This window comes from Carassius auratus, chromosome 22, assembly GCF_003368295.1.
Source record: "Carassius auratus strain Wakin chromosome 22, ASM336829v1, whole genome shotgun sequence".
Taxonomy (NCBI): domain Eukaryota; kingdom Metazoa; phylum Chordata; class Actinopteri; order Cypriniformes; family Cyprinidae; genus Carassius; species Carassius auratus.
This window is the reverse complement of record NC_039264.1, coordinates 4,582,186-4,726,364: the sequence shown is the minus strand read 5'-3', so window position 1 is coordinate 4,726,364 and position 144,179 is coordinate 4,582,186. Positions and strand designations below refer to the sequence as shown.

The window sequence follows — 144,179 nt, the reverse complement described above, 5'->3', positions numbered from 1 at the left end:
TGATTAACCTGTAACTTTTAACACAACTAAACTGTGCTGACATTTATCAGCAAAACAACAGCAGGTGCAGCATCTCATCTTCAATGTTTGATCATTTTGAACATTTTTGATGCAACAAATTGTATACCTTACTAAATTAGTCAAATAATATAATCCACGTGTATAACTTTTTTAGCATTATTTCATCAGGTCTCACCTCAGTGTCTTGAGCTGACAGTTTGGATCCAGTAGTAAATCACTGAGCTGCTTCACTCCTGATTCTCCAGGATCATTTCCTGTGAGATCCAGCTCTATCAGGTGTGAAGGGTTTGATCTCAGAGCTGAAGACAGAGCTTTATAACCTTCTTCACTGATACTGCAGTCTGAAAGTCTATTAGAAAACATGTTATTCTTCCTTATAACACAGATTGTCACACAAGTACATGTTCTAGAATGAAGAAAATAAAAAGATGCACTACAGGATTTTTGACCTGAATGGACTCTTTTCACAGTAAAGCTGGTAAAGTTATATACTGGTGAACTCAAACTACAACAAATGCTATTTTTAATTTTTGCAGTTGTCATTTTCCACAATTATAACCTACAGTTTCAATCAAAATTACTCAACCCCTCAGAGACTGCAGTATTTTAGAAATACAAGCTTTTCTGAAGATCCAGGATAAACAGTTTGCTGACTTTAAAAGTCATATATTAAAAGTCATAATGTCAATATATAATCTTATATAATGTATTATTTTGGAGTTATAAGATTTTAATAACAGAGCTATGTCACAATTATTCAACCCTTATTCAACATTGCCGTTTTACTTGGCAGTCTTAAGCCTCCAGGTTTTCATCCAAAATTTCTTAAATTGTGTTCCAAAGGCAAACAAAGCTTTTACGTTTTTGGAACGACATGGGGGTAGATTTTCATTTTGGAGTGGAGTATCTCGTATCTCTTATTTGCATGGTGGGGAAAAAAAACACAATTATGTCTTTAGAAACTCTAAAAAAACAGAATTAGCTTGAGCTGTTACACATACACAGAGTTAACCCATGCATGTGCTGAAGTTCAGTAGCAAAAATGGAAGAAGTCAACAGAGATCGCACAACGCTACAGAGAAGTTATAGAGAATAAATAACTTTATTACTTTAGAAAGTCTGTAAAGGCTGTAAGAAGATTTCCAAGACATTAAAACCTCTCAGCCGTATTTCTTAACTAAAAGTGTGTTGTACCAAAAAAACTTTTTAGGGTGTTGAAGAAAAACCACAATATCATAAAATGTTAAATCAGAGCAACTGAGAAAAACCTGCAATGTAAAGCCAAAAACTTGCAAGATGACCCGATGAAAGAAGGAAAACCATTTCAATGCAGTGTGTAAGATGAACACTAGACAAGTACGGCCTTCATGTTGAGACATCTTGCAGAATACCACTCTTGATCAAGAAGAACAAAAGACTGACTTGAACTTGCTAAAATTCATTTGTGTAGACCTGTGGAGCTCTGGAAGAATGTTTTATGGAGTGATGTGACCAAACTGGAACTTTTTAGACCCATGGATCAGCGGTATGTCTGCTGCAAAAAAGTCAAATCTCATAAGCAGTAGAACACCATCTCCATCGTCAAACTTGATGGTGGATCAGTCCTGTTATGGTGTTGCTTTACTGCAGCAGGAAGTGGAAACCATGACTGTATGAAGGACATCATGGATAATTTGAATAATCAGGCCATTTTGACAAGAATAGTGATGCCTTTAGTGCAAAGATTGAAGCTGATGATCAATGGACTTTCCTGCAGGACAGTCATACCAAAGTACACATCCAAATCTTCTTCTGCTTGGTTCAGGGATCAGTCATAGAATGTACTTGAGTGGCTTGTTCAGTCTCCAGGCTTAATTCTCCTTTCAATCAAAAGATTATCAGTGATCTGGAAGCTTTTTCATGTGAGGAATGGACCAAGACTGTAGTAGAGAGATGACAGAAGCTTCTTAGCACTTACAAGCAGCGTTTATTGCTGGACTTTTTGGGGGGTTGAATAATTCTTAACATGAATGTTTAGAGCCAATTAGAATTTCATTATGATTCATCAATGTTCCATTCTCAGAATCACTCAAAAGTGTATTAACAAACTTTCTTTAACACTTTACTGATACCTTTGTTAAATTGTTTTCATAAAATTATGTTCTCCATAGCAAAATGTCTTGCAGGTCAAGTGGGTTGAATTATATTGGCTGAATTATATTGATTGCAACTGTATTATAACCTTCTTCAGTGATAGACCAAACTAATGAACAAATGAATGAATGACTGAATGAATAAATAAATAAATACATAAAAACATTACACCAATATACAATATATTAACATTTCCCATAACTTCCAAAAATCCATCTGTTTGTCAATATTTTATAAACGTATCTACACCAACACACCAATTTCACATTACTGACCCATTCCTTGTGACACAGCACCAGTTTACAGACCAGCTGGAGCTTTACCTTGATTAACCAAATTCAGACCTGAGTATCTGTAGTGTCTGTGAATTTCTCAACAGACTGGAGATTTCTGTCACTCCAGAGTCTCCTATTTGATTCCTGCTCAGATCCAGCTCTCTGAGGTTTGAATTAAATGGGATACACTTTTAAAATACTTACTTCAGCTTTTCCAGTCTACACTGTACATTTTCAAACAGAGTCAAGATGATCTTCATTCCTGGGTTTCCTAGTTTATTCTCACTCAGATCCAGCTCTGTCAGATTTGAAGGGTTTGAATTTAGAGCTGCAGCCAGAACATGACAACCTCCTTCTGTGATACAGTTGTTCTTCAGACTGCATAAAGAGAAAACACTTCAGTTTTAATCCGAATATTTACCAGTATGTTTTAGCTGACATTTGACAAATACTGGTGATTATGATGATGATGGCAACTAATTCAGTCAGCGATCTCTTATACAAGAGGTTGTATAAGAGATACAAGACACAAAAAACAACCAGCAGCAAGAATTTAAAAATGTCCTTGTAACATTAAAATAATATACATCAATATGTAGAGTTAACAGTGTTTTTCCTGCAGTAGAACAGCGATCTGATTCACTCGTGCAGAACATGGAGATCCAGTGATCTCTGTCTACTCATCGTGCCTAGATCTAAACTTAAAAAACGAGGTTCATGGTCATTTGCATTCAGAAATGCCTCCAATTAACCATACATGGTGACAACACCTCCCTTTATAAATCATGTGAATGTATAATGTCCTCACCAAAATCATGGAAAAAGAAAGCAGTACTGACTGAGAAGACATTCTGTGCGCTCAGTAAACAGATCAGCGCGCTTTTTTTAAACATGCTCTCAGTACAGTGCATGGTTTGCCTAATCTTTTAGCATAGCCAGATCAGTCATGACACTATAGCAATATTTCAAATGACTTCCCAGCTACTTATTATTTTTGTCTTGTTTTTAGATAAATTAATCATGATGCATTTACTACATAAGCAAAAATATATTTAGTCTTGTTTCCTGGGGGGAAATATCTTATCTAACTTGAACTATTAATTTATAAATTTAGTATTTGGGGACACAGGAAACACACAGTAGCACTTTCTTTTTGTAGTATTGCCATTCTAGCACTAGATTATCTGCTTAAAACATGCTCAGAGTCCTGCTTATATTTACACACATTCCTATGTTAAAGTACCAGTTGGTAGATCCCACTTTTTGCATGAGACTGTTATTACACACGCATTACACACACACATCTGTGTGTATGCACTATAGGGCACTGGAAGTTAGAGTTCATGCTGGAATTTAAGCCTGTAAACTTCACTGAGCTGAAGCAGTCTTGTCCTCAATTCTGTGGCAAATTATCTAGGTCCATGTTAACAGATGGATCTAAATTTGAACAAAACACTAATGATTGTCACAAAACTTACCTCAGTATCTCTAGTTTGCAATTTATATCCTTAAATCCAGTGCAGAGCAGCTTCACTCCTGAATCCTGCAGATTATTATAGTTCATGTTCAGCTCTTTCAGATTGGTATCTGATCCAAGAACTGAAGCCAGAGCTGGACAGCTTTTGTCAGTTAAGCCACAATCATTTAGCCTAAAAGATAAATAAAATCAAATCACAAGGTTCGATACATGAAATACATTTGTTAAATAAAAAAAAAATACATTTATACCAATTATTTTTAGATTAACAGAAAATACACTGCATATATATTAGAATTTTATTGATTCAAATTTCCTACATAAAACAAACTAGCATGCTTTAATAAAACTTAATGAAATATGTAAATTAATAATAGGCTTATATCATTAATGGCAATGAGTTATATATTTAAAAGTGGTGCTCTATCTTGATGAGTTTCTTGAGGTGGAGATGTGGAGGTTAATAATTTATGCATTGAGGTTATGCAAGAGTATATCTTCTTTAAAGCAGTAGTTTAAGAAGTTGAACTGCATATAGTGTTGAGTTTTTTTTTCTGATGAGGTCAGCTGGGTCACCTTCTGTTTGCAGTAAGTTAGTAAAATAAAGATGATGGGATCGCAGAAAGTTATCAGAAGGAGATGTGTAGCACTGCGTGAGGCAAATGGTGGTCACACCAGATACTGACTGGTTTTCGGACACCCCCATACAGCCCCCCGAATGGGAACGAGCTATGTGTGAACAAAAGCCAGAACTAATGCTGTAAAGGGTGTGTCGTAGTGATGATACACGCTATCACGTGACTCTTTTACCAGTTGTTTTGAAGGCAGATCAACGTCCGTGAAAATAAATAATGCAGAGGTGTAAAAAGTACAAGTACTCAGTGAAAATTGTACTAAATTAAAAGTACAAGTATCTGGTCAAAATCATACTTGAGTAAAAGTAAAAAAGTACAACTTTTAAATTGTACTCAAGTATTAAGAAAGTAGAAGTACTTTTTTTTCTGAAAGACAATACAGAAGAATGGTTAAAGGGAGAGAACGCAAAAAATGCAATGGCACAGGTATATTTAGTACAACAACATATATTACATTATATTTCAACAACAACAATTAAAATGAAACCCAGCAAAACACCAAAAAAAAATACAGGGAAAGGGATTCAAAGGAAACTCCATTTCCACCCTCATGCCATCCTATATGACTTTCATTTATATGACGCCAAATCAATGCCAATAATAACCGAGCATACAACTGATGCTTGCGCGCGCAGTAAATCACTTCCGCAAGAGGAAAACTAAATCGGACTCGAGAGCCCGCGAGCTCATTTCAAATTCTCTCACGCGCATGACATGTACTCTGCGCACAATTCAAGCCCTTGCACCATGGTCATTCCCCATATCCTCGCGCTCGATCTTCTCACCTCTGCTCGCGCAAACAATTGTATCTTTGTCAGTCGTGGGGCGGGGCTTGCTGTTTTAGTTGTTATCTCAAATGTCATTGGTTATTCCCCTTTTCCTGAAGTCAGTATTGGATGCCTGTTAGAAGATTATTAATAATTCACTTGACTTGACACATGACTTCATCAGTGGACCAGATACATGCGAGTTATCATTTCATTGTTTTATTTATTTTTGTCTTTATTTAATGTCATTTAATGCATTGTTCATAGAGTAGATCTTTTCTAGATACTTGATTAACTGGAAGTCTTCTGATTGCTAGTGATTGCAGTCTTGTGATAAGAGATACACACATGAACCCTTTTTACAGACTGTAATGATGCACACACACACATGTACAGTAAATAAAAAAGCATTTGAATTTTCTTTTATTTTTTTCTGAAATGTATTGCATTTTTTTTTCTTTAAATCAGGGTCAAGGGAGACCAAGGACTGGAGGATGTACAGATCGCCAGGTTCATGTTTTCTTCAAGAGGCACGGACCAACATAGTTTCATATCTGGTAAAAGTGTCCATAATCAAAGGTAAAGTACAGTTGTCTGAAATTTCATTTAGTCCTAAATTTAGTAACTTTAGTTATCTGTAGGTAGCTTTTAATGTCACTTTTATGTAACAAAATATCTTACAATTATTAATAAATAACTGATCTGTTTTTAAACCCGTTTTTAATAGGATTGACTGCATTTGGTGTGATGTCAGAATCAAGGACTCAGACATGCTGACTTATTGAGGACCTGTTTAGTGTACAGTACACTTTTCTCTCAAGCATCCAGGCAGACTTGGACACATTTGGAGAAGCCTGGACTCTTCATGCACTCTCCTCAGAAGGCAGTCGAAGCTCAGAGCAGCTGTGGCACATTGGACTGATACACACAAATGTGCTAATCTGAGAGATATGAGGTATGGAGACCCTGCTTTCTTTACTCTGTCTCCACACTGCTGTTCATACATACTGTATGTCCAAGTGAATTTTTAACTATGTATTTAACTGCTAAATCATTAAGATATTGAAGAGCTAAATTTAGATGTTGACATAGCAGCTTCTCATGATGCCTGGGAAGATGTATATTTACATTTAGTCATTTAGCAGACACTTATCCAAAGTGGCAATGGAAGAAATTAAAATCAACAAAAGAGCAATAATACATAAGTGCTATAACAAGTCACAGTTAGGCTGACGCAGTGCACAGCAAGTTTAAAAAATATATATTATATAATAAAAAGAAAACAAGAACAAGCTAGTGTTAGAGGCCTTTTTTGCATTGTGTTAATTCTATAATAAATATAAAAAAAATAGCAAGCATCAGCTGTATGCTCGGTTATCATTGGCATTGATTTGACGCCATACATTTATCAGATGAACACAAACTAAGAGTTAAAAAAACTAAATTCTCTTTATATAATGCAAGTGTTTGGGACATTCAAAAACTATACACAAAGAGAATTTGACAGTAACTCATGCAACCCGTTAATGAATCACTGTCTTCTTAAAGGGGGGCTGAAATGCTATTTCATGCATACTGAGTTTTTTACACTGTTAAAGAGTTGGATTCCCATGCTAAACATGGACAAAGTTTCAAAAATTAAGTTGTACGTTTGAAGGAGTATTTTTGGAACAAAACTTAATTTTCCGGTTTGTCACAAGTTTCGGAAAGTTTTTTCCGAGTATGGGTCTGTGTGACGTTAGATGGAGCGGAATTTCCTTATATGGGTCCTAAGGGCACTTCTGCCGGAAGAGCGCGCGCTCCCGTAGAGCAGAGCACTGAGAGCACAACAGATTTCACTGATCAGAGCGAGAGCGTCGCGAAATGTCACAAAAGAAGTGTGTTTTTGGTTGCCAGGGCAAGACAACCCTGCACAGATTACCAAAAAAAAAAAAAAACCAGCATTAAGGGACCAGTGGATGGAGTTTATTTTTACAGAGCATCAACGGAGTTGTGCAAGTGTTTTTGTTTGTTCCCTGCATTTCGAAGATGCTTGTTTTACAAACAAGGCCCAGTTTGACGCCGGATTTGCACATCGTTTATTTCTTAAGGATAATGCAGTCCCAACGAAAAAGGGTCACGATCGTGTGTTGGAACCGCAGGCGGTGAGTAAAACTGCTTCAAATATCTCTGTGTTGTTAACTTAGCTATCGGCGCGTAAGCACATCAAGTAAACAACATGCGATGTTGCCATCAAACTGCACTTTCCACATGTAAAGCTTAAAAAAAAAAAAAAAAAAAAAAAAAGACGACAAAGTGGAACTTAGTCATTTTCCAAAACCGCTAAGCAAATATATACAGTTTCAATACATACTACATAGAGACGTCGTTGCTGATGCTGCTCTTGTTAAATTTCAGCCTCTGGATCTGATTCTGGATCATAAATAAACGGCTGAATCTGACTGTTAGCCATGGTTTGTTTTGGATGATGTTTTTTTCCTCACGGTAATGTCACAGCTTCCAAATGCACTCAACGCAAAAGCTTACTCGCGCTCGTGATTCTTTAGCTCCGCCCACACGTCACGCCTCCAGCCGGTTTTGTTTTTCCGGGAAAAATCAGTACAGTCTATCTTTCTCTTATGAATATAATAAAACGAAAGACTTTTTGGAGTTATGAAGGATGCAGTACTACTCTATAGGTACTCAAGATTAACAGGATATTGAGTGAAAACGAGCATTTCACCCCCCCCCCCTTTAAGTGAAATGATAGCAATATTTTAATCATCGTCATGTTCACTTTGTGTGGTTTCATTTTTGGGTGAACTATCCCTTTGAAGAGCAAGATGTGATGGAGAGGCTAGAAATATATTCCAGACAGAATACAAGAATTTGTTGAATTAATGAGGAGAGTATTAGAATTAAAACATACAATGTTAATGTTTTTAAAGGCCTCTTTATTTGTGTTGTCTATTCAACGTCACTGTCTAAAAGGACAAGTAATCACTAAACAAACAAAACTTACATCAATAAACATGAATTACAATTAATTTAGCATATAATATATATTTAAACACTTTTTTTGGAGATGTGTAACATTGAATAAAAAACAATCCCACGAAAATATTGTATTTAGATTATCCTCACTGATTTTATTTGCACTGAAATTTGTGCATTCAGCTAATATATTACATAGCTAATGGCTCTATCAAAACAGAACAAATAATGAATACACTTTTTTGGGCAGGAAAATGCAACTTTGCTACCTTAATATGCTTCCTCAGATTTGGTGGTGAACATTTGAAGCCAGACATTTACCTGATGAAAGTCATAAGTGTTTGATGCATGAAAACAATGATCATTAGTTCTCATGTCAGGCACAGACGTTTGAGCTTCTGTTTACCATATTTAATGTGCATAAGATCAAATAAAAATATAATGTACTTTTCAAGATGCAATTAAATTGTAAGGAGTAAAAAGTCCTGTTTTTCTTCAAAAATGTAATCAAGTAAAAGTACAAGTAGTCAGTTTAAATTGTAGTCGAGTAAAGTACAGATCCCCCCAAATAATACTTAAGTACAGTAAACAAGTCAAATTACTCAAGCATATTACACCTCTGAAAATGTGTGCAAATTGTAATGAAGTAGAGATCAGTTAGTTCCTCACTTTCTACTCTGACTTAAGATGGTGAAAAATCTCAGCTTCAAAGTTAACATGCCTAGCGTTTTCGACTCATACATTAAACGTCACATCCTGATGTCACATGATTTTATGGGACCTTTACGGGATGTGTGTGAACGCACGCACATATTCCAGGTATTCACTGGCAGTGGCAAAGGGGCAAAATCTAGTGACCCGGGAACAATTGCTGGGAGGCATTACCCGTGTATTTTCTGGAATCGCAGTGTGAAGGGGGCTTAAGGCAAACCTGTCCAATAATCACGCTGTCTAATCAGCATCTAGATATGCCACAACAGTGTGATGAATGCATTATCTCAGCAAAGGAGAAGTGCTCACTAACACAGATTAAGACAGATTTGTGAACAATATTTGTGAGAAATTTGTGTACACAGAAAAAGATTTAGATCTCGGAGTTCAGCTCATGACAAATGGGGGCAAAAACAAAAGTGTTGCGTTTATAATTTTGTTCAGTTTATAAAATAAATTTTTGTTCAAACCAATCAGAGTGTCATCTCCCATTCCCTTAAAAAGCGAGATGCGCTCGCACCATGGCGGGTCACTATTCACATGGCGGAATTTGTTGTCGGAAAAGCTGAACACTTCTCAAGTGAAGAAACTGATCTGCTCATGCGTGAAGTTAAAGCGTGCGAGCAGATCATCTACGGGACAAGCAGGAATCCACCAAAGCTCCGCGCAATGAGTCAGTTTATATATATATATATATATATATATATATATATATATATATATATATATATATATATATATATATATACACATACATATATATACACACACATATATATATATACACATACACATACATGTGTGTGTGTATTGGCACAATTGTTCAATTAATTTGCCAATTTCATTCATCATTATAAGTAGCAATAGGCTGAATAGCAAATAGGTAGCCTAATTCTAATACACTCAATGACGATCCATCATTAAATTTTTTATATTTATGTAGCCTACACAATATTATTTTCACTGTAATCCTTTTGTTTTTAATATTTGGCATATTTGTGTGATTCGCATCCATGTGTGTAATAAGCAAAGTCAATGCACACTGTGTGGCGCTGGACGGTAAAATGCGAACAGCGCCGGACTGAAACTAGCAAACACACTTGCACTGCGCCTTGCGTCGCATTGTGCCGGGTGTATGATAGGGACCTATAAGTCACTCAGTGACCTAGGACTGAAATACATTGCAGATATTTTCACTGAAAATATACCTAACAGACCACTGAGATCATTAGGATCAAGTTAGTTAGAAATACCAAGAGTTCACACAAAACAAGGGGAGTCCGCCTCTAGCTTCTATGCTGCTCGCAGTTGGAATCAGCTTCCAGAAGAGATCAGATGTGCTAAAACACTAGTCACATTTGAATCTAGACTTAAAACTCATCTTTTTAGCAGTGCATTTATTGAATGAGCACTGTGCAATGTCTGAACTGATTGCACTATATTTTACATATTAAGTGAATTTTATGTAAAATGATTTTCTATTCCTAACTGTTTTAAATTAATTTTAAATGAGTCCATTTTTAAATCATTTTCAAAGTTTTAAAATTGCTTGTTTTATTATTTTTCTTCATGATTATTTTACTTTATTTTAATGTAAAGCACTTTGAATTACCATTGTGTAAGAAATTTGTTATATAAATAAACTCGCCTTGCAAATCACTTTATTTTATTTGTATCTAATAAAAATCTTTTATTTATATCTCCATTGTATTTATCTGTGCTGTTGTTTGTAGTTAGAATATTCTTATTTTCGTTACTTTTGTTTGAAAGTATAGTTTTTTCATAAACATAGCGAACTGTACCGAAACCGTTATCATAAAATCATGATACAAACCGAACAGTGAAAAAGTTGAACCGTTTCACCCGTAGTGTCAATGTAGATTAATGCAATTTTAAGATGAGAACAAAACATGACAAAATATATTAAATAACTTACAGAGCTCTTTTGCAGGATTTGATGACTGCTGATAATCTAATGAGACACTCGTCTGATTTCTTGAATTTCTGAAGCTCAAACTCCTCCAGCTCCTCGTCTGATGTCAACAACACAAAGACCAAAGCAGACCACTGGGCAGGTGAAAGATCAGCAGATGAGAGACTTCCTTTGCTAAGGTGGGTCTGAATGTCTTCCACCAGAGTTTGGTCGTTCAGTTCATTCAGACAGTAGAACAGATTGATGGATCTCTCTGGAGACAGATTCGACTCTAATTTCTGCTTGATGTACTGAACTATTTCCTTTTTGCTCTGCTCATTGTCTTCTTCATGTGTCAAAAGACCCTGTAAGAGTCTCTGATTGGACTGGAGTGACAAACCAAGGAGGAAGCGAAGAAAAAGATCCAGGTGTCCATTATCACTCTCTAGTGCCTTGTCCACTGCAGTCTTGAGCAAATCAATCATGGTTTCACTTTTATTTTCCTGTTCTGTAGAGTCTTGATCAAACACATATTTCTTGTTGATGTCTAGAAACAGATGTGCATAAAGGGCTGCAATAAACTCTTGAATGCTCAAGTGAACGAAGCAGTACATGGTACCAAGAAGGATCCCTGTTTCCTCCTTAAAGATCTGGGTACACATGCCTGAGTACACTGATGCCTTATAGACATCAATACCACAGGCTTCCAGATCTGTGTCATAGAAGATCACATTGTTTCTTTCCAGCTGATCAAATGCCAGTTTCCCCAGTGAAAAGATGGCATCTTTATCCCAGGAAACATCTGGTGTATGTTCTCCATCATACTTTCGTCTGCTCTGCTGGATCTGAAATCGGAGGAAGTGTGTGTACATTTGTGTCAGAGTCTTAGGAGTGTCTTCAGTATTTGACTCCTGCAGTGTTTTGAAGACATCATCAGCCTGATTGTTTTTCACAACATTATTTCTTTTCTCCTCTAAAATGTTCTGGAGAACAGTGGCTGAAATCCAGCAGAAGACTGGGATGTGGCACATGATAAAGAGACTCTTTGATTGTTTAACATGATCAATGATTTCTTTGGCCTGATTCTGATCCGTGAATCTTTTTCTGAAGTACTCCTCCTTTTGTGCATCATTGAATCCTCGTATCTCTGTCAGCCGGTCGATACAGTCAGGAGGAATCTTACTGGCAGCTGCTGGTCTGCTGGTGATCCAGATGAGAGCAGAAGGAAGCAAATTTCCCTTGATGAGGTTCGTCAGGAGAACATCCAGAGAGGCTGGTGATGATACATCAGACCACATCTCATTATCCTTAAAGTTTACAGGAAGTCGACATTCGTCCAATCCATCAAGAATGAACAAGACTTTGAATTGATTTCTTCTTGTAAGGTTCAGTCCTTTTGTCTCTGGGAAAAACTGAGTTATAAGATCCATCAAACTTAGTTTTTCTTGCCCCTTTAAGTTCATCTCTCTAAATGGAAGAGGAAATATGAAGCTGATATCTTGATTTTCTTTTCCTTCGGCCCAATCCAGAACAAACTTCTGCACAGAGACTGATTTTCCGATGCCAGCAACTCCTTTTGTCAGTACAGTTCTGATCTGCTTGTCTTGTTCAGGTGCTTCAAACAAATGTTTGCACTCAACCTGTATCTCCTGTGATTCACGTCTGGAAGTAACTTCAATCTGTCTCACCTCATGTTCAGTATTGACCTGTTCACTACAACCCTGAGTGATATAGAGATCTGTGTAGATGTTCTTCAGAAGTGTAGAGTCTCCTTGCTTTGCAATTCCTTCAGACACACATTGATACTTCTTCTTTAGGCTACACTTTAGCTGATGAATGAAGACCAGCTCGTCTAAACAGAAACAAAAACACAGATATTGTTTAATCATATTTTCTCTCTACATTTATAAGTAACAGTCTGACAGATGATTATGAGTCTCTTACTTTCTAGAGTATCAGCAGCTTCATCTTGCTTCATCTCTCTCAGGAAGTAGAGCGTGAGATCAAGAGCTGCTTCTTTCATACTGCATCTGTTCTCATTAAAGTCCTTCACAAAGTACTGCATGTCTTCTTTTTGTAATATTTTCTTAAACATGTCCAGTTCATTTTTCAGAAATGTGATTATTTTCTTCTCAAGATCCTATGAACAAAGAAGAAAAACAGAGGCAAAAGAACAAAATTAAACCAAATTCACATTCATTTGGTCCAAATTATATAATATTTATAGAAGAAACATTGTCCAATAACCAATTTATTTGTTGTAAGTATAATCATTAATTAAATATTTTTTCACCTGGAAGATTCCTAGGAGTTTGTCTGTGAAATTCTTGCGGTTCCTGTTAATCTGGGAGTCTGAGTCTAATGTCTCATAATGCAGACTGTTAAAATGGAGAATAAAATTAAATGTGGTTAAGGTAATATATTAGACAAATCTCTTGCTACTGTTTTTTTTTTAATCAAACACAAAGAGCAAGCATCAGCTGTTAATGCTGCAGTTATAAGTACAAATCTAAGTTTTTCTTTTCTTCAAATAACAGAAAGAAACAGTTCTTCAGTCTTGTTTGAAATGGTTTGGTGATGGAAAAGGGTGGTGATGGTGCAGTGGATAAGACACATGCCTTTGGTGTGAGAGACCCGGGTTCGAATCCACTGTGAGACACCAATGTGTCCCTGAGCAAGACCCTTAACCCCTAGTTGCTCCAGAGGCATGCGACCTCTGACATATATAGCAATTGTAAGTCGCTTTGGATAAAAGCGTCAGCTAAATGAATAAATGTTAATGGTAATTAAACAGATGGAAGTACATATTCATGTCTCTATGGTGAATTTATTCCTCGTTGTTGTTGCTTGTGTAACTGTATTACTGGAAAGAAGCTCCAGACAGACTTCAATGAAAAGGAAAGCAGATATTGTTCTGGGATATACGGTTTTATTCAGTTAATTTCCATCACAGATACCCAAGTGCAGAAATTAGCTAGTGCCATAATACAAACCACATGAAATACCTTTCAGTAGCTGATGGTGTTTCTTCACTGAATCTCATTGGTTCATGTTTTGAGCAGTCACTCTTCACAGACACAGAGCTGGACACATGTGAGCCTGATCTTACACTGAAGACACAAAGAACAGAGAGAGAGAGAGAGAGAGAGAGAGAGAGAAAGAGAGGGGAAGAATATTTTACTACAGCAGATTCTTCAGTCTCATTTGAAAAGGTATAATGTTGTAAATGGTCATTTCTGTAGATAGATGGACACATTCATGTTTGATTGTCACATTCATTATTGAATTTATGCTCTCTAGTGTCTGTCTGTGTAACTGTATTACTGGAAAGAAGCTCTAGACACAGTTCAGTGAAGAAAGAAGCAGAAACTCTGTGATTTATTGTATTATTTACTTATTTTCTATCACAGATACCCCAGTGGAGAAATTAGCTAATGCTATGTTGTAACAAACCAAATGAAATACCTTTCAGTAGCTGATGGGGTTTCTTCACTGAACTTCATTGGTTCATGTTTTGAGCAGTCACTCTTCACAGACACAGAGCTGGACACATGTGAGTCTGATCTTACACTGATGACACAAAGAACAGAGAGGGAGAGCTTTTTAAAGCATTAATACAATCAATTTCATAAATTCTTAAAAGAAACTACAATATATACTGCAATGTAAAAGAGAAAAGTATAAGTCCCTTTCCATCAGAGTAGAGTCCAAGCTCTCTTCTGTCACATCAGTATCATCCTCATCTAACACAAGCTTCATTTCTACCATTGTCCCATATTCAGCTTCATTCTCCTCCGTCGTCTCACTTTCCTCGTTTATATCTTCTCTAGCAATATTAGCACTGACAAGACCATGTAAACCTGTCATCTAAAGCAAATGACAGTGATTTACAGTCAAGTGGGATCTTTTTGATTTGGGACACTACTGTATCATGTCTTAATCTCTACAAGCAAGAGTTCATCTTTACTGAAAGCTGGAACACATCTCTTCTGACTTTATATCTACAGATTACATTTAATGAGGTTTTTGCTACAAATTCATTTCATCAGTCAAGTGTAACCATTTTTGGCCAAATTGTGGACCCTTACAAACAGACACAATGAACTTGAGAGATTAAAGACAGATTAAAGTGAAGAAACTGAATTCAAACAATATCTTTCCGGAGCCAAAGAATAAACAATGTGCTGACTGCTATACATAATATTTATTGCTGTAGTATTAGTAGATGTTTTATTAATGCGATGATGTCCATGATCACAGACAGACTTGTTATATGAGGGAAAGAATCAAATCACTCAGATTCCTTCTGTTTGTTTGGGGATTATCTAAACGTAATATTATATTCATAGGCCTAACCATAATATATCGAGCCATTCAATGCTATGGAGCAAAGAGCACTCCTCTATAGTTATTAAAAAACTATTACTCATTTTAGTTAATTTAACACTTAGAGCAAAAGATACAGATTGCAATGATTTACTTTTTCTATGTGAAATGTGCAACCTGAAACAAACATGTAAAACATTTTAATTCTGGGGTTGTACAGGATTTAAACCTGTTTTTGTTCTGTTTTTAACCCGAGACAGTCTTACCTCTGTTTGTGTGAGAGACTCATCTTTCCTCTCTTCTCTGACAGACTGCAGATGAACAGCTCAACACTGAGATCTTTGTGTCTCTGAAGACGATCAGATGTTCATCATGACCTGGACATGACAATGAGATCAAGATCATGAGAGTTCAGAGGAACAAATGATGAAGAAAATAACTAGTGCTGAATCTCTGAGTTATCAAGCAGTAAACATACAAATAAAATATGCTACAAATATACTGCCATGTAATAATCTCTTCAGATCACTCACAACACACGTCTTTATTTACACGAACATTACTATCGGATCATTAAGAAGTTTAAAAGAAGATTTGTTTTGCTCGTGTTTATTGAGCGGTCTATCCAGAAGAACGGGTTTGATCTGATCACAGAAATACTTTCGGTTTCGCGACTTAAAATAGAAAAAGGAGGAAATAAAATAACTCTTTTATAATTATTCTGACTTCTAGTCTATACTTTAACAGATATTTTTTACAGACTTGTTAAAATGCTTTAACACGCGTCGATCGTCTTTAAACAGTTTGTTTTATTAATATCTTTCTGCTTCTCTGTGTTTTGTTTCTTCGGCGACAGACAGGTATAAGTTATAACTGAACAAATCACGCTTCATCCAGCTCTGAAACGCGTTCATCATTCTCCTAAATAAGTGTATTGGTGAAAGTATTCAGACTTACTTGCAGTAGTTCAGACGATCTTGTGCTGCAGGAACAGAATCCAGAAGTCTTTCCAACACTTCCGGTTTGTGATCGCTGTTAAACACCTGTGCGATCTTCACGATTGATGTTTGTCACCTGACACGACTGGATTAAGTGTTCATGATTGTTACTGGTAAAATGAAGATAACTATAAGAGACCAGATATACACTGAAGACAGTTTTTCAAGCACTTTACCCAATGAATGACTTTATGTACTGAACTGTAGACTTCTGTCTCCTCACAGCAGAGCTCCAGATCAGCTGTATGTCATGTGTGTTAACTGAGAGCTGTTCTGAGGAGCATCACTTTACTGACAGCTACAACACAGTGTGAACGCAGCATATGATCTTGAGGATCTGACAACAGCATCCTCTAACTGACTTGATCATGTCTTTATGGATCTGTTTCTTCCTCTGTTAGGATGCAGCTGACAGGACAGACTCCAGTAAGAGTCCTCAGTGTTGATCAAGTCCACATCTAACACATCTAGAGCAGGAATCATCTGAAGAAACCTCTGTAATGATGAACCGACCCATCTCAGGCCTTCTGTGTCCATTTGTAACACTGATTTATGTCCTGCTCCTGGACTAAGTGTTTGAAAAGCACTTTATATTTTATTCAGCAGGTAATGCTCAACCTCAGAAAAGAGGAGTTAGCTCCTAAAATTCAGTTCTGCCATATTGTGAACTCAGAGAGGAATAAAACCATATAGTTTTGATGCTGTTTGATTTGATTCTGAGATAAACTGATAGTTTTACATGTTTTAAGAGGAAATGTTTTCAGATGAAAAAATCATGGTTTTGTTGTGTTTTTAATTTTAACATTTGGAATTAATTAAAATAAAACAGAAAATTGCATGAATGTTCCTTTTTTGTTTGCTTTTTTCCTTAATTTTCTAGTTTAACAAATTGGAAAAATAAAGCAACTGATACAGATTTAACTTAGAAATAACACTGACAAATGTTTTATTCATTCAATTAAAAACAAAAATTTGTGTAATGGTTCACATCTATATTTTTTAAACTTGAGCCAATGAAAAATAAATAACTTGTCAAAAACAATATTTTCTAAAACTAAAACAATACATTTTAAAATAAGACATTTTGTTTTGATTAAATCTATATTTTTGTTGTTTGGATCAAAAACAGAATTTAAATGAATTGTATTTCTTCTAAAAGAAAAATATACTTAGTGCCAGGTTTTATAAAACAGTTTTCATAGACATAGAAAATATTGTCTAGGACAAGTTATTTATTTTTTCATTGGCTCAAATTAAAAATATAGATATGAATCATCACCCTACAATGTTTAATTAGATGAATGAAACATTTGTTGTTCAGTGAATGATAAAACAGACACAGATGTGTTCTCTAGTGTCTCTCAGAACTAATAAGGCGAGCTATATTAGAGTTCAGTAATATGAAGACTGTTTTGAGGCTGTTTTGTGAGACTCTCCTGGTTCTTTACTGCTGCTCATGAACACATGAAAGGTCTGACAGACACCAGTCCTCACAACCAGCAGTGTCTCAGCTCTATACAGTATGTCCATCAAACTTCACCCATTCCTGAAGATGTCTGTGTACACCGGACTATGTGGATATTTCTGGAAACTTACTGTTCTGTGTAACTCTGCTTAGATCATTTCCACACACACACACGACAAACCTGAAATCACACAGCAGTTCACCACAACCAGATATGACCAGATTTGACCTCTTCATGCAGTGACATCTATAGGACGTTTCCTATCAGATGTCAAATAGACGTTTAGTAGATGTCCTTAAGATATTTATGATTTATAACATATGTAAAATTGACATCTTAAAGATGTCCGTCAGATGTTTGTACTAGGGTGACCATATTTTGATCACCAAAAACCAGGACACTCTGCCCAGCAATGAGAAACTCAAATGATACTTGAAGTTAACTTAAAGATGACTAATAATTTCAATACATGTATAGTATGCATCCTCTGTGTGGAGAGAAAACTGTTATATTACAAAATATCTATAACCAAAGACACAAATTCAGATGGGCTTCTCAGAGGTTCAACATGTTTTATTAGGACAAGTTTCAAAAATAATAATAATAGATCTCACTAAAGTCATTCTCAAAAACCTTCTTAATCACTATGGGTGGCTTTTAAAGTGAGAGTAAGAATGTCTTTAAAGCTGGAAACATCTGCAGCATCCTCTCAATGCCTGGGAACAATGACAGCCACCTTGTCTTGCTGTGAGAAAGCATCCTCCTGTACTCAATGTCAACTAAATCACATACTCTTCAGGTTCTCAGTGCACACAGTGTAAATGTGGAAGTACTGGTAGATTTAAACATGATATTCTCAAGGTCAACATCTATTGTGTCTGCCCCCTGATGAACACAATTATTCAACCCACACCAATCAGTCTTGTTCTGCAGAAACCTCTTCACATTTGCAAACACATTGTTTCTCCCTTCATCATGTCGGATTCCACCAAAATTTGTGTTGCAATTGTCTCCAGTAAATGCAATGTTTTTATTTAATGTTTACGTGCTCACGCATCACGTGGGAAGAGGGGAGAATGAGGAAGAAGAGCGGAGAGAGGAGAGAAATTGTGTATGATGTTAGTGGAAGAAAAAAGGATGTTCTTGGAGAAACCTCAGTCCTGCAACGAAGAGTGTGTGAGTGAGTGAGATCGTGAATGTGGACCCACAGAAGTGAGTTTAGTTACTGAATCTAGGGATTATTTCATTGGGGAAATCTAAAAGTGTAAGGTTTGGTTATTGAGTTGTACATTTGTACATCTTCCTATTTAATTCCCTAAAGTGCATTTAACATTTGTGAAAATAGAAGATTTTATTTATTTCACATTGTTACTTCTCTTAAAGGATTTGATTTGACATTGTAAAAGTTTGTTTCAGTTTATTTATTTTTCTCTTATTGCTTTACCGATTTCATTTTGTTATTTAAATATATGAACAAAGCCTCGTAAAACCAGTATTTGATTCTATAGTCTTTATTGCTGCTGAAACAGACGAAAACAGATTATACTTGACAGGTAAAGTTAAACATAGCATTGAAATAAATACTTACCCAGGCCCCAGCTTTAACATAGCAGGTATTGTTTCTGGGGTTACAATCATTTGCAATGGTTTTTCTGCTGTCTCATTAGGTCTGTCTTTCACCTCAATTCATTTTGTTTGCACACCGCCCTTCTTAGTACTGGATTATGATCGGGAATATTTTCACTGCTCCGTGGTTATTCCCGTCTGTACAAATCCCACAATACTGGATTTCTTTCAGTGCTTCATGTGTGACTTCAAGAGAGTGGGAAGATAAAACACCATTCACTGTGCAGAGTGTAAATGTTTTGTAAATGTTTTGTATCATTGTGCGGGAATTAATTTTGTATCGAGTAAAGCTGTTCTGAGCTCGGACAAGTTTGTGTGTGTCTCGGTCTGAGCTGATAAACCCAGCACGGTTTAGTTTCACTTTCGTTTCGTTTCATTACCGTTTGTTGTTTCTCAGATGTAACAGAAATGGAAGAGTTTATGAGTCAAGATAACTCACAGAAATGATCAGTCTGGAGCCCTGCTGAAGAGAACATGCACATGTTACAGCTGTCAGGAGGTTAATGTCAGGTTTATAATCATTTCTCATTACATGTTTCAGGCGTACATTTCTTGTGAGGGTCACCAGAGCGCAAGAATGACTTTTTATTGCTGCATCATGTGTTTTTTGGTTATGTTATGATGAGATCACACTACTGTATGTCCATGCCAGACATTACGTGTAGATCACAGATCAGTCCTGAACAATCATCACACACAGAAAATGAACAACAAATATGTGTATGACTGCACACGAGCATCGAGTGCTGCAGACTGAAAAGTGCTTCTTTTTAAAAGCTTTATGAACATAGTTAACATCGGCTCCTCAGTCTCGGGTGACATCTATGGCTCAGTTCTGGTTCAGATGATACCAATCCTAAATGATGAATTCAGATGACGAAGCCTGCTCCAGTGTGTTTCTGCAGCTGTGGCTCATGGCAGGTTGTGTTGTGTGTGTGTGGAGAAAGCTCTGTTGAGGTTAGGGTTAGTTTGTGTTGTAGCAGTCATCTTTGGTGACCTGCAGCTGACCCCTGTCTCTGTTTTTGTGTTGTAGCAGTCATCTTTGGTGACCTGCAGCTGACCCCTGTCTCTGTTTTTGTGTTGTAGCAGTCATCTTTGGTGACCTGCAGCTGACCCCTGTCTCTGTTTTTGTGTTGTAGCAATCATCTTTGGTGACCTGCAGCTGACCCCGTCTCTGTTTTTGTGTTGTAGCGGTCATCTTTGGTGACCTGCAGCTGACCCCGTCTCTGTTTTTGTGTTGTAGCGGTCATCTTTGGTGACCTGCAGCTGACCCCTGTCTCTGTTTTTGTGTTGTAGAGGTCATCTTTGGTGACCTGCAGCTGACCCCTGTCTCTGTTTTTGTGTTGTAGCGGTCATCTTTGGTGACCTGCAGCTGACCCCGTCTCTGTTTTTGTGTTGTAGCAGTCATCTTTGGTGACCTGCAGCTGACCCCTGTCTCTGTTTTTGTGTTGTAGAGGTCATCTTTGGTGACCTGCAGCTGACCCCTGTCTCTGTTTTTGTGTTGTAGCGGTCATCGTTGGTGACCCGCAGCTGACCCCTGTCTCTGTTTTTGTGTTGTAGCGGTCATCTTTGGTGACCCGCAGCTGACCCCTGTCTCTGTTTTTGTGTTGTAGCGGTCATCTTTGGTGACCCGCAGCTGACCCCTGTCTCTGTTTTTGTGTTGTAGCGGTCATCTTTGGTGACCTGCAGCTGACCCCTGTCTCTGTTTTTGTGTTGTAGCGGTCATCGTTGGTGACCCGCAGCTGACCCCTGTCTCTGTTTTTGTGTTGTAGCAGTCATCTTTGGTGACCCGCAGCTGACCCCTGTCTCTGTTTTTGTGTTGTAGCAGTCATCTTTGGTGACCTGCAGCTGACCCCTGTCTCTGTTTTTGTGTTGTAGCAGTCATCTTTGGTGACCTGCAGCTGACCCCTGTCTCTGTTTTTGTGTTGTAGCACAGTGATGTCACACGAGGATGCTGGGACAGTGCCTTTTAATGCTGCACTGTTAAAGGTTTTGTTGAGTTGCGTTAAATGCTTAACTAATTTAATAAGTGATGTAATGAGGTATAAAGATGGAACTGTAATTATGATTTGTTATGTAAATCTTTTTTCTTATCTAATTCACAGCCTGAAGATCATGTTCACATTACTCTCACTCAGTGTTAATTAATTACTACTACATGATGACCGTTTTCTGTCCATTTACAGCTTTTTACCTTTTTAAAAAAACAGCCATATTTCTCAGACTAGAGGCTAGATGTACGAGTGATATTATATTGTCATATATTAACACATTGACACAGATTGATCCAAATGTGTCTCAGTGAGTCGAGTCTAGAGAAAGTCAAGTACACTACTGCAGAAATGCAGAAGATATTTAATTAAGGCTGTAGTAGAAATATCAAAAATGTACCCTTGTATAGTCAAACAATGCTTTTAATAATACTGAACAGAAGATTTTCAAAGAAGTCTTTACTCGTCTCTTCTGAGCAAGTTCAGTTGTGACAAACAGTTAAAGTTCATGTATAGTTCAGATCAGAAACTGTGAGAAGAAAGCACTTGTATTATTTGCAGTCTTTTCCACAATTTTTTTTTTTTTTAATGTTATCCAATGCTGTTTTAAAGGGGTTTCGGTTAAATATTACTTTACTGTTTTAGCTGTACAAGAATGAGCTAATATTGATGTAAACATTTCCAGATAATATTGATGTGATGAGGGGGGGGGCCAAGAGTGACGAGGGGGCGGGGCCAGGAGCCGTGGGAACGGAGAGATGCTCCACTCACCGGAGGAGCTCGGGGAGGATAAAAGGAGGAGTGACCACAGTAAAGGACGAGAGAGGACCAGGCCTGGGTTTATGTTGTTCTGTTTCTGTTTGTGTGCAGCAGTCGTCTATTTTCAGTTTCTCCACCGAACTTGCTCTGTTCCCACGGCTCTCGGCCCCCGCCGCACTCACCAGAATTTAAAATAAAGTTTTAAATCATGTAAAGCTTCATATGTGGCAGGGGCGGACTGGCCATCGGGAGCACCGGGACATTTCATTAAACTGAAGAGTCAGACAGACTCATCTGAGCTTCTTCCTCCTCTGTTCCAGCTTTACATTAAACACAATGATCATCTGCTTGAATACTAAAGCAACATTAATCATTCAATATCATGTTTCTAACACACATGCTGCATTATTTGATTGTAAAGTCTGAGTCTCTTCACCTGTATGGATCACATTTACACATTTATCACACATTTATTTCTCCTCATAGACACAGTAGTGAAGCTCTTCTGTGGATCTTCAGCTGATGTTTACTGCTCCTCTCAAGACCACTTCACTTTATGAGATACAGCATTTAGCAGCTTCTGGTGATTTCACTCTTTCAGGTATTTCTTGGGATTGATGGGACTTTCGGTGATGGATCTCTATCAGAGACTTTTGGTGATAGAACAGAAGAGAAGATAATCAGAGTTCAGTGGAATAAAGTACTAATTAGTAACTATATTTCAATCACAGTAAAAAGTTACATTAAACTCCTGTAATCAAAGTTGTTGCTAACTGAGCAGAAGTGTTTAGCTGAATCTAAATTGTGTCTAATTCTTCACTTGTGTGTCAAGAAAGCATATAATAAGTGTGATAATGCAGATGCAGCCGGATGTTATCACAGAATAAGTCTCTTCAGGAGGATACAGGTCCTGATCACCCTGTCGGGTTTATTCTGTGATAACAAGCGGCTGGAGGGACGTTATCTCTTACAGAAAGTAAGTGTAAAGTAATGTGACGTGTTGCTTGTCAAAGTAAAAACACACAAGAGACAGAGACATTGATCATGTGATGCTGGACGACTGTGAGCTGAAGCTGAATCTGCTCTGATTTTACCAGCGTTTTCCTACAATCTGAACAAATCTATTTCAAACTCTAATGATTCACTATTACTGATCTCATTAATAAAGCAGCTGTTGCTGTAGAAAGCTGTGACAGTCTGCTTTTCTTCTCTTTCCTCCTTTGTGTTCAACATTTTTATCAACTTTACATTTCATTCTGACACAAACCCTTTGAAATAAAGCTTGATGATCATTTGATCAACTCTTTTCACTAATATCTGAAAGTATATATTTGTTCACATATCAGAGGTAAATGAATCTCTTTAATATCACAAAGTGAAGTTTACTCACATCAGTTCACAGTTTGAGTCTCGTAGCACATCAATGAGCTTCTGCTTTGAGTCTCCAATCTTATTATAACTCAGATCAAGCTCTTTTAGAAACTGCAGAGCTTTTGTGTTTGTCAAAGACTGAGTTAAAGAAGAAACATCTGTAATGCCACAGTAACGAAGACTAGAAAGAGACAAACAGAGGAAGAGAGATCATCTTACAAACAAATCACTAAGATGAAGAATCTTTCACAAATATAATGTGAACACATTCATCATGAGATATTGAGTATAAAGTGTTTTGTTGAACTCTTATGTGCTGTTTGTTTGGGGACGACACTCGTGCTGTTTGGGCTCTCCAGAGAACACAGCCAACAAAAGGACATTTTGTTACAAAATGTGTGATTTATTAATGTTTTTACTCTACATTTATGTGTTTTTTTTGAAGGATTTATGATATTTTGTAAATGTATAAAATGTATTAATTAAAAATATATTTTTAAATAGGTTTTTATATAAAAAGAATATAATTTTATATATAAAGAATAGCACCGAGTGTTGACAACCGTACAAAGTCTCGTGTCATTTAGATAAAGGGAACATTTGTTTTTATTTCAGCAAACATCATTTGGGTCTCAAAAGACCTTGAACAGCACATAAGAGTTAAACAAAGTGATTTTCATCATTTTGATTCTTGTCTGTGAATGTTACTGACCTCAATCTCTCCAGTTTACAGCGTGAATCCTTCAGTACGTCACATAAGTGATTCAGTCCTGTGTTTTTAATTTGATTCACGCTCAGGTTCAGTTCTCTCAGGTGTGATGGGTTTGATTTCAGAGCTGAAGTCAGGATGAGACACTGTTTCTCTGTAATACTGCATCCATACAGACTGAAGACAGAAAGAGAAAACACAATGAATCAGACATGTTATGTTCATGTGTGAGTAATTCATCATGTGTTAACAACATACAGTGCAATAATTAAAACATTGCCAAAAACCTTATTATATGACCATAAACAAAAACAGAAGAAAAAAGATTAAAGTAGATTAAGATAAAAGATCAACTACAGAACTACTTAAAAATAACATTAAAACTGAGTGTGTTCACGGTGTGTGTGTGTGTGTGTGTGTGTGTGTGTGTGTGTGTGTGTGTGTGTGTTCATGGTGTGTTTGTGTGTTCACGGGGTGTGTGTGTGTGTGTGTGTGTGTGTGTCCACGGTGTGTGTGTGTGTGTGTTCACGGTGTGTATGTGTGTGTGTGTTCACTGTGTGTGTGTGTGTGTGTCCACGGTGTGTGCGTGTGTCTGTTCACAGTGTGTGTGTGTGTGTGTGTGTGTGTGTGTGTGTGTTCACTGTGTGTGTGTGTGTGTGACAGTATGTGTGTGTGTTCACTGTGTGTGTGTGTTCACTGTGTGTGTGTGTGTGTGTGTGTGTGTGTGTGTGTGTGTGTGTGACAGTGTGTGTGTGTGTGTGTGTGTGTGTGTGTGTGTGCGTGTGTGTTAAATGCAGATCACATGTTCAGAGTATGGGACACTAGACTTGGCCACACGTCACATTTCCTTTCCTTTCCCTGAAAGTAAACAGTAATCTTTAATCTGACTGTAAGTGCTGTAGAGTATAATGATACTAACTCTAGTTTCTTCAGCTTGAATTGTGTGTTCATCAGTAGATCACTGAGGTGTTTCACTCCAGAGTCTCCTAGTAGTTCATTCCTGCTCAGGTTCAGTTCTCTCAGGTGTGATGGGTTTGATTTCAGAGCTGAAGTCAGGATGAGACACTGTTTCTCTGTAATACTGCAATAACTCAGACTGAAGACAGAAAGAGAAAACACAATGAATCAGACATGTTAATTCATCATGAGTAAACACCATACAGTGCAATAAATAAAATGTTGCCGAAGCCAGAAAAAAAAAATAATTACACAGCCATAAAAACTAGGATATTGAGGATATTAGTTACATTTCAAGTCTAGAGCATCTTTAGTCAGACCAAAAAAATAAATAAAAGGAGTTTGTGATTTATAATGTAATTAAGATACAGGATCAACTACAGAAGCATCTTAAAATAACATTAAAATGTTCAAATTGATTTTAAATGTAACAAATAAAGACAATTCTGTTCAGAAATGAATATTTAATTCAAGATATTTTAAGATTGTAGTGTACAGTCAACAAGTACAACATTTTGTGATCATATTTTGTTCTTATTGTGATGCATATCTGAGTGAAACACCTTTAAAAACAAAACTGCAGGTCAGGAATTCATGAGTTTCTGATGAGAAGCTGATAATACTTTGCTATTCCTGTGATCTCATGAGACTGACAGGTTTTCCCTCCTTCACATCATCAGACGAGAGAAGAGATGTGTTTATGAGAGAAAGTGATTTTATTTTCATTAAAGATCACAAGGGTACATTCATTTTTGGAAATAAATAGTGTACTCTGATAAATCAATCTGACTGTAACTGCTGTAGAGTATAATGATACTAACTCTAGTTTCTCCAGCTTGAATTGTGTGTTCATCAGTAGATCACTGAGGTGTTTCACTCCAGAGTCTCCTAGTAGTTCATTCCAGCTCAGCTTCAGTTCTCTCAGGTGTGATGGGTTTGATTTCAGAGCTGAAGTCAGGATGAGACACTGTTTCTCTGTAATACTGCATCCCCACAGACTGAAGACAGAAAGAGAAAACACAATGAATCAGACACGTTATGTTCATGAAGTCACAGCAGAACAACCTTCATCTGCCAAATCACAGTCTGTGATAGAGAGAAGATAGAAAAAAACTATTTAATAAAGTCAAAATGTCTTGATAAAACAAAAAACAGAGGAAGAGTGTCTAAACATCTTTGGATAATTTTCCACAATTTGGTCTTCGAAACTTGTTCATTTAATCAAATAATTGACACTTCTCATGATTTATGTATAATTTGTGCTGATTCTTGATAGAAATACAATGAAGTTTTAATTCCTAACAACCTTGTGTGAAAGGGGTTAAAATCTTTCATATCTTTTTATTTCTGTCATATAATTCTTATTTCATCTTTTGTCTAAAACTGATCATATTGTCTAAAATAAAAGTCCTGACTGCTGTGTATTTGTGTTTAAACTGATTCTGGTCTGCACATCACTACAACGTAAATGCATTCGCTCTGCTCTGTCCAGTGACTTGATCAGCTTTGCTACACAGATTCAACTTTGCACATCTAAATAAAACTGTAGGTTTGTCTGTGTGTGTAGATGTGAAGTACAGTAATATTTCTCTGAAACAGGTCAGACTGAAGAAGCAATGCCTGCACAGAATAAAGCCCAGTCTGGACCGGTTCTGTTCAGTTGTGTTACACATTCATTAATCTGGTGTTTGATGACAGAGAGATGATATGAAGCATCAATAAACACTATGAATATGTTCTGATACAGCAGCACACAACTATTCTGTTGTGTCCCATTAATAAACACAATGAAAGAAACACTCATTACAACTTTCAAATGTTTAGGTCACACAACAACTAACTTTACAAGTAAAATATACAGTACAGAATATAGACAGATTAACTATACAAAAAAATTATATATGAATATTTATTTATATATATATAGTCATCCAAAAATATTTTTAATGATATCCGGGTCGCAGTCGATCGGGTCGTTTGATATAAATATGCACTGATGCTCTCCAGACTCAGAGAAACACCTCCTTCATTCATAACCTCCTCTAACCTAAACTCCTGTTGCCCCAGCAGTGACAGTGGCAACCAGACTGACCCTGCCTTTATGAAATTACATTGAAATATAGAAACATGCATACACATACACACATATACTTTTTTTTTTTAATTAGACTTCAATCCTCAGTTTGTAGTCAGTAAACATGATCACATTTAGCAGTCACAGCAGGAGTTAGAGACACTTTTAACTGAAGTCTATTCAAAAATGGTATGAACCTATTCTAAGAAGGTTGGAAGCTGTATTAAAGACAAACAATGTTAAACACATTAATAAAATACTGGCTATTTCTAATGTGTTCACAGTATTTTCTCCAACCCCTGTGCACTTAAAGGGATAGTTCACCCAAAAATGAAAATTACTCCATGATTTACTCACCTTCAAGACATCCTAGATGTATATGAATTTCTTCTTTCAGACAAATATAATCAGAGTTATATTAAACATGTCCTGGCTCTTTTAAGCTTTATAACGTGGGGTTGGACTCAAATGAGAATTAAAATAGACGACTGTAACATTACTAGTCATGTAACATGTGAAATGATGTAAGATACTCACTTCAGTGTGTTGAGTGTACAGTGTTTATCCTGCAGTAGAGCAGAGATCTGATTCACTCCTGTGTCTCCTAGTTCATGTTCACTCAGATTCAGCTCTCTCAGGAGTAACGGGTTTTTACCCACAATTCCAGTCACATACTGACAGCCTTCATCTGCAGCAGGACCCAAAAACCTGCAGAAGAGAAGATGAAGCTGGAATCAATCCAGTGTGTATCGCATCACAAAACATTTAAAGATTATCAAACATTGTTTGTAACGAAAAGCTCTAGTTCAAGTTTAAACAGTTGAACATTTAAATATACAAATATTTCAAAAAAGTCAAAAGTAAATTATTTAAAAAGAAACTCGTGGGACAAAAGCTCACTAGATCATGATTCTCAAAAATCTGAAGATCTTTCTGGCTTTTAAGCAGGAGATGAGGAAAGTTAGCAAAGAGATAACTAGCTTGTGACAGCTAAGCATTCATAGTGATATATTTAGTTGATCTTTTGATGCCGGCTCTTCCTATTATTATGTAGCAGAATTCAACAAACACTGGATTACTGATCCACTAACAGAGAACATGATCAGGGTTCAGACCATCTCTGGATAGTTTTATTTAACTGATGTCTGTAATGATGCAACAGTAATTCTGCTCATTATGCAGGTTCAGACGTGTGTGTGTGTGTGTGTGTGTGTGTTATCACTGATCCTCTCCTGACAAACATCACATGTTTGTGGTCTGTGATCGATCTGCTGTAGTAGATCTACAGTGTTGTGAATCTGAGCTTGATGGAAATATATGTACAGTGCATTCAGTAGGGCTGTGTATTGCCAAGAATCTAGTTACGATACAGATCACGATATAGATCGTGATATATTTACAGATGTATCTAAATGCCTACATGACATAATGGATAGTCATCGCATGTATCAGAATAAGGCTATCTATTTGCTCGCACACGAACAGGTCCGTTTCATCTCAGAGACACATTCTGTCTTTGCACTTGGCAAATTCCGCCAAGTAAATAGCAAATCCGTCATGGCACGAACACAACTGGCTCTTAAAGGGAATGGAAGATGACACTCTGATTGGTTTATTGCATGTTACGCCCAAAAAACACCCATTACTCATTAAGAGAATAGAGACAACCAGTTTAGACCATGCGCAAACCGTTTTTTCCGTCGTTAAAATAGCAAAAGTGGATTTGGACACTCCCTGATTGCACCTGTGCTGTGCGCTTTACACTTTGCGTTTAGATCGTCAAAATAGGGCCCATAATCTGCCTTGGGCCTTGGTATTATAAAGAATAAGATCCTGAATATATTACAGTTGGTTTAATACCTTTATCTCAAATGGTGTCAGAGTTGAATTAATTTAAGTGGGTACAGTATATAAAATATTTGAAAAATATGGATTCAGTACTGTATATAAAACAATAAAGGCATAATCTGAAAAACTAAGCCTTGTGCATTATACTGAATAATATTCTGTATATTTTACAGTTGGTTTAATCGAGTGCAGCATTAGTTCAGTCAGGCCACAGAGGCATAGGCTGTGACCAGTTGATGCGGTCAGCTGTCAAATCACTCCAAATCACTACCACTCTCCTATTAGACTCGGGACATATATATGTGGCACCACTGCTTGCTTATTATGCTCAACGGCTCATAAACCCTACCTCCCCATTAAAAGCATGAGCATATTACTGTGCACCTTCTGGTTGTTGTCTTCTTTGTTTCAGATCACTAAGGCTTTCAAAATCTTAGCTGGCATGCACCTCAATGCTGAGAGACACTCATCCTCATAACCAGACTACAGGATAGACGTCCTACTGCCACATCCACATGATTATCACTGTTTGCTTTAAAGACATTACTAAAAGTCTTAATTATCATGTATTTCTAAACTCGTGGTTCTGGGGGGTTAATGTTAAAGCTCTTGTAGTTTAATTATTCTCAGAGCAAGAACCCCCATAAGGAACCATATCGCCAAAGATAATTTGTGTTCAATAAACTCAAGTAAACATGCCAAAGTGGTTCCTGTCTAAAAATACATTTATCAAATGCTGTTGTCATTTAATGGATTTATATTATTGCATACTTTAAAAGTTGTAAAGTTCTAGTTTTTAATTCCCTAGAAATTAAGTAAATGTTAACTATTGAGGCACCAAACTACTGAACACCAGTACATCCAGTGACTCAAAATGTCTGATTAACCTGTAACTTTTAACACAACTAAACTGTGCTGACATTTATCATCAAAACAACAGCAGCTGCAGCATTTCATCTTTCATGTTTGATCATTTTAAACAACAAATTGTGTACCTTGCTGAATTAGTGAAATAATGTTATTCTATAATACACTATAATACACATACCATATTTTCCGGACTATAAGTCACACTTTTTTTCATAGTTTGGCTGGTCCTGCGACTTATAGTCAGGTGTGACTTATTTATCAAAATTAATTTGACATGAACCGAGAGAAATGAACCAAGAGAAATTAACCATTAGAAAACATTACCATCTCCAGCCACCAGAGGGCGCTCTATGTTGCTCAGTTCTCCTGTAGTCTACACTGAGCAGCATAGAGCGCCCTCTCGCGGCTGGAGATGGTAATGTTTTCTCTTGTTTCTAAATAAATGCGACTTATAGTCCAGTGTGACTTATATATGTTTTTTCCTCATCATGACGTATTTTTGGACTGATGCGACTTATACTCAGGTGCGACTTATAGTCCAAAAAATACGGTACACACACACACACACAGAAATTTTAAATATGTATTATTGATTGTGTATTATTTCATCATGTCTCACCTCAGTGTGTTGAGTTGACAGTTTGGATCCTGTAGTAAATCACTGAGATGCTTCACTCCTGATTCTCCAGGATCATTTCCTGTGAGATCCAGCTCTATCAGGTGTGAAGGGTTTGATCTCAGAGCTGAAGACAGAGCTTTATAACCTTCTTCAGTGATACTGCAGTCTGAAAGTCTATGAGAAAATCACAGATTGTCACACAAGTACATGTTTTAGAATGAAGAAAATAAAATGATGTACTACAGGGATTTTGGCCTGAATGGACTCTTTTCACAGTAAAGCTGGGTAAAGCTATATACTGGTGAACTCAAACTACATCAAATGCTATTTTTATTTTTTGCAGTTTTATTTTTCCACAATTATAAACTACAGTTGCAATCAAAATACTGCAGTACTTTAGAAATACAAGCTTTTCTGAAGATCCAGGATAAAATCTAAATTTCATCTATAACAGTTCAGTTTTAAAAGCCATATATTAAAAATCATAATGTCAATATATAACCTTATATAATGTATTATTTTTGAGTTATAAGATTTGAATAAAAGAGCTATGTCACAACATTGCTGTTTTACTTGGCAGTCTAAAGCCTCCAGGTTTTCATCCAAAATATCTTAAATTGTGTTCCAAAGACGAACAAAGCTTCTACGGGTTTGGAACGACATTCATTTTGGAGTGGAGTATCTCTTATTTACATGGTGTGGAATAAAAACACAATTATGTCTTAAGAAACTCTATTAAAACAGAATTAGCTTGAGCTGTTACACATACACAGAGTCAACCCATTCATGTGCTGAAGTCAACAGAGATCTCACAACGTTATGGAGAAGCTGTAGAGAATATACAACTGTATTACTTTAGAAAGTCTTTAAAGGCTGTAAGAAGATTTCCAAGACATTAAAAACTCTAAGCCTTATTCCTTATCTTAAAGTATGTTGTACCAGAAAACCTTTTTAGGGTGAAAAAACAATAAACCATATATGGTGACAACACCTCCCTTTATAAATCATGTGAATGTATTATGTCCTCACCGAAATCATGGAAAAAGAAAGCAGTACTGACTGAGAAGCAATTCTGTGGTCTCACTAAACAGATCAGCCCCCCCCCCCTTTTTTTTTTTTTTTTTGAAACGCTCTCGGTACAGCGCATGGTTTGCCTAATCTTCCAGCATAGCCAGATCAGTCATGACACTATAGCCACATTTCAAATGACTTCCTGGCTGCATGCAAAAAATGGCTTCTTATTATTTTTGTCTTGTTTTTTGATAAAACAATCAAGATGAATTTACTATATAAGCAAAATATATATTTAGTCTTGTTTCCTGGGGGGATAAAAAAAAGACTAAATATCTTATCTAACTTGAACTTTTAATTTATACATTTAGTATTTGCAATTAAAGGAAACGGGAAATACGCAGCAGCACTTTCTTTTTGTAGTATTGCCATTCTAGCACTAGATTCTCTGCTTAAGCATGCTCAGAGTTCTGCTTATATTTACACACATTCCTATGTTAAAGTACAAGATGGAAGATCCCACACTTTGCATGAGACTGTTCTTACGCACTCATTACACACACATCTGTGTGTATGTACTGTTGATAAATGAGGGCCCTGTAATGTAGAGTTTATGCTGGAATTAAAGCCTGCAAATTTCCAAAATTTAAATGAAAAAAAAAACACTATTGATTGTCACAAAACTTACCTCAGTATCTCTAATTTGCAGTTTATATTCTTCAGTCCAGTGCAGAGGAGCTTCACTCCTGAATCCTGCAGATTATTATTGTTCATGTTCAGCTCTTTCAGATTGGTATCTGATCCAAGAACTGAAGCCAGAGCTGGACAGCTTTTGTCAGTTAAGCCACAATCATTTAGCCTAAAAGAGAAATAAATCAAATCACAAGGTTTTGATACATGAAATACATTTGTTAAATACAAAAAAAATTATACTAATTTTTAGATTAACAGTAAATATACTGCATATATATTAGAATTGTATTGATTTTAATTTCCTACATAAAACAAACTAGCATGCTTGAATAAAATCTTTTTAATAACAGGTAGTAAATTAATAACAGGCTTATATCATTTATGGCAATGAGTTATATATTTAAAAGTGCTGCTCTATCTTGATGAGTTTCTTTGTTGTTTGTAGTTAGAATATTCTTATTTGTTACTTTTGTTTGAAAGTATAATTTTTCCATAAGCATAGCACATACCCAACTGTACCATAACCATGACCATAAAACTGTGATACAAACCGAACCATGAAAAAGTTGAACCGTTTCACCCCTAGTATCAATGTAGATTGATGCAATTTTAAGATGAGAACAAAACATGACAAGATATATTAAATTACTTACAGAGCTCTTTTGCAGGTTTTGATGACTGCTGATAATCTAATGAGACACTCGTCTGATTTCTTGAATTTCTGAAGCTCAAACTCCTCCAACTCCTCGTCTGATGTCAACAACACAAAGACCAAAGCAGACCACTGGGCAGGTGAAAGATCAGCAGATGAGAGACTTCCTTTGCTAAGGTGGGTCTGAATGTCTTTCACCAGAGTTTGGTCGTTCAGTTCATTCAGACAGTAGAACAGATTGATGGATCTCTCTGGAGACAGATTAGACTCTAATTTCTGCTTGATGTACTGAACTATTTCCTCTTTGCTCTGCTCATTTCTATTTTCCAGTGTCAACAGACCCTGTAAGAGTCTCTGATTGGACTGGAGTGACAAACCGAGGAGGAAGCGAAGAAAAAGATCCAGGTGTCCATTATCACTTTCTAGTGCCTTGTCCACTGCAGTCTTGAGCAAATCAATAATGTTTTTTTTGGATTTTCCAAGAAGGATCTGAAGGAAATTTGTGTTTTCCTGTTCTGTAGAGTCTTGATCAAACACATATTTCTTGTTGATGTCTAGAAACAGATGTGCATAAAGGGCTGCAATAAACTCTTGAATGCTCAAGTGAACGAAGCAGTACATGGTACCAAGAGTGATCCCTGTTTCCTCCTTAAAGATCTGGGTACACATGCCTGAGTACACTGATGCCTTATACACGTCAATACCACAGGCTTCCAGATCTGTGTCATAGAAGATCACATTGTTTCTTTCCAGCTGATCAAATGCCAGTTTCCCCAGTGAAAAGATGGCATCTTTATCCCAGGAAACATCTGGTGTATGTTCTCCATCATACTTTCGTCTGCTCTGCTGGATCTGAAATCTGAGGAAGTGTGTGTACATTTGTGTCAGAGTCTTAGGAGTGTCTTCAGTATTTGACTTCTGCAGTGTTTTGGAGGCATCATCAGCCTGATTGTTTTTCACAACATTATTTCTTTTCTCCTCTAAAATGTTCTGGAGAACAGTGGCTGAAATCCAGCAGAAGACTGGGATGTGGCACATGATGAAGAGACTCTTTGATTGTTTAACATGATCAATGATTTCTTTGGCCTGATTCTCATCAGTGAATCTTTTTCTGAAGTACTCCTCCTTTTGTGCATCATTGAATCCTCGTATCTCTGTCAGCCGGTCGATACAGTCAGGAGGAATCTTACTGGCAGCTGCTGGTCTGCTGGTGATCCAGATGAGAGCAGAAGGAAGCAGATTTCCCTTGATGAGGTTCGTCAGGAGAACATCCAGAGAGGCTGGTGATGAAACATCAGACCACGTCTCATTATCCTTAAAGTTTACAGGAAGTCGACATTCATCCAATCCATCAAGAATGAACAAAACCTTGAATTGATTTCTTCTTGTAAGGTTCAGTCCTTTTGTCTCTGGGAAAAACTGAGTTATAAGGTCCATCAAACTTAGTTTTTCTTGCTCCTTTAAGTTCATCTCTCTAAATGGAAGAGGAAATATGAAGCTGATATCTTGATTTTCTTTTCCTTCGGCCCAATCCAGAACAAACTTCTGCACAGAGACTGATTTTCCGATGCCAGCAACTCCTTTTGTTAGTACAGTTCTGATCTGCTTGTCTTGTTCAGGTGCTTCAAACAAATGTTTGCACTCAACCTGTATCTCCTGTGATTCATGACGTCTGGAAGCAACTTCAATCTGTCTCACCTCATGTTCAGTATTGACCTGTTCACTACAACCCTGAGTGATATAGAGATCTGTGTAGATGTTCTTCAGAAGTGTAGAGTTACCTTGCTTTGCAATTCCTTCAGACACACATTGATACTTCTTCTTTAGGCTACACTTTAGCTGATGAATAAAGACCAGCTCATCTAAACCGAAACAAAAATATTGTTTAATCTTATTTTCTCTCTACATTTATAAGTGACAATCTGACAGATGATTATGAGTCTCTTACCTTCTAGAGTATCAGCAGCTTCATCTTGCTTCATCTCTCTCAGGAAGTAGAGCGTGAGATCAAGAGCTGCTTCTTTCATACTGCATCTGTTCTCATTAAAGTCCTTCACAAAGTATTGCATGTCCTCTTTTTGTAATATTTTCTTAAACTTTTCCAGTTCTTTCTTCAGAAATGTCATCATTTTGCTCTCAAGATCCTACAAAGAAAGACAAGAATGAATGAGAGAAAATAACCCTATATTTGGTTAAAAAGTATTTATTCAGTAATTAAACATATTCATCAAAAATTAAGTCGCGACAATCATTACTTTGTTTTAAATATTAATAAAAATAGGCTTTCGTTCTTATTTTATAGGTTCTCAAAAAGAAAAAGTAGAAATAAAAGTTGTCACACTCTTATTCAATAACAATATTTCAATCAATATTTGTTTATTATAATTATTAAATATTCTTGAAAATGTGTTTTATTACCTGGAAGATCTGCAGGAGATTATTGTGGTTCCTGTGAGACTGTAAATCTGGATCTAATGTTTCACACTGAAGCCTGATAGTAAATAAAATAAATCAAATACTGCATTTTTAGGAAAAAAATAGATATATGACCAAAGTATATTTTAAAGATTTTAGCAAAGAGCAAAACAATACATAAGTGATAAATTTATTGACTACAAGTAGTTTTATGATAATTATTCACTGATACACTCTCTGACACAGTCTATGTTTAAAGAAAAATCAGAAACAGATCAAATACCGTTTGGTTCGTGATGGTGTTTCTTTACTGAAGAATGGTCCTTCTTCCTTTGACCAGTCACTCTTCACAGACACAGAGCTGGACACATGTGAGTCTGATCTTACACTAATGACACAAAGAACAAAACACTTTACTACAGAAGCTCCTTCAGTCTCATTTAAAGAGCTTCACTGTTGAGGATGGTAATGAAGCACAGTATAGACATGCATTTGTTCATCTATGACTATGGATAGATGGAAAGACATATTCATGTTTGGCTGCATGATCTATTTTTCATGGTTAATTTATACCTCCTTGTGTCTGCTTGTGTGATTGTGTTACTGGAAAGAAGCTCCAGACTGAGTTCAATAAAGAGGAAATCAGTGATTTATTGTTTTATTTCATTAATTTCTATCACAAGTATCTTAGTGGAGAAATAAGCCAACACAACTTTATAATGTCAAAGATAATAAATACCTTTTGATAGATGTTTTTTTCTCCCTGAAGTTTGGTCTGTCATCATCCTTTGACCGGTCACTCTTCACAGACACATGTGATCCTGATCTTACACTAATGACACAAAGAGAGAAGAGAAACTTTTCTACAGGAATAAAAAGCATCATATGACCCTTTAAATTAAGAGTCATTTTTAATGTCTGAAAAATAATTTAGGACCTAAAAACCAAAATCACGAATGTGAAGTAATTTACAAAGTACATATCCAGTGCTGACGAGTGGTTGTAAAATTACAATTTAGATTTCTAGTTCTCAGATATTTATCATCTTTTTCTACTTTTTTAATATTTTTATGTAATTATTTATTTTTTAATTAGGAAGTTATGAAGCTCTGAAGTTCTGCAAATCATTTGTAAATATAAAAGAGAGTTGGTTAAGGTTGTGTTTTCTCCAACAAACCTCTGAAAGTGCAGCAGTGTTTAAAATGATTATCTGAAAACAGACTCAGTCTTACCTCTGTTTCTGTGAAAGACTCATCTTTCCTCTCTTCTCTGACAGACTGCAGCTAAACTGTCATTGATCAGCACTGGCTTGAGACAACAATCTGCTGTTCAGTGTGACCTGGAGATGATGAGGTTAATGAGATCAAGACATATGTTCAGTTAGCAGCAAAAGCAACAAAAAACACTATAAAATAAAGTGAGTTACAATCAAATGCACTGTCATGTAGTATAACCAAATGATCTTAATGAGAAATGGCTGGTTTAAAAACACTTTCGATTTCGCGTCACGAAAACAACAACATAAAACAGAAGCGGAAATACTGAAAAACCTTCAGAAACACATTCGTTTTCAATAACCCCTTTCTGAAAACTTACTTGCAGTCTTGTCCACTAAGAAGAGAATTCATATGTATTTGAAACACTCATTTTTTCTGTGCTTTAAGCTTGAAAATTAAGAATGTTTTCTAGGACATGACATCAAATCCACGCGATCTGCGTGTTGTCTTCAGTTACTTTCGTTTCGTCTTCATCTTCTTCGTGGGTTTTACTGGAGAGTCTCGAGCGAGCTGAACAGTTACTGCCACCTGCTGTACTGGAGAGAGGATATTACACCTAATACATTTAAACACTGCATTATTATTTTCACTCTTCCTGGACTGTTATCTATCATGTTTATTGGAAATGTCCCACATGCAGAGATGTGTATTCATTTGTTACTTTCAATTATTTCTAATCATATAAAGGTGCATTATTAATACTTGTACTACAGTTTCTGCTTCTTTATGTTTATAGGCTCAATGTCCAACTGGTTTTTGATTCCATCATTACTTTGTCCAGCTGAGGGTTTCCAAGCATTGTGTATGAAGGAGAATCATCCCACATTATAGACAATAAAGTAATGTTCTGTATTAAAAAAGAAAGAAAATCTAATAAACAATAGGACTGCACAAATTCAGAAATAGATTTGTTAAAAGCAAATAACATGGTTTAATTGTTGTTGAGGGATTTATGATGACTGTGAGTGTTATCGTCTCATGTTTAACTTTTGTCTTTTTGGTTCCTTCAGGATTCAAACCAACAATGTTTTCAGAGTGAAGTTCACAGACAGCAGTGTGTGTTTTCTAGTGAACTTTTAAAAACTCTTTCCACATAAAGAACATGAATGTTGTTTCTGCTTTGAATGAACTTTAGGTGATTCTTCAGGCCTGTTTACAGAAACGTGTACATCACACATCCTTTCATTATAATAATATAACATTGTCTCCTTCTCAGATGAGTAGTTAACATCTTCAGTATTACAGAAGTGTATCGTGTGTTGGGCTGATGTTTTAATTTATGGCAAGAAACCTTGCAGAAGGCTGAAATTCAGAAACTGTTCCAATCACCCTTAATTCACCCCATCATTACACGCTTTTAAAACAAATATCTAGAAACAGATTTGTTCACTAGGGCCTGTCTTTGATTTTTTATTGTCGATGTACTGTGTGTAAATCCATACATTTTAACTGACATTACTTGATGTGAGTCTTCATGAAGTATGTATTTCCATTTGTAAGATGTTTATTATGTTTGGGCAATGTCCAGATCTATTTGTTTATTTAACAGTAGAGGTGAATAATTGACCTTTGTTCATCTTCAGAACACAAATTAAGATATTTTTAATGAAACATGAAAGCTTTCTAACTCTCCATAGACCGCAGCATAACTGAAATGTTCCCAGAGCCAGAAAGGTTGCACAGACATTGGTAAAACAGTCCATCTGTGGTTCAACTGTAATTCTATGAAGCTATGAGAATATATTTTGGGCACAAAGAAAACAAAATAACCACTGAATTCAACAATTATACTCTTCCGAACCGAAACAGACGAGGATGTCAGTTATTTTCTATGAGGGAATTCTGAAAGTCAGTGTTTTCATCTCATTTAAAATATGTATTTAATAACACTATATTGATTTATAGTGATATTTATGTGCTGTTCTCCAAGAGAGAGATATTATTTCACTTACGATGGGGAGAAGACGGGGAATTTGGTTTTATCAAAGGAAAAGACCATAAGTAAGTGTTTTACCTCGTTTTACATGTATTTTTTATATAATTTTACTTCATGACGATATTTAAATGCTGTGCACGCCTAACGAGCCTAACCGTCTCTCACAGATTTGAACTGCTGTGAGAAGGGAGAGACCAGAAGTAACTTAAAGGCTTGGTTCACCCAGATAGCAAAATGATGTCATTAATAACTTACCCTCATGTCGTTCCAAACCCGTGAGACCTCCGTTCATCTTCAGAACACAGTTTAAGATATTTTAGATTTAGTCTGAGAGCTCTCAGTCCCTCCATTGAAGCTGTGTGTACGGTCTACTGTCCATGTCCAGAAAGATAAGAAAAACATCATCAAAGTAGTCCATGTGACATCAGCAGTGTTGGGAAGGTTACTTTGGAAATGTAATAGGTTACAGATTACAAGTTACCCTATTTAAAATGTAATAGTAGTGTAACTTTTATAATTACTTTAAAAAAGTAATGTAACTAATTACTTTTGAGTACTTTTTGATTACTTTTATACATTTCTAATGAATGTTTATTTGCAACTGTTAATCATCTTCCACAATTTACACCATGCAGGTTTAACCTTAAAGTAGTGCTCAACACTTTCAGACTTTCACCATCCTTCATCACTTGAATTAAGATGATCACATTTGAACACATCCACCACACAATCAGACTTTAGTACTGCCTTTTACTTCAATGAGATCTGAAGTTCAATGCAGATTTAAAATCAAAAGAAATAGTTTATAGATACTGTTTTTGAAACCAAATCTTTCATTATCCATCCATCTCTCTCATGACTTTAATACTGAAGATTTTTATTTGACTTTTACCATGTTTTGTAAGTGCATTTTTTTTTGGCAAATGAATTACCACTTTAGTAATTGTTTATTTTTACTACAAAATCCATGGTTAAACCACACTTAGTAGCTACCATACCATAGGCTACATACATTTTCCTAAGGGTTGTGTTTTTGTATGCATTAGCTCGCCCTAAACCAATGATAAAATATGATGATTTGTCTGCTAAATTACTGCTGTAACATTACAATAGATAATAATGACGTTGTTTATACAGTATTTTTAGTGAGTGGGGGAATGTGCTGCTGCTGCTTGACTAAGTAAACAAAGACAAAACTACATTAGCATATTTACAGATGAGACTGACCTATACCTGAAACCCTGAACAGAAGTGTTGCTTCTGCTCCAGCTGTGCGCTTACACACAGTGGCGGTTCTACATTGAAATACACCCTGGGCGAGACCCCTTTCGAGCGCCAAAACACACACAAAAAAAAATAGCAAACAAAGTTCTGCACAAACAGCAATATTTTATTATAACAACTGTTTTCATATGATGTGAGATCATTGCATGCATGTCTCCAATTTGCCATTCCTGCACTTGTTAAATTGATGTTCCTCTTGGAAAACAATTTGCAGCAGAAGCAAAAGAGGCTGTTGTTCTTGATTGAATAAATCAGCCAACTTCTTGCCATCTTTTCACCACTTACTAATGTCTTCTTAAAATATTAGTGGTGGCAACTTCTCCCATTACTCTCATTCCTACGGAAAACAAAGCCAGGTGGCACTTTACTTGGTCCTCTGTGAACCAGCTCAGTCCGAATCCTGTCAGTCAGATGTGAGGGCCAGTGGGGCTCAGTGGGGGTTTTCTATCAGACAGCATATTGGCATATTACTCAAAACACATAGCAGTGAAAAAACACAGTCCTACTCATAAATTATCAGAAATATTAAAATTACATTAAATTGCAGTTGTCTTGTAGCCCACACACACACACACATACACACACACACACACACACACACACACGATATGCACACCTGAAAGCTCATGCTGGGTAGAAGTAGAGGCAAAGAGGTCTTTTAACAGTTTTATTGCAAAGCACAATATTATAAATTAGATCTCGTGATTGAGTTGAAACCAAATTATTGTTGTATAAGCATAGCAAGCATCATAGCAAAAAGGTTAACAAAGAGTTATACCCACCACCAATTAACATTAGCCCTTCATTCATGAAATGGATACTGTGATCATACAGAGACAATAGTTGCATACCTTTATCTTTTGCTCGTTTCTCCTCTTCTTCTTTTCTTTTTTTTCGAAATTGGGCACCTGGCTTTACCTTTTCTTCTCCATCTCTGTTTATTTGGCACTCGACAATCCATCCCCCCAACTGTCACTCAGGACCAGAAGTCAAGACTAAACCAATTCACCTTGATGACCGCATAATCGTCTTGTATTACCTAGTTTCATTTGCAGGAACTATAGGCCTGTATTATAACATTATGAATGAAATGTGCGTTATTTGGAAGAAAGTCGAGGTGTGTGACTGACTTTAGCCTATTATTAATTATATTTAATAATAACCCCCGCCCTGCCCGTTCCATTTGAGAGAGACCCAGAGGTGAAAGGTCGCACGCGCCTCTCGCCCCACTCCCTTACACTTCTCTCACAACACAGAGCTTCAGTGGATATTTTCAGCGAGCAGGGGCGCCGGCAGCTGCAGGGAGCGTCAATTTGCCAATTCCACACACAGTGAAATGATATAAATGACGAAAAACCGCTTCGCGACACAGAGGATTTTTTGTTTATCTGCTCGTGCTGCCGCCCCCAATGTGTCACGAAAAAATGACGCCCCGGGCGGCTGCCCGGTTCGCCCGTGCCTAAAACCGCTACTGCTTACACAGTTCACTCCGGTCTCTCTCTCTCTCGCATTGAGTCTGATCCAAACCGTTCGGCGGAGGCGCAGAGAGCACGCGAGCCCAACCATTGCCAGTCACGACTGCCAGTCATGAATCATTGCCGATTCATGATTTATTAGAGATTCGGAAATAATCGCTTTAGTATATTCGGCCTGCAATTATACAATAACAATATTAAAGTAGAGGGCCAAATCGTCTGCCGGGCCACCGGGAATAGTCCCGGTTCTCCCGATGTCCAGTCAGCGCCTGATTTCCACAGACACGCAGGACGTGCAGGATTCATATTCAGTCTTTTTACGGCTTAATAATCACAGACACCAGTCCATATCGCGTTTTATTCAAGTGTACGACCTACTTTTGATTTATTCCTCCAAAATGTGGCATATTTCGTCCGCGTTATAGGCTGAATTCCATTTTTATGACTGAATTCTACGAATGTGTTCTCCGCGTCGCGGAGATCGTGGGCCATATGTCTTAGTGCAATTTGGGAAAGAAATAAGCTGTATGTGGATGTGTGTAAATATTTAAATGTAATCCTCTTTGTAATTGTTACAATTTCCATAAGTAACTGTAATTTAATTACTCATTTTTTCTTAGTAACTGTAACTGATTACTGTTACATTTATTTTGTAATTAAATTACGTAACGCCGTTACATGTAGCTAGTTACTCCCCAACACTGAACATCAGAGGGTCCGTTTGAATTTTTTGAAGCATCGAAAATACATTTTGGTCCAAAAATAGCAAAAACTACGACTTTATTCAGCATTGTCTTCTCTTCCGTGTCTATTGTTAGAGAAAGTTCAAATCAAAGCAGTATGTGATATCCAGTTCGTGAACGAATCATTCAATGTAACCGAATCTTTTTGAACCAGTTCACCAAATCGAACTGAATCATTTTAAACGGTTCTCGTCTCCAATATGTATTAATCCACAAATGACTTAACTGTTAACTTTTTTAATGTGTCTGACACTCTCTCTGAGTTCAAACAAACCAATATCCCGGAGTAATTCATTTACTCAAACAGTATCTGACTGAACTGCTGTGAAGAGAGAACCGAAGATAAACACAGAGTACACTCTAAAAATGGCTGGGTTAAAAATAACCCAATTGGCAACCCAGCACTGGGTAAATATTGGACAGAACACATGCTGGGTTAAAGTAACCCAGCATGCTGGTTTACACATTTTAACCCAGCATGCTGGGTTATTTAGAAAACCCAAGATAGAGTCATTTTTACCATTTGTGGGTTTGCATTTTTATGATTCTGGGTTATTCTTGCTGGGTTATTCTCATTTCACTTTTGCTTAACAAAGCAATCATGGACTAATAAATAATGAAGAATACAGTTTATTTAGACTGTTAAAAATATTTATAATGCCATATGACATTCAAAAATATTTACCAATGACAAACAACATGGAATTTTCCCTTTTTATGTTTCCAGCAAATGCAAAATAAATAAATAAAAATCACAGAAATACAGTTGCAATAAATAAGAAAATTATTTCTGAATGACCTGTGTCTAGCTTTTTAACTATTACATTTTGAGATTTTTAGCTATTTAAATACACAGTTAAATGACATTGACAATTAACATTCTTTAAATTTAAATGTAAAATCATTTAAAGATGTCCTTAAATTTATAATCAAGTATATAAAGACTCCTACTTAGGTAGATGTGCACTGCTTAGGGTAGTTCAACATATAGTTCACCCAAAAATGAAAATTCTGTCATTTATTACTCAACTTCATGTCGTTACAAACCCGTAAGACCTTCGTTCACCTTCAGAACACAAGTTAAGATATTTTCGTTGATATTCGAGAGCTTTCAGACCAGGGTGAATAATTAGTGACAATTTTCATTTTTGGGTGAACTATTGTCAAACACTTAAGCTCTGAAGCAAAGATCTACACCTGAGAGCAGTGTACTCCGTTATAGAGCCTGTCTACGGAAGGACAATTTTCAAAAGGAATTGCTAATTATATTTTCAATTGCGTTTTGCACATGTGACAAATTGTGACAATCCAAACACAATTGCAAATCTTGAACAAAACACTGTTTCAAAAACACTGAACAAAAATTACGGTTTCAGTTTAGTGACTGCCAAATTTCAAATGGAAAAACAAAGTCAGTTTGTAGCTGTATTTTCCATTTATTATGAGTAATAAGCCTGTCATATTGATCAAATACTGCATCATAGCAGCTTTACAGTATTAAATAGGAAAATAGTGTGTAATAATGCAAAGGGACAAAAGTAAACACTCAGTTTTCAGTTAAAGTCAATTCGTCATTGATTCAGTGATTTATCGTCCCTCTGTGCAATCAAGTGGATGATATCGCTTGATATTAATTGTCCCCAACTAAAGAAAAACAAGGAACCAAAACTCCATCGGTGACAGAATGGAGAAAAAAACCTTGGGAGAAACCAGGCTCAGTTGGGGTCAGTTCTCCTCTGACCAGACGAAACCAGTAGTTCAATTCCAGACTGCAGCAAAGTCAGATTGTGCAGAAGAATCATCTGTTTCCTGTGGTCTTGTCCTGGTGCTCCTCTGAGACAAGGTCTTTACAGGGGATCTGTATCTGGGGCTCTAGTTATCCTGGTCTCCGCTGTCTTTCAGGGATGTAGAGGTCCTTTCTAGGTGCTGATCCATCATCTGGTCTGGATACGTACTGGATCCGGGTGACTGCAGTGACCCTCTGATCTGGATACCGACTGGATCTGGTGGCTACGGTGACCTTGGAATAAGAGAGAAACAGACAAATATTAGCGTAGATGCAACATAAGAACAAGTACATGAGGTTTTATGAATTACCATGTCTGTTTTTTCACTGTGTCGCACATGTTACCTGCCAAAACTCAAATGGAATCTTTAGCATCTGAATTTCCAATGCCTCACATTGAAAACTGTCAATTTTTGTCAGAGGTGGGACCATACTATGGAGAGTGTTTGTATTGGGAGGTGACGTCACTCAAAGACAACTATGCAAAATGCTTTGAACAATGGAGGTTAAGGCACTACTAAAGGCAGCTGCCGCTCCGAGAGATGTGTGATAAAAAACAGACCGGACCGGATCTCCCTATATTCTGGGCACCTCACACAATAAATAATTCTGTCATTTTTACCCCAAATGCAGCTACTATCACCCGCTAACCGTTAGAGCCACATGGTACTATTAGTCAATATTCACCATTAACCAAATGCTTTTCACCTGAGGTATAAAATATAGGGTAAGATGCAGCTAGGTAAATAAGAGTAGAACTGCAATGTTGTTTGCTGACGTGCAACAGAGTGCAAACAGTGAGAGATTTGGGGTAAAAACTACAAAATATCTCCCAATACAAACACGCCCCATAGTATAGTCCCACCCTTGACACAAATTGACAGCTTTCTGTGTAAGGCATCTGAAATTCAAATGCTTTTCAATTGAGTTTGGACTATTTCACAATGTATATGTCCACATGTGGAAAAATACAATTAAATATACAATTTGCAATTCCTTTTGAAAATAGTGCAGAATATCCTTACCTGTCCATTGATTATGATCAATGCCTGAGAGATCTGCTGTCATGGGTTTTGTGGACTCTGCTCAGTTAAGGAATTCCATGTTTGTTCCAACCTTTAAAATAAAGTTGAAAAAAAAGAAAAAATACAAATTGTTTTAATAACAGTGATTCAGTTCAATTAACTGTGTGAAGTTAATCATGAAATTGACCCATCATGATTATGAGTTAAATTCACCTATGAGTTGGTTTACAGAAGCAGAATATGATATAGTGATTGGCTGAAAGGTGTGCTTTCAAACTGTCTAATCAATGGGATGCTCCAGTCATTATAAATCACAGTTTTATGTTAATATGCTGGCTATATCAAACACACACAGTCACTGGCACAGTAAGGGAGATCACACTGCATGCGCGCAAACAGACATTTCTATGACAAGTCACGTAGGTAAAACAGTCCATAAATAAAAACTTACAGATGTACCAAAGTGATAAGGACAAGTCAAAAACACGATCTGGAAAATTAATATATGATGTTTACGCTCATAAATTAGGTACATTCTGGTGCAGCTTTAACTATAGCACGAAATAAAAATATATGTGCGTTTAAGTTACGTGAGGGTTAACGTTAGTTGATTATCACAGACAAACAATTATGTAAAATGTATAATAAACACGAACTTACCGTTAGACGCCTCAATAAGACTGCACTCGACCAGTTTTTCTCTCACAAATGTATCCATGCGCTTTTCTGACAGGAAAAAAAACACATTTTGAATTATAATTTGTATGTAAAAAGACTTTATAAACCACAAAAGCATCAAATCACTTCACTAACGCGGCCAGCGTCACTCGCTGTGCGTGCGCGCACTTTGAAATGCCCTGAGACGTCGATTCTTTTCCGGGAATCATTTTGTTCGAGAATTACTGAACCGGTTTATTAGAACTGGATCGTCGGTTCTTTTAGACCTGCAGTCCGACTATATTGTACGTAATTTGTATGATTTAAATGTCGATATGGACAACTGCAGGCGTTTACATTAGAGCAGAAAGTCGTATTCACTTTTTGAACTCATTTGACTCACTTAAATATCAAATTCGCTTTTCAGTGTCAGAAGCTACTTTTTCCTCTATTTTCACAGGTATTCGCATATTTCAGCCATCAGTCACTTTCTGAAACTTAATAAAACTATTAATCTGTCGTCTCAGATACCTTAACGATTATGCGAGTCGCGTAACGTAGGTTGGCCGTTTGAGGTAAACAGTTCATCATTTAACGTAAATAATGTTGGCCTGTAGACGTTTAACAGTATTGTTGCTGCAAAAAAAAGTTATAATTCTGCCAATTTAAAATAATTATTATTGAAAACATTAAATAAACTTACCTTAAAACAGTTGAAAGCCGTGGCTTTGCCCCGTTGTTCTTCAAAAATGACAGTTGGGGAGCGATTTAAACATCTTCAAGGCGCGTTAAATAACCCAGCGCTGGCCTGAAACAACCCAGCGATGCAACCCAGCAGGTTTAACCCAACACCTGGTAAATTGAAACTACCCAAAAGTGTTTAAAAAGAAATTAAATAACCCAACAAAGTGACCCAACAGACTCAACCCAGCATTTTGGGTTAAAAAATAACCCAGCCGTTTTTAGAGTGTAAGTGTTTTACCTCATTAACTATATTCATATATTTTCATATATATATATTCATTTGTATATATTTGTAAATAACTTTTCAATATACGGTCCTCAAACTCTCTATACTGCATGAGTTAAACTGTTCACCATTCAAAGTGAATTTGTGTCCTCACAAGACTTGGCGTATGACACGTGGGTAGCATGAACTACAAATTAGATTAGATTTTGTTGGTACGCTTGTACTGTCATTTATTTATGTGCTGTCCCATTTATGTGCATTCATTCTGATAGACGGAGCCCTGCCTCAGCGCATTGAGATCAACATGGAATTCAGGAACCACAACTTATTTTCCAGTAAGACGGACTTCTTTTTACAACAAAAATCTATATTTTTACATTCAGTTAAATGCTTTTCCTTAAAGGGTTATGGTTTACCCCAAAATTTTTATAATCATCTACTTACCCTTGAAGTTTGTCTTATCACAAAAGGAGATTTCAATACAATGTCCCGAATATGCTTGTCCATATAATGTCAGTCTAACATCAAGCTGTTAAAATAGAAGCCAAAGTATAACAGAGTGGTCTTATGTATCATGTGATGTATATTCCAAGTGTTCTGTGTGTATACAATAAGGTTTGGTGAGAAACATACTGAACTTTTTCGTATTATTTAACAAACATCCTGACTTTATTGTTGGTCTCTGTGCATGACTGTGTGCTCATGAGACAATATTCGTTCAGTTCACACTGAATTGCACACAAGTTTTGAAAAAAATCAAGATTCATAAAAATATTACATAAAAAAACTAAGCATGGAAATCCCAAAAATGTGTAATTTCTCCACTGACTCCGGACTGGAGCTTCGGTTGTCATGAGAGTCAAAATGACAGCTGACAGATGAACGTGATCACTTCCTGTTGCAACGAGCACAACAGATGTATTTACTTAAGAGAAAAAAGCACATAGATTGTATTTTATTTTGTGTTTTTATTCATCTTGATTGGTCACAACTCACATTCATGCACAGAGACCAGCAGTCAGGTAAATAAAGATGACATCATTTTTATTGTTTGGGGGCGAAATAACCTTTAAAACAAATTGTTCACCTGAACTGTTATTTACTTATACTCATGCCATTCCACAGACATGTAAGACATGTATGTCATACAGGATTGGAACCACATGAAGATTCACAAAATTTTTGTTTTCAATTCATGTTTTGAGTAAACTATTATTGTATTGTAATTGATACTTGTCTCTGACATTTCACTTGTTAATAAAAGCTTTGATAAATGGATGTGAAATGATTCATTCCATTTTTATAGGAGCACTTTTGTGATGCTGCAAGTGGGAGTGGATTTGCTTAGCTGGAAACTGTAGAGAACCACGTCTTGTCGTCCTAAAAAAAAAAAAGAAAAAATACTTCCTCCAAGGAGGTCCAAACGCCATCAGCACAGACTTTGTTCAGTGATGAGTAACATACATTCAGCCTTTGCGGTCACAACGGACTCCGCACTTGAGGGGTAAACGGACTGAATGCCACCCCGGGAATGCGCTCTACTTTGCATCTTCACATCAGCTAAGTACGACCCTGCATTCAGCTTTGATGGTAATGAATGAGATGCTGTGGTTTAAGCAGATAAATGAAGCACTATAAACCTAATAAAATTCAAAATACATATTGACAAAATAAGATTTTGCACTGATTTGCTTTGACTATATGTTTTCAATTTTTAAGAATATGTTGTTTAAATGTATTGAAAACACTGAATGTGAAGGCATTTTTGTGCAGGGATAAAGAGTTACAATGTTTCAGTTTAAATAAATAATTGTAAACGCATTGATTTGTGGATTATTTTATATATATATACGCATGTATGTATGTATTTTATTTTTTATACTTGAACATTGAACTCCTGAACCTGAACACCACACAATTAACTCAATTTTAACACTTCTGAAATGTATATATGACTCCCTCTGTTTTTCGGAGTTAGAATAACACTTTCAGAAGTGTGAAATATGTACATTACGCACAGAGTGCATTTCAACACCATGCTGGATTTACAAATAAACTCTTTCAGTCTTAAAATGTACTTATTTCACACTTTCGAAAGTCTTATTTTAACTCCCAAAACGGAGGGAGTCATATATACATTACATAGGTTTGTTAAATTTGACTCAAACTGAGTTCAATGTACACTGGCGTTGTTGCTGTGGGGTGCCTAATCTTTCCATCAGACAAGATGAGTCGGGTTGGCATGAACAAGTTTCTTTGGCAATGAATGTTTGGGGCTTACCCTCCTTGTGAAGGGTGTCAATGATTGTCTTCTGGACAAATGTCAGACCAGCAGTCTTCCCCATGATTGTGCACAACCCACTTAGCCTCATTATGTGACCTGCACCCAGCTGAAGTTTGGTAACAAAAAAGTATTGATTGCAAGTTTGAGATGATTGAAGTGTTTATGTATAGCTTGAATTAGCTTAACATTGGTTTTAATTTGAAAAAGAAAATTGTCTTTTTATAAGTAAGTTAAAACAAGACATTCTTTTAGATCATCTTAACATGATACCCTAATTCAAAGACATAACTTAATTGAAATTACTACGTTGAACCCACTAATGGGGATAAGTGAATGCTCACTACTGAGTTCACATTATTTTGAACTTGCATAGCAAAGTTGAAACAACTGTAATTGTATAGTCATGTTGATTCACAGAAGACAATTCACAGCTCAACAAGACTCAAAATAATGAGTTAAATCAATTCATTAATCCATTTTGTTTTTAATTGAAATTTTGAGGCAGCTGCTTAACTTATGATTTTAAGTTTTACCAAGTAGATATTGTTTTACAGTGATAGACACTGTTTCATTTCCAATTTCTACAGGTGCCCAATGTGCTGGATTCCTCTTTTATCTATTTATTTTCCTCTGTTGTAATAATAAATAATAATTTGTTTGTTCGTTTCACACATCAGTTGTTAACACTTTTGAGTGGGTTTATGAGTTTTCATTATACTGTTTTTTAGAAATGTTTTTTTATTTCTTTATTTTCAGACACAAAGTGTAAGACATAAAATTGATCTGGGAGTTTGTTCAGAGAATGGTCTCATAAAATAAATAAACATATTCATAGTGGTTGATCCTTAACTTGTCTTTATTGATCACATATTTTATTCACACATTTCATCTAAATCAAACTCTGGAAATGCCTTGGCAATTAACTGACAAACTGTTACGATATCTTTATACAAAGCTTTTTGACATGGAAATAATCAAATAAATGGTGCCATCATTTAAAATAATTCTGTCCATTTGCACCGTGCACTTTATACCAATAAAAAGGTTTTTAAAAGCTGTTGTTAGTGAGCTCATAAAATATTGTACATATGTGTCTTGTGTCATTATGGCATAGCGTTTGTGACTTTCCCTGGATCCCCTTCCTCTTCAGATGACACTGTTATTACTGTAGATCACTTTTACTAAGATTACTGCAAACAGATGTCTTTCCATTAACAAGGTAATGTGCAGGATTATATTTATATTCTTAGCAATCACGTTACAGTTACACTTGTAATAAAACTTGTTTTAATTACTTTAATTACATATATAGTAGCCTGCCATATTTAACTGTTGCTGATTTGAAGGCTCCTCATATCTGTAATGATACTGTGATTTATTTGATTTATTCTCTGATCATTCAGTTGATCCATGACTTTTTAATCACTAAAGGACAAAGTAATTCGAGAAACGAATAAAAATCCTGAAACTAACTTGTGCTTGATGGAGACTTTTGTAGCCCTAATTATAAAAACAATTCCAAGTCTCTAGGCCCAGCCATTTGGCTGTTCGTTTTTTTTTTTACTTTTATAGCCACCTTTTTTTTATTTATTCTGACCTAGAAAAAATAAAATAAAAATACACATTAATCAAAAGACTATGTTCATAAAAAGGACATATAACAGTGGTTGGGTAGGAACCCAGTCTCCCCAAAAGCTTCACACACAAGAAGGTGTAACAAAAGTTCATTTCTGATGTCATGGTGCTGATGTTCCCAGCCAGCTTTCTAAGCTCAGTGCAGTGCTGTCTCATCTCCCTCATCACAATCAGTCTTTCCTCTTCAAGACACACTTTTGACATGTACGCATCAAACTCTTCTTCTTGGTGAGGATGTTGCTGGATTCTGAACTCACATAAATAACATCTCTACAATACAAATCTGACCTGTACATTCTGAACAGAAGTAGTGTATGTACCTCCCAAAACCTGGTGTCGGGTGAACAAATGTAAAAAGTCTGCTTATTAAGGAATAAGACGTTAGGAAGACCCCCACACACTAAAGATTGTCTCCCTTGTTCTTTATTTCAAGAACTACTCAGCTGTTTAAGAGCTTTAAATACCTCAGTCATCTCACAAGTGATGTAGGCCTGATGAAGACCTTGTGCTCAAAATTACTTGTCCTAATAAAGAATACATTTAAAATGCATAGCTTAATATCTGTAAAATTAAGAGGAAGACATTTTAAAATTAAGGACCTGAAAATTGGTAAATTCCAAAAAAAATCCAGACGACACATCTGCAAGTCATACAAATAACAAATATATTAGATGAGTTGTCAACATACCAGTCTGATTATAAAGGCTAGAAACATTTGTTCAGTTGATTTCTGAAGGTTATGTTGGTCATCATATCTGGTACCTACAGAATCCTAAAGCAACAATAACAAAAGTAAATGATTATGATGTCTTTCAGGCTCTGCCTTAAAAGAGTTTCAATACCAATTTTAAGATCATTTAGAGACCCAAATTAGTGTTTACAGTCTCAGTGGAGTTACAAGCCCACAAGTTTATAGCAAGCAAAACAGGAAGACAAGTCCTTCGTTAATTCTCATGCATGGCACAGATTCTCAGTTCTACACATGATTAGCAGACTGCAATAATAAACTACTTCGATGACTGTCTGTAAAATACTGTACCCTCAGTAGCCCACTGTCTGACATCATGTACCCACTGAAGCACACCTAGTTCACTGCTCAAATCCTCTTGAGAGTCTGGTGTCAAAAATAAATGATGAACAAGGGTTTTCACTTTGCAATCTTAAAAACTGAGAAAAGTGATGAAAAGCTTTGTATTCATAACTGAAGGTATAGCATCATACCTTGATGAATCTGCTGGATAATGCAAGATGAAGGCCTTCTAGCATGGACAGTTAGCATGTCATTCCTGGCTTTTAACAACACAATTATGTGATGGAGAATAGTCCTATTAAAGAACATGGGATTTCAGTTCATCCACACATTGACCACACACTATCCAATTATGGTTCTTCTGGACTTAATAGAGTAAGAGAAAGATTATGTTGAGTGTCTATTAATGTTACAGTTTAAAGTAAAATAATTACAAGTGTAACACAACTCACCCTTGTGACAGATGAAATCGGTGTAGGTTTCTGTTGAGAAGGCCGTTGGGTGAACATGTAGATGCCGTGAATGAATGAGATGAAGTGCTCTACACTGACCATTTTCTCACACTGGAGCTGGCAGAATGTGTGTCCCATAAAGCTTCTTTGGAGAACATCTCCATGTATTTTCCCAGCCTGTATGTTTGATTAGTGAAGAAAACAATGAAATATACTATACTCAAGGACAACTTTGATCCACCTTTGATCCACCCACAACTTTTGATTTACCTCTCTAGTAATCCTGAAAACCTTGATTATCTTATTCAGGTGCGTTTGATCATGTTTGGAGCTAAAGGACCAGAGATGAGAAACCCAGTAATACAGTGCTTGTCATTTCTGAACCATACTAAAGTGTTTCTGAACCATAAATTATTAAAGTACTTGAATTAATTCGTTCTGGTAATTCTATAGTTGCTGTGATAAATAACAACTATAGTAATATAAACAAAATACTGTACTAGGTTTATATTATACTACAATACTAAAGTATACTACAGTATTTATTACAGTTTATCAGTTCACTATAGTTAATAATACAGTAGCATTCATTAAAGAGTGTTGTGAATACTATAATATCTACAGTATAATAAACTTTACTATAGTAGTGTTTGTTCATGTGGGGACACTGATTGCTTCACTTCAGTTTGATATCTTTTGATTTTCTAAGCATTACAGTAGTTGTGCTGAAGTTAACATCTCAAGATGTGTTAACAGTCTTAGTTTGATAACAAACACACATTATAAAATAGATAAAGCCAATAACATAAGTAAAATATCAACCATAATTAAGAAAGATTGGGTGGTGGGTAATCCCAAATAATCTCAGAAGACAAGGTCCACCTGTAGCTGAAGCTTGTTTCCGTGTCTCTCCTCTTCTGCTTCTTTTAAGCAGTGGACGTCCTTCAGCATCTTTCTCCACCCGTCGAGAGCATTGTATGATAACACTGACATTTTGTGCTCTAGCTCCCAATATTTAATATTACCACCAAAACTTCAAGATCACTCTCTCGATAAATATACTCAACTTTTTTTGAGCAAGAAGCATGTCTGCCAGGAGAAAAGCATCCTCTGCTTTCCCTCTGTTTTGCCGAGCAGACATTTCAACAATCATATATTGCAAAGGAAGATAAAAACATGGATAGACAAAAGGAGGATTGAGGACGAGGTGTAGGGAGGCTATCGGGAAAGTCAGGAGAAACAAAAAGGCAGGCTAAGTGTTTCGGACAGTGAAAGAGAGTAAGGTGAAAAAAATAAAGAACAGAGTAACAGTGTTAACTTGAGGACAGTGAAGTTTTGAGAGAGAGAGGAGTATAGAAGAAGCTCTTAAAAGAGCTGTTGGTTTTCTTGCAAAGGGATACACTAAGTGGAGGTAACACTAGAGAAAAGTGGTTTGTAAGAACAGGAGCTGTAGGACAAAGGAACACAAAACAGTTAACTCTTTTGAAGCAAGGCTTCTTTGATTAGTCACATGCAAAACTGCAACAAAATAAATTAAAATTAAAATAAAAAATGTAATTTATGCATTTAGCAGACACTTTTATCCAAAGCGACTTACATTACATTCAGGCTAACATGCGAGGGCCCACCGTGAATAGTGATGTCATGCACTGACAGCCAATCAGACTGCAGCAGCTGGCCAAAGAGCGGAAATTGCGTCACAGCCAATCAGATTTTTTCATGCATTTATTTGGACCGGGGTTCGAATCCCACTCACGCAGGTCTAATCCATTATTTCACAGCTTTGAACCTTTTAATCATACTAAATTCTAACATTTAGCAACACATTACAGCTGCAAAGTGTTTTTTTTTTTTTTTTTTTTTTTTTTTGCCTTGTCTTTTTGGATTACAAAGCAAAGGATTATGAATGAATGATTAGTATTAAAATAAATACAGTAAAATATTGATAGTATACATTACATGGTTATATTAAAAGCACAAATGGATATATTAAATATTAAATGGCTTTTGAAAAGTAAATTAAAGACATTTAACTCAGTAATATTCAAGTACTGAATGAAAATTGATTGATGGAATAATTTAAGTCACACTTAAGATAAATTATCAAGTAAGTGTTTCCAAAACAATATAAACTGTAAAATATTATTCATACGAAGTGGAACACACCACTCGTTAAGCAATTTGTCATTCTCAGTTGTTCTTATTAAATGCTTTAAGCACTTTTTAAGATCAATCCAAAGTAATAGAATAGAAATAATAGAATTCTGACAATAGATATAGATATTACAATCTCACACTGAAACATAAAATAATTAAAATATACATTATATATATATATATATATATATATATATATATATATATATATATATATATAGTTAAATATTGCTAAGCGGCAAATTAATATCACATATTTTTCTGATACTTTTCGTTCAGATCATGCTGCAAAAAATGCTGTTCTCCCTCAGTATTTTTGTCTTGTTTTCCAGTGAAAATAAATACGTGCATAAATAAATCTTAAATAAAGATACATTTACTGGAGATAAAAAAATACATGAAATACAAAGACAAGTTTGAAAGGATTTTGTGATTAAAACAAGAAGTAATATCTGTTATTTGGTAAAAAAAAGTCACCTTAATTCAAAGAGAAGTTTTATGGCTCTCAGACTACCATTGAGAATGAATGGGAAACAGTTTAGGGCTGTTAAGCTAAACAGTTCAAGACAGCTGCGCGCATGGGATTCAAACCCCCAACCTTGTGCTTGTTAATGCAATGCTCTACCACTTGAGCTACTGGAACATTTAAAAAAAAAGTTTTTAAGCCAGAGAAAAGATATAAATTTAATGCAAGTGCACATTATATCAAACAGTGGGGAAAATGTGGTCGGCAAATAAAAAAAAAATTGTAATACTGTTTTGATTACATGGCAAAAAATATATAAAGAAAAAAAAAACACCAACTGTGACTATTCAATCACTTATGCATTTTATACACAGAGCTAAAAACTACTGCAAAATAGGTTACTATTTTATTTAATCAGAACACAATCTAATAATACTATAATTATTGTTTATTTATTTTGTGTTATTATTGCACAAAGCTTTAATGTTACGGTCCACACATGCAAATATGAGGTTAGCTAGAGGCTAGTTAATTCAGGATTTATTAAATGACCGCACTTTAAGAAAGAAATATATGACTTAAAATATGAGCCAGCCAAGCCGTGACCGGCTGAACTGAGATTGAGTCCAGGCACTGACCTGTCTGTAGTCTAATATGGTGATGTTATATTGCTAAAATTACAATAAAGACCTAATATCGACACAACATTCATACGCTTACCTTGCGCAGTAATGTTTTGAGACTGTAATAAATCGCTTATGGTCAGTTGTTGTTGTTGGCATTGAGAAAATGATCACCTTGCTGGTAATCTATAACTTCACCTTCATACATGCGTGTAACTTTCATGACTAGAGGAGGCAAAACGTGACACTTACACGCATCTCAAGTGGACCAGTGTGTCTGCTACACGCTTTGGCATTTAGCATTTTTTGTTTTTTGACATTTAGGCACTTTAGAAATTGTGTTTTAATACACTACCAGTCAAAAGGTTTTGATTAATAAGAAGAAGTCTCTTCTGCTCACCAAGCCTTAATTTATTTGATCCAAAATACAGTAAAAACAATAATACTGTGATTTTTTTATTTATTAAAATGTAATTTATTTCTATGATCAAAGCTGAACTTTCAGCATTCAGAAATAATTTTTATATGCTAATTTGCTGCTCAAGAAACATTTATTATTATTATTATTATTATTATTATTTTTGTTGTTGAAAACAGATTAGATTTTTTTTCCAGGTTTCTTTGATTTTTTACCTTAAAGGGTTAGTTCACCCAATAATCTAAATTATGTAATTAACAACTCACCCTCATGTCGTTCCAAACCCGTGAGACCTCCGTTTATCTTTGGAACACAGTTTAAGATATTTTAGATTTAGGCTGAGAGCTCTCAGTCCCTCCATTGAAGCTGTGTGTACGGTCTACTGTCCATGTCCAGAAAGGTAAGAAAAACATCATCAAAGTAGTCCATGTGAAATCAGAGGGTCGGTTAGAATTTGTTGAAGTATCGAAAATACATTTTGGTCCAAAAATAGCAAAAACTACGACTTTATTCAGCATTGTCTTCTCTTCCGCGTCTGTTGTGAGAGAGTTCAAAACAAAGCAGTTTGTGATATCCGATATTACCTGCTTCAAAATGAATGCTGTTAATGAAATTACTGTTGAAACATTTGCAGTTAGCAGCTACTATACAAATAAACACTCTATAACAGATTTATATAAACAATGAATAACTGTTCAAGGCAAATAAAAGTATACGTGTATACGAAGCATAAATCTTTCTTCAGATTTCAGAATTAGCACTTTGTCATTTGTTATTTGTTGAGGTCGTGTCCGTCTGATGTTCATCATATTCATGATGTTCGCTACTGTAATGAACATAGCTTTTTAATAAGTACGGAAAATTCCCTTGAGTGTTTGCATTGAAAGAATGTACAGGGGTACTTAAGATTTAAAAACACTGACTCATTTGATGCTTTCTCGTTAAAATCATATAATTTGCTTTTAATTCAATAGAAGGTTTACACACACTAGGGATTACCAACATGGTGTCTTCAGATTCATGATCAATCCAGCTCTCTATTCTAGATCAGTGATCTACAGTGTTGTGAATCTGAGCTTGATGGAAATTAATGAACAGTGCATTCAGTGACATTTAAACAAACAGGATAATAACTCACACTGAATTTGTTTTTCATGAGAAATGTCCACAATGACACAAATCACAAATGTTAACTATTGAGACACCAAACTACTGAACACCAGCACATCTAGTGACCCAAAATGTCTGATTAACCTGTAACTTTTCACTTTTAACTGTGCTGACATTTATCATCAAAACAATAGCAGCTGCAGCATCTCATCTTCAATGTTTGATCATTTTCAACATTTTCGATGCAACAAATTGTATACCTTACTAAATTGAAACAATATAATAATATTTAGACATAATATAAATAATTCACATGCATATAATTTATTTTGCACTATTTCATGATGTCTCACCTCAGTGTCTTGAGTTGACAGTTTGGATCCTGTGGTAAATCACTGAGCTGCTTCACTCCTGATTCTCCAGGATCATTTCCTGTGACATCCAGCTCTATCAGGTGTGAAGGGTTTGATCTCAGAGCTGAAGACAGAGCTTTATAACCTTCTTCACTGATACTGCAGTCTGAAAGTCTATTAAATAAGATGTTATTCTTCCTTATAACACAGATTGTTACACAAGTACATGTTATAAAATGAAGAAAATAAAGATAAAGTAAAATAAATTTGGCCTGAATTAACTTTTCACAGTAAAGCTGGGTAAAGTTCTTTACTGGTGAATGTAAACTACAATAAATGCAATAAAAAAATTTCTGCAGTTTTAATTTTCCACAATTATAACCAACAGTTGCAATCAAAACTACCCAAACCCTCAGAGATTGTAGCAAAAATGGCAAAGTCAACAGAGATCTCGCAAAAGCTATAGAGAAGCTATAGAGAATAAATAACTGTATTCCTTTAGGAAGTCTAAGGCTATATTAAATCAATATTAAATCAATATTCAATACAGTGGCTAACTTAACGAAAAATAAAGCCTCAACAAGTGTTGACATTTCCCAACACCACAGCAGTAATGACTTTATGAACTACTTTACTTCTAAAATCGATACTATTAGAGATAAAATTGCAACCATTCAGCCGTCAGCTACAGTATCACATCAGACAGTCCACTATAGACCCCCTGAGGAACAGTTCCACTCATTCTCTACTATAGGAGAGGAAGAATTGTATAAACTTGTTAAATCATCTAAACTTACCCTATACCATCTAAGCTCTTAAAAGAGGTGCTTCCAGAAGTCATAGGTCCTTTTCTGACTATTAGTAATTCCTCATTGTCATTAGGATATGTCCCCAAAACCTTCAAACTGGCTGTTATTAAGCCTCTCAAAAAAAGCCACAACTTGACCCCAGAGAACTAGTTAATTATAGACCAATCTCGAATCTCCCTTTTCTTTCCAAGATACTAGAAAAGGTGGTATCCTCACAATTATATTCCTTCTTAGAGAAAAATGGTATATGCGAGGATTTCCAGTCAGGATTTAGACCGTATCATAGTACTGAAACTGCTCTCCTTAGAGTTACAAATGATCTGCTCTTATCATCTGATCGTGGGTGTATCTCTCTATTAGATTTATTGGATCTTAGTGCTGCGTTTGACACAATTGACCACAACATTCTTTTGCATAGACTTGAACACTTTGTTGGCATCAGTGGAAGTGCATTAGCATGGTTTAAATCGTACTTATATGATCGCCATCAGTTCGTAGCAGTGAATGAAGATGTATCATATCGATCACAAGTGCAGTATGGAGTACCTCAAGGCTCAGTTCTAGGGCCGCTACTCTTCACGCTTTATATGTTACCCTTGGGAGATATCATCAGGAAACATGGTGTTAGCTTTCACTGTTATGCTGATGATACGCAGCTCTATATTTCCTCGCAGCCCGGTGAAACACACCAATTTGAAAAACTAATGGAATGCATAGTCGATATAAAAAATTGGATGACGAGTAATTTCTTACTGCTAAATTCAGAAAAAAACAGAGGTGTTAATCATAGGGCCTAAAAACTCTACTTGTAATAACCTAGAACACTGTCTAAGACTTGATGGTTGCTCTGTCAGTTCTTCGTCATCAGTTAGGAACCTAGGTGTGCTACTTGATCGCAATCTTTCCTTAGAAAGCCACGTTTCTAGCATTTGTAAAACTGCATTTTTCCATCTCAAAAATATATCTAAATTACGGCCTATGCTCTCAATGTCAAATGCAGAAATGTTAATCCATGCATTTATGACTTCAAGGTTAGACTATTGTAATGCTTTATTGGGTGGTTGTTCTGCACGCTTGGTAAACAAACTACAGCTAGTCCAAAATGCAGCAGCAAGAGTTCTTACTAGAACCAGGAAGTATGACCATATTAGCCCGGTCCTGTCCACACTGCACTGGCTCCCTATCAAACATCGTATAGATTTTAAAATATTGCTTATTACTTATAAAGCCCTGAATGGTTTAGCACCTCAGAATTTGAATGAGCTCCTTTTACATTATACTCCTCTACGTCCGCTACGTTCTCAAAACTCAGGCAATTTGATAATACCTAGAATATCAAAATCAACTGCGGGCGGCAGATCCTTTTCCTATTTGGCTCCTAAACTCTGGAATAACCTACCTAACATTGTTCGGGAGGCAGACACACTCTTGCAGTTTAAATCTAGATTAAAGACCCATCTCTTTAACCTGGCATACACATAACATACTAATATGCTTTTAATATCCAAATCCGTTAAAGGATTTTTAGGCTGCATTAATTAGGTAAACTGGAACCGGAACACTTCACATAACACCGTACTTTCTACATCATTAGAAGAATGGCATCTACGCTAATATTTGTCTGTTTCTCTCTTGTTCCGAGGTCACCGTGGCCACCAGATCCAGTCTGTATCCAGATCAGATGGTCACTGCAGTCGCCCGGATCCAGTACGTATCCAGACCAGATGGTGGATCAGCACCTAGAAAGGACCTCTACTGCCCTGAAAGACAGCGGAGACCAGGACAACTAGAGCCCCAGATACAGATGCCCTGTAAAGACCTTGTCTCAGAGGAGCACCAGGTCAAGACCACAGGAAACAGATGATTCTTCTGCACAATCTGACTTTGCTGCAGCCTGGAATTGAACTACTGGTTTTGTCTGGTCAGAGGAGAACTGGCCCCCCAACTGAGCCTGGTTTCTCCCAAGGTTTTTTTCTCCATTCTGTCACCGTTGGAGTTTCGGTTCCTTGCCGCTGTCGCCTCTGGCTTACTTAGTTGGGGTCACTTCATCTACAGCGATATCATTGACTTGATTGCAAATTAAAACAGACACTATTTCAACTGAACAGAGATGACATAACTGAATTCAATGATGAACTGCCTTTAACTATCATTTTGCATTATTGAGACACTGTTTTCCAAATGAATGTTGTTCAGTGCTTTGGCGCAATGTATTTTGTTTAAAGCACTATAAAAATAAAGGTGATTGATTGATTGATATGAAGATTTCCAAGAAAGTAAAAGTTCCTAGAGACACAGATGATCAATGGACTTTCCTGCAGGACAGTCTTCCCAAAGCACACATCCAAATCTACTTCTGCTTGGTTCAGGGATCAGTCAGCGTTTATTGGTGATAAAAAAAAAAAAAAAAAAAAAAAAAAAAAAAAAGATTTTTAAACAAACGTTTAGATCCAATTTGAATTTCATCATTATTCTCAGAATAACTCAGAATTAAACTCTCTCTAATACTTTACAGATGGCTTTGTTGAATTATTTTCATAAAATGTTGTTCTCTGCAACAAAATGTATTGCAAGGGGGTTGAATATTTTTGATTGCAACTGTATTATAACCTTCTTCAGTGATACTGCAGTCTTCAAGTCTTCAGAAAGACTAAATAAATAATTCAAATTAAAAACATTTAATACACTATTATGATATTGACATTTCCCATCACTTCAAAAATCAATCCGTTTGTCAATAACACACCAATTTCACATTACTGACCCATTCCTTGTGACACAGCACCAGTTTACAGATCAGCTGGAGCTTTACATTGATTCATGTTTAGATTGACCAAATTCAGACCTGAGTATCTGTAGTGTCTGTGAATTTCTCAGCAGACTGGAGATTTCTGTCACTCCAGAGTCTCCTATTTGATTCATGCTCAGATCCAGCTCTCTGAGGTTTTAATTAAACGCTGATGCAAGAGCAGCACAACCTTCATCTGTAATACTGATGCAGTTTAACCTGTAGAAGAGAGAACACAACTAATTAAGATATACATACAATTACACAAATAACAGCTTTAGCTACTTTTATCTGCAAATATTAGATTTGCATGATAATCACACTGTGAAATTATTTAATTTGATAATTATACAAATACTTTGTATTTTACAGTACAATACTAAAGCCTAAACTACCCTTACAACACTACATTGAACAAGCAGCTTGAAGAAGGATTTACATTTTGAAGGATTGAATGATAGATTTATTATTGTAATTATTATGTCTTAATTTCTTTACTTTCAAATGTTAGGCCCTCAGGCGTTTTTTTTTTTTTTTTTTTTTTTTTTTTTGATGGAAAACTGAACAATGACCTTTAAATTTCTGTGTTTAGCTCATAACAGGTTTATAAACACAATGTTGGAAATTACATGAACACAAAACTAGGTGATCCTTTTAAATTCATGTTATAAACTCAAAATAACTCACTCAACTGCCTTTTTTTATTTTATTTAACAGCCATTTAGAACTTCTGCTCTTCTAACTTAAAATGCAGCCTTTTGTTATTTATTAACTGCATTACCCCATTTTATAATTTCGAGTTTAATTTGATTAATTGCAGTCCTGGGCCCGATAAAGATTGATCTTAGAGCTTAAGAGAACTTCCTATGAGTAATTTTGCGATTGTTCGTTATTGTTTTACAATGCACTGAACACCGTTGCACATAGCTTTGTTTTAAGTGCTACCTAGGAGTCACTGTAGGTTTGTCAAGTGCTGAAATGTCACGTTATAGACTGGCTCTTAATTGTAGTACATGATCGTTTATTGACGTTAACCCTCTGGAGTATAAGGGTATTTTTGGGGCCTGGATAAGTTTGTCATGCCCTGACATTTGTGCTTTTTTCAGTTTCTTATAAATATCTAAATGGGTAAAGTCTAATCTCACTGTAATCAGCATAAACTGGGCTATAATAATGTGTGAAATGCATGTATGTACATGATTGTTTTTTGAGAAAAAAAATATGTGTGGTTGGTGCAAAACTAAAAATGTAAAATTATTTCTAATTTACTCACTTACAGAAAACAATATATTGATTAAAATTTTCTAAGACACTTTTTATTGGTAAAAGTCATATGCGTTTAGGCATCAACTATCATGAATATCATTGTGATTTACACCTGAGAATACAAAGGTCCGCATAATGAGCTGCATAATGAGCGTTTAAGTCAGCTTGTTTCACTGAGAGGGAAGATTTATAATAAAGAATGTGAGAACAAAATAAATTATATGTTTGTAGTTTATTTTGAATATATTTAATTATCCCACAACATAATTTTATATCCACTTGGGGGATAGAGAGAGAGAGAGAGAGATACATTATTTCCAGGTCCAATACATAGCTGGTTTTAATGTACTTCAAGTCTTTAACATATTTTTTCCCCCAGTCTTTGAAGCATTTCATGCATCTTTTATTCTGTCATTTACTTTTAAATGTGTATTTCAAATTTTTCTGCCCTTTTTAATAATTTACTTTATAAATTAATAAAAAAAAAATAAAACGAGTCATAAAGTGTACATTAAAAGAATAATATAAACCTTATTTTATAATGATATTGCTTTTGAATCAAGTTAAATGTGTAACCTGCCGATTGTCCTGCAGCTGACCGCATAAATCGGTCTTCTTAAAAAGCACTTAGAGCTTAACTATTACTCCAGAGCACTCGTAGATCTACGATGATTTGTTGTTGGCGGCTGTACTGCGTTTGAGCTCCGTCACTATATTCTTTTCATTGACTATTTTTTACTTAAAAATCAATTTTATACATCATCGTTTCCGTTTATATAACGTGTGAATATATCCTTTATTGTATTCTACAACAAAAACAATCAGAGCGCCTCGCTATCACTAGTTTTATTTTGATCTCTAGCATCAGCAAGCGTGGTTGCTGCTAACTGTCGTGCCGTGGGGAAGCAGATTCGCGACCTGGAGGTGAGGCAGGCCCAGCTGAGAGAGCGGAGAGCCACGCTGGAATCATCCCGGGCTGATGCTCACAAGTCCGGGGTAAGTATACAGCGTGCAGCTAACAGTCCCACCACGTCTACTCCATGTGTTTCTCTGCACAGGCCCGGTGCACCCAGGACACGATCTTCCCAGATGTCATTCACTGCGACGCCGGGACACCACGGACCCTGGGTGCATCCACAGCGGAGGATGCGAGCCGGGTCCCGGGCGACGACTTCTCCCCCTCCTGCCTTTGAGATCTCCATCCGGAACCGCTTCGCTCCCCTCCGCGAGGCAGGACGCGACGCTGTGATCATCGGAGACTCCATCATCCGACACGTAAGTGCTACGTTAGCCGAAGGTAAAGTGCACACTCATTGTTTGCCTGGTGCTCGTGTTCTCAATGTTTCTGCGATCCTGAAGGCCGACGAGAGCTCCAGAGCGGTCGTGCTTCACGCTGGGGTTAACGACACCATGCTGCGGCAGACGGAGACGCTGAAGAGGGACATCAGGAGCCTGATCGAGACGGTTCGCAGCACGACGCCCGCGGCAACGATCGTCGTGTCAGGACCACTGCCCACGTATCGACGAGGACACGAAAGGTTCAGTTGACTTTTTGCTTTAAATGAATGGTTGTTGTCATGGTGTAAAGAACAGAAACTGCTATTTGTTAATAACTGGAATCTTTCTGGGAGCGTCCTAGGCTGTTTCGCGCTGATGGATTACACCCCAGCAGAGTCGGAGTGTAGCTACTCTCTGACAACATCTCCAGGACACTTCGCTCCATGTGACTACTAAGTCAATTCTCAGATAACTATTATGATGAGTTTTGTTCCACCCGCTTAAATGATAAAAGTACTTGCGCTGTAAAAACTATTAAGACTGTGTCTGTTCCCCGAATAGTGAGGTCAAAATATAATGTAGGATCTAGAAAAAAATCTTATCGTAATTAAACCAGAAAAATGTAAAGTAAATGAACAAAAACTATTTTTAAAGTTTGGGCTCATAAATATTAGATCACTCACACCAAAAGCAGTTATTGCAAATGAAATGATCACAGATAATAGTTTTGATTTACTCTGCTTGACTGAAACCTGGCTAAAACCAAATTATTATTTTGGTCTAAATGAGTCTACTCCACCAAACTACTGTTATAAGCATGAGTCACGTCAGACTGGTCATGGCGGAGGTGTTGCAACAATATATAGTGATATTCTCAATGTTACCCAGAAAACAGGATACAGGTTTAACTCTTTTGAAATACTTCTGCTAAATGTTACTCTGTCAGACATGCAAAAGAAATCTAATGTATCTCTTGCTCTGGCTACTGTGTATAGACCACCAGGGCCGTATACAGAATTCCTAAAAGAATTTGCAGATTTCCTCTCAGACCTTCTAGTTACAGTTGATAAGGCGCTAATCATGGGAGATTTTAATATTCACGTTGATAATGCAAATGATACATTAGGACTTGCGTTTACTGACCTAATAAACTCCTTTGGAGTCAAGCAAAATGTCACCGGGCCCACTCATTGTTTTAATCATACACTAGATTTAATTATATCGCATGGAATCGATCTTACTGCTATAGATATTGTACCTCAAAGTGATGATATTACAGACCATTTCCTTGTATCGTGCATGCTGCGTATAACTGATATTAACTATATGTCGCAGCGATACCGTCTGGGCAGAACTATTGTTCCAGCCACCAAAGAAAGATTCGCAAATAAACTGCCTGATCTATCGCAACTGCTATTTGTACCCAAAAATACACATGAATTAGACTAAATTTCTGACAACATGGGCACTATTTTCACTAATAAATTAGAAGCCGTTGCTCCGATCAAATTGAAAAAAGTTAGAGAAAAACTTACTGTACCATGGTATAACAGTAATACTCACTCTCTCAAGAAAGTAACTCGTAGTCTTGAACGCAAATTGAGAAAACCAACTTAGAAGTTTTTAGAATTGCATGGAAAAACAGTATGTCCAGCTATAGACAGGCTCCAAAAATGCTAGGGCAGAGCATATACACAAACTCATTGAAAATAACTAAAACAATCCAAGGTTTTTATTTTGCACAGTGGCTAAGTTAACAAATTACCAGACGCCACCTGATTCAAATATTCCACCAACGTTAAATAGTAATGACTTTATGAATTTTTTCACTGATAAAATAGATAACATTAGAAATACAATAGCAAATGTAGATTCTACAGCGTCTAACACTTCAGTTTCATCCATCGCACCCAAAGATAAACTGCAGTGCTTTACAAATATAGGACAGGAAGAGCTAAATAAACTTATCACTATATCTAAACCAACAACATGTTTATTAGATCCTGTACCCACTAAATTACTGAAAGAGCTGTTACCTGTAGCCGAAGAACCGCTTCTCAATATCATTAACTCGTCGTTATCTTTACGTCACGTCCCAAAACCATTCAAGCTGGCGGTTATCAAGCCTCTTATTAAGAAACCAAAACTAGATCCTAGTGTACTGGCAAATTATAGGCCTATTTCAAATCTTCCATTTTTGTCTAAAATTTTAGAAAAAGTTGTGTCTGCTCAATTGAGCACCTTCCTGCATAAAAATGATCTGTATGAAGAATTTCAGTCAGGTTTTAGGCCCCACCATAGCACAGAAACTGCACTTGTTAAAATTACAAATGACCTGCTCCTTGCGTCAGATCAAGGCTGCATCTAATTTCTAGTCTTGCTTGATCTTAGTGCTGCGTTCGACACCATAGATCATGACATACTCATAGATAGATTACAAAACTAGTATTCAAGGGCAGGCTCTAAGATGGTTTATATCCTACCTGTCCGATCGCTACCATTTTGTTTACTTAAATGGGGAGTCATCTCATTTATCATCAGTAAAATATGGAGTGCCACAAGGATCCATCCCAGGTCCCCTTCTATTTTCAATATACATGTTGCCCCTTGGTAATATTATTAGAAAATACGGAATTAGCTTCCACTGTTATGCTGATGATACTCAGCTATATATCTCAACGAGACCAGATGAAACTTCCCAATGATCTAAGCTAACAGAGTGTGTTAAAAATGTAAAAGATTGGATGACAAATAATTTTCTCCAATTAAATTTGGATAAGACAGAGATACTAATTATTGGACAAAAAAAACACTACACAGAATCTTGTAGATTACAATCTGCAACTAGACGGATGTACTGTTACTTCCTCTACAGTCAGAAATCTGGGTGTTATATTAGACAGCAATTTGTCTTTTGAAAATCATATTTCCAATGTTACAAAAACTGCATTCTTCCATCTTAGAAACATTGCCAAGCTACGAAACATGTTATCTGTTTCTGATGCAGAAAAGCTAGTTCATGCATTCATGACCTCTAGACTGGACTATTGTAATGCACTTCTAGGCTGTTGTCCTGCTTCGTCAATAAACAAGCTACAGGTAGTCCAAAATGCAGCAGCTAGAGTCCTTACGAGGTCAAGAAAATATGATCATATTACCCCAATTGTACAGTCTCTGCACTGGCTACCTATTAAGTTCCGTATCAGTTACAAATTATCATTACTTACCTATAAGGCCCTAAATCGTTTAGCTCCTGCATACCTAACTAGCCTTCTACCACGCTACAACCCATCACGCACCCTAAGGTCACAAAACGCTGGACTTTTGGTATTTCCTAGGATAGTAAAGTCCACTAAAGGAGGTAGAGCTTTCTCACATTTGGCTCCCAAACTCTGGAATAGACTTCCTGATAATGTTCGGTGTTCAGACACACTCTCTCTGTTTAAATCTAGATTAAAAACACATATCTTTCGCCAAGCATACGAATAATGTATCTTTTAAATTGTGAGTGTAGTTGCATCTGATCAAAGGTGCATTTTTATTCATTAGCTTGGGTTAAACAAATTTTACTTTGTTGGATCAGCAGCTATGCTAATGATGTCTCTATTTTGTTTCTGCTGGGATCTTCATCCCGTGGTAACTAGGATTTACACAAGCTCCAGTCTGGATCCAGAACACCTGAGAAGAGATGATGCTGACCCTCAGAGGACCTCAGATGATGCTAACCCTGAATCAACAAACAGAACTAACAATTATTGCTACATGTGTGATTGCATCATATCATAACTTAATTAATAATATTGATAGTTCATCGTCTAGCTGACTACGTCTTGTATTATTATTATTATTATTTTTATTTTTTCTAAAATCCTGTCAAATGTGCACAAACTACTAGCTACTACTAAATATTGTAGAAACATAATTTTCTGTAAAGTTGCTTTGTAACAATCTGTATTGTAAAAAGCGCTATACAAATAAACTTGAATTGAATTTAATTGAATTTTCAAGTGCTACTTAAGTTATGATGCTTTTAGGAAACAGAGTAAGTCTATTGTTGGTTATCTGGCTTGGCTCGGTGTTAATCTTGGTGGTGGTGGTGTTGGCGCAGTGGATAAGACACATGCCTTTGGTGTGAGAGACCTGGGTTCGAATCCACTGTGAGTCACCCGACATTTAACCCCTACTTTTTTGTAATTTTGTAATCAATTGTAAGTTGCTTTTGATAAAGGCCTCAGCTAAATGAATAAGTGTTAAAAAAAAAACAAATGAGGGGTGGTGTTAGCGCAGTGGATAAAACACACGTCTGTGGTGTGGGAGACCCGGGTTCGAATCCACTGTGAGACACCAATGTGTCCCTGAGCAAGACACTTAACCCCCTAGTTGCTCCAGAGGCGTGCGACCTCTGACATACAGTATTGTTCAAAATAATAGCAGTACAATGTGACTAACCAGAATAATCAAGGTTTTTAGTATATTTTTTATTGCTACGTGGCAAACAAGTTACCAGTAGGTTCAGTAGATTCTCAGAAAACAAATGAGACCCAGCATTCATGATATGCACGCTCTTAAGGCTGTGAAATTGGGCAATTAGTTGAAAGGGGTGTGTTCAAAAAAATAGCAGTGTCTACCTTTGACTGTACAAACTCAAAACTATTTTGTACAAACATTTTTTTTTTCTGGGATTTAGCAATCCTGTGAATCACTAAACTAATATTTAGTTGTATGACCACAGTTTTTTAAAACTGCTTGACATCTGTGTGGCATGGAGTCAACCAACTTGTGGCACCTCTCAGCTGTTATTCCACTCCATGATTCTTTAACAACATTCCACAATTCATTCACATTTCTTGGTTTTGCTTCAGAAACAGCATTTTTGATATCACCCGTAATCATAATTCGACGTCTCGCTGGTACTAGCTGGGGTGCAACTGCCAAGGTGCTTCGAATATCAACAGTAGCTCTCGTCTTCTCCACAGCTGAATACTGTGCTCCAGCCTGGTGCAGAAGCCCACACGCCAGGAAAGTCGACACTGCCATAAACACCGCCCTTCGGACTATAACTGGCTGCCTGAATTCTACCCCTGTCTACCATCTGCCAACACTAGCAGGAATTGCCCCGGCCGGCCTCCGACGAGAGGCTGCTACCCTCGCTCTTGCAAGGAAAGCCCAAAGATGCAACTGGCATATCCTGCACAATACCACCACAACAGCACTGCCTCCTCATAGACTGAAGTCCCGCCACCCGTACAACAAGGCGGCACAAGACCTGCTCAGGTCCATCCCTGAGGACCTGTCTACAGAGGCATGGCTCGCGGCAGCTTGGAAGCAGGAGTGGGAGTCAGCAGGACCCTCACGAATCCACCGTTACATCTTTGACCCTGGAGGCGGTCTTGAAGGAGAGGATCTGCCACGTCGGCAATGGACTCTGCTAAACCGCCTGCGAACTGGGGTGGGACGTTACAAAGCATCGATGAGGAAGTGGGGCCTGGAGGACAGAGCAGTGTGTGAGTGTGGGGAGCCAGAGCAGACCGCTGAGCACATAATCACCACCTGTCCACTGTATAAACCACCTTCGGAGGCCGGCCTCTTCGACGTGGGACCTGAGATGAGAACGTGGCTGAGTTCTACTGAGCTGGACATTTGATGACGACACACGAAAGAAGAAGAAGAAGATATCACCCCACAAGTTCTCAATTGGATTAAGGTCTGGAGATTGGGCTGGCCACTCCATAACATTAATTTTGTTGGTTTGGAACCAAGACTTTGCCCGTTTACTAGTGTGTTTTGGGTCATTGTCTTGTTGAAACAACCATTTCAAGGGCATTTCCTCTTAAGCATAGGGCAACATGACCTCTTCAAGTATTTTAACATATGCAAACTGATCCATGATCCCTGGTATGCGATAAATAGGCCCAACACCATAGTAGGAGAAACATGCCCATATCATGATGCTTGCACCTCCATGCTTCACTGTCTTCACTGTGTACTGTGGCTTGAATTCAGAGTTTGGGGGTCGTCTCACAAACTGCCTGTGGCCCTTGGACCCAAAAAGAACAATTTTACTCTCATCAGTCCACAAAATGTTCCTCCATTTCTCTTTAGGCCAGTTGATGTGTTCTTTGGCAAATTGTAACCTCTTCTGCACATGCCTTTTTTTTAACAGAGGGACTTTGCGGGGGATTCTTGAAAATAGATTAGCTTCACACAGACGTCTTCTAACTGTCACAGTACTTACAGGTAACTCCAGACTGTCTTTGATCATCCTGGAGGTGATCATTGGCTGAGCCTTTGCCATTCTGGTTATTCTTCTATCCATTTTGATGGTTGTCTTCCGTTTTCTTCCACGTCTCTCTGGTTTTGCTCTCCATTTTAAGGCATTGGAGATCATTTTAGCTGAACAGCCTATCATTTTTTGCACCTCTTTATAGGTTTTCCCCTCTCTAATCAACTTTTTAATCAAAGTACGCTGTTCTTCTGAACAATGTCTTGAACGACCCATTTTCCTCAGCTTTCAAATGCATGTTCAACAAGTGTTGGCTTCATCCTTAAATAGGGGCCACCTGATTCACACCTGTTTCTTCACAAAATTGATGACCTCAGTGATTGAATGCCACACTGCTATTTTTTTGAACACACCCCTTTCAACTAATTAAACTAATTGCCCAATTGCACAGCCTTAAGAGCGTGCATATCATGAATGCTGGGTCTCGTTTGTTTTCTGAGAATCTACTGAACCTACTGGTAACTTGTTTGCCACGTAGCAATAAAAAAATATACGAAAAACCTTGATTATTCTGGTTAGTCACATTGTACTGCTATTATTTTGAACAATACTGTATATAGCAATTGTAAGTCGCTTTGGATAAATGTATAAATGAATAAATGTAAATGTAAATCTTCAGTTCTCTCTTCACAGCAGTTCAGTCAGTGTACTGTGTGAGTACATTAATTACTCCGGGATATTGGTTTGTTTGAACTCAGAGGGAGTGTCAGCCACATAAAAAAAGTGAACAGCTTAAGTCATTTGTGGATTAATTTGTATTGAAGAGGCAAACCATTTAAAACGATTCAGTTAGATTTGGTGAACTGGTTCAAGAAGATCCGGTTACATCAAATGATTCGTTCGCGAACTGGATATCACAAACTGCTTTGTTTTGAACTCTCTCACAACAGACAGGGATGAGAAGACAATGCTGAATAAAGTCATAGTTATTTTTGTACCAAAATGTATTTTCAATGCTTCAAAAAAAAACTGACCCTCTGATGTCACATGAACTACTATGATTATGTTTTTCTTACCTTTCTGGACATGGACAGTATAGCGAACACACTTCAATGGAGGGACTGAGAACTCTCGGACTAAATCTAAAATATCTTAAACTGTGTTCCAAAGATAAACGGAAGTCTTACGGGTTTGGAACAACATGAGGGGCATAATTAATTTATATATTAATGACATAATTTTGCTATTTGGGTGAACTAACTCATTAAGTACAAGATGGAAGATCACACACTTTGCATTCTTATGCACTCATTACACATAAATGAAGGCCCTGGAATCTAGAGTTCATGCTGCAGATTTAACTGAGCTGAAGCATTTCTGTCCTCAATTCTGTGGCAAATGATCTAGGTCCATGTTAACAGATGGATCTTCTAACCAAACACTACTGATTGTCACAAAACGTACCTTAGTATCTCTAATTTGCAATTAATATTTTTCAATCCAGTGCAGAGCATCTTAACTGCATAATCCTGAAGATTATTATTGGTCATGTTCAGCTCTTTCAGATTGGTATCTGATCCAAGCTTTTTTCAGTTAAGCCACAATCATTTAACCTACAAGAGAAATAAATCAAATCACAGAGTTAGATACATGTAATGCATTTGTTAAATATATATATATATGTATATTCTCTGACATACGGCAGATGAACAGCTCAACACTGAGATCTTTGTGTCTCTGAAGATGATCTGAAGATGATCAGATGCTCATCATGACCTGGACATGACAATGAGATCAAGATCATGAGAGTTCAGAGAAACAAATGATGAAGAAAATAACTAGGGCTGAGTTTGAGTTATCAAGCAATCAATATACAAATAAAGTAAGCTACAAATATACTGCCATGTAATAATCGCTTCAGATCACTCACAACACACTTCTATTTACACAAACATTACTATCAGATCATTTAGAAGTTTAAAAGAAGATTAATTTTGCTCATGTTTACCGTCTCTCTATCCAGAAGAACAGGTTTGATCTGACCTCAGAATACTTTCGGTTTAAAATAGAAGAAGAAATAAAATAACACTTTTCAGAATTATTCTTAATGCTACATTTTACACGTAAAAACAGACTTGTAAAAATATTAGGGCTGCTCTGATCACGATCGGCCGATCGTTAATGCGCATCTCGTCAGAAAAGCCATTTACGTGGATTTGCGCATCTTCTCAGTTAACAACGGCTCCGTGTAGTAACAGCTGCTCTATGTGAAATCACGCACCTGAGGGAATTTACCGCTGATTAGAGAACCGGCTTTACTGACGAGATGCGCATAACGATCGACCAATCGTGATCGGAGCAGCCCTATAAATTATTGCAACACGTGTGGTCTTGAAATGGATTGTTTTATTAATATCTCTCTGTTTCTCGGTAGTTTGTTTCTTCAGCGACAGACAGGTATAAGTTATAACTGAACAAATCCCGCTTCATCCAGCTCTGAAATGCGTTCATCATTCTCCTAAATAAGTGTAATGGTGAAAGTATTCAGACTTACTTGCAGTAGTTCAGACGATCTTGTGCTGCAGGAACAGAATCCAGAAGTCTTTCAAACAATTCCAGTTTGTGATCGCTGTTAAACACCTGTGCGATCTTCACGATTGATGTTTGTCACCTGACACGACTTCATCTTGGAGAAAATCAAAGTCCAGTTAACAACAGATCTCGTGCATCAGCGCCACCAACTGGACAGGAATGTGAAGCACAAACACACCTGCTTTCTCCTTCTTCTTCCTTCTAACAGCAGATCCCAAACTAAAACAGTGCACTAGCGCCACCTGCTGTTTCTTCACATTCTCCCTCTCAATCTGCTCCATTCATCTCCTTCTGATACATTTGACTACTCTGAAGGGTTAATGAATAATGACAGACAAATCATATCAAATAATCCAAGACAAACATATCAGTCTGAAAGGTAATGATTATATGCTATATAACAGAATCATATACAGTTCTGTTTTTATCTGAAGAAATTTCATTACATTTCTTTCATTACAGAAATACACTATGAATTCAGATTGAAGGATTTCATTCAGTTATTCTGTAGGTTATGATGAATAATTAAGATATATTAAATGTATGATTCATTGAATTAGATCAGAACTCAATTAACTATAATAAACTTTCAGTTTCTACATACAAATAGAAAATGCCCAGTTATTTTCATCTTCTTTTCTGAATTTATCATCTCTGTTCAGTTTTACAGCTCGCTGTGATGTATATTTATGTGCTTTTCACAATCTGTCATTTAAGACTTAAATAGTTTTGAATCTAATGTCTATTAAAAGAGAAAAACTGAGACTGTAACTCATAAACTTATAAATTTGAAAAAGACAAAACAGCACTTTACCTCTTATTTACAGCTGAAATTAACATTTATATCATTTTACAATCAAACATTTAGTTATAATGTATGTATTTTAAATCCTACATTTAAGGAAATATTAGACAGACTAATGAATTTAGAGTCTTCTCCATTATTTACAGTCTTTCTGTACTCTTATTCAACATTTATAACACTGTTTTTTCATGTAATTTAAGTTTAAATGAGAAATATCACAGCTGTCTTATTTACTCTCAATGTAATTTATTCTCTAATATTTTGATATATCTAATATTCCTGTCTTAACCACTGTCCTCAAAATCCTGCATCAGAATCAGAAATAAGTTAAGATAAGAAATAAGATAAGATAAGTGCTATATATATCCATCTCAGAAGAATCCACAACTAATAATAATAATAATAATAATAATAATAATAATAATAAAAATGTATCTTCCAGACAGTGCATCCAGAGAAATTTCTGGATCTGATGAAGAGAAACCCCAGGAACACAGAAGAAAGATCTTGTTTGAGACTCGAATCTCAATCATTAGACGGTAAAAAGTGTAAAAAGACCTTTATCTGTTCTCACATGGACAGATATTCAATGAGTATGGCAGAAATTTAGGCAGTACCTCACCATTGTGAAGCAGAGTATTAATGATATTATAAAAGATATGGTGCTCAGAGAAAATGTGATTAAACCAAACAGAGGTCAGATTTGGATTAAAGAGTTCAGGATTGTTATTGGGAAAATGAAGATAACCATAAGAGGCCAGATATACACTGAAAAAAGTTTTTCAAGCACTTTATCCAATTAATGACTTTATGTACTGAACTGTAGACTTCTGTCTCCTCACAGCAGAGCTCCAGATCAGCTGTATGTCATGTTTGTTGACTGAGAGCTGTTCTGAGGAGCATCACTTTACTGACAGCTACAACATAGTGTGAACACAGCATATGAGCTTGAGTATCTGACAACAGCATTCTCTAACTGACTTGATCATGTCTTTATGGATCTGTTTGTTCCTCTGTTAGGATGCAGCTGACAGGACAGACTCCAGTAAGAGTCCTCAGTGTTGATCAAGTCCACATCTAACACATCTAGAGCGGGAATCATCTGAAGAAAACTCTGTAATGATGAACCGACCCATCTCAGGCCTTCTGGGTCCATTTGTAACACTGATTTATGTCCTGCTCCTGGACTAAGTGTTTGAAAAGCACTTATATTTTATTCAGCAGATAATGCTCAACCTCAGAAAAGAGGAGTTAGCTCCTAAAATTCAGTTCTGCCATATTGTGAACTCAGAGAGGAATAAAACCATATAGTTTTGATGCTGTTTGATTTGATTCTGAGATAAACTGTTAATAATAGTTTTTTCATGTTTTAAGAGGAAATGTTTTCAGATAAAAAAATATCATGTTTTTTTGTGTTTTTAATTTTAACGTTTGGAATTAAATTAAAATAAAACAGAAAAGTGCATGAATGTTCCCTTATTTGTTTGCTTTTTTCCATAATTTTCTAGTTTAACAAATTGTAAAAATAAAACAACTGATATAGATTTAACTTAGAAATAACACTGACAAATGTTTTATTCATCCAATTAAAAACAAAAATTTGGGTGATGATTCACATCTATATTTTTTAATTTAAGCCATTAAAAATAAATAACTTGTCATAAACAATATTTTTTAAAACTAAAACAATACATTTCTAAAATAAGACATTTTGTTTAGATTAAATCTATATATTTGTTGTTTGGATCAAAAGCAAAATTTAAATGAATTGAATTTCTTCTAAAAGAAAAATATACTTAGTGCCGACTTTTATAAATCTGTTATCATAGACATAGAAAATTTTGTCTAGGACAAGTTATTTATTTTTCATTGGCTCAAATAAAAAAAAATATAGATATGAATCATCACCCTACAATTTTTAATTAAATGAATGAAACATTTGTTGTTCAGTGACTCCTAAACCAGACACAGATATGTTCTCTAGTGTCTCTCAGAACTAATAAGGAAAGCTATATTAGAGTTCAGTAATATGAAGACTGTGTTGAGGCTGTTTTGTGAGACTCTCCTGGTTCTTTACTGCTGCTCATGAACACATGAAAGGTCTGACAGACACCAGTCCTCACAACCAGCAGTGTCTCAGCTCTATACAGTATGTCCATAAAACATTACCCATTCCTGAAGATGTCTGTGTACACCGGACTATGTGGATATTTCTGGAAACTTACTGTTCAGTGTAACTTTAGATCATTTCCGCACACAAACGACAAACCTGAAATTACACAGCATTTTACAACGACCAGATATGACCAGATTCAGATTCAGATCTCACTGAAGTCATTCTCGAAAACCTTCTTGATCACTATGGGTAGCTTTTAAAGTGAGAGTAAAATCTGTCTTTAAATCTGGAAACATCTGTAGCATCCTCTCAATGCCTGGGAACAATGACAGCCACCTTGTCTTGCTGTGAGAAAGCATCCTCCTTTACTCAATGTCAACTAAATCACATACTCCTTCAGGTTCTCAGTGCACAGTGTAAATGTGGAAGTACTGCTAGATTTTAAACATGATATTCTCAAGGTCAACATCTATTGTGTCTGCCCCCTGATGAATACAATTATTCAACCCACAACAATCAGTCTTGTTCTGCAGAAACCTCTTCAAATTTGCAAACACATTGTTTCTCTCTTCATCATGTCGGATTCCACCAAAATTTGTGTTGCAATTGTCTCCAGTAAATGCAATGCATTTTTCAGACAAATAGTTTTTTGCCATCGTTTTAGTGAGATAATGCCCAGTGAGACTAAAAAGAGGCTACATTATGGTTTCATCCTAATATGCTTATTTACATTTCTAATGTGAATTTTATTTTTATACTGTTTCATTATAGTGTTTTCATGTATATGCATATAGTTATATATTTATATGTTTAATGGCTTATTTTACGTGCTCACGCATCACGTGGGGAAAGAGGAGAATGATGAAGACGAGCAGAGAGAGGAGAGAAATTGTGTTTGATGTTAGTGGAAGAAAACAGGGTGTTCATGGAGAAAGCTCAGGCCTGCAACGAAGGGTGTGTGAGTGAGTGAGATCCTGAATGTGGACCCACTTCAGTGAGTTTTGTTACTGAATCTAGTGATTATTTCTTTGGGGAAATCTAAAAGTGTACGGTTTGGTTATTGAGCTGTACATTTGTACATTTTCCAATTTAATTCCCTAAAGTGTGTTTAACACTTGTGAAAATAGAAGTTTGATTTATTTCACATTGTTTCTTCTTTTAAAGGATTTGATTTGACATTGTAAAAGTTTGTTTCAGTTTATTTATTTTCCTCTTATTGCTTTACCAATGTAATTGTGTTATTTAAATATATGAACAAAGCCTCGTAAAACCAGTATTTGATTCTATAGTCTTTATTGCTGCTGAAACAGACAAAAACAGATTACACTTGACAGGTAAAGTTAAACACAGCATTGAAATAAATACTTACCCAGGCCCCAGCTTTAACATAGCAGGTATTGTTTATGGGGTTACAATCATTTTCAGTGGTTTCTGCTGTCTCATTAGGTGTGTCTTTCACCTCAATTCATTTTGTCTGCACACCGCCCTTCTTAGTTCAGGGCGTTTGATCAGCCTAACATAAGTCCTGTCGGGTGATTTCCTCTAACATGAAGAGTTTTGTTTAGCTTGTGATGTCCAGTGTGTGCTTGGTCCGAGCTGATAAACCCAGCGCGGTTTAGTTTCACTTTCGTTTCGTTTCATTACCGTTTGTTGAACAATCATCACACACAAGTGCTTCTTTTTAAACGCTTTATGAACATAGTTAACATCGGCTCCTCGGTCTCGGGTGACATCTATGGGTCAGTTCTGGTTCAGATGATACGAATCCTAAATGATGAATTCAGATCTTTGATGACGAAGCCTGCTTCAGTGTGTTTCTGCAGCTGTGGCTCATGGCAGGTTGTGTTGTGTGTGGAGAAAGCTCTGTTGAGCTTAGGGTTAGTTTGTGTTGTAGCAGTCATCTTTGGTGACCTGTAGCTGACCACTGAGTATTGTAGTTAGTTAGTTATTATTCTTAATAATATGATAATATTTATATATTTTAAAGTACAGTTTTTCCATAAACATAGCACATACTGTGACTCTAAAACTGTGAAACAAACCGAACTGTGAAAAAGTCAAACTGTTCCACCATAATATTTATGTAATCATTTGACGGATGGACGCTTTCATCCAAAGTGATTTACAATAGATAAAATCTATTCTCAAAAACATATAACAAGCATTTATAATGATAGAAGTTCAAACTAGCACTCTGTTTTACATATGGGGATACAGTATTTTTTAGTGCCAAACTTGACCAGATTTTCCATTTCTAGCCTATGATATGTAGCCTAGTGTGCAATGTGTATTAATTTATTTTGAAGGTGATGAAGGAAGCAACATTAGCACTAGTGCTGTAAGTGATCCTGCTGTTGAACAAGACACTTCAGCTTTTGAGTCAGAGCACAAACATTCAGCTACAGTTTAAACTATAACTTAGAAAAATACTCCTAGAAAAATATGTGCTTTATGATTCATAAGATCATCAGTAGAGGACTGTGATCATGGGGACATATACAATCGATGGCTGCATAATTAATATAGATTATTGAAAGTGCTTATTTCATATTGCAGAAAAACTCGATGAGCAGAGTGAGAGAGAGAGGGATTCAGGGAAAGATGATAGAGACAGTGAATGTCTTGATACTCCATTTGATTATTTTACCCGTCCACAGTAAGGATTTTAATTTATTAACAACTGAAAGAGCAAAAGAGTTTATCAGTCTGGAGGAGTCATGAATTGGGTGGAGGTGACTTCAGCAACAGACGTGTCCTGGGATGAGTCACATTCCCTGATTTACTGTCCACCACTGGATCCACCTGCTGTCTATAAAAGACTGAAGTGATGATCAAATCAGATGCTGAAGAGCTCTCCGGCTCCAGAACCAGCGCTGATATTGCCTTGAGCTAACTACTAACTCACATTTATACTTTATCTAATACTGACACAGTAGATGTAGAATATTTGTATCATGGAAATGTTTTAAGTTTCACACATTGTAGATTTGCTTTATATCTTTTGACACATTTAAGTGCTGCACTTGACAATCACATTTAAACATCTGAATCATTATGAATGAGTTTAATAGAAATATTATTAAACTGAAGAGCCAGACAGACTCATCTGAGCTTCTTCCTCCTCTGTTCCAGCTTTACATTAAACACAATGATCATCTGCTTGAATACTAAAGCAACATTAATCATTCAATATCATGTTTCTAACACACATGCTGCATTATTTGATTGTAAAGTCTGAGTCTCTTCACCTGTATGGATCACATTTACACATTTATCACACATTTATTTCTCCTCATAGACACAGTAGTGAAGCTCTTCTGTGGATCTTCAGCTGATGTTTACTGCTCCTCTCAAGATCACTTCACTTTATGAGATACTGCATTTATCATCTTTTGGTGATGGATCTGTATTTACTCTGTAAGGTGAAATGAGAAGATAAATCAGAGTTCAGCAGAATAAAGTACAAAATAGTTACTATACTTAAGGAACATTTTTTTTTAAGTAAAATTGTATTAGAGTCCCATAATTAGACTAATATATGACCTGATTTTGAATATGTATTTAATAAACAGTATTTGTGTTTTAAATATAATACATTTAGAACATGAATTCCTTTCTGTTTGTGTCTCTATTGAGTCAATATAAAGAGAAACACACACTATCGAGTGTACACCAAATATAATAAATGACAAGGAACAAACACAAATGTGATTTAGTCTTAAAACACAAATCTTTCAGTTAAAAGTGTCACTAGTTAAAGCTGTTTGTCTCTAGTTTAAACATGTTTGTATTGGTCTCAGTAAATAAGTGAAATGATTGCACAGCTCGCTGGAATACTGGATTCTGATTGGTCAGTGGTGACATTCGGAGGTGTGTTATTCATTAGGTGTGTGTCATTAGCAGCAGAATAACACACAGTCATACGGTATTTGAGTCGGGCGTTTCTTTGACTTCTCTCGTATCACAGCACCGCGCTCTCACTCGTTTCATTCAAACACAACTGCTATTAGCTTGTGCCTCAGTTACTGACTGGATTTACCCTCAAACCAAACCACAGGAGATTCCTGTTAATAGTAGACTTCAGGAGACATTGTTCAAAGTGTGTCTTGTTGTTCAAGTTGATGCTAACTGAGCAGAAGTGTTTGGCTGAATCTAAATTGTGTCTAATTCTTCACTTGTGTGTCAAGAAAGCATATAATAAGTGTGATAATGCAGATGCAGCCGGATGTTATCACAGAATAAGTCTCTTCAGGAGGACACAAGTCCTGATCACCCTGTCGGGTTTATTCTGTGATAACAAGCGGCTGGAGCTACATTATCTCTTACAGAAAGTAAGTGTAAAGTAATGTGACGTGTTGCTTGTCAAAGTAAAAACACACAAGAGACAGAGACATTGATCATGTGATGCTGGACGACTGTGAGCTGAAGCTGAATCTACTCTGATTTTACCAGCGTTTTCCTACAATCTGAACAAATCTATTTCAAACTCTAATGATTCACTATTACTGATCTCATTAATAAAGCAGCTGTTGCTGTAGAAAGCTGTGACAGTCTGCTTTTCTTCTCTTTCCTCCTTTGTGTTCAACATTTTGATCAACTTTACATTTCATTCAGACACAAACCCTTTGAAATAAAGCTTGATGATCATTTGATCAACTCTTTTCACTAATATCTGAAAGTATATATTTGTTCACATATCAGAGGTAAATGAATCTCTTTAATATCACAAAGTGAAGTTTACTCACATCAGTTCACAGTTTGAGTCTCGTAGCACATCAATGAGCTTCTGCTTTGAGTCTCCAATCGTATTATAACTCAGATCAAGCTCTTTTAGAAACTGCAGAGCTTTTGTGTTTGTCAAAGACTGAGTTAAAGAAGAAACATCTGTAATGTCACAGTCATAAAGACTAGAAAGAGACAAACAGAGGAAGAGAGATCATCTTACCAACAAATCATTAAGATGAAGAATCTTTCACAAATATAATGTGAACACATTCATCATGAGATATTGAGTATAAAGTGTTTTGTTGAACTCTTATGTGCTGTTCGTTTGGGGACGACACTCGTGCTGTTTGGGCTCTCCAGAGAACACAGCCAACAAAACGACATTTTGTTACAAAATGTGTCATTTATTAATGTTTTTACTCTACATTTATGTAGATTTTTGAAGGATTTATGATATTTTGTAAATGTATAAAATGTATTAATTAAAAAAACTATATTTTTAAATAGGTTTTTATATAAAAAGAATATAATTTTATATATAAAGAATAGCACCAAGTGTTGTCAACCGTACAAAGTCTCATATCATTTAGATAAAGGAACATTAGTTTTTATTTCAGCAAACATCATTTGGGGTCTCAAAAGACCTTGAACAGCACATAAGAGTTAAACAAAGTGATTTTCATCATTTTGATTCTTGTCTGTGAATGTTACTGACCTCAATCTCTCCAGTTTACAGCGTGAATCCTTCAGTACGTCACATAAGTGATTCAGTCCTGTGTTTTTTATTTGATTCACGCTCAGGTTCAGTTCTCTCAGGTGTGATGGGTTTGATTTCAGAGCTGAAGTCAGGATGAGACACTGTTTCTCTGTAATACTGCATCCACACAGACTGAAGACAGAAAGAGAAAACACAATGAATCAGACACGTTATGTTCATGTGTGAGTAATTCATCATGTGTTAACAACATACAGTGCAATAAAACATTGCTAAAAACCTTATTATATGACCATAAACAAAAACAGAAGAAAAAAGATGAACAAAGTAGACACAGGATGAACTACAGAACATTAATAAAATAACATTAAATGTGAGAAATCAAGAAAATTCTGTTTCTGAATTACAATTTATTTAAATATATTTTTTACTTTTTTTGCTACTGTCATTCTTTACTGTACATGTCTGAGTGAATAAAAATATTATAAAAAATAATAATTTGGTCCATTAATTACTGTGATCTCCGGTGATTGACTGAGATGAGACCCTCGAGCAAGAACTGAACCACAACTGCAGGTGTGTGTGTGTGTGAGAGTGTGTGTGTGTATGTGAGAGAGTGTGTTTTCACTGTGTGTGTGTGTTCACTGTGTGTGTGTGTGTGTGTTCACTGTATGTGTGTATGTGAGAGAGTGTGTTTTCACTGTGTGTGTGTGTGTTCACTGTGTGTGTGTGTTCACTGTATGTGTGTATGTGAGAGAGTGTGTTTTCACTGTGTGTGTGTGTTCACTGTGTGTGTGTGTGTGTGTGTGTGTGTTCACTGTATGTGTGTATGTGAGAGAGTGTGTTTTCACTGTGTGTGTGTGTTCACTGTGTGTGTGTGTTCACTGTATGTGTGTATGTGAGAGAGTGTGTGTTTTCAAGGTGTGTGTGTTCACGGTGTGTGTGTGTGTGTGTGTGTGTGTGTGTGTGTGAGAGAGTGTGTGTGTGTGAGAGTGTGTGTGTGAGAGTGTGTGTGTGTGTTAAATGTAGAGCACAAGTTCAGAGTATGGGACAGTAGATTTGGCCACACGTCACATCCTTTCCTTTCCTTTTCCTGAAAGTAAACAGTAATCTTTAATCTGACTGTAACTGCTGTAGAGTATAATGATACTAACTGTAGTTTCTCCAGCTTGAATTGTGTGTTCATCAGTAGATCACTGAGGTGTTTCACTCCAGAGTCTCCTAGTAGTTTATTCCAGCTCAGGTTCAGTTCTCTCAGGTGTGATGGGTTTGATTTCAGAGCTAAAGTCAGGATGAGACACTGTTTCTCTGTAATACTGCATCCACTCAGACTGAAGACAGAAAGAGAAAACACAATGAATCAGACACGTTATGTTCATGTGTGAGTAATTCATCATGTGTTAACACCATACAGTGCAATAATTAAAACATTACCAAAAACCTTATTATATGACCATAAACAAAAACAGAAGAAAAAAGATGAACAAAGTAGACACAGGATGAACTACAGAACATTAATAAAATAATATTAAATGTGAGAAATCAAGAAAATTCTGTTTCTGAATTACAATTTATTTAAATATATTGTTTACTTTTTTTGCTACTGTCATTCTTTACTGTACATGTCTGAGTGAATAAAAATATTATAAAAAATAATAATTTGGTCCATTAATTACTGTGATCTCCGGTGATTGACTGAGATGAGACCCTCGAGCAAGAACTGAACCACAACTGCAGGTGTGTGTGTGTGAGAGTGTGTGTGTGTATGTGAGAGAGTGTGTTTTCACTGTGTGTGTGTGTTCACTGTGTGTGTGTGTGTGTGTGTTCACTGTATGTGTGTATGTGAGAGAGTGTGTTTTCACTGTGTGTGTGTGTGTTCACTGTGTGTGTGTGTTCACTGTATGTGTGTATGTGAGAGAGTGTGTTTTCACTGTGTGTGTGTGTTCACTGTGTGTGTGTGTTCACTGTATGTGTGTATGTGAGAGAGTGTGTGTTTTCAAGGTGTGTGTGTTCACGGTGTGTGTGTGTGTGTGTGTGTGTGTGTGTGTGTGTGTGTTCGTGTGTGTGTGTGAGAGTGTGTGTGTGAGAGTGTGTGTGTGAGAGTGTGTGTGTGTGTGTGTGTTAAATGTAGAGCACAAGTTCAGAGTATGGGACAGTAGATTTGGCCACATGTCACATCCTTTCCTTTCCTTTTCCTGAAAGTAAACAGTAATCTTTAATCTGACTGTAAGTGCTGTAGAGTATAATGATACTAACTCTAGTTTCTCCAGCTTGAATTGTGTGTTCATCAGTAGATCACTGAGGTGTTTCACTCCAGAGTCTCCTAGTAGTTTATTACAGCTCAGGTTCAGTTCTCTCAGGTGTGATGGGTTTGATTTCAGAGCTGAAGTCAGGATGAGACACTGTTTCTCTGTAATACTGCATCCACACAGACTGAAGACAGAAAGAGAAAACACAATGAATCAGACACGTTATGTTGATGTGTGAGTTAAATTAATATTGAGTAAACATCATACAGTAAAATAAATGAAATGTTGCTAAAACCTGAAAACATGACCATAAACAAAAACAGAAGAAAAAAGATGAACAAAGTAGACACAGGATGAACTACAGAACTACTTAAAATAACATTAAATGTGAGAATTTAGTTTAATGTGAGAAATCAAGAAAATTCTGTTTCTCAATTACAATTAGGGATTCACCGGTTGAAAGGCCATAAATCTGACGGTTTGCGCTTAAAAAACGCAATCGGCCGGTTTTTGGTCTTTTTTTCGACCGATTTTTCCGGAAGTACGCCCGCATGCACAGACTAGATTATAATCATTCGCTATCATGTCATTTGTGTGGAAGTATTTCGAAATGGTACTATGGTACTATGGTACTCGATGGCGCCGCACATGGCTGCTTCAGTGCTTGGCTCTCCAGTGTTTGTACTGTTTTTGTTCGTTTTTCCTGTTTTTTGTTTAACAAACACTATCAGTTTCACCAGGGATGAACTGCTGAACATTCGGCAGAACACACCACAAGATCTTTTACCAGATTTAAATTATTCAGACGTTTTACTGAACGTTGTTATCGGAGGAGCGGCGGCGCTGATCAAGCGCTTCAGGACGCGCAGACGGGGGAAGCGAGCGGGAGCGCTCGTCAGACTCAGGAAGCGCGGATTTCGAACGCCGTTGCCTAGCATCCATCTGGCAAATCTCCGCTCTCTACCCAACAAAACGGACGAACTCCTTCTGCTCTCTCGGACAAATAAGGATTTCTCTCACTCTGCTGCTCTGTGTTTCACGGAAACCTGGCTGAATGAAGCCATACCGGACAGCGCGCTCCATCTGCCGGGCTTTCAGCTGTTCAGAGCGGATCGCGAATCAGAATCAACTGGGAAAATCGCGCGGCGGCGGGACATGCTTTTACATCAATGAGCGGTGGTGTAGAGATGTAACTGTTAAAGAAGATGTGCTGTCCTGATCTAGAAATGCAGTTTGTCAACTGCAAGCCGTTCTATTCGCCGCGGGAGTTTCACTCGTTCATTCTGGTTAGTGTTTACATCCATCCGCAAGCGCACGTGAGCTCAGCTTTACAGAAACTTGCTGATCAGATCACAGAGACAGAACAACAACACCCGGACTCTGTTTTAATCGTTCTGGGGGACTTTAATAAAGCCAATCTCTCCCGTGAACTGCCAAAATACAGACAGCAAACAGTGTTTTTGAAGCTGCTACCACCGATCTGGACGAACTCACAGAGACTGTAACATCCTATATTAGTTTCTGTGAGGATGTTTGCATTCCTTCCAGGACTTATTTAACATTCAACAACGATAAGCCATGGTTTACAGTAAAACTCAGACATCTTCGTCAGGCCAAAGAGGATGCCTACAGAAATGGGGACAGGGTCTTGTACAATCAGGCCAGGAACACACTGAACAAAGAGATCAGAGCGGCTAAAAAGACCTACGCTAAAAAGTTGGAAGACCAGTTTTCTTCCAACGACTCAACTTCAGTTTGGAGAGGACTGAGGGCCATCACAAACTACAAGACACCATCCCCTTGCACTGAGGCTAATCAACGGCTTGCTAACGACCTGAATGAGTTTTATTGCAGATTTGAAACCCCCAACACCCATTCTGACCATCTCCCTACACAACCATTAACACCTCCTGCAATCCCCCGTTCCACACCTACTGCTCTTCAAATCTGTGAAGATGATGTGCGCCAGGTCTTCAAGAAGAACAAAAGAAGAAAAGCACCAGGCCCAGATGGTGTTACACCAGCCTGTCTGAAAATCTGTGTTGACCAGCTGGCCCCCATCTTTTCACAGATCTTCAACAGATCCCTGGAGTTGTGTGAAGTACCTTCCTGCTTTAAACGCTCCACCATCATCCCCATCCCAAAGAAACCCAAGATAACAGGACTTAACGACTACAGACCTGTGGCTCTAACGTCTGTCGTCATGAAGTCGTTTGAAAAACTGGTTCTGGGTTATCTGAAGGACATCACTGGACCCTCACTGGACCCCCTGCAGTTTGCTTACCGAGCAAACAGGTCCGTGGATGATGCAATCAACATAGGATTGCACTTCATCCTGGAACATCTGGACAAAACGGACTTATGTGAGGATCCTGTTTGTGGACTTTAGTTCGGCTTTCAACACCATCATCCCAACAACCCTCCAGACCAAACTGACCCAGCTCTCTGTTCCTAGCTCTATCTGTCGGTGGATCACCAGCTTTCTGACAGATAGGCAACAGTTAGTGAGACTGGGGAAATTCACATCAAACAGCTGCTCCACCAACACTGGCGCCCCTCAGGGATGTGTTCTCTCCCCTCTGCTCTTCTCCCTTTACACCAACGACTGCACCCCTAAAGACCCCTCTGTCAAGCTCCTGAAGTTTGCAGATGACACTACAGTCATCGGCCTCATCCAGGACGGTGAGGAGTCTGCTTACAGACAAGAGGTTGAGCAGCTGGCTGTCTGGTGCAGTCTTAACAACCTGGAGCTGAACACGCTCAAAACAGTGGAGATGATCGTGGACTTCTGGAGAAACCCCCCTGCACTTTCCCCACTCACCATCATGAACAGCACTGTGACTGCAGTGGAGTCATTCAGATTCCTGGGAACCGCCATCTCTCAGGACCTGAAGTGGGACAATCACATTGACTCCATTGTAAAAAAGGCCCAACAAAGGTTGTATTTCCTTCGCCAGCTGAGGAAGTTTAACTTGCCACAGGAGCTGCTGAAACAGTTCTACTCGGCCGTCATTGAGTCTGTACTGTGTACTTCTATAACTGTCTGGTTTGGCTCAGCAACAAAATCAGACATCAGAAGACTACAGAGAACTGTTCGGACTGCTGAAAGGATTATTGGTGCTCCCCTGCCCACCCTTCAAGAACTATATACATCCAGAGTGAGGAAAAGGGCTCATAAAATCACTCTGGATCCCTCACATCCAAGTCACCCCATTTTTGAACTTTTGCCATCTGGCCGGCGTCTCAGAGCCGCAAATACCAGCAAGGCACAAAAACAGTTTCTTCCCCCAGGCAATCTACCTCATGAACAGTTAAATGTTCCCCACTTATGCTTATGCAAACAAAAGTGCAACATCCTTATATTTATTTGTTACCCCTCCATCCTAGTACATCCCTGCATCTTTTTCAATCCTATCCCATTATCATTTATAGCACAATTGTTTATACACTTATTTATTTGGCTACATTTTTTTTTTTTGTCTGTGTGTTGGTGTCTCTGTGTACTGGAAGCTTATGTCACTAAAACAAATTCCTTGTATGCGCAAACATACTTGGCAATAAAGCTCTTTCTGATTCTGATTCTGAAATCTGTTCTCAGGACACGGACAGCCGATCAGCGCCGGAAGTGCAGAGCTACACGTCTGAGGCACAGATAACAGGAAGCAAACAGCCGACTGCACAAAATAAGAGTCCCTTTATCGCGAGTGTATCTGTACCATAGACAGTAAAAGAAATGGACACAGCGACCCCATTGGAACTCAATTGTGACAAGTGAAGCCCATTTTTAGCGTTTTCTAGCACTTCCGTTTCTGACGCGCAGACTCAAACGAAGCTTGACGACGTCAGCAACCTGTCTGGCAGATGTAAATCTTCTAGTAGCTGTGCGTGCAAACTGCCATCGTTAATCTTGCAGTGACGGCGAGCTTGAGCGGGGAGTTCTTTGTCGTGAGTGAGCAGGAGTAAGTATTCTGATTAATTATTTTGTATAGTATTTTAAAATGTAACGCCAGTACGCCATATTAAGTTAATTGCCTGCGAGCTTCTCCTCCTGTCTGTACGGTAATGCGACAGAGAGCCGAGTGGTTATGACGCAATCGTTAGCCTATTTTTTACAAAAACTGTTTCTACGGGGCCATAATGTAACATAGAAGGTAATGGAGCCCTTTATACATTGTCGTGTATCTTTAGAAATAAATAATGGACAAACAGAGTCTTTAAACGCCTCAGATGTAAAGTTGTTCGCTGTCAAAGTGACGCCAAAATGAATGGGAGTCAATGGGAATGCTAACGCAAGTGAAGTTCTGCTAAAAGATGGCAGCCCCCACCCGACTTCAACTTCCGGTCGAGTTCCTTGCCCCTTTATCTGTACCTGTCCGCGCCCTCCACAAGAGGAGACAGTGAAGGATGTTCAGATCAACTTCTCACGTGTTGGATGAGAAACCAAACAGACTAACTGTGACAAAACTGAAATGTTTGTTGTTGTTTTTTTGTAAAGTAGAGCTTGCAAAAAAGTGTTTAATTCATCCAATTAAAAAAAAAAAATAGGGTAATGATGGACATCTATATTTTTTAACTTGAGACAATAGTTATTTATTTTTCCAAGTTAAAAAAAAAAAAATGTATATATATATATATATATATATATATATATATATATATATATATATATATATATATATATATATATATATATATATTAGGGGTGTAACGATACGCGTATTCGTATTGAACCGTTCGGTACGACGCTTTCGGTTCGGTACGCGGTACGCATTATGTATACCGAACGGTTCGTTGGAGTAATTAATTATATTTGAAAAAAAAAAAAGAGAGAGAAAGAAATATAATGATATGCGTTCAACAAGGTAGCCCAATAACCCAAACAACGTAACAGGCAACGCACCTGACACTCCCGAAGAAGAAAAAAACACCATCTTATATGTTTATGTTAGGCTACTCAGCAGGCGCTCGCTCACTCAGTACGCGCTGAAGGCTCGTTGCAAAACAGCCAATGCGTTTAACAGACTAGAAATGAGAAGATCCTCCAATAACCAACAGGTCTGGTGTTTGGGTGCACTTTGGATTCCCTTTAAGCTATAATGGTGATGGCAAGAGAGTGGTGGATAAAAAAACAACGGTATGTCGCATCTGCAACATGACAGGGTACACCAGCGGGATTACAAAAAAAAAAACAAAAAAAAAAAAACAGCGGGAATATCTGGGATATATGCGTCAGTACTATCTGGGAAAAGACGAAAAAAAGGAGAAACATGCACGCAGCAAACTATCCCTGCAGCATTTAGACACTATAGCTTACAGGGAATCCAACCCAAACACCAGACCTGTTGGTTATTTTAGGATCTTATATTTCTGGTCTGTTAAATGCATTAGACATTTTGCAACGAGCCTTCAGCGCGTGCTGAGTGAGCGAGCGCCTTAGGGGCCATTCACATATCGTGCCTAAAAACGCATGGAAAACGCTAAGCACGTCTTTCTCCTCCTTTCCAAAGCGCTTGGGCAGAAGCGCTCATGAGGCGTCTGTCTTTGCTAAGCAACAATGACGTGCTCTCTCCATGAGACGCGGAAATTTCAGCGAAGGATAAATGGATTTGCAGCTCTAAAAATCGCTTGCAGTAGCTCTGCTACTGAATTTATTTCAAAATTGCAATCCATATACAACTATGATCAGCTGTTCCTTCATCTTGGCTGAGCTCTCAACGTTGTTACGGGAAAGGATGAAGCTGATTGGTTGGTTCTTGTCACATGACCCGCGGTGCGCTTGCGGCATTCTGAAAAGTTGAGATGTTTTTACATTTTGCTGTATCTAAAACGTATCGAACCGAACCGAACCGAACCGTGACATCAGTGTATCGTATCGAACCGAACCGTGAATTTTGTGAACCGTTACACCCCTAATATATATATATATATATATATATATATATATGTGAATATTTACCATGACACTTTGCATCTTTGTTTTATTCGCACCAACATTATTTGATTTTAACATTTTGGAATAATGCGTTTATATAGCATACTTTTATTTAGTCTCACTGGTAAAGACCTTTTTTTAAAACCAAACTTAAAAACTAAAATACTGAAGGCTGATTAAGACACCTCTTTTTGAATGTGTGTTGATTGTGGTGTTTGATTGTAGAACTATGCAGTTGTTGCCTTTAATTTCACATGGTTACAGTTAATCTTTTATTTAAGGCCAGTTCTCTGTAGTTTCAAAACAATTCAGAAACAAAAGCTAAATGCTGAGGTCTGTATCATCTATGTTTGTATTGAATGTAGTCTGCTTACTGTGCAGTTACTGCCGTTAATTTCAGATGGTTACGGTTATTGTTTTCAATAGTCAAAAGCCAATTTGGGCTATTAAATACCAAATAAACATCTTGTTTATGCACACTTTCCTTCTTTCTTATTTGTTGTTTAAAGATAAAAAAAAAAAAAAAACGCAAATCGTTATCGGCCATGAAAAATCATGATCGTGCATCCCTAATTACAATTTACTTAAAGACATTTGTAACTTTTTTTGCAATTGTCATTCTTTACTGTACAGGTCTGAGTGAACAAAATAATAATAATAATAATAATTTGGTCCATTAATGAACTGGATTACTGTGATCTCCGGTGACTGACTGAAATGAGACTGTTGTAAAGACTGCGATAACAAACAATGGACAGTGAATGCTATTGGTGGGCTTTTTAATTGACAGTTGAAACTACGAATCAGTACAGCTTTAGCGTCATCTGAAAGTAGTTCCGCCAAAGGATATAGAAGTGTGTTGCATCAGAAAGTTTAGTGCGGAGCTAATGAGTGTTCTCCAAAGTTTATTTCAAGTGTGTGCGTGCAGCTTAAGTTAAAATGTTCTTATCTTTGTTATTAATACATTTGTGTATTGTTGCGGTTTAAGATAATCACAGACTTCAGATATTAATGGTAATACTGTATGCGTGTGTACAAAGATTCAGCAATTGCCATTCCTTTGTGTGAATTAATGTGATTATGATAGTTTATGACAGCTGTTTATATGCTTATCAGACCCGTTATGTGGATTATATGCTTATTTGCATGCGTACCTATGAATGCCTCAAGATTAACGTTCTAAAATTGCACCATCATTTGTTTACATAAGACCGCCGGAATGGCGCTATTAATGTTACGGCCGCGGGTTCGAGTCCCGCTCAGAGCAGTCTGTACATAATGTTGATTTATTGTAATTATACATTGAATATAGTTAATCCTATTTAATGCCTTTTGTAACTATATAATATTGTTGTCAATTTTTATTGTTGTTATACTTATTATTGTGTACCTTTTATTTACCATTATGGTGTGTATACTTTCAGACACATACCCACATATCTACAGTGGAGAATAAAAATTAAAGAAGAAACATCAGAGTCATTGCATTCTAACCGGATGTGCCATAGTGATTGCAAACCTTTACTAACCAGCCCCAAATAAATACCTCAAAACAGAGACCCTCGAGCAAGAACTGAACCCCAACTGTTCCTCAGCGCTGCAGGTGTGTGTGTGTGTGTGAGAGAGAGAAAGAGTGTGTGTGTGTGTGTGTGTGTGTGTGCGAGAGAGTGTGCGTGTATCTGTTCACGGTGTGTGTGTGTGTGTTAAATGCAGAGTATGGGACACTATATTCTGTTCCTCAGCGCTGCAGGTGTGTGTTTGTGTGTGTGTGTGTGTGTGTGTGTATGAGTTAAATGCACTATATTTGGCCACAAGTCACATCCTTTCCTTTTCCTGAAAGTGAACAGTAATCTTTAATCTGACTGTAAGTGCTGTAGAGTATAATGATACTAACTGTAGTTTCTCCAGCTTGAATTGTGTGTTCATCAGTAGATCACTGAGGTGTTTCACTCCAGAGTCTCCTAGTAGTTCATTCAGACTCAGGTTCAGTTCTCTCAGGTGTGATGGGTTTGATTTCAGAGCTGAAGTCAGGATGAGACACTGTTTCTCTGTAATACTGCAATAACTCAGACTGAAGACAGAAAGAGAAAACACAATGAATCAGACACGTTATGTTCATGTGTGAGTAATTCATCATGTGTTAGCACCATACAGTGCAATAAATAAAATGATGCTGAAACCTGAAAACAATAAATAAATAATTACACAGCCATAAAAAACTATGATATTGAGGATATTAGTTATATTTCAAGTCTAGAGAATCTTTAGTTAAAAAAAAAAAAAAAAAGAATATGTGTGTGTTATTTATAATGTAATTAAGATACAGGATCAACTACAGAAGCATCTTAAAAATAACATTCAAATGTTAAAATCTATTTTAAATGATATTTTAAGATTGTAGATTACAGCCAACAAGTACAAGATTTTGTGATCATATTTTGTTCTTATCGTGATGCATGTCTGAGTGAAACCACTTTAAAAACAAAACTGCAGGTCAGGAATTCATGAGTTTCTGATGAAAAGCTGATAATTGTGTGCTATTGCAAACAATATCCCAGCGTTTCATCACAATTTCACCATCAAGTTAGGCACATCAACCATAACTCCTTCAAAAACAGCTAGAAGTCTTGGAGTTATGATTGATGATCAGCTGACTTTCTCAGACCACATTGCTAAAACTGTCCGATCCTGCAGATTTGCTTTATTCAACATCAAGAAGATCAAGCCCTTTCTTTGGGAACATGCTGCACAACTCCTTGTTCAAGCTCTTGTTCTGTCCAGGCTGGACTATTGCAATGCTCTCTTGGCAGGTCTTCCAGCCATTTCTATCAAACCATTACAATTAATCCAGAACGCAGCAGCAAGATTAATTTTTAATGAGCCAAAAAGAATACACGTCACACCTCTGTTTATCAATTTGCACTGGCTTCCATTAGCTGCTCGCATAAAATTCAAGGCATTGATGTTTGCCTACAAAACTACCACTGGCTCTGCAGCCATTTACCTAAATTCATTACTTAAGACTTATGTGCCTCTAGAAGCTTGCGTTCTGCAAGTGAACGTCGCTTGATTGTTCATCCCAAAGAAGCACAAATTCACTTTTACTGACTTTTACATTAAATGTTCCCTCCTGGTGGAATGAACTCCCCAACTCAATCCGAGCAGCTGAGTCCTTAGCCATCTTCAAGAATCGGCTTAAAACACATCTCTTCCATCTTTATTTGACCCTCGAACTTTAACACTCACTATTCTAATTCTATTCTTCAAAAACATCTAACTACCTTTCTAATCTTTTTGTATTCTATTTTCTTTTCATTTATTATGCAATTGTGTGTGTGTGTGTGTGTGTGTGTGTGTGTGTGTGTGTGTGTGTGTATGTGTGCACTTGTTTTTCTATTCTGGTGGGGACTTAAACCTGAATACACACAGACTCATGGGGACTCGTGTCACAGTGGGCACCTAAATTGAGGTCTCCACGGGTAAACAAGCTAATAAATTACACAGAATGAAGTTTCTTGGAAACCTAAAAATGCAGAAAGTTTCCTGTGAGGGTTAGGTTTAGGGGTAGGGTTGGTGTAGGGCGATAGAAAATACGGTCTGTACAGTATATAAACCATTACACCTATGGAGAGTCCCCACAAGGATAGCTGACCAGACATGTGTGTGTGTGTGTGTGAGTGTGAATACCTCTAACACTAGCTTGCTCTATTCTTTTTTTTATTCTATCTGTTTACTTTTTATTATATTATTTAAAATCTAAAATCCATGCTACGTGTACTGTGTTAAGCTAACTGAGACTTGTTATAGCACTTATATATCATTGCTCTTTTTGTTGTTTTTGATTGCTTCTGCTGTCTTCATCTGTAAGTCTCTCTGGATAAAAGCGTCTGCTAAATGAATAAATGTAAATGTATTGCTGTGATCTCATGTGACTGACAGGTTTTTACTCCTTCACATCATCAGACGAGAGAAGAGATGTGTTTATGAGAGAAAGTTAGAGTTATTTTCATTAAAGATCACAAGGGTACATTTATTTCTGGAAATAAATGATGTATGATAAAATCAATCTGACTGTAACTGCTGTAGAGTATAATGATACTAACTGTAGTTTCTCCAGCTTGAATTGTGTGTTCATCAGTAGATCACTGAGGTGTTTCACTCCAGAGTCTCCTAGTAGTTTATTCCAGCTCAGGTCCAGTTCTCTCAGGTGTGATGGGTTTGATTTCAGAGCTGAAGTCAGGATGAGACACTGTTTCTCTGTAATACTGCAATAACTCAGACTGAAGACAGAAAGAGAAAACACAATGAATCAGACACGTTATGTTCATGTGTGAGTAATTCATCATGTGTTAACACCATACAGTGAAATAAATAAAACACTGCCAAAAACCTTAAAACATGACCATAAACAAAAACAAGAAAAAAGATGAACAAAGTAGACACAGGATGAACTACAGAACAACTTAAGATAACATTAAATGTGAAAATTGGGTTTAAATGTGAGAAATCAAGAAAATTCTGTTTCTGAATTACAATTTACCTAAAGACATTTTTTTCCATTCTTTACTGTACATGTCTGAGTGAATAAAAAATAATATATAATAATAATAATTAGGTCCATTACGATTACTGACTGAGATGAGACCCTTGAGCAAGAACTGAACCACAACTGTTCCTCAGCGCGGCTGGGTGTGTGTGTGTGTGTGTGTGTGAGAGAGAGAGTGTGTGTGTGAGTGTGTGAGAGAGAGTGTGTGTGTGTGTGTGTAAGTGTGTGTGTGTGTGAGAGAGTGTGCATGTGTGTGTTACTGTATTTTCCGGACTATAAGTCACACTTTTTTCCATATGGTCCTGTGACTTATAGTCAGGTGCGACTTATTTAATATTTAATAGCACTTAATATTTTATAAACATATCTACACCATCACACCAATTTCACATCTCTGACCCATTCCTTGTGACACATCACCAGTTTACAGACCAGCTGGAGCTTTACACTGATTCATATTTAGATTAACCAAATTCAGACCTGAGTATCTGTAGTGTCTGTGAATTTATCAGCAGACTGGAGATTTCTGTCACTCCAGAGTCTCCTAGTTTATTCTCACTCAGATCCAGCTCTGTCAGATTTGAAGGGTTTGAATTTAGAGCTGAAGCCAGAGCATGACAACCTCCTTCTGTGATACAGTTGTTCTTCAGACTGCACAAAGAGAAAACACTTCAGTTTTAATCTTAATATTTACCAGTATGTTTTAGCTGACATTTGACAAATACTGGTGATGATGGCATATCATTCAGTCAGCAATCTCTTATACTAGACGCACAAAAAACACCCAGTAGCAATAATTTAAAAATGTCCTTGTAACATTGAAATAATGTATGTCAATGTGTTGAGTGTACAGTGTTTATCCTGCAGTAGAACAGCGATCTGATTCACTCGTGCAGAACATTGAGATCCAGTAATCGGTCTACTCTATCTAATCTATTCATCGTGCCTAGATCTAGACTTAAAAAAACAACAACATTTAAACACTTAGACATTTGCATTCAGAAATGCCTCCAATAAACCATATATGGTGACAACACTTCCCTTTATAAATCATGTGAATGTATAATGTCCTCCCCGAAATAATGGAAAAAGAAAGCAGTACCGACTGAGAAGACATTCTGTGCGCTCACTAAACAAATCAGTGCGCTCTTTTTAAACATGTTTTCTGCACAGAGCATGGTTTGCAGAATCCTGCAGCAAAGCAAGTTCAGTCATGACACTAAAGCTACATTTCAAATGACTTCCCAGATGCACCTAAAAAAAGGCTTATCTTATTATTTTGTCTTGTTTTTACTTTAATCAAGATGCATTTACTATATAAGCAAAAATATTTTTAGTCTTATTTCCTGGGGAGATAAACAAGACTAAATATCTTATCTAACTTGAACTATTAATTTATAAATGTAGTATTTGCAATTAAAAGACACAGGAAACACACAGTAGCACTTTCTTTTTGTAGTATTGCCATTCTAGCACTAGATTATCTGCTTAAGCATGCTCAGAGTTGTGCTTATATTTACACACATTCCTATGTTAAAAGTACAAGACGGAAGATCCCTAACTTTGTACTGTTGATAAATGAGGGCCCTGAAATGTGGAGTTTATGCTGAAATTAAAGCCTGCAAATTGTCAAAATTTAAATTAACAAAACACTAATGATTGTCACAAAACTTACCTCAGTATCTCTAATTTGCAGTTTATATCCTTAAGTCCATTGCAGAGCAGCTTCACTCCTGAATCCTGCAGATTATTATTGTTCATGTTCAGCTCTTTCAGATTGGTATCTGATCCAAGAACTGAAGCCAGAGCTGGACAGCTTTTGTCTGTTAAGCCACAATCATTTAGCCTACAAGAGAAATAAATCAAATCACAAAGTTAGATATATGTAATACATTCATTAAATACAAAAATAAATTTATACCAATACACTGCATATATATTAGAATTGTATTGATTGAAGTTGATTCAAATAAAACTTAATAAAATATGTAAATGTATAACAGGTTTATATCATTAATGGCAATGAGTTATACATTTAAAAGTGCTGCTCTATTATCTGGATGAGTGTCTTGAGGAGGAGAATCTGGAGGATAATAATTTATGCATTGAGGTTATGTAAGAGTACATCTGCTTTATAGCAGACGTTGTAGAAGTTGAACTCAATATTAGAGTATAAACAACAAAGAAACAATGTGTTCTATAAAAACAACATGTCAGCTTGTTTTGCTGAAAAGAGATATTTTTACATAAAACCCATGTAAAACCAATAAAACAAAACTGCACTTTAATTCCAAAGGACTGCAGTTCTTAAAGAAAAAAAAGTTCAAGAAATTGTTTTGACTTTACCCTAAAAGAGATATATACTTATAACTATGGTTGGGGGGGAAAACGATACAGTATAGTATCGCAATGTTTTCCGCAGCAATACGGATCTTTTAGTATACCATTTGGTAGAATTATAAAATCAATTTATTGGCAATCAACTAGATGCTGGTGTTGAGTTTTTTTTTCTGGTGAGGTCAGCTGGCTCACCTTCTGAAATAAAGATGACGGCATTGCGGAAAGTTATCAGATGGAGATGTGTAGTACTGCGTGAGGCAAATGGTGTTCACACCAGATACTGATACTGATACCAGATACTGACTGGTTTTCGGACACCCCCCTCGGACCATCAATACAGTAAACTGCACATTTTAGAGTGGCCTTTTATAGTGGTGAGCCTAAAGCCCCTTTCACACTGAACATTGGACTCAGTTTAATTTAATGACGGGTCACCTTCTGTGTGAACACAAACACGTCTCGGGATTAGAGATCGACCGATATGGGTTTTTCTATAGCCGATGCCGATGCCGATGTTTAGAGGTCAGGGTCAGCCGATGGCCGATATGTGCTGCCGATTTTTAGGGCCGATATCTTGGAGTTTTCCTCTTGATTTGCATGCTAAAATGTCACACTAATAATAAGTGGATGCACAACCTTTCTAAACTTATCATCATTTATTGAGCACTGACTTGAACCATCTCTCGAATCTTAATTTAGTGCACTGCACGGTATTAAAATAAAAAAAATGTATCCAAAGTTAACCAAACAAATCAATAAACTGACCAAGTATTAAATATATGAAACAGGTAATATATATAAGTCAATCATTTACATAAAAGTTTTAGAGCATTTACATTTATCAAGTAGAATTTTTAAAGTTTGTTGGAACATAAATGTAAACTTAAATATACATTTAAATAAATACACTGAATAATAAACTATAAACTGAAAAATATAAAAATATAAAAAATAAATAGGCTAACAGTAGTGCTGCAAAAACACTAGCAACTAGCAACATTTGTGTTTGGTATAAATGACACAGAACATATAAAGTTCATTCTAATTTCAAACTCACATCGCAGTCTGTTCATTATTAAAATAAAGTCCAGTCAACCAAACATTTAAAAGGTTAGTTTGGTCAGTTTGAATACACCGTATACCGTCCTCTCTGGTGTTATGCCAAGGACGTTTTTGCTCATGTGAAGAGGATGATTTGTTCCGTCTAGTTTACATATATATATATATATATATATATATATAATATTATAGTTTAACATTCAGATACATTGCAAATATGGAAACATTTTGGATATGTGCAGAATTAGGCGTGAGCAATAACCTCCAAATACGTCTCGTCAAACCCGCGCTCACTCATCCTAGTATGGATCAGATAATTTTTCGGATCAGCAAAAAAAAAAAAAGGCCAAGACAAATAAACATACGTTTTGTCTTTTTTTAATTAACATTAAATTATTAAATTAAAATATATGAAATCAACTTAATGCACATGGCATAATATCTTCTTTTTAACATAATACCCCAACTTCTCATCTCTCAGTCTGCTGTGATGAAGTGAGCAGTTATCGTCACATAGCTCTCAATCCCCTGAGCGCAACAGGGGATGCTCGGGATAGTTCATCCTTTTCATAAAGATCTGGCACAATCTTTTCACTCTGACCTCTTTCCTTCATCATTATATCTGACAGGGAAGCCAAAATGCGCGGGGCGTTCAAGCTCCTCTGCTCCGCATTACCACTGAGTGTGGACTGAACATGCGCAACTTTTTTTTTTTTCATAATTCAATCCGCGGGTCACATGTGTGACGAACCGAAGATATCAGTGATGATCCGTTGCACCACTACTATAGTGTAATTTGAAAACACTGCATTTTAAAATACAACAAGGGGCACCATGAAACCGTTTAAAGAGGCGCATTCAGCGGTCTCCTTGACGGGAAAAGGTCAACAAAGTAACATGATCTCCAATGTACGGCGCGCGCTCTTCATTTTATCAAATGATCATAATCACATTTATTCATTTTACAGTCCTGCTAGTAGCATTTTATTCACACTAAAACCCCTTTAATTCGTGTGAGAATGCTTTTTTTCCAATTGGCAGTTGCACATAATAATAATAATAATACCGCTGCAGACGCATTTTGCAGAATTAAGGTTATCACTTGATCGTTAATTTAAACGACGATCGATCATGGAAATTAATAAATGTTGACATCCCTAAATACAAATTAGTTGGATGGAAAACTGGTTTTTGTCTGCATCAAACTATGCTTCCGAACAAATGTTATTCACCGTTCTGGGCAGCTCCAGGACAGCTGTCTCTCAGAGCACGCTGCTGTCTGTGAGCGGGGCGGAGTAACGGAGCCCTCGCTGCAGTGTTTGTAAGAGCTGCCAACTTCTCCACCCCATTTACAGAGTGAAATTCCCTGACTACCTTTATCTCCCAGGTCTGTTGTTGAATCTTCCAAAAGTTTTGGCTTGGGGTGCTTCACATGCAGTTGCAGCAGCAGCGCCAGTGGCAGCAGCAACTTTCCACAGCGCCAATAACACGGGGCTGCCCGCCGACGTGCCTGACTTTAAATCGGCGCTACTAAACACGGATATCGGCCGATGCCGATATATTAAAAAATGACAAATATCGGCCCATATCGGTCGACCTCTACTCGGGATTGATCCAGGGTTAGGGATCTAGTAACATAGCCGGGTTCAGTCCCAGAACGAGCTCTGTGTGAACAAAAGTCAGAACTAATGCTGTAAAGGGTGTGTCGTAGTGATGACGCACAATATCGCGTGACTCTTTTACCAGGTGTTTTGAAGGCAGATCAATGTTCTCTACTAAAAAAATTTGCAAATTGTAATGAAGCAGAGATCAGTTAGTTCCTCACTTTCTGCGCTGAAGCTGAGATCGTTCGCTATCTTAAGTGAAAGTTAAAATGCCTAGTGTTTTCGACTCGTACATTACACGTCACACCCTGATGTCACATGTCTTTATGGGACCTTTAGGGGTTGTGTGTACGCACGCATATATTCCGGGTAATCACTGGCTGTGTGAAAGTGAAAAATCTAGCGACCCAGAAACAATTGCCGGGACACATTACCCGTGTATTTGCCGGAATAACAGTGTTAAAGGGGCTAAAGGCTAATCATGCTGTCAAATCAGCATCTTGATATGCCACACCTGTTAGGTGGATGGATTATCTCAGCAAATAGAAAGAGAAGTGCTCACTAACACAGATTAAGACAGATTTGTGAACAATATTTGAGAGAAATAGGTATTTTGTGTACATAGAAAAAGTCTTAGAGCATTGAGTTTAACTCATGAAAAATTGGGACGAAAACAAAAGTGTTGCATTTATAATTTTGTTCAGTTAAGGTATGCACCTACATCTGCAAATAATCAAAGAGAAAAATGGCAAAAAATCTTGCTCCTGTTTGCAGTAGCGCTACTGTGCTGTAACATGGTATATCTGTACGCTGTGATCTGATAATAATAACTTTGTAGGACTATAATTATTTAGATAGTCCAAAAATAAATAAATTAATAAAACCATCAACTTATAAATGATTCTGTTACACTGAAGTGGATAAAAAAAAGTATTTATTGATATTTAATATTAAGGTAACAGTTTACAATAAGGTTCAATTAATGTTTAACACAAACAAACAATGAACAATACATTACAGTAATTATTAGTCTTTCTTAAATTTAGTTAATGAGAATACAGTTGTTCATTATTAGTTCATGATTATTAAGAGTGCATTAACTGTTAACTAGCACAACTGTTGATTTTAATAATGAATTAATAAATGTTGAAATTAATATGTAAGGGTTATTTCAGGCAAAAATGTAAATTATAAAATTATAAAATAACAAAAATTACGACTTCACACTGTACGTCAACAGTCACAGCAGTAGTGCTCACAATAGACCCAGAAGAGATGACGATGCTGAATAAAGTCATAATTTTTTTTATTTTTGGACCAAAACCTGTTTTCGATGCTTCAACAAATTTTAACTGACCCTATGATGTAACATGGACTTTGATGATGTTTTATTACCTTTTTGGACATGGGCGGTATATCGTATTTATACATTTTCAATGGAGGCAATTTCTCATTTTTGAACCTTATTGTAATGTTAACAATATTAACATAAACTCTGTCCAGGTTTATTGTGCCGTTTTCAGAAAAGTGTGGTTATTTTATTAGTTTGTGTTTTTTTTTTTTTTATTCAGTATCATTAAAATTGAGTTAAATTTAAAAAGTCTTACAAAATAAATGTCTAGTATTTCATAAATTAATAAATAATCATTAAAAAGCATTTTTGGTTTTCAGCCAAGTGCATCCAGAATTTTCGGTTTCTGTTTCAGCCCAGAATTTTCATTTCGGTGCATCCCTAGATGTAAGACTACACGTTTAATTTAATTTAAATTTAACAGTAATTTACTTTCAAGAACTGAAATATCACAATATAATCTCAGAATATCTCAATATATTGACACAAGTATCGTGATAATATCGTATCTTGAGGCCTCTGGTGATTCCCACCCCTACTTATAACTGGTGTGTGTTTAATTATCACTATAAATCGTGGTGTCCAAGCCTGCTATGTATCAATATAGATTCATGTAATTTTAAGATGAGAACAAAACATGACAAAATATATTAAATAACTTACAGAGCTCTTTTGCAGGTTTTGATGACTGCTGATAATCTAATGAGACACTCGTCTGATTTCTTGAATTTCTGAAGCTCAAACTCCTCCAGCTCCTTCTCTGATGTCAACAACACAAAGACCAAAGCAGACCACTGGGCAGGTGAAAGATCAGCAGATGAGAGACTTCCTTTGCTAAGGTGGGTCTGAATGTCTTTCACCAGAGTTTGGTCGTTCAGTTCATTCAGACAGTAGAACAGATTGATGGATCTCTCTGGAGACAGATTAGACTCTAATTTCTGCTTGATGTACTGAACTATTTCCACTTTGCTCTGCTCATTTCTATTTTGCTGTGTCAACAGACCCTGTAAGAGTCTCTGATTGGACTGGAGTGACAAACCAAGGAGGAATCGAAGAAAAAGATCCAGGTGTCCATTATCACTCTCTAGTGCCTTGTCCACTGCAGTCTTCAGCAAATCAATGATGGTTTTTTTGGATTGTCCGAGAAGGATCTGAAGGAATTTTTTGTTTTCCTGTTCTGTAGAGTCTTGATCAAACACATATTTCTTGTTGATGTCTAGAAACAGATGTGCATAAAGGGCTCCAATAAACTCTTGAATGCTCAAGTGAACGAAGCAGTACATGGTACCAAGTGTGATCCCTGTTTCCTCCTTAAAGATCTGGGTACACATGCCTGAGTACACTGATGCCTTATAGACGTCAATACCACAGGCTTCCAGATCTGTGTCATAGAAGATCACATTGTTTCTTTCCAGCTGATCAAATGCCAGTTTCCCCAGTGAAAAGATGGCATCTTTATCCCAGGAAACATCTGGTGTATATTCTCCATCATACTTTCGTCTGCTCTGCTGGATCTGAAATCTGAGGAAGTGTGTGTACATTTGTGTCAGAGTCTTAGGAGTGTCTTCAGTATTTGACTCCTGCAGTGTTTTGGAGACATCATCAGCCTGATTGTTTTTCACAACATTATTTCTTTTCTCCTCTAAAATGTTCTGGAGAACAGTGGCTGAAATCCAGCAGAAGACTGGGACGTGACACATGATAAAGAGACTCTTTGATTGTTTAACATGATCAATGATTTCTTTGGCCTGATTCTCATCTGTGAATCTTTTTCTGAAGTACTCCTCCTTTTGTGCATCATTGAATCCTCGTATCTCTGTCAGCCGGTCGATACAGTCAGGAGGAATCTTACTGGCAGCTGCTGGTCTGCTGGTGATCCAGATGAGAGCAGAAGGAAGCAGATTTCCCTTGATGAGGTTCGTCAGGAGAACATCCAGAGAGGCTGGTGATGAAACATCAGACCACGTCTCATTATCCTTAAAGTTTACAGGAAGTCGACATTCATCCAAACCATCAAGAATGAACAAGACTTTGAATTGATTTCTTTTTGTAAGGTTCAGTCCTTTTGTCTCTGGGAAAAACTGAGTTATAAGGTCCATCAAACTTAGTTTTTCTTGCTCCTTTAAGTTTATCTCTCTAAATGGAAGAGGAAATATGAAGCTGATATCTTGATTTTCTTTTCCTTCGGCCCAATCCAGAACAAACTTCTGCACAGAGACTGATTTTCCGATGCCAGCAACTCCTTTTGTCAGTACAGTTCTGATCTGCTTGTCTTGTTCAGGTGCTTCAAACAAATGTTTGCACTCAACCTGTATCTCCTGTGATTCATGACGTCTGGAAGCAACTTCAATCTGTCTCACCTCATGTTCAGTATTGACCTGTTCACTACAACCCTGAGTGATATAGAGATCTGTGTAGATGTTCTTCAGAAGTGTAGAGTCTCCTTGCTTTGCAATTCCTTCAAACACACATTGATACTTCTTCTTTAGGCTACACTTTAGCTGATGAATGAAGACCAGTTCATCTAAACAGAAACAAAAATACAGATATTGTTTAATCATATTTTCTCTTCTACATTTATAAGTAACAATCTGACAGATGATCACGAGTCTCTTACCTTCTAGAGCATCAGCAGCTTCATCTTGCTTCATCTCTCTCAGGAAGTAGAGCGTGAGATCAAGAGCTGCTTCTTTCATACTGCATCTGTTCTCATTAAAGTCCTTCACAAAGTATTGCTTGTCTTCTTTTTGTAATATTTTCTTAAAATTTTCCAGTTCTTTCTTCAGAAATGTCATTATTTTGCTCTCAAGATCCTACAAAGAAAGAAAAGAATGAATGAGAGAAACAAATCCTTAATTTTATCAAAATTATTTATTCAGTAATTAAAAATATTCATAAACAATCAAGTTGAGACAAACATTACTTTGTTGTAAATACAAAAAAAAAAAAGGCTTTCGTTCTTATTTTATAGGTTCTTAAAAAGAAACTTTTGAAATAAAAGCTCTGTCACACTCTTATTCAATAACATATTTGTTTATTATAATTGTTAAATATTCTTGAAAATGTGTTTTATTACCTGGAAGATCTGCAGGAGACTGTCTGTAAAATGCTTGTGGTTCCTGTGAGGCTGTAAATCTGCATCTAATGTTTCACACTGAAGCCTGATAGTAAATAAAATCAAAATACTGCGGTTTAGAAAAAAAAAACACCTTGACCAAAATATCTTGTAAATATTTAAGCAAAGAAAAAAAACAATACTGTGATAAATATATGGACTATAAGTTTTATGAAAATTATTCACTGACACACACAGTCTATGTTTGAACAAAATCAGAAACAGATCAAATACCGTTTGGTTCCTGGTGTTGTTTCTTCACTGAAGTTTGGTGGTTCACCCTTTGAGCGGTCACTCTTCACAGACACAGAGCTGGACACATGTGAGTCTGATCTTACACTAATGACACAAAGAACAAAACACTTTACTACAGGAGCTCCTTCAGTCTCATTTAAAGAGCTTCACTGTTGAGGATGGTAATGAAGCACAGTATAGACATGCATTTGTTCATCTATGACTATGGAGAGATGGAAAGACATATTCATGTTTGGCTGTATGATCTATTTCCATGGTTAATTTATACCTCCTTGTGTCTGCTTGTGTGATTGTGTTACAGGAAAGAAGCTCCAGACTGAGTTCAATAAAGAGGAAATCAGTGATTTATTGTTTTATTTCATTCATTTCTATCACAAGCTTCTTAGTGGAGAAATAAGCCAACACAACATTATAATGTCAAAGATAATAAATACCTTTTGGTTTATTGTATTTATGCGTAGTGTATTTAGGTGTGGTTTATTGTATTTTATGTACAGTGTATTTAGGTGTGGTTTATTGTATTTTATGTACAGTGTATTTAGGTGTGGTTAATTGTATTTTATGTACATTGTATTTAGGTGTGGTTTATTGTATTTTATGTCCAGTGTATTTAGGTGTGTTCTATTGTATTTTATGTACAGTGTATTTAGGTGTGTTCTATTGTATTTTATGTACAGTGTATTTAGGTGTGGTTTATTGTATTTTATGTACAGTGTATTTAGGTGTGGTTTATTGTATTTTATGTACAGTGTATTTAGGTGTGGTTTATTGTATTTTATTTTATGTACAGTGTATTTAGGTGTGTTCTATTGTATTTTATGTACAGTGTATTTAGGTGTGGTTTATTGTATTTTCTGTACAGTGTATTTAGGTGTGTGTATCTGATGTTGTACACAGGAAGCTGGGAGAAAATGCACTGCAGCTTCATAAAGCGTGTTGTACACAAGCTAACCTTTGGGTCGTACAGCTCAGGAACAGAGTTATTAATAAATCTTAAACACTGAATCCAAACAAAGAGGGTTTGCTTTCTCATCCAAACACACAGTGTCTCCACAACATGACGACAACACTACAACTCATTGAAGCCTCGTCTTCTCTTTGTGTAAACCTTTGAACAGCATTACGCTAATATTTCACATTGTGATGCACACATTTGTGAAATTAATATCTGGACTTCAGTCAAGGCATTTTAATCATTTCTGGATCAGTGTTCTCTGTTAGACAGAATAAATCACTTTACAGGAGACTGTGACCTTTGTAACTTTGAAGATCCTACACAAACAGATATATTACACACTTAAGGAAATTGGAAACATTCAAAAACATCTTATGACCCTTTTAAATAAAGTTTGAAGTTAATTTTAATGTCTGACAGTCAATTTAGGACCTAAAAACCCAAATCACTGATGTGGAATAATTTACTTATGTCCATATCCAGTGCTGAAGAGAAACTGTAAATTGACTATAAATGATGATGATTTTGATTTTCAATTCTCAGATATTTATCATCTATTTGGTTACTTTTTAAATATGTCTATGCTATTTTTTATTAGGAAGTAACAAAGATCTGAAGTTGTGCAAATAATTTCTAAATATAAAACAAAGTTTGTTAAGGTTTTTTTCCCAGTAAACCTCTGAAACTGCAGCAGTGTTTAAAATGATCCTCTGAAAACAGACTCAGTCTTACCTCTGTTTGTGTGAGAGACTCATCTTTCCTCTCTTCTCTTCCTCTCTTCATATGAAGAAATATGTTCAGTTAGCAGACACAGCAACAAAAACACTATATAAAATAAAGTGAGTTACAAACTAATGCAGTGCCATGTAGAATAACCAAATGGTCTTAATGAGAAATTGCTTGTTTAAAAACACTTTCGATTTCGCGTCACGAAAACAACAACATAAACCAGAAGCGGAAATAAGGAAAAATCCTCCGTAATCAAATTTAATAAAACCCCTTTTGAGTCTTGTGATAAGCTTGTAAATGATAAATGTTTTCTAGGACATGACATGCATCAAATTCAACGATCAGCGCTTTCTCTTGCTGTGTGTTTTCTGCAGTTACTTTCGGTTTCTTCTTCTTCGTGGGTTTTACTGGAGAGTCTCGAGCGAGCTGAACAGTTACTGCCACCTGCTGTACTGGAGAGAGGATATTACACCTAATACATTTAAACACTGCATTATTATTTTCACTCTTCCTGGACTGTTATCTATCATGTTAACTTCAAATCACACACATGCAGAGATTTGTATTTATTTCTTACTTTAAATTATTTCAATTCATATTGGGGTACAGTATTAATACTTGTTCTACAGTTTCTGCTTCTTTTTTGTGTTTAGGCTCGATGTCCAACTGGTCTTTGATTCCATCGTTACTTTTCCAGCTGAGGGTTGAAAAGAGAATCATCCCATATTAAAGACTAAAAAAGTAGTGTTCCGTATTAAAAATAAAAAAGAAAAGAAAATAATAAACAATAGGAATGTACAAATTCAGAAATAAATTGGTTAGAAGCAAATAACATGGTTTAACAGACTATAATGAAGTCTGTTATATTATCAATTCTTCACATGTACAGTACATAAATACAGAGAATTGAAATAGTGTTACTCTCAGGCTCACGGTGCATACAGATAACACTAACAGTAGAACCTAAAAATACAGATAGATACAGATTCAAAAAAATAAACACAAGCTGTTTGTTCTTCAGTGTGTTTGGTTCTGCAGGGTTCTAGATCTCTCATGTTCTCTCTGTCCTTCAATAAACTCTGTCTCTGCAGATTTATCTTCTTCATGATGATTTGATGCTTGTACTTATGGGCTGAAATAAATAATAAATAAATAGATTATTATTTATCTTTTCTCCTATTAATATATAGGCACACACACACACACACACACATATATATATATACATATATATATATATATATATATATATATATATATATATATATATATATATATATATATATAACGTACAATTAAAAGACCCCAAATATTAAAAAAATTAAGCATTTAAAAATTGAAGGAAGCAATGAATTGAGTTAAACTTAATTAAGTGTTCTGGTTTTGTGTTTTATATGAAACAGTTCATCACAGATTAATAAATCAATACTGTTGTGATAGCTGCAAATGTCACAATAGGCTTTAAACCAAGGGTGTCCAAACTACAGCCCGCTATCACTCATGTGGTAGATATTTATATTTCACTACTGTAGTACATTATAAAACAGTGTGCAATAATATAGTGTGTTTAAATTATCATACTTAAAAATAGTATTAAATGAATGCAACTTTACTGGGACAAAAACCTCCCTTCACTTATACTGCTAACCAGGGTTCGAAATTAAAATTGTTTTCTAAAGTTACCAGCCAATCAGAATTTCCACTAGCCATTTTTATTTTCCGGTGAAAATAAGAGAAATTATAAGTGCCACTGAATGCATTTGATCATTTTATTAACATTGTTGGCATGAAAAAAAGAAATAAAGTACAATGCATACAACAAAATCTGCACAGAAAGTGCAAACACTTCATCTATCATCTGAATCACGTCTTCAGAGCTCTTCTTCTTCTTCAGACGTGCCATCAGAATCTGAGCCACCCTCTGTTCCTTTTGTTCGGTGTTTGTGCAGAAAGTCAGGCCTGTGTGAGCACAAACTGTCAGCGTGCCAGATGTCAATGGCTGTGTTTGGATCAAAGTCTCTGATGTCAGGTGAGCACAACTGGGTTTAAGGAGGTCAGAGAGGGTCTCATCTTTTAGGTGTGAGCCCCAGTCACTCTTTACCTGCTTCATAACACTGAACCCTCTTTCACAGTCAGCTGTAGTTGCAGGGATTGTGAGGAGAGCATCAGAAACATCAAGGACATCAGGACATGATGGTGCAGTATTCTGTTCACAGTAGGCCAGGTCTTCTCAAAGCTTCCTGCAGCAGGCTGAGACAGAAAATATGCTTTATGCACTTGCAAACAATTATACATTTTCAAATGCAACTTTAGTTATTAAAAGATGGCATCAAATTTGGATTGTGCCTTTAACAAATTACATTTACTCTGATTCCTGATAAACAAAATAAAACTGTCTCACAATATTAGACCTTTCTATAGAGCTTAGGAACTTTTCAAGCACTTGTTTTTTTCTCAAACATCAAGTACCTCCTGCTGTGTGAAGTTCAGTCTTGAGAACTGTCCAACTCCACATTCACTCCAGCAGACAGTAAAAGAGGTCAGAAGTGACTGATGAAGATTTGCTCTTTACATGTGAATTGCTAACCTGAACTGGTGTCTGTCTCTGGCCAGCACTGGAAACTGGTCAGCCGCATCTCCTGCAGGACACCACTGTTCACATCACTAAATCTAGCAGTGCTGAAAAGAAGTTTAGTAACCTCCAAGTTTAGTAACTTCAGCGTTGTTTACCCCTGTCATTACAGATGCTCCATCTATGGTGATTGCCACTTGCTTGTTTCTCCATTGAGTGCTGACTCCACTTCCCATTATACTACACACTGCTTCAGCTAGATTTGCAGCATCTGGCTTTGAATCTAAATCAGCTTTGACCTTGCCCTCAGTGGCACTTGTGACGCAGACCATTTCTTCTTCCATCACTGCACTGTCCAGAGATCATCTGACATGACTGAGATGAACTTGACCTCTGATAATCTGGCCCTCATCTCTTTTCTCTCATCCTCTGCTATGTAGTGTATGAACTCTTTTGCCTGGTAGTCATCTGTAATTCTCTCCTATCTTCAATCCTTTCTTTCGGCCTACCCTGAAATAAATTTTTATGTAAATGAAGCCACTGTTAGCATCTACAACACAGTACATTTCAGTGAGATTTATTTTTAACTCCCAAACGTAAAGTTTCATCCTTGTCTATGGAAGCACTCTGAATTGTATTAAATGCACTGTTTTGCAGTGGCTCTCCTGATGTAGAGTTGGGATCCACCTGAAGTCTATAAAAGACTGAAGTGATGATGAAATCAGATACAGCTTCCAGACCTGACGAGCTCTCCGTCTCCAGAACCATCACTGATATTGCCTTGAACAAACTACTTACTCACATTTTTACTTTATCTAATACTGACACAGTAATTGTAGAATATTTGTTCTGCTTACTTACTAATTGTTATAAATAAACTGACTTGTAGTAGTATATAACACAAGTCTGCCTCCCTGGCATTGATGTATAGCTAAGAACAGACCACGGAGAAGTCTTCTGTGACCGGTTTTGTGAAGATGAACTCAGACGCTTATGAGACAGAGCAGATCTGACTTACTTTACCTCCCTGAGAATAAATAATATAAAGTAGAAGCTGTAGGAAACTTAGCACAATATATATCTTAAACATCTCTAAATAATACAGTTTTTTACCTTTTAAAGTTTAATGTTTGTTTTTAAGGCAATTAATTGGCTCGCCCAAACCTATATGATAACATTGTACGACCAAACTCAGTTCAAAGGTCACTGAGATCTAGGGTTGCCACCTTCAATACAGAAAAATAAGGGACGCCTAGGGGGACAAAAGGTCCGATGATGTGCCAGTGGTGGTAAATCACAACTTAAAACAAGTTTTCATAAAAATATGAATTGCTAATGAACTTTAGTAACTGTATAAGGTGGCGTGAACACAGACTTCGGATAAAAATATTTGTCATTGTTTGCAGACAGTAACACCATCTAAACAGTGAAACCACATAATAAATAACCGGTCTACAAACATTTCTAAATTCATGTAAAACACACATTTTTCTTTATTATTATTATTATTGTTAAGTTAATCTATTTTATATAGTTTATTGTTAATTCTACAGTAGCCTATTGATCAGTAGTATCAGGGCTGGACTGGTAATCTGGCATACCAGGCAAATGCCCGGTGGGCCGATGCACTTGGGGGCCGGTCGATATAATATTTTTTTATTTTTTATTTTTTTTATTGGACAACGACTGGCCCATACAGCAGGGACAGCGGCCCATTGGTTAATTTTCCATACTGACACTGGACTGGCCCAATCATCTCTTAACAGGCTCCACCCCTCCCCCTCCATTTCTTGTGTCAGATGCAGTCAGTGGCTCAGTGCAGAAACAAAAGCGCAATGGGGGGTGCGGAGAAGTTGCGGGCCAAAAAAATAAAAATTCTAGAGGTTGATGCCTCAACATGTGCAAAAATAACCGACATGTTTAGTGCTGTAGCTTCAGTTTCCAAGCCTACAGTACCTGACGACATTTTGCAAGAATATATTTAAGTATATATATTTTCTCATGTTTCTAATGAATTTCCAATATTATTTATATGCAATATTAATGGTGAGTGAGTAATTTGAATATCATATATATTATTAGGATGTTTTGTGTGAGTAATTTGGTAGTATAGTTTGTTTTTCTTTTTTATGGGAAGTATCTCAACAATGAGAGCTAAATGTTGTTTGGTGTCATATTAAAGAGGGGTTTGTGCTCTTTAAAACAAAGTAGCCTATACTTGCAATTGTAAACTAGTTTTTCTGCTGTCTGGTTCATTGAAAAAAAAAAAATCTTTTTAGAATTAGCAGTATTCTACATCCACATTCTATTGTGTTCTAAAGGATTAACTAGCTTTTATAACATGGAGCACATTGTCCATCTAGAAATCCTGCTCTTCAAGAACACAGGACTATATAACCAAAATGGATCCTTACTAAGTGTACTTTTAATAACTCTTCCAAATAATTGTAATCATCTCTCTCTTTGTCCTTATGTATAGTCAAGCCAGGTTGAGTTAGCAGTGGAGAAGGGCACCTTTGATCACCAGGGAGTCAGTCAAGAGAGAATGAGTACACTGGTCCACTTGCTCTGGGACGCTGGTCCATGGCACTTAGTTCTCAGCTTTGTAGGGTTTTTTGGGAATGGAACGGTAGATATGAATATATACAGGGACCACAAGGATGGTGTACTGGCTGGTTATGTCGGACCGATTGTGATGGACCGGTCTGAGCAAAAATGCCAGAGCCCTTTTTTTGTCCCAGTCCAGCCCTGCCTTTGACCACAATGAATTTGAAGTAGTGCTTATATCTTCACCTTGAAAATGCCAACTTTTCATCGGATTGCTCCTGACTCGCCATCTCTGCTGCGAATCTCTGTGTAGCTGTTGCGTGTGTGTGTGTGTGTGTGTTTGGCGCCGCTGACGCAGCCGCGTGTGCCGGCATGTGTGTAAAAACACTGGCTCTGATTGGCTACCATGAAACACATGACTCTGCCTTAGCCAATCACAACCGCTTATCTCGTCATTAACCCACCTGCTCACTCGCTGTGTGAGACAGGGGTGCGTTCGGATTACATAATTTATTAAATCAATGCATAGTAACGCACCGCATTTAACGTTCAGTAACGTTAACGGCGTTGTAACGACGGGAAAAGTAATTAGTTAGATTACCGCGTTACTGAAAAAAATAACGTCGTTACCTAACGCCGTTCTTTTAAATGCTGTTATTCCAAACACTGCTCTTGTCTGGTCTTGTGTTGTCATCGGTTGTGTTCTCGTGTCTGCCCTTACTTTAAAAAAAAAAAAAAAAAAAAAAAAGATGAGACAAGGACTCAAACAGAAAGCAAAGGGCTTTACTGAATAATAAAGCTTTATTATTCAATAAAGCCCTTTGCTTTCTAAGCCCTTTGCTTTCTGTTTGAGTCCTTGTCTCATCTTTTATTTTTAGGCAAACAAGCCAATGAAATGTATGAAAAATGAAAAGCTGTCAGAGATCATGCTGCACCTGCACTACATGTAGCTGGACAGATGATGCTTCACAAATGGATTTTTGCAGACATGGTGAAATTAACCGTTTGTTGGAGGAAAACAGGAGACTGAAGGAAGAGCTAGGCCAAAAGAGAACGGATAAGGTATTTTTTTTAATGTGGCTGACACTCGCTCCGAGTTAAAACAAACCAATATACCGAAGCAATTCATTTACTCAAACAGTACACTGACTGAACTGCTGTGAAGAGAGAACTGAAGATGATATTGGGTAATGTGGTCTTGGGTGACGGGATGGGGGGCTTATGATATTAGACTTCGTAGCCTATAATAAAAGATAATGAATTTCAAACCTTAACTAAACACATTTTTATTCAAAGATCAACCGTCTGTCATTACTCTTTAGTCTGCCACAAGAAACAGCAACATTAAAATCATGAACTCAAATGTCATTGTAAAAAAAAAAAAAAAAAAAAAAAAAAAAAAAAAAAAAAAAAAAAAAAAAAAGACTGTTGTAACAGTGCGTAAATCAGACCTTTCTGTAACACTTAACGTTAATAAGCTTAAACGAAAATAACAAAATGGGGACAAAAAGATCATAGTCTTTGTGCATAGGCTATAGATTAATTAGATAAATGAATATCTAAATTTGTGCCTTGCCGTCTACGGTATTTTTTTAGAACTTAGAAAAAAGATGCTGCAGCCAATGAGCAGCCAGCGGGGGCTGCAGGACGACTCAACCTCCGCAGACAGTTTTTAATGTTTATCAGACAATAAATACTCAAGATTTTGCTTTAGTATAATTTTCGGGACAACTAGGGCCAGATTCGGGAGTCGGGAAAACAGTTTAGATTCCGGGACTGTCCCGAATTTTTCGGGACGTCTGGTCACCCTTCCTGAAAGAGCTGCATTACTTCATTAGCTTGAGTCTGACCTGCAGGGATGGGATTAAAATTTGGTGAGGTGTTAGTCAGCGAATCATCTGATTCTGATCTCGTTCTAATCAGTATTCAGAGATTGAAGCCAAGTGAACATGTTAAGTGTGGTTAACTGTATTTGATTTTTAACCGAACAGAGTATACACTCATAACGAGTTTCACACACCTTCTCCGGCCAAGTTGAGTTGATTACACGTAACAGTGGGAAAAGCAACACATGCGCTAATCATTTGTGAAACTTAAAGATGAATGGAAAATGTAGTTTCTGCTCTGGGTGGGATGAATTAGGAAGCTTGCATTGTGAAGGGCGCTCTGAAAAGCGGCAGCGCAGGCATAAGATTAAAACCTCTATTAAAACAGATGTCCAAATGAGCGTACCGGTACGCTACAAGCACGTTCTGGGCGCACGGAGAGGTGGCTGTACGCTCAAGAGCTATATTTGGAAGTGGCGGTACTGAGTACTGGTGCGTACCGGCCCACTTAAAGCACTGCGCATATATATATATATATATATATATATATAAAATGAATAAATAGGCCTTTACGAGAAATAAATTTTTACTTAATAAATTAAGAAAATTAACAAAAAACTGTGCAACAAGTAGCCTAGTATGTGCAGCACAAAAGGAAACCAGACACAGAAAGAGGCATCCTATTTTTCTTTAGGCTTATTTTAAGCATAAAGATTAGTTTTTATTGTGAATGTGCACAAAAGGCAACCGTTTACAATTACGATGATCTTTTGGACTAAAATGAGAAGTTGCTTCCACAGTTCCACTGAATTTTTTTTTTTTTAAATAAATAAAAAAAGTAAAGTGATTGTGCTGGGGCAGCATGCACACACAGTTACTTTGACAATGCAGTCTCTTCATTATCATGATAAAATACAGTCACTCAAACATGAAAAAAATATGTTGGTTTCAGTTTCGTTTTGTTTTAAATGAATTAGTTTTGGCTTGTCATCTGTATTGCTATAGCTTCTTATATTTTTAATTATTGTTCTTTTCTAAATGCTGTTAACTGAAAGGATTGTTGTGGAGTGAGGGGAACTAAAATAGTCTAGCTATGTAAACTGTAATCCGGTACTGATTCCAAATTACATGACAAAAATTATAGTTAGTAGCATAATAATAATATTCTACCATATTGACATAAAAATACAAATAGTAATATTATATATATATATATATATATATATATATATATATATATATATATATATATATATATATATATATATATATATATATATATATAATTTCACAAAGTTTGTCAGAACATTGTTTTTGCTTCAAATTAGGTTATTATTAAATCAAATTATGTGTATGATTATTATTATATAACTAAATATGAAATTATATGTATATGAATTATTTAACAAATTAAATAACTGTAATAACAGATTTAGGTTAAATAAAGATGTCAGTCTTTTTAGGAAACAAATCAAAGAAAAAAATAAACTAATTCTGTTTCTAATATTCTGAATGTTGCTCATAAACAATATATATTGTGTCCAGTTTTTTATTATTTTTTTTATTTTACCCAGTCATTTAAAAATAACAAATTTTTTAAAACAAAAAAATATGATTTCACATATCGTACCTAAACACGCGTGGAGAACATAATTAGAACTAGATACTAAATTAGTTAAAAATGCCTATCCACATACAGCTATGATTTGCGAACCCGCTCCGAACTCCCGAACTGTGATCCCCAAACTGACTCAAATGATTCGCGATCCCGCTACGAACTCCCGAACTGATTCAAATGATTCGCGATCCCCAAACTGACTCAAATGATTCGCGATCCCGCTTTGAACTCCTAAACTGACTCAAATGATTCGCGAACCCGCTTTGAACTCCCAAACTGACGCAAATGATTCCCGATCACCAAACTGACTCAAATGATTCGCGATCCCGCTCCGAACTCCCGACCTGACTCAAATGATTCGCGATCCCGCTTCAAACTCCCAAACTGACTCATGATTCTCAATCATTTCAGAGCTGTAACAACAATACTATGAAACCATGATATGTTTGCTTAAGGTTATCATACCATCAAAATCTCATACCGGCCCATGACTAATAAATATATATAAATATTGTTGTTATTAACATGAAGTGCATTAAACATTACTTCAAGGTTTCCCTAACTAGGGTTTGTGACATTAATACAAAGCTAATTAATTAAATCATAAAAAAAACATCATAGGCTACATTAAAATAAATAATTTTAAAACCAATCAAAATAAAATAAAATCTTACTAAAAAAGTTTAACATTTCATTTGTTTACCTTCATGTCATGTGGACATAACCAACATCAGAGAATCATAAACATGCAAATGTGATAATTATTAAAATGTATAGTTTTTTTAAATCTCAGCGGTAATTCAAGTAAATATATTTGGTTAAAGAGGATCAGATGACAAAAGTTTGTGAATTTGTGTGTTTTAATGTGTTTGAAAGACAAACGCCTTCCAAATACACAGTAACACATGATTAAATAAACTACAGAGTGATGATTCAAATAAAAATCAATGTGTTCATCAGTAGTTGATGCAATGTTGAAACACTTCTTAAACCTGAAATGATTTTTATAAATCAATCTTCAAATGCTGTCACTGACAATGCAATGCTGCAATTTGGAAATAGTGGAATAACTATTAGGAATTTCACTGTTATCATATTTTTCTTTGTTTCACCAGTTTTCATATTATAGACAGACTGAGTGCATAAGTCTTTGGTGTAATTTTCTATAATAAAAAGCCTAATAAATCAGCACATTACATGAGATTAAATAAACCATGTGTATGAGTCCACATTCTGTTGCTTTGTGTTTACTGGTGAAAGAGCAATACCTGAAACACAAAAGTACATTTCTCAAATAACAACAAACTTTACGATTATAATTTAGAGCAAAAATAATTCTGATCGGTTTAGCCGTTATACAACCTGACTAAAATGCTCATACATTTCGTTTTCTTAAACTTGACTAAACTAAAACAGGACAGGGTTGACTAAATATGATTACTAAAATGTACATTTGAGTAAAACTAAGACTGAATTAAAAAATGGCTGCCAAACTTAATACTGCTGTGCGGTTAATTAATAATAATCTTACTGCTAAAATGTCAAGTTTTCATTGACTAAAACTAGACTAAAATGTTGAGACTTTCAGTCGACTAAAACCAAACAGGATAAGGTTGACTAAATATGATAAAAACTAACAAGGACATTTAACTGGTTCCTACATTATATTTCTATACACTTCTTCTAATCTCACACACTATTTAGGATGATAGTATGAACATTGAGACACAGGGCATGTCTTTATAAATGAAGCACTGAATCATTGACTCAAATGATTCAAAATTCACAAACACGAATCCTTCAGTAACGAAACACTGCTGTGTGTTGCTCAGAGAAGCGTTTGGAAGCGTTTTCATTAACCAAATGGAGCAAAAACAGTTAGCTTTGACAATATATCAAATATTGAACTAAAATGTATATGAACTACTCGTTTTAATGCTTTAAAATGTCAAATTTTCAATCGTGGTTTCCAGGGTAAACTTTACTCTCTTGGTCGTGTCATGTTGCTTAACTGGGCTGTATGTTATAAATATAAGAACCAAGTTACAGACTGTGTGAACTTCAGCTGTGATCTTGTTGTTTACTGATCCGTTATAAATCACCGTTTACACTGAATGTAATAAAATCAGAAACATAGTAGGAGTGAACATGTGACCCGCCACTGATGAAATCCACACATATACAGTAAGTCACTACAAACAGTAAAATAAAAGAAATCAACTCAATTCATCAACAAACATTTCAACAACAAATACATATATACTCGATCCAAACAATAAATTGGCAAACAAACTTACTTTAACGCATCTTAAGGAAAGGACTCAAAGGACATGGTTGGGTGTCCATTCAAACACCCACACCTTACCAAAGGAATAGAAACAATGGAAGGAACTGAGGTCTACTTATAGACCTTAACCAGGAAGTGTATGGGTAATGTAGTGCACTTGCATGGGTATTGTAGTCTACCTGGAATTGTGGGATATGTAGTACAAATATATATATATATATATATATATATATATATATATATATATATATATATATATATATATATGGGAAAGAAAAAAAATTAAAGATAAGGGTCAAATTGACAACAAAATGTCCTAATTGAACTGTGGCCTAATCCTGTCTAAGTCCAGGTCCTGTCAGTGAAACTGTGCCTGTTTTCTAAAATCAGCTGAAAATATCAAACATGTTTGATATCCTCCGACTGGATAAAATCAATGTCTGAAGATGAAATGTATGATATGATATGTAAAAATTGATAGCCTGAATGCACTGTAAGTCACTTTGGATAAAAGCGTCTGCTAAATGCATAAACTTAATTTTTAATTTAATTTTAATTTAATTTTTAATAAAATTTTAATTTAATTTAAGTTAAAAAAGTCTGAGTCCATGTGATCATCAAACACTTTGTGATTTTCTATGGAATTTGTTGACTCAAATCTGCAGACTTTCAGCAAGTATAGTGTCGACCCCTCCAGACTGAAAATCATCAGTAAACCAACAGAACATTGTGTGTGCTTTAATTATGTAAAGCAGATATGGACACCTTTGGGAGGAGACTGAAGTTTTTAACTTTTCCATAACTGTCTGCCCAAAAATCAATTATAGTCTAATAGTTTGTGGCTTTTAGATGTTACAAGAAATCTAGCAGAATCTCAAAAAAATCAAAAACAGATAATAAAAGCTGTAGTTATTAAGTTTTTAATTTTTGAGAAGCAAATAAAAAAGTGATCACTTGGACGTGGTTGTGTACAAGAGGTAAACACGATATAAATAAGGTTCTTTTTCTCACACAAACCGCTCGTTTGGTGTCTTAGGTCATCAATGTGTACTTACGATGGGGAATTGTTTAATTTGGACTCCTCTGTGCATGCTCTTTGAGGTGGTGACCATAGACCTGCATTATATGAGTCACAGACAAGAACGGTTTGACCTAAAAATATAAAAATGGGAAATACTGTGGAAACAAAGACACCTACAAAGGAGCGCTGCACAAGATCCCAGGCCCTATGCATAGGGGGCCCCCCTCCCCTTGAAAATATATATTCCAGACTTTTCAAGGGCCCTCTCTAAAAGCTTAAACATACCAAAATTTAATTTGAGAGTGAACTATCCCTTTAAATGAGCGAAATATCATAACTGCTGGACTCACCTCAGAAGGAATGAGGAAGGATACTAGTGGTGACGTAATGACAGCGATGTGAGAATATAGGGCTTATCAAAACCATTTTTTATTTTTTTTTGCCCCAAGAGATGTTAATTATAACTTATCCTTAAAATATGTTATATGCTTTCACACAAACGAAAAATGTATAAATATGTTGTTCATATTTGTTTACCACGTTTACCCAATTGTGAATTAAAAGTCCTTAGTGTTATTACTTAACTTGCCAATTAAAAAGATTGGAATCAAAACACGCCAAATGGCAGTCGCAGTCTCAAGAACATAACATCTGTAACATTTACAAAAATCTAGCTAAAACAGCAAGCATAGTAGCTCATGACTTTCAGAAGTACCCAATATTATCATCAGTTTCATAAAGTAGACTAGACAATAAAACTGGACAATAAAAGTGTGTGATCAAATGAGTTTAATACATGATTTAATACACCACTTGAAAAGAGAAGAGAAGCAAACAAATGCACTGTTGCAAAGCTACATTATACGTTTACCAAAAAAGTACACTTTTATATATATATATATATATATATATATATATATATATATATATATATATATATATATATGTAATAAAGTTATTAAACTAAAGAGTTAAACAAATCAAAAATGTAAACAAAATCATAAAGCATAATGACATGGATTATGAAGCACTATAATATATAAGAAAATATTAAGATGATGTTCTTTGGGGAGAAACTGATCTGAATCTGACAGTAAAAAACAGAGAAATGTGAAAAGAAAGGATATAAAAGTGAACCCTGGTGTAACAGTGAAACCAGGCAATTGTTACACAAAATGCATGTACAGTATGGATGCTCATACATCTCTAAACATGTATGCTAAATATCTGAGGTATGGATAAAGCAAAAGCAGATATGTGTCTGAGTATTAAAGCACAAAGAGACTGCTATATAAATAATCTGCTTGTTTCTGCATGTCTCTGAATGGTGCCGTTTTATTTACTACACACTGAAGTTTGTATGATGCTAATAGTGTTTTAAATGTCTGCATAATCATGAACATCAGCAGGGCCGAGAGAAAACTTAAACATTTCCTAGTTTTATTGAAGAAAATCCATTGTAAAATCCATTCTGCAACTCAAAGGTCCGCTACAACCAGTCGAAATAAAAGTTTGATTTAAATTGAAATTATGACAGAAATATAAAATTATATCAACACCAATAATATTATTCTTTATAATTATTTATTTAAACATTATTAAGGAATATCGTATTTGTCCATGTTTTATCTTAATATACTTCTGTTGTGCAGAACTTTGCCAAAAATAAAAGTTCTTACATTTTCATTTAATATCATTTTTAAAAATGTATTAAAATGTTAAAGTGTTATATGCCAACATACAGTCAAACCTAAATATATTCAGACACCTTTAGCATTTCTCACATTATCACAGTTTACTCACTACAGTCTAGGAAAATTGTAATAAAATATGACAAGAACTCAAGAGTTAAACTGTGTCAGGAAAAAATCATGTCAAATACATTTTCTGGTAACAATTTTTTAAAATCAGTTTTACTGGTAATTGATGGTACATATTAATGGCTCAAGGAGGTGAAATTGATCAAATAATACATTGTTTTACATGTATATATATAAAATGTAACCGTAAAGTATTTTTCAAGTGTCTTGATTATAATCACTAAAACTTAATTTCTCAGCTTCCGTTATGATCACTCATGTGCATATTTGAAATGTATAAGTAAATGTACAACTTTTCTGCACCATCACAATCAGACCTGGGTCTCATCTGTGTCAGGCAGTAAGATTTTATCTATCAAGACATTTAAAACATAAAAAAAGTCTAAAAAGCAATCGTATCAGGTAATGGCTTTCGGATAAACCCAAAATTATTAAATTACTAATAATACTGATTAAACTATTGTCGCAAGTAGCATCATTAGACATTAAAAATGGTCAATAAACGTTGATAAAATACATGATTATTTCATACATGATTACTTGAAAATTTGTGAGAAAATTATTGATTTACAACCAAACCAAGTGCATCACAAATGGTCGAGCATTTATAAGATTATAAGATTAACAATTAAACACAAACACCAGATCAATGTATTTCCTAAAACTAAGATGGACTCTTCTTCAGGTCACTTTGTTGTCCACACGACTAAAAAGTCCACTTTTTCATAAATGGAGTAAAAAAAAAAAAATCTAACTTGAAATTATAAAGCATAATGAGAGATTATATTATGAAGCAAATTGAGAAACAAGAATAAAACAATTAGATGATGTTCTTTTGGGAAGGAACTATCTATGAGTTGATCTGAATCTCTTGAAAAGTCTTGAAGTCTTGAACTTTATTCACCGTGACAACTTTGGACTTTTCTTTCTTGTACACATATCTGAAAAAAAAAAAAGACTATATGTTACTGTATTATCTTCACTAGCCAACTACTAATCAATCATTAGTTTTGGCACTGCAAACAATAAAAGTAAACAATTAAGCTGTTTCACTTCAAATTCCATTTTGAGTTCAGTGTGCCATCACTCATTGTGGCTTTCAGACACAAACTCAGATTTATTCTAGGGCTGGTAATTTTTTATTTTTTTTAATCTAATTAATTACATGATGTGGTGATTAATTAATCGAATTAACCGCACATCAAATTTGGAGAAATTACTCACAAAAGATCATTTAAAGTTGTTGTTGTGTAAAGCATCAGGCATTATAAAAAGTAGGTTCAGCAAGAAATATTTTGTTTGATTATGCTCTTTTGGACCATGTGAGAAAATGGTGACAGAATTGTCATTTTTGGCAGGGTGAACTATAACATTAATCATTTATTTTCTTAATTTTATTATTATTACTATGGAAATATGAAATTATTTCTTTAATGAAATGGTGAAATAATAAACTAAAACTGCGTAGATGGAGGTAATGTCTTAATGATTAAGTCATCGAGTCATTTATTCATTCATTTGGTTTGTATAAATGGCTGATTCATTCAGGAGTGAAGTAAAGGGTTCTTTATGAATGGTTCATTGAATCATTAGGTTTGTTCGACTTGAAGAGGATCATCACCATCAGACCGACCGGTGTGTGACATCATCATCATCACCATCAGACCAACCGGTGTGTGTGACATCATCATCATCACCATCAGACCGACCGGTGTGTGACATCATCATCATCACCATCAGACCGACCGGTGTGTGACATCATCATCACCACCATCAGACCGACCGGTGTGTGACATCATCATCATCATCACCATCAGACCGACCGGAGTGTGTGACATCATCATCATCACCATCAGACCGACCGGTGTGTGTGACATTATCATCATCACCATCAGACCGACCAGTGTGTGTGACATCATCATCATCACCATCAGACCGACCGGCGTGTGACATCATCATCATCACCATCAAAACGACCGGTGTGTGACATCATCATCACCATCAGACCGACCGGTGTGTGTGACATCATCATCACCATCACCATCAGACCGACCGGTGTGTGACATCATCATCATCACCATCAGACCGACCGGTGTGTGACATCATCATCATCACCATCAGACCGACCGGTGTGTGACATCATCATCATCATCACCATAAGACCAACCGGTGTGTGACATCATCATCACGATCAGACCGACCGGTGTGTGACATCATCATCACCATCAGAACGACCGGTGTGTGACATCATCATCACCATCATCAGACCGACCGGTGTGTGTGACATCATCATCACCATCACCATCAGACCGACCGGTGTGTGACATCATCATCATCACCATCAGACCGACCGGTGTGTGACATCATCATCATCACCATCAGACCGACCGGTGTGTGACATCATCATCATCACCATCAGACCGACCGGTGTGTGACATCATCATCATCATCACCATAAGACCAACCGGTGTGTGACATCATCATCACGATCAGACCGAACGGTGTGTGACATCATCATCACGATCAGACCGAATGGTGTGTGACATCATCATCACCATCAAATTTGGAGAAATTACTCACAAAAGATCATTTAAAGTCGTTGTTGTGTAAAGCATCAGGCATTATAAAAAGTAGGTTCAGCAAGAAATATTTTGTTTGATTATGCTCTTTTTGACCATGTGAGAAAATGGTGACCGAATTGTCATTTTTGGCAGGGTGAACTATAACATTAATCATTTATTTTCTTAATTTTATTATTATTACTATGGAAATATGAAATTATTTCTTTAATGAAATGATGAAATAATAAAAAAAGTACGCCGATTTTGGACGTACATCATCGGTAGTTAATTCAGACTGGGGAGTGTGATGTCCGCGACGACGCAGCAGCGTACTTGATAACTTCAGTCAGCTCGTCTGGGCTACTGCAATTTTCCTTACTGTATATTTACAATAAAACGAAATAGGATATCAAATACCACTGCCTCCTTTTGTTTTCATTTAAGCATTATAACTGCAGAAATGTACTTAGTTCAGGGATATGTGTATATGCAGCCATTACAATGAAACGAAATATTATATAAATTTGCCTTTTTTATTTTCATTTTAACATATAGATAATTTGAATACAGACAAAAGAAAACCTGTTAGATTTACCCCACAGCTGAATTATATTTTATGTTTAACCACTAAAGAGACATCAGAGCCAGTGGCACACATCAGAAGGTCTAGCTGAGTTGAGGCTGCTTCTCGGCGGATAGATGATCACTGATCTCCCGCTGATCGAGTGGAGCTCACCGTCTCAGAGATCGGAGAAACACATTTTTAAATAGGCGCTGTCTTTATAAATAAACAACAGATTTGAGTTTTAAACAACTACATTCTCGCCTGAAATACTTTTAAAATTACATTTCATGACACAATAACAGTAATATTTTGAAAATGTTGATCCGAATAAATGGTGGTTGAACTCAACCAATGCTGCGTGAACTCAGATGGCTTTGGCTACAGCATTTTTCCCCTCAGTATATTTACAATAAAACGAAATAGGATATAAGATACCACTGCCTCCCTTCGTTTTCATTTAAACATAATAACAGCTGCAGAAATTTACTTAGTTCAGGGATATGTGTATTGTTATATACAGCCATTACAATGAAACGAAATATTATATAGACTTGCCTTTTTTATTTTCATTTTAACATATAGATAAATTGAATACGGACCAAAGAAAACCTCTTAAATTTACCCCGCAACTGAATTATATTTTATGTTTAACCACTAAAGAGACATCAGAGCCAGCGGCACATATCAGAAGGTCTAGCTGAGTTGAGGCTGCTTCTCGGCGGATAGATGATCACTGATCTCCAGCTGATCGAGTGGAGCTCACCGTCTCAGAGATCGGTGAAACACGTTTTTAAATAGGTGCTGTCTTTATAAATAAACAACAGATTTGAGTTTTAAACAACTACATTCTCGCCTGAAATACTTTTAAAATTACATTTCATGACACAATAACAGTAATATTTTGAAAATGTTGATCCGAATAAATGGTGGTTGAACTCAACCAATGCTGCGTGGACTCAACCAATCAGAATGATTAGTGCCAAAGTCCCGCCCCCGAAAGTTACGGAACTTTGAAAAAGTACCACCTCGCCAGCAGGGACTTTCTGAGGGGCATTATTTTACCCAGAACTTTATTTAGTTCCTGGTTCCTGCGGTGGAAACACACCAAGTACCAGGCCAAAGTCCCTAGTTCCTGGGTAAAGTTCCTGCGGTGGAAACGCGGCTTAACAGTAATATTTTGAAAATGTTGATCCGAATAAATGGTGGTTGAAGTCAACCAATGCTGCGTGGACTCAACCAATCAGAATGATTTGTGCCAAAGTCCCGCCCCCGAAAGTTCCGGAACTTAGAAAAAGTACCACCTCGCCAGCAGGGACTTTCTGAGGGGCATTTTTTTACCCAGAACTTTATTTAGTTCCTGGTTCCTGCGGTGGAAACACACCAAGTACCAGGCCAAAGTCCCTAGTTCCTGGGTAAAGTTCCTGCGGTGGAAACGCGGCTATAGAAAACATTTGGTGCATCATACAGATGAAGATGCGACAAGACAGCAGAGCAACTAGAAGTCTGTATTAGACAAGAATGGGACAACATTCCTATTCCTAAACTTGACCAATTTGTCTCCTCAGTCACCAGACGTTTGCAGACTGTTATAAAAAGAAAAGGGGATGCCAAACAGTGGTAAACATGGCCTTGTCCCAACTTTTTTGAGATGTGTTGATGCCATGAAATTTTAAATCAACTTATTTTCCCCTCAAAATAATAGATTTTCTCTGAGTATATTTTGACTAACTTACATTAAACCCCTCTGATTGGTCAGTGCTTTTAACAAACATGTCTGTCATTGGCTACAAAACTCAACACTGCAAAAACATGGTGTAAATAGATACATTTGCCTTTGTAATTAGAAACCATTGCCTGCTTTTCAGTGGGAACAGAATACAGACCGACGAGTCAAAAGTAAAGCATTAAGTTGAATATTAACTCTACTTACTATGATTTCGGGCTGTGGATGATTTTTTATGTCTCTGTAGAGAAGATAATTCAGTGTAGCTCTTCCCACATTGATCACATGTGTATGGTTTCTCTCCAGTATGAGTCCTTTCATGTTTTTTCAGATTTGATGAAGAACTGAATCTCTTGTCGCAATGTGAACACATGTAAGGTTTCTCTCCAGTGTGAGTTCTCTGGTGCATTTTCAAATGCTCATCTGTAAAAAAAGTCTTCTCACACTCAAAGCACATATAAGCTTTTTTGGCAGTATGTCTTTTCTGATGTGTTTTTAAACTTTTCAGCAGTGGAAAACTCTTTCCACACAAAGAACATGAATACAGACGTTTCTTCTTTGTATGAAGTGTCAGGTGAATCTTTAGGTCCGAAGACCTTACAAATCCTTTGCCACACTGATCACATGTGTACGGTTTTTCCCCAGAGTGGATGTTCATGTGCTCTTTAAGGCTGCGTTTTATTATGAAACTCTTCCCACACAGATCACATGTAAACGGTTTCTCTCCAGTGTGGATGTGCATGTGCAACTTATGGTTTGTTGATTGTGTGAAACTCTTCCCACACAGATCACATGTGAATGGTTTCTCTCCAGTGTGGGTCCTCTCATGTGTTTTCAGATGTGCTGATAAACGGTATCTCTTGTCACAGTGTGAACACTTGTAAGGTTTCTCTCCGGTGTGAGTCCTCTCATGTGTTTTCAGATTTGCTGTCTGAACGAATCTCTTGTCACAGTGTGAAGACTTGTATGGTTTCTCTCCAGTGTGGATCCTCTGGTGTGTTTTCAGATGTCCTGAACAATTGAATGTCTTGTCACAGTGTGAACACTTGTATGGTTTCTCTCCAGTGTGAGTCCTCTCATGTGTTTTCAGATTTGCTCTCTGAACAAATCTCTTGTCACAGTGTGAACACTTGTATGGTTTCTCTCCAGTGTGGGTCCTCTCATGTGTTTTCAGTTGTCCTAAACAAATGAATGTCTTGTCACAGTATGAACACTTGTATGGTTTCTCTCCAGTGTGGGTCCTCTCATGTGTTTTCAGAGTTGCTGTCTGAATGAATCTCTTGTCACAGTGTGAACACTTGTATGGTTTCTCTCCAGTGTGGGTCCTCTCATGTGTTATCAGTTGTCCTGAACAAATTAATCTCTTGTCACAATATGAACACTTGTATGGTTTCTCTCCAGTGTGGGTCCTCTCATGTGTTTTCAGAGTTGCTCTATGAACAAATCTCCTATCGCAGTGTGAACACATGTAAGGTTTCCCTCCAGTGTGGGTCCTCTTGTGCATTTTCAATTCTACAGCTGTAATAAATTTGATAGAAAAAAAGAGTTTGATGTTATCATGATCTACAGTGCATAATATCATCCAAAGATTCAAAGAATCTGGAGCAAATGTATTGTTTTTTTTATCTGCCCTGTGTCTGAGCAATCACGCAGTCTCTGGGTTTTGTTTCCAGAAGATAGACTTTATTTCAGAGAGAAACAAAGCCGAGATCCTCTTTGTGAGAAGATCTCCCGAATGCTAGGTAGCATCTCATTATATAGTATATATATAATATACTATACAGGCCGTTTCCAAATAGTCAGACTTTTCCTTATGCTTGCAATTTTGATACCTCCCTAGGGACTTGCTATGGTAAAGAAAAGAGGCCCATTGCATGTTTTTCCAGATGTTTCCTATCTGTGGTGGTCAGGATGTTTTTTGCAGACATAGACACATTCCTTCCACACAAAGGCTATATGATTATAATGGAATAAGACACATATGCATATATGCGACTAGATTCATCTTGATTATACTTGATTGAGTAAAATCTTATTAATAAAAATATTCCACACAATCTCTGTGCGTAAGGGTCAAGGCCGGAAAACCATACTGGATGCCCATGATCTTCAGGCCCTTAGACAGCACTGCATCACATACAGGAATAATACTGTATTGGTAACGCTGTTTTATTTACATGTCTGTGAAGAGAGGTGACAGAGACCAAGATGGCAGAGAACGCACCATGTATATTTTCTTTATTTTACAAAAGCACATTATTTTGCTGTTGTTATGACTATACATACCCAGACCCTTTGCAGTTTGAAATGATACCTTATTCTTATCTGTACGATCAAAAATGAAGGAGTATTTACAACCCCAAATTAGAAAAAGTTGGGACAGGAGCAATTTAGGGCTAGTAATGAGGTAAAATGGTTAAATAATGATGTGATTTGAAACAGGTGATGTCAACAGGTGACTGTAATTATGATTTGGTACAAAAGCAGCATCCAAGAAAGGTCTAATCCTTTAGGAGCAAAGATGGGCCGAGGATCGCCAGTTTGCCAACAAATACGTGAGAAAATTATTGAAATGTTTAAAAACAATGTTCCTCAAAGAAAGATAGGAAGAGATTTGGATATTTCACATTCAACAGTGCATAACATAATTAAAAGATTCAAGGAATTTCAGTGCGTAAAGGACAAGGGTGCAAGCCTAAGCTGAACAACCGTGATCTCCGATCCCTCAGGCGGCACCGCATCAAGAATCGTCATTCATCTAGAAGCGATATCACCACATGGGCTCAGGACTACTTTGACAAACCTTTGTCAAGTACCACAATACGTAGTTACATACACAAATGCCAACTGTACCGTGCCAAAAGGAAGCCCTATGTTAACCAGAAGCGCCGTCGACTTCTCTGGGCTCGGAGGCATCTGGGATGGACCATCATACAGTGGAAACGTGTACTGTGGTCAGATGATCAGTATTTCAGGTATTTTTTGGGAGGAATGGACGCCGTGTGCTCTGGACCAAAGAAGAAAAGGATCATCTAGACTGTTACCAGCAACAAGTCCCAAAGCCAGGATCGGTCATGGTATGGGGTTGTGTCAGTGTCCTTGGCAAAGGTAACTTGCACTTCTGTGAAAGCACCATTAATGCTGAAAAGTACATAGAGATTTTGGAGCATAATATGCTGCCTTCACGAAGACATCTTTTCCAGGGACGTCCATGCATATTTCAACAAGACAATGCAAAACCACATTCTGCACACATTACAAAGTCCTGGCTGTGGAGGAAGAGGGTACGGGGACTTGACTGACCTGCCTGCAGTCCCCATCTTTCTCCAATAGAGAATGTGTGGCAACGAAGACCCTGTACTGTTGCCCACCTTAAGACTTGTTTGCAGGAAGAATGGGACAAAATTACACCTGAAACCCTTCATCACTTGGGGTCTTCAGTCCCTAAACGTCTTTTAAGTGTTGTGAAAAGGAATGGCAACATTACAAAGTGGTAAATGCTTTACTGTCCCAACTTTTTTTGAAATGTGTTGCAGGTCTGAATGACAGGAAAGGATGCATATTTACAAATGACATGAAGTTGACCAGACAAAACATGAAATATTTTGTGTTCATATTGTCTGCAATGAAATACAAGTCAAGTAAATTTAGAAATCACTTTTTTATTTTTTTGCGTTTTCCATACTGTCCCAACTTTTTCTGATTTGGGGTTGTACTTCTGTTTATGCCGTTGTTTCATCCCACTGTAAAATGTGTCAACACTTCCTAGGCTCACATTGTCTATGCACAACCCCATCACAGACAAGCAGCATGGCAGAAAGAGTGAAGGATGTAGTTTATTCTTTGCATCTTATACGGTTGCAAAAGTTAGATTCCCAGTGAAATGCTCTCCAACAGCAAATGGAATGAGTTTGCTTCTTCCTTTTCTGAGAAGATCAATAATATCAGAAAGGTGATCAGCACACAATATATTTCTTAATTCTGGCTGATATTTAATTCCGATATCAATAAGAACACTGTTATAAAAAGCCTTGTAAAACTGCCAAGAATGCCTACAACAGATGTCTTTTACATTCTCCTTTTATTTGTGTTTAGCCTTCATACAAACAAGAAATGTGAAGTCACTGTCAAATCACCGTCATCAGACTCACATAAGTAATATTCATATCTTTAACTTCAAACTATAGGCAAGCATACACTACCAGTCACAGTTTTTGAACAGTAAGATTTTTAATGTCTTTAAAGAATTCTCTTCTGCTCAGCAAGAAGTTTTAAATATTGATAATCAGCAAATCGGTATATTAGATCATGTGACACTGAAAACTGGAATAATGATGCTGAAAATTCAGCTTTGATCACAGGAATAATTCACATTTAAAAATGTAAAATATATTTCAAAATTTGAGTAACAGCTGTAATCAAAGCAGCTCCGCTCACGAACGCTTCTTCATTAGATAAAATCAAAATCAAAATTTTCTGAAGACAGTCCTTTCCATTCAGAGATAAACTTATATAAAGCACCTGCGACGTTTTGATTTTGTAACGTTCAGTGCTCATGTCTATTCAACGAAGTCAAACGCCACAAATAAATCTATTTAGGGGAAACACTGGTAATTTATATCGAAATTTTGTAAATGTTAGAAATCATATCACCGTTATTTATTCATTTATTTTTGTGCTTAACTCTTTTTATCTTTAATTCAACAAAACAACATCAATTCAAAGAAACAAAGGAGGGAAGGGGGAGCAACAGCCATATCAATAATTTTACAGTCTGTAAATCAAAGAAGTAAACTGTCATATTAGCAGAAACCATAAAAAATACAGCTCCAGGTGACCCACGACAGACACCAAAAGTTTCTCCTCCATCATTCTCTGGACTTGCTAAACAATGGTAAACTTTTGTCACCACATCGGAAGGCCACCCCTTGCCATTCATTCGATTGGAAAATGGAAAAAAAAACGTGAATGACGTCAGGCGCCTTTCCACTCAGAGTTGCTTTTTTTTTTTTCAACTTGAGGCACTCAGAGCACTCCTCCAATAACACAGGGCACCCAGGCTCATAAACAGCATGCAAAGCGCTTACTGCCAACAGAAATTAATAAAAAAAAGCTGTGCTTCTGTGACACACTGGTCACGGAGGGAAAACATGCTTGAAATAATTCAGTAATAGTCTGCAGCATCTTCACACACAGATGTGATATGCCTCTGTAAATAAATACTATTTAAATTCACTTCTTGCACACTTTAATCCTCTTTGTATGTAACATGGAATTGGAATCAATATCCTGATGTCCACTGCAGGACACTTACATTCGAATAGAACAAAAGTCCTATGTGATAACAGATGCATAATAAATATGAGCGGGGTGGGGAAGAGCGGGGTGGGGAACCGCTGCTTTAGATTAAATATATATTTATTATTTATTTAGAAGCCCAAACTGAGCAAAAATAGCAACTTGGTGCATTTAATTAAATTCATGCAAACTATAACATTATGCAATTGGTATGCCCACAAAGATTTCAAGATGAACAAATAAATGTTTCTCAAAACACTGTATCATTATTTATCATTTTAACACAATTTTTGCTAATTTTGATCATGTTGTAGGATCGATTTTCTTTTGTTCAAATTAACAATTAAGAATCCTTAGAAATGAATGTATTAAATATGATTTATATGAGTTATTTAGGATTAAGAGGATGACATTTAATTTTATCTTTTAATTTCTTGAGTGTGCTCTTAAACAGCATCCTGTTTGTTCTTCAGTATGTTTGGTTCTGCAGGGTTCTAGATCTCTCATGTTCTCTCTGTCTTTCAATAAACTCTGTCTTCACTTGATGAGAATATTCAGGCATTTATAGGAATTCTGAGACTTAGAAATATAATTATAATTCTGTCAAAAAATGCTGGACTCGGAAGCACAGTTGTAACTTTTTGTGCAGACATTAGTGTGCTTATTTGGCAGTTATACTGGCATAGTAATAGTAGGTGTCTGTGGTAAATATATAATATATATATATATATGTATGTATATATATATATATATATATATATATATACTTTAAAAAAGCACCATTAGAGTCCGAGCAGAGTAAAATAAATGTTAAAAACGTCTCTCTCTCTCTCTCTCTCTCTTAGTAAGTGAAAAACAATCAATCTCTCTCTCTCTCTCTCTGTTTGTGTGTGTGTGTGTAGTATATATATATATATATATATATATATATATATATATATATATATATATATATATATATATGTAGAGAGAGAGAGAGAGAGAGAGAGTATTGTTTTTCAATCACTAATTTCATAGATAAAACAAACTGCAACTAATCATTTAGTTTTTTTCCGCTCCATTTCTGTCTGCCATTAATCATATAGGATACAACTGAATATTTTCATATCTATGAAAGCACGAAGAAACACGCACAACTTCATCACTCTAAAAGATTAACACAAACTTTAGAGAAACACACACAATGGTTCGTGTCCGCATGACTTTAGTTCCCTGTGATGTTCCTTTCCTGTCGCCAGAACAGGCGCGTAAATAGTGTTCTGTCCGATGAAAACAGTTTAGAAAGAACCCCGTAGGATGCTGATTAAACAAACCGTGAAAAATGTTTTTTAAGGATGTGTAAACAAGCGATATATCTGAACTGCTCGACTCACCTCAGAAGACACAGCAAGCGCACGCTGGTGTCCGGTTCATGAACGAATCGTTTGATTGAACCGGTTCTTCTCAGTGAGTGGGTTGAACCAGTTCATCGAAACGAACGGAATCGTTTGAAACGGTTCGCTTCTCAAATAAATTGAGTTAATCCGCAAATAACTTCTTCTTCTTCTTTGACGTTTAAAGGCGGTCGGCAAACCAGCTTTGGTGCATATTCCGCCATCTACTGCGATGGAGTGTGAGGCACTGATATCAGAAATAAACAGGAGAGAAAACAAACAAACAAACAAAAAATATTACTTCCACCTACCCTACCTTTCTATATTGTCTTATATAAATTTGTTGCTTTGAAAAAAATAATAAAAAGAGCTTCAGATCCTTTGAAAGAACTATTAAATATATTCGGCAAAGTTAAAGAATGTATGCCAACAAATAGTTTTTTTAATTTAATTCTTTCCTTTTCATATGCCATACAATTGATTATTACATGTGCTACAGTTTCTGAGAGTCCACATTTATTGCACTGACCAGAACCATGTTTCCCTATCGATTGAAGTGATTTGTTGAGGGCAGAATTACCAATTCTTAGACGAAAAAGAAGTCTTATTAAAAATTAAAAGTCTTAATTGACAAAGTCTATACAAATTTTACAAAATTTCAAATTTTCTTGAACCGGATTTCCCACTTATTAAACTATTAAGAACTGAAAACGAATCTGAGCAAATGTGTTGTACACTATCCACTTTACTGTACGCAAACCTTCCTCTTGATCGCTATAATTTGTGCAGTCTTGTTCATTACTGACATTTAATTAATTCATAAATGTTCAAATCAATATGATTATTTAGTGTATTAAGTTCTTGCTAGATGCATGAGTTTCACCAACGTGTTCTGGGTCATAAAATAACTGCTTATCAAAACCAATTTGACATCACTGTATTCTGTTTGCACCTATATCTTTATTTGTGCTTCTTTTAGGCACATGATCGTTAGTTAATAAGCGGAGATGTTCTGTTTATCTACAGTAGGATGGGATTTAATGATGATTTGTGATGTGCTTCTTATCCTTATTATTAATCTTTATTGTTAACAACATTGATGAGAAATGTGATAGGCTAATTTAATTCAGTTTTGATCTATAATGTTGTAATCGTTTAAAAGGAACTTCTTGGACTCCATCTGGTTGAATGTTTTTCTCCCATTCACACCCTTCCAGTTGATCCTCTTCCCAACATCATCATGAAGATGTGGGAAAGGATGTTTCCATGTGACACGTTCTGTGTCACGGCCCCCAACAGCTGCAAGGGAAGAAATCTAAAATAAAGGGTTAGTTCACCCAAAAGTGAAAATTCGGTAATTAGTTACTCACCCTCATATTGTTCTACACCCATAAGGACTTCATTCATCTTCAGAACACAAATTAAGATATTTTGATTAAATCCGATGGCTCAGTGAGGCCTGCATTCAAAGCATTTCATAAACATTTCCTCTCTCAAGATCCATACCAAAAAAACAACAACTTTTCAACAATCTAGTGATGGGCTGATTTCAAAACACTGCTTCATATCTTTACAAATCGAATCAGTGACTCGGATCTCCTGTCAAACAGATAAACTGCTGAAATCACGTGACATTGGCGCTTCGAGTCACTGATTTGATTCATAAAGCTTCGAAGCGGTGTTTTGAAATCAGCCCATCACTATATTGCTGAAAAGTAGTTTTTTGGGGACTCAAAAGTGGTTTTGTCACTTTATAATATTTAAATTGAACCACTGAACTTACATGAACGGTTTTAAATATGTTTTAGTACCTTTACATAACTTATTATGAATTAATATGGTATGAAATAATGATCTGAAACAACATTACATGAGGTGGAGAACTGTCAAATGTAAATAAAAATAGACTCAAGCTAGTATACTAGAACTAAAGTTTACTGATACAAGTGGGTTTTTAAACTTTTAACCATAAGTTATAGGTATGAATCTTTTGAAATGGCACATTTATTACACGTTAAAAGCTGTAGTTGTGGACCATTATCAGTATTTGACAAAATCAAGTATAAAACGGTTTTTAATCTTACTTTTTCTGAGACGAAAGATGAAATATAAAGAAGAAATACTCCAAAAACACACGTGTGGCACTTGAATAAATTGTAAGCTGTAACAGAATAAACACACACACACACGGCAACGTATTCATTATGAATTAATATGATATGAAATGAAATGATCTGAAACAACATTACATAGGGTGGTGAATAGTCATATGTAAACAAAAAAAATAGACTCAAACAACTAGAAGTTCAGTGAAAACAAACATTAGCTTTACTCACCTGCTATTTCACTCGAAAGGAGAGAAAATTTGTTTTAGGTCGGATTGGACTGAAAACTTATTTATAAAGCTTATTAAATCACCCCACATCCCAGAAAGATACTAGATAGAAATTACGTCCAAACAGTGTTTTACTCAAAATGTTATTTGCCAAATTACTTTTCACTGAAATCTGAGTTTAACAATGACCAGTAATGTTACTGGATACAACTGTACAAATAAAGCATATTTTAACTCTTCTTACCGTGTTCAGTCTTCACCGACCTGATTTTAGTCATTGGAGTGTGCACAAAAATCGACCTGAAATAGTCGACCATCTGGGGACTTTTGGCATACTCTTTTCAGCATACTCTGCTTTGGGACACACTTATTCTAATCTCACATATATTTAGGATGGATAGTGTGAACATTGGACAAAGAAGAGTCCAGCCCAGGGTCATCACATGTGGTTGCTCAAGACCAAGGTATAGTCCTTCACAGAATCACCTGCTGCACCGTTCTCGAGCGTTCTCACCTCTGTTCACTCAGTGTGACACTGTTTCACTGAGAACGTGAAACTACTTTGTTTGGCCTTACAAAAGAAGACCAGACTAGAAATCATGATTGTATCATGTTTATAATGGGTTTTATGTCTCGTCGCTCCGGCCGGACAGGGCATAACAATATGTTAAGAGACGTATTATTTCTGTCACACGCTTGAGACATTTGGCCAATCACAACACACCTCACTTTTGAGACGATGAGCTTTGTGAAAATCGACACATTTCAGAAGGAGGGCATAGAGGAGAAACAATAATGTACAGTATGTGGAAAATAATGTTTCTTTTAAAAAAACTTAAACCGCATAAACACATTACACAAAATAATGTTTTTAGCAGCATAATATGACTCATTTAAAGGAGAAGCAAAGGAAAACCTGACAGTAAAGCTCAATAAAACTCAAAAAAACATTATTCAACAGCTGACCATCCCAAACTAATGTCTAAATAATGAGTTATTTATTTTTTTAGGAGTGAGGAGAAAAGCAGTTTAAAAATCAAACGCCAGGTTAAATGTGTTTTCCTGAACATCAGGGCCCGTATTCATAAAGAATCTTAATGCAAAAAGTAGCTCCTAGTGACAAAATTCTAAGAAAATTCTTAGAAATGTGTGCATTTACTCTTAAAATTAAAGAAAAAATCCTAGTAAAGAAAAAAGTAATTCAGAAAGCATCTTAACCCTTAAAAGAGGTCTTGAGGTCAAACTTGTTAGGAGCACAGACGAGGACTTTTAAGAGGCTTAAGAGTTTCTTTAGCGGAGGAGAACATGGCAGAAAGATGAAGAGACAGAAGAAATGTGTTGCAGACAATGGATGACAGTGAGTTGATAAGACGCTATAGATTATATAATAATTTATAATTTAATATATAAATTCACTACATCACTACACTACATTTGGCAACTGGGAAAATGCAACAAAGTAATAGTGATGATTTGGGTCTGTCACAACCTTCTGTAAGCAGAGTGATCACACAAACAATTACAGCACTTTCAGAACATCTTATTGTGTCGCAGTTCATTTTGTTTCCACTGGACATTCCCACCTTACAGGCTCAAAAAACTGCATTCATGAATATAGCAGGCTTATAGGTGCACACAAGCAGGGGGAATGAACCGTTAATAGTTTGTGCTATACGCTCCCATGTCTGCTTCTTGTCCCTTGCTGTGACATCCCGGCCCATATTATCCTTTAAGAATGGCCTTGTGTTCATCCACTAACTGGGCTAACAGTAAACACTGTTCCTCTGTCCAGTTTGGCTTTCTCACCCTTCTTGGTTTTGATTCCATGTTTGATACATTAAAACCAACATTCAAACCGCCACTTAAATAGGACAGCAATCACTGTGATTAGGAAGAGTGGAACAATTTTTATCATTCGAAGCCAATCAAATACCTTATAGGAAATTACAAGCATGGTAAATAAAAAAAGGATTTATATACACACATATAATGTGTGTTTGTGTGTGTGTGTGTGTGTGAGAGAGAGAGAGAGAGAGAGAGAGAGAGAGAGAGAGAGAGAGAGAGATAGAACGGTCAAATAGGAAAAATTACGCATGTAAATTCAAAGTGAGAATTAGAATAGACCTATACTTAAAATCACTCTTTTTTTCCGTCTTGGACAACCAACCAATCACAGTCTTCAAAAGATTATGTCATACATAGCAACGGTGTCAACTCCGCCTCCTCACCAAGATGAAAGTTTTTGTCTTTTCCTTACTCAGAGTTGCTCTCAGATCGGTCACGAATCGCTCTTAAGCTAAGACTCCTACGTAAAAGTTTTTAAGCTAAATTAAGAGTTTTCTGAGAGGATTCTTAGAATCTTTATGAATACGGGCCCCGATCATTTAAGATGATTTTGTTATGATCAACATTGCATCTAATAAAAAGAAAACATACACGAGGCTGTTTAAATAAATGATTAGAGAAAATATTACACACAGAACTACTGTTTTTAATAAACTGTTTTATTCAGTATTTTAGTTATTTTAAGTGTTGTTTGTACTGTCGAGAATGACATGAAAATAAAGAGAAGCACAATATGAACTTTTTTATACTATGTTTCTGCTTTGTTTGTTGTAATGAGAGGATTTGTGATTGTTAGCAACAGACAGAAACAGAGCTAACTTAATATAGAATTAAATAGAATAACAATGAGTAGAAAATGTAAGAGAGATCATGGAAATGTTTTAAGCAAAATGTAAATTTCACACATTGTATTGCTTTATTTATTTTTTGATTCATGTAAGTGCTGCACTTGACAATTACATTGAAACATCTGAATCATTATGAATGAGTTTAATAGAAATATTATTAAACTGAAGAGCCAGACAGACTCATCTGAGCTTCTTCCTCCTCTGTTCCAGCTTTACATTAAACACAATGATCATCTGCTTGAATACTAAAGCAACATTAATCATTCAATATCATGTTTCTAACACACATGCTGCATTATTTGATTGTAAAGTCTGAGTCTCTTCACCTGTATGGATCACATTTACACATTTATCACACATTTATTTCTCCTCATAGACACAGTAGTGAAGGTCTTCTGTGGATCTTCAGCTGATGTTTACTGCTCCTCTCAAGATCACTTCACTTTATGATACACAGCATTCATCAGCTTCTGGTGATGGATCTACACTGTAAGGTGAAACGAAAAGAGAAGATAATCAGAGTTCAGTGGAATAAAGTACAAATTAGTTAAAACATTTCAATCAACATTTTTGTTGTTTTTAATTTTAGTAAAATATTGCATTAAAATCCTGTATAATTCAGAATAATTACTGACTATACCCGATTTTGAATATGTATTAACTTGTTTCATTCAAACACAACTGCTATTAGCTTGTGCCTCAGTTACTGACTGGATTTACCCTCAAACCAAACCGCAGGAGATTCCTGTTAATAGTAGACTTGAGGAGACATTGTTCAAAGTGTGTCTTGTTGTTCAAGTTGTTGCTAACTGAGCAGAAGTGTTTAGCTGAATCTAAATTGTGTCTAATTCTTCACTTGTGTGTCAAGAAAGTATATAATAAGTGTGATAATGCAGATGCAGCCGGATGTTATCACAGAATAAGTCTCTTCAGGAGGACACAAGTCCTGATCACCCTGTCGGGTTTATTCTGTGATAACAAGCGGCTGGAGGTACATTATCTCTTACAGAAAGTAAGTGTAAAGTAATGTGACGTGTTGCTTGTCAAAGTAAAAACACACAAGAGACAGAGACATTGATCATGTGATGCTGGACGACTGTGAGCTGAAGCTGAATCTGCTTTGATTTTAACAGCGTTTTCCTACAATCTGAACAAATCTATTTCAAACTCGAATGATTCACTATTACTGATCTCATTAATAAAGCAGCTGTTGCTGTAGAAAGCTGTGACAGTCTGCTTTTCTTCTCTTTCCTCCTTTGTGTTCAACATTTTTATCAACTTTACATTTCATTCTGACACAAACCCTTTGAAATAAAGCTTGATGATCATTTGATAAACTCTTTTCACTAATATCTGAAAGTATATATTTGTTCACATATCAGAGGTAAATGAATCTCTTTAATATCACAAAGTGAAGTTTACTCACCTCAGTTTACAGTTTGAGTCTCGTAGCACATCAATGAGCTTCTGCTTTGAGTCTACAATCATATTATATCTCAGATCAAGCTGTTTTAGAAACTGCAGAGCTTTTGTGTTTGTCAAAGACTGAGTTAAAGAAGAAACATCTGTAATGTCACAGTGACGAAGACTAGAAAGAGACAAACAGAGGAAGAGAGATCATCTTACAAACAAATCATTAAGATGAAGAATCTTTCACAAATATAATGTGAACACATTCATCATGAGATATTGAGTATAAAGTGTTTTGTTGAACTCTTATGTGCTGTTCGTTTGGGGACGACACTCGTGCTGTTTGGGCTCTCCAGAGAACACAGCCAACAAAACGACTTTTTGTTACAAAATGTGTCATTTATTAATGTTTTTACTCTACATTTATGTAGTTTTTTTGAAGGATTTATGATATTTTGTAAATGTAAAATATGTATTAATTAAAAAAATATTTGTAAATAGTTTTTTATATAAAAAGAATATAATTTTATATATAAAGAATAGCACCAAGTGTTGACAACCGTACAAAGTCTCGTTTCATTTAGATAAAGGGAACATTAGTTTGTATTTCAGCAAACATCATTTGGGGTCTCAAAAGACCTTGAACAGCACATAAGAGTTAAACAAAGTGATTTTCATCATTTTGATTCTTGTCTGTGAATGTTACTGACCTCAATCTCTCCAGTTTACAGCGTGAATCCTTCAGTACGTCACATAAGTGATTCACTCCTGTGTTTTTTATTTGATTCCAGCTCAGGTTCAGTTCTCTCAGGTGTGATGGGTTTGATTTCAGAGCTGAAGTCAGGATGAGACACTGTTTCTCTGTAATACTGCAATAACTCAGACTGAAGACAGAAAGAGAAAACACAATGAATCAGACACGTTATGTTCATGAAGTCACAGCAGAACAACCTTCATCTGTCAAATCACAGCATCTTAATCTACATTGAGAGAAAGAGAGAAGATAGAAGAAAACTATTTAATAAAGTCAAAATGTCTTGATAAAACAAAAAACAGAGGAAGAGTGTCTGAACATCTTTGGATAATTTTCCACAATGTGGTCTTCAAAACAGAAAAACAAATAAGTTGTTCATTTAATCAAATAATTGACACTTCTCATGATTTATGTACAATTTCTGCTGTTTCTTGATAGAAATACAATGAAGTTTTAATTCCCAACAACCTTGTGTGAAAGGTGTTAAAATCTTTCATATCTTTTTATGTCTATCATATAATTCTTATTTCATCTCAATGAATCAGACACGTTTTGTTCATGTGTAAGTTAAATTAATTTTGAGTAAACATCATACAGTGCAATTAATAAAACGTTCCTACACCTTGAATACAAAATAAATATTTACACAGCCATAAACTAAAACAAAAACAAAACTAGGATATTGAGGATATTAGTTACATTTCAAGTCTGGAGAATCTTTAGTCAGGACAAAAAAAAAAAAAAAAAAAGGTTTGTGATTTGTGATGTAATTAAGATACAAGATCAACTACAGAACACTTTACAATAAAATATATATAGTTTAAATGTAACAAATCAAGAAAATTCAAATTTACTTCAAGACAATTTAAGATTGTAGTTTACAGTCAACAAGTACATTTTGTGATCAGATTCAGTTCTTTTGTGAAACAGTTTTTTTTTTCTTTAATGCCGGTCAGGAATTTATTTTAGATGAAAAGCTGATAATTGTTTGTTATTGCTGTGATCTCATGAGACTGACAGGTTTTCCCTCCTTCACATCATCAGACGAGAGAAGAGATGTGTTTATGAGAGAAAGTGATAGTTATTTTCATTAAAGATCACAAGGGTACATTCATTTTTGGAAATATATGATGTACCCTGATAAATCAATCTGACTGTAACTGCTGTAGAGTATAATGATACTAACTCTAGTTTCTCCAGCTTGAATTGTGTGTTCATCAGTAGATCACTGAGGTGTTTCACTCCAGAGTCTCCAAGTAGTTCATTACAGCTCAGGTCCAGTTCTCTCAGGTGTGATGGGTTTGATTTCAGAGCTGAAGTCAGGATGAGACACTGTTTCTCTGTAATACTGCAATAACTCAGACTGAAGACAGAAAGAGAAAACACAATGAATCAGACACGTTATGTTCATGTGTGAGTTAAATTATTTATGAGTAAACATCATACAGTGTAATAATTAAAACATTGCCAAAAACCTTATTATATGACCATAAACAAAAACAGAAGAAAAAAGATTAAAGTAGATTAAGATACAGAATCAACCACAGAACTACTTAAAAATAATATTAAAACTGAGTGTGTTCACAGTGTGTGTGTGTGTGTGTGTGTGTGTGTGTTAAATGCAGAACACATGTTCAGAGTATGGGACACTATATTTGGCCACACGTCACATCCTTTCCTTTCCTTTTCCTGAAAGTAAAAGTAATCTTTAATCTGACTGTAACTGCTGTAGAGTATAATGATACTAACTCTAGTTTCTCCAGCTTGAATTGTGTGTTCATCAGTAGATCACTGAGGTGTTTCACTCCAGAGTCTCCTAGTAGTTCATTCTCCCTCAGGTTCAGTTCTCTCAGGTGTGATGGGTTTGATTTCAGAGCTGAAGTCAGGATGAGACACTGTTTCTCTGTAATACTGCATCCACTCAGACTGAAGACAGAAAGAGAAAACACAATGAATCAGACACGTTATGTTCATGAAGTCACAGCAGAACAACCTTCATCTGTCAAACACAGTCTAATAACCTACATTGAGAGAAAGAGAGAAGATAGAAGAAAACTATTTAATAAAGTCACAATGTCTTGATAAAACCAAAAACAGATGAAGAGAGTCTGAATACCTTTGGATAATTTTCCACAATTTGGTCTTCAAAACAGAAAAACAAATAAGTTGTACATTTAATCAAATAATTGACACTTCTCATGATTTATGTACAATTTGTGCTGATTCTTGATAGAAACACAATGAAGTTTTAATTCCTAACAATCTTGTGTGAAAGGTGTTAAAATCTTTCATATCTTTTTATTTCTGTCATATAATTCTTATTTCATCTTTTGTCTAAAACTGATCATATTGTCTAAAATAAAAGTCCTGACTGCTGTGTATTTGTGTTTAAACTGATTCTGGTCTGCACATCACTACAACGTAAATGCATTCGCTCTGCTCTGTCCAGTGACTTGATCAGCTTTGCTACACAGATTCAACTTTGCACATCTAAATAAAACTGTAGGTTTGTCTGTGTGTGTAGATGTGAAGTACAGTAATATTTCTCTGAAACAGGTCAGATTGAAGAAGCAATGCCTGCACAGAATAAAGCATTCTGGACCGGTTCTGTTCAGTTGTGTTACACATTCATTAATCTGGTGTTTGATGACAGAGAGATGATATGAAGCATCAATAAGATTAGATTAGATTCAACTTTATTGTCATTATGCAGAGTACAAGTACAGAGCTAATGAAATGCAGTTAGCATCTAACCAGAAGTGCAAGAATATAGTGTTTTATATACATATAAGTGCAGAGTAAGTGAAGCTATGATATACAGAATGTACAGTAGAGTTGCTATATACAATATTGATCAGAGTATATACAGAATATAAATATGAATGCAATGTAGGGATTGTATGTACATTATGAACAGAGCAATGAAGGATTATATATACATTATGAATAGTAGGAACGTGAGAACAGTGGTAATAAATACAGTTGGATGAGTGTGCAAAAGTATAGTTAAACAATGTATTATATGCAAAAAACAGTAGTGCAATGACATTTTCTGTAGAAATAGTTTACTGTGCTTGTACAGTAACAACTTTAGACAGTTTATAGTGTAATGGCTTTAACCATGTGCAGTCTGTGCAAAATATAAATAGTGCAAATACATGTATGTAAAGTACTGTGAGGAGTGCAGTAAAAGAGCAGGTGCAGGTTAGATTGGTGTTGTGGAGTTCAGAAGTGTCACAGTCTCGGGGAAGAAGCTCTTCCTGAGTCTACTAGTGCGAGAGCGTAGGCTCCTGTAACACCTGCCGGATGGGAGGAGGGTGAAAAGTCCATGGTTAGGGTGAGAGGCATCCTTTATGATGTTTCTTGTCCTGCCCAGACAGCGCTTCTGATAAATGTTCTCGATGGAAGTTAACTGGGTGCCAGTGATCCATTGAGCAGTTTTCACCACCCGCTGGAGTGCTTTGCTGTCAGATGCGGAGCGATTGCTGGACCATACTGAGATGCAGTTTGTGAGTATGCTCTCAATGGTACAGCGGTAGAATTCAGCAAGGATCCTGGGACTGAGGTGAACTTTTTTAAGGCTCCGTAAGAAGTAAAGCCGCTGCTGAGCCTTTTTGAACAGGGTGGAGGTGTTTAGGGACCAGGTGAGGTCATCTGAGATGTGGATGCCAAGGAACTTGAAACTCGACACACGCTCCACTACAGCTCCGTTGATGTAGATGGGTGTGTGTGCATGATTCCTAGTCCACCTGAAGTCCACAATGATCTCCTTAGTCTTCTGGGTGTTTAGTTCCAGGTTGTTGGTGGCACACCACACAGCCAGGTGCTGCACCTCATCCCTGTACGCTGACTCATCGTCATCCTTGATCAGACCTACCACCGTGGTGTCATCTGCAAATTTGATTATGGTGTTGGAGCCATAAACAGGAACACAATCATGGGTGAATAGGGAGTACAGGAGAGGGCTAAGTACGCAGCCTTGTGGCACTCCAGTGTTAAGGGTGATGATGAAGGAGGAGAGGTTATCTAACTTAACAGACTGAGGTCTGTTAGTCAGAAAATCTAGAATCCAGTTGCAGATGGGTGTGCTGATTCCAAGATGGCTGAGCTTGGAGATCAGCTTGGTGGGGCTTACTGTATTAAATGCAGAACTGAAATCTATGAACAGCAATCTCACATGTGTGAGAATAAACACTATGAATATGTTCTGATACAGCAGCACAGAACTATTCTGTTGTGTCCCATTAATAAACACAATGAAAACAGTTCTGTCCCACTGGATAAAAGAGAAATGTTTGTGTATTTTTGGTATTATTAACTGAAATGATTGGATATTGGGTTGTGTATTTGACCTGCTGTATGAGCAGAACTTTCAAATGTTTAGATCACAACAACTTACTTTACAAGTCTCTCTTACACAAACATATTTAGTAAAGAAAATAGATTAACTGTACAAAAATATATGAATATATAAAAATCTACAAATACACATGGTGATGGTGCAGTGGATAAAACACATGCCTTTGGTGTGAGAGACCCGGGTTCGAATCCACTGTGAGACACCAATGTGTCCCTGAGCAAGACACTTAACCCCTAGTTGCTCCAGAGGCGTGCGACCTCTGACATATAAAGCAATTGTAAGTCGCTTTGGATAAAAGCGTCAGCTAAATTAATAATGTAATGTAATATATTGTATTAGTATAAGGTAATATAAGGTAACAGTCAGTGAGGAAGATAGTTTTTAAAGGGTCATGAAACCCCAGACTACTTTTTCTGGGATTGTATCAGAGGTGTTTGTGTTGAGTTAATTTTGAGCTTTTTTGCAATATTTTGGTCTTCCAGGTTTAAAATCTACACAGTTTGTGATGTATCAGAGGATTATAATACTTTGATGATGTGTCAGTGTCTCATAATTATTCAGACCTGTAGCACCGAGCCCAGAATCACGCTGTGTTTCCACCGTCGGGTCAGAAACTCCTCAACGCTTCATTAAAACACCCTTTACACGCCTCTCTGGAACAACGGCACACAACTCCATTTCAGCAACAAAGAAGTTATCAGAAAACTAATAATAGATAAGTCAATGGAACCAGCGCGATCACAAAACAAACATGATAAAAGCAGATGTTTGTTAGCATGTTTTGGTAAAGATTAAAATGGAGTGTAGATGAGTTAGGACCGATAAAACATGTTACTATACACTACACTAAATAATACACTATTGTGATCGTCTGAATGAGAAGCTGACGTCTGATTTCTTCAAGCGGTCTTTCCATGTTTACTATGGTAATGTTAATGGCTAGTGTGCATCGTCTTTATCTCTTAATAATATTTCTGCCTTGTAAGGTAATCATAATCCACATCAGATCTCAAACAGAAGTTATTTCAAACACTCGCTGCTGTCTGAAAGTGAGTTCTGAGCTATTATTATTATTAATGTCTTTAACTTTATGAAATGATCCTCAGCACTGACGCTCTCCAGACGCAGAGAAACACCACCTTTATTCATAACCTCCTCTAACCTAAACTCAGAGACCCAGGTGGTCAAAAAACCCTGGCCGTTGTCCCAGAGGAAGACCCAGAAGTGACAGTGGAAACCAGACTGACCCTGCCTTTATGAAATTACATTTACATATAGAAACATGCATACACATACACACATATACTTTATTTTATATTAGTCTTCAATCCTCAGTTTGTAGTCAGTAAACATGATCACATTCAGCAGTCACAGCAGAAGTTTATTAGAAGTCTATTCAAAAGTTGTATGAATCTATTCTAAGAAGGTTGGAAGCTGTGTAAAGACAAACGATGGTAAACACATTAATAAAATACTATCTATTTCTAATGTGTTCACATTATTTTCTCCAACCCCTGTGCACTTAAAGGGATAGTTCACCCAAAAATGAAAATTAGCCAATGATTTACTCACCCTCAAGACATCCTAGATGTATATGAATTTCTTCTTTCAGACAAATATAATCAGAGTTATATTTAAAAATGTTCTGGCTCTTCCAAGATTTATAACGTGGGGTCGGACTCAAATGAGAATTAAAATAGAGGACTGTAACATTACTAGTCATGTAACATGTGAAATGATGTAAGATACTCACTTCAGTGTGTTGAGTGTACAGTGTTTATCCTGCAGTAGAGCAGAGATCTGATTCACTCCTGTGTCTCCTAGTTCATGTTCCCTCAGATTCAGCTCTCTCAGGAGTAACGGGTTTTTACCCACAATTCCAGTCACATACTGACAGCCTTCATCTGCAGCAGGACCCAAAAACCTGCAGAAGAGAAGATGAAGCTGGAATCAATTCAATGTGCATCGCATCACAAAACATTTAAAGATTGTCAATCACTGTTTGTAACAAAAAGCTATAGTTCAAGTTTAAACAGTTGAACATTTAAATACACAAATATTTTTAAGAAAGACAAAAGTCAAAAGAAACTCAGGGACAAAAGCTCACTAGATCATGATTCGCAAGCATCTGAAGATCTTTCTGGCTTTTAAGCAGGAGACGAGGAAAGTTAGCAAAGAGAGAACTAGCTTGTGACAGCTAAGCATTCACAGTGATATATTTAGTTGATCTTTTGATGCCGGCTCTTCCTATTATTATGTAGCAGAATTCACCAAACACTGGATTGCTGATCCACTAACAGAGAACATGACCTGGGTTCAGACCATCTCTGGATTAGGGGTGGGTATGAAAGTGACCAGCGGTATTATGTTGTTCCATGATGTGGATTTTGCTACACCGTGGATACCATTATATATTCATGCATTCAAATTTTGCATTTTATATAGTTTTGTTCAATTTGATACACTTTGCAAATTTGAACACAAATTATGATAAAGAGTCGAGGCTGAATGTTTTTGTCCTCTGTGTGCAACACCGTGCTACATCGAACACAGAGCATTATAACAGACCAAACTAATAGAACACAGATAACCTGCTCCAGTGGTTCCCAAACTGAGGGATGGTGTACAGTCAGCAGATTATTTTACAAAATAAACCTCTACAGGGTGATTAAGACTACACTGTATAATTTCACCGCGGCCACTTGCCTGATAAGTAAATAATTGAACACAAAATATTCACTCAACATTAACGCTCAGTTATCAGTTGTAGCAGTTGTGGTTGTATCAATAACAGACCACTAGATGTGACTGATGAATCAGAGTTGTATTGCAGGGAGTCATGTAGACATATAAATGAACAATGCATGATTCTGCTCTAAGTGTCTACACCAGACGCGAGCAGCTCGATTTGACAAAAGCAAATAGTACTCAGTGATGTTTTCTGCTGTTGATGCGGCACAAAGCATATAGCCTTGTTGAGCATAAGAGACTTTC

The 144,179-nt window shown here is 36.4% G+C and overlaps 3 protein-coding genes and 1 long non-coding RNA gene across 4 annotated transcripts in view; all 4 read right to left on the bottom strand.

Annotated features, from left to right (window-relative positions):
* Window positions 1-16,309, bottom strand: part of LOC113039455 (protein NLRC3-like) — a 98,495-nt gene extending 82,186 nt beyond the window's left edge. The window contains exons 1-2 of the mRNA XM_026197341.1: window positions 16,188-16,309; window positions 15,497-15,607 (exon numbers count right to left, since the gene is read on the bottom strand). Coding sequence (XP_026053126.1) covers window positions 15,497-15,519 — 23 coding nt within the window. The 5' untranslated portion in view covers window positions 15,520-15,607; window positions 16,188-16,309. The remainder of the gene's footprint in view (window positions 1-15,496; window positions 15,608-16,187) is intronic.
* Window positions 16,310-30,544: 14,235 nt separating this feature from the next.
* On the bottom strand, window positions 30,545-104,536 carry LOC113039452 (NLR family CARD domain-containing protein 3-like; the record flags this gene model as incomplete). The annotated part of the gene is made up of 8 exons (XM_026197339.1): window positions 104,426-104,536; window positions 102,718-102,822; window positions 102,445-102,529; window positions 34,823-35,018; window positions 33,412-34,736; window positions 32,876-33,363; window positions 32,218-32,388; window positions 30,545-30,692 (listed from the first exon to the last, which is right to left on the bottom strand). Coding segments are annotated over exons 1-8 (2,541 nt in total), but the record flags the coding sequence as incomplete, so codon positions are not given.
* Window positions 71,089-72,203, bottom strand: LOC113039458 (uncharacterized). The gene is made up of 3 exons (XR_003275013.1): window positions 72,105-72,203; window positions 71,889-72,020; window positions 71,089-71,110 (listed from the first exon to the last, which is right to left on the bottom strand). It is a non-coding gene; the product is annotated as an uncharacterized LOC113039458 (long non-coding RNA).
* A 13,924-nt stretch (window positions 104,537-118,460) lies between the features above and the next one.
* LOC113039451 (zinc finger protein 14-like) lies at window positions 118,461-129,762 on the bottom strand. The gene is made up of 3 exons (XM_026197338.1): window positions 129,634-129,762; window positions 123,170-124,480; window positions 118,461-119,054 (listed from the first exon to the last, which is right to left on the bottom strand). The coding sequence occupies exons 2-3, from the start codon at window positions 124,464-124,466 to the stop codon at window positions 119,014-119,016; spliced, it is 1,338 nt and encodes a 445-aa protein (XP_026053123.1). The 5' UTR covers window positions 124,467-124,480; window positions 129,634-129,762; the 3' UTR covers window positions 118,461-119,013.
* Between the last annotated feature and the right edge of the window lie 14,417 nt (window positions 129,763-144,179).

Excerpts from the sequence above, each read along its gene's own strand:
- LOC113039451 (XM_026197338.1), bottom strand. The coding sequence starts at position 124,466 with ATGCACAAGAGGACCCACACTGGAGGGAAACCTTACATGTGTTCACAC. Across the intron at positions 119,055-123,169 it reads ATCCACAGCCCGAAATCATA|ATATGTGTACAAGAAAGAAA; the intron begins GTAAGTAGAGTT and ends TTTTTTTTTCAG.